The sequence below is a fragment of the Hippopotamus amphibius genome, chromosome 5 (genome assembly GCF_030028045.1).
Source record: "Hippopotamus amphibius kiboko isolate mHipAmp2 chromosome 5, mHipAmp2.hap2, whole genome shotgun sequence".
In the NCBI taxonomy this organism is placed as follows: Eukaryota; Metazoa; Chordata; class Mammalia; order Artiodactyla; family Hippopotamidae; genus Hippopotamus; species Hippopotamus amphibius.
In genome coordinates, this window is record NC_080190.1 from 24,270,871 (window position 1) to 24,415,049 (window position 144,179).

Consider the following 144,179-nt stretch of genomic DNA (forward strand, 5'->3'; position numbering starts at 1 on the left):
AAACCTTGTAGATCATATCTTTATGCCAATAATCCTAATCATCTTTGAGTTTTTACTAGCTCTGCTTTATACATATGTCATTTAATCTTCATTACTCATTTTTAATTTTCATTCTACACTCATTCCCAAGGCGATTCATTTAGTCTCATGGCTTTAAATACCATCTATCTGCTGATGACTTCCCAATTTAATTTCTAGCTCTGACCTCTTCCTTGAGCTCCATATGTGAAAATCCAGTTGCATGCTTGACAACTTCTATTCAATGTTTAATATCTACCTTGACAGTAACGTCTCAAACAGAACCTCTGATACGATCCTGGTGAACACACCTCACCAGCTTTTTAAAAACAAACTTCCCCTTTCTGTAAAGTTTCAAGCACCACTTTTCAGTGACTCATTCAAGTAAAAAAAAACAGTATGTCCTTGATTCTTCACCTACATATCCAATCACCAAGTTCTACAAGTGTTATTTTCAAAACATATCTCCAGGCTGCCCACTTCTACTGTTACCAGCCTAATCCAAGCTGACATTCTCACTGACCTGGCTGGCCATGTTGTCTCTAATCTAGGCTCTCCATTTCTTCCCTGGCTTTCTTCACGTCAGTTCTCCAGGCAGCCATTTAAAAAATAAATCAGATCATGTCACTTATCTGCTCAAAACTGCTCCATGGTTTCCCATCACACTCAGAAAAAAATTCTTACCACGACTGGACAAGACTATCAGTGGTCATGGGTTCTCTCCTTGACCACATCTCCCTCTCTCCTCCCCACTCATGTTGCTTTGGCCACACTGGCCATCTCATGGTTTCCTGAGCATACCAACCTTGTTTTCACATCAGCTGTTCTCCTGCCTGGAAAATATGCCACTGCTTCTTCATGTGGCTCACCCCCTTCCTTCATTTACAACTTTTTAAAATGTTCCCTCCTGAGAGAATCCCTATCCGATTAGCATAGCTAGAGCAGCCACCTCGTCTGCTCTTTACCCAACTGCTGTTACCATTCTTCATCTTCACCTGCAATTTTACATGCATATACCCAAGTAAACATACACATATTCAGATACTAATTTGTTATTTGGATTTCTCAGTCTATTTTCTTTGTATGTTTTTCTTATAAAACTCTCTCAAGATTGTAAACACATCATGATCTGGGACCATGTTAAATCTGTACCTATGGGAGGGATCAGCCTATAATAATTACTCAATAAATGTTTGTCAAATTGAATTGAATCAATATAGAGCCCTTCACATTTATTAGTCATTTGCTTGTATTGATTTTTAAATTGACTAAAAGATTAAATAATCCATCTTTGCAGGTACATACAAAGTGTTAAAATAGTTTAAAAAAGAAATACAGCTTTCAGTTTAATGCCAATCCTTGCTTGGAAGATTCACCCCAGTAGCTTACATATGTAGCAACCCTTTGAGGTAGATACAGAGTAAATATTTTTATTGCCAATTTTGAGTTAAGGAAATTGAAAAATTTACATTGATTTTAATATCATAAACTGTAAAAGCAGAAGTCAACACTAGAGATTAGCTAAATCCACTTAGAGATAAATAAACTTCAGCTAAGAAAAGCTAACAGAATTCCCAAAGACCTTACAGACTCTTAGTGGACTCACGCCAAAAAGATGAAGTGTCGGCAAAGTTAAAATAAAAAATTATTTCCTTCATATGTTTTGAAGTTTTTCCACGAGTCTGTCTTATCTCTTGTTCCTGGAAAGGCAGCATTCTGGGGGGAGGGGGATCTGGTAGTGAGGATACTGTGTATCCTGTGAATTCCTCAAGGCATCCACCCTGACATCATTGGGCAAGTTTCAATTAACAGTAGATCTTGGCAGCAATTACCACTTGAGTCCTTTTCTCCCCATGTCTCTTCAAGGTGCCAGGGTTCATTATAATATTTAATTATAATATACCTGTAATGCACCTACTACATTGGTGTAGTTAAAGCCACATTTTTTTCTGATATATTGCTTACCTTGTTTTACCCATTCTGACCACAAGAATTATGCCTAAAATAGCCAGGCAGGGTGTACCAGTGTCATTGAGTTATTTATCTTTAACTCTATGTGGAAGGGATCTGAGGTTTAGAACTTCATGAAAATAACAGAAAGATTGAGACTGAATGAATCCACACTATGGAATAAATATACTGTGCTGTATAATTTACATTAGCATGATTAAATATGGCAACTCTGAATGTTATGCAGAGGGATACTGCTTTTTTACTCTCCCAAATTCAGTAGCTGACGAAATGTCTTAGCTGGGGATAGCTAAGGAAAAAGTCCCTATTTTGATAGAACCTGAATTTCTACCTCATTTCTTCTTATGGCCTATGACTAAGCACATGGCCGTCCACATTGAACTTTTACTTCCTCATATTATCTTACGGTTTTCACAAGATTCTTGCCATTGCTTAATCGTATATTCACTCAAAGTTCACTGCAAGCCTTGGGAATGTCTTTATTTGCAAACTACAAAAATCCACTCAAAATGCTTGGGCCACAGAACAGACTTTACTATAAGGATATAGGACTTTCTTCCAGAACTCTCTTTAGGGAGTGGAATCAAGTCTTGGGGAGATCTAATATCCGAGGCTGTAAAGCTCTCAAGAATGAAAGCACATTAAAAGAAAGGTCTGTTTTTCTAGACACACAATTACTTCACAGCTTTTTTTCCCAGCATTTCTCCTTCATTCTTCAACTCCTGATTCTACTGATTTAGCTCAAATGACCAGTAGAGACAAATTAACAGCAATGGACCCTGACTTAAACAAGACAAAGTGGATTGACCTATTGGATGAGACAACCATCTCTGCATGAATCAACAGTGACCATGGGGACAAGACCATGAGAGCAAACAGCCCGTTACTTAGGCTGAGCAGAGGCAAAGTTCACAGGAGGGAATTTGGGGGCTAGGCCAACACTGCAGAAGATGCCCCTGCTGATAAAAGTATCCGTAGATTTGCAAGGAGGCTTTGCTGTCCTGCAATATATTAATATTTAGTCCCGCATGTCACTATGTACTTATGCAGAAAGGCTTTTCTCTATGTGTACAATCCAGCTTTCTACCTTTCTCTCTGCTCTGAATGTTCAGTGTTCTCTTATCAGTATCTTCTGGTTCTGCATGGTCAATGTTTACACCACTTGTATCTTTTATTTAACAAACGTTCTTTGGTTGTTCATGGCTAACATCTCTATGTTACAGAAATAATGGACTTACTTCACATGAATACTTTTTTCCCCCCACTTAGAGGCAATTGCCAAGGATTGATGGAAAATAAACACAGTGAGGTTGTTTACTTCATGTTTATTCCCTATCTCTTTATTTTTTTGGCTCTTAGTTGCAGCACATGGGCTCTGTAGTTGTGGCACACAAGCTTAGTTGCCCTGCGGCATGTGGGATCTTAGTTCCCCAACCAGGGATTGAACCTGTGTCCCCTGCATTACAGGACAGATTCTTTACCACTGGACCACCAGGGAAGCCCTATTCCCTATCTCAAAACTAGACCCAGCTCTCTCCAGCAATCCTACTACACATGTTAATTATGTGCATTTTCATATTCTCCAAAGACTATATACAGCCTAGTTGACTCTCCTCAAGACTTCTCCATTCCAGCAATCCCTTACCTTCAGCTGATAACATGCCTCAAAATTTATTGAGCTGATAGAAATAATCAGTAGTAGTTCCTCATCTTTCCAACATTACATTTACCAACCCATCTGCATTTCTACTCATCCTGAGTGCCCTTATCTTACAATGGCTGGATGTGGTATCACTCTTGGGTAAGGTTGGCACTTCCATTTGGACTCCTGACCCTATCCTCTTCTGCTCAAAAACCTCACTCCTGCTTTATACATATTCTCTCCAGCATCATAAGTTTCTCCCTCTCTGTTGGACAACTCCCTTATTACAAGTCTGACCAAATTTTTCCTATCTTAAAATGCTTTCTGTTCACTCTGCCGAACTTCCTCTTGCCAATAACCTATTTTTCTATTTTCCTTTGTTATGAGATTCTTAAAAGTTTGCTGTATAGTTGCAGTTCCCACTTATTATCTTGCATTCTTTTATCAACCCCCAGTTGTGCTTCTGTCCCTTCCACTCCACTGAGACCATTTCATCAAAGTTATCAACGACATCCATGTTGCTAATTCAATGATTACTTCTCTGTTCTTAGGCTCTTAAAAGCACTAAATGTGGCTGATTATCCCAAGGTTATTTGAACATTCTTCTCTCGGCTTCTGTGACAGAACACTCTCCTGTCTTTCTCTTACTTTGATGGTTTCCTGTTCCTGCCCTACTTACCTAACTGATCCTCTTCTGCTCAGCTTTTCAATGTTGCAGTTATCCGTGGCTCATCTTAGACCCCCTTCTCTTCCCTAACTACTCACCCTTCCTGGGTGAACCTCCTGCCTATGAACCATCTATATGCCCTTCACCTTCAAATTCGCTACTCACAGAGTGAGCTCTTCTCACTACGCTACACCAGTGATTGAATATACTACTGAGATTTCTGACTTAAATATACTATTGAGATCTGTAATAGGCACCTCAAACCAAAGAGATAGGAATTAGAATTCTCGAGTGCTGCCCATCTTCCCTCAACTCATCCTATAGTCTTTCCCACACAAATAAATACTAAAAACACCCACTTGGTTGCTTATGCCAACAATCTAAGAGCAATCTGTAGCCTTGTATTTCCTCCTCTTACCATGTCCACTCCTCAGTTGTTTTGACTCTACTTTTGAAACATATCAGGTAATCAAGTATGCACCCACCTCCCTGTCTATTGCTATAGTTCTCATTCACGTCACTATCCTATCTTGCCTGGACTTCTTTGATAAATACTTGGCTTTCCCTTTTTTTCATACAAATCTTTTGTCTATGTACCTTCCATGTTGTCTTTTAAAAAAAAGGTTACAGATAACTTGACTCCCTCTGCTGAAAATAAAGCTCTCCAGTGGAACTTTGAAGTTTTATCTAACCCCTTACTATGACTTACAAAGTTCTGCATGACTAGGCCTCTGACCAACTCTCTGAAATCATTTCATACCAGTCGTCCCCAAGTTTATTTTGCAATCAAGAAAAACAAAACACACACACATAATGTTTTCTTTCTGTTTTCAATACACAAAGCTTGCTCACATTTCTGGCCTTAGTTCCAGTTTCTATAAAAAAATACTAGACTGGGTAGCTTAAATAATAACGATTTCTTACAGTTCTGGCGGCAGGAGGGTCCAGGATCTAGGTGACAGCAGACATGGTGTCTGATGAGAGCCCGCTTCCTGACTTGCACACAGCCAACTTCTTATTGCATCCTCACATGGTGGAAGCAGAGCTTGTTAGCTCTCTAACCTCTTCTTAAAGGGCACGCATCTCATTTACAAGAGCCCATCCTCACGACCTAATTACCTTCCAAAAGTCCTGCCTCTAAACACCATCACTGTAGGGACTAGGGCTTCAACATGTGAATTTTGGGAGGACACAAGCCTTCAGGCCATAGCAGGGGTCTTTGCACTAGGTGTTCTGGAATGCTCTTCCCTTCCATTCATGCTTAACTATGTTTCTTGTCATTTAGATGTCTACATTACTATTGCCTTCTGAAAAAAAGCCTACTTGACCATCCAATCCCTTTCTAACATGTCACCCTATTTTCATCACCTGCAGACCACTTATCTTTTGAGACTGAAACAGCATCTGTTTTATGGTATATGCTCACTAAATATTTGTTGTGTTGTTGCTATTTTTGCTCAAAGCTATTGACATTTTGTAGGCCATGGATTTGTTTATTTTATTTTTTAAAGAAATAAAGAGCAGCATCCAATCTGATTTGAATTATAGTAATTAAGACATAATACACAAGTGCAACTGAAAATAAAGCAAATAGAAAACAACCCTAAATTGAATATTTTCAGAGGCAGCATGTAATTAACCAAAGTGGAATAAATCTGTTTTTAAGACAATGGGGTGGGTACAAGAATCCATGATGATTGTCGTTCTTAGGGTCTTGTTTTTATATCTTACTGAAAATAACCCTTTTTTTTTTATGTTGGAAGATTATTTTTTGCAGTCCATGAACTTCCAAAGCTCTTGGTATGTTCTTTGTGGGAATATTGAAACCAAACTGGTACTTTGTTCTTTTGTCTCATGTCTGACTCTAATAACAGCCAGGCAGGTGGACTTTGGGAGTTTTAATCATAACACTGAATGATCTAAGGCAGTCAACAGGCCGCATGGGAAACTCAGACAGTGAACTATGGTTCTCCAAAGAATTGTTCCTTCTTTTACACATTGTGCTCATGGTTGCTTCTTTTAGGAATTAAAAAAAATATGTATAATGTGGAATAACTAGATTATTTCCATATCTATAGATTTAAATATCAACCGTTTTCCACCTCCTGCAGAAACCTGTTGTCTATATTGCCCAGAGACTATTCACTTTTCTTCGGATAACATTTCAGCTCTCTCCTGGGCACTGACCCTGTTATCCCACTTCCAGATTACAGGTTTCCTGGGGAGTCAGCTAAGTTGCCAGCAAGAGAGTTGGTATGTTTCTTTGTCTGGCCAATCAGAATATCACACACTCATGACTATAGTAGTAGGTTTGATGCTACGCAGATAATCAGAGTTGAAATGAAATGGGACTTTTATTGGGATGGCTGAGAGAAAAGCACTTTCTGTTGTTCTCATCTTGTCATGACAGAATGGGGGCTGGATCTGCTACCCCAAAGAGTGAGTGTGCAATTGAAGAGGCCCAATGGATAGAGAGAGATCATGACCTGATCCAGCAGCCCCCTTCCTGGCCTTGTTCATTACGGGAACTAGTAAGTTCCCATTTTGAGTCAGGCTTTCTGTTATCTGGTATCGAAAAGGCTTCTCTTGAAATATTCAATTTAGAGCTCATTTTCCTGTTTCCCGATATTTTTGTTGTCATCCTCTCTGGCTTCTCGTGTACATTGGACTTAAGGAAAACATTTAATGTCCTGCTCATTTTGATGCCACGATATATATGAACTTGTATTGACTTCCAAGTTGTATTTGTAGTTGTATTTGTGGTAGTGTGGCCACTATAGTGTCACACTATATTTTTGAGAGCACTGAGCAGAAAGAAAATACTTACTAAACATGGATACATTATTGTGAATTATCTTTTTATACTACTTTGTGGACATCATGGCATTAGATCTTGGAGAACATAACAAAGAAGTTTAAAAACCAGGTTTTGTCATACTAAACTTTCATTTCTGGTTGGGAAGATAGGATTGCTTATGGGAAGCAGTTTAGTGGGGGAACTACTTTGTCTAGTTGTCAAAATGAGAGGTACCACTGAATTTGATGGTTCAGAAAAGGGATAGATGAGTATGGTTTGGGGTGTGTAAGGAAGAATTTGTGGAGGATTGGAGACGTGAAAGATCTTAAAGGTTAGGTAGGCTATATATAGCTGGAGAAGGTTCAAGAGACTTTTTGGTAAGGGGCAAACAACAAAACCTTGGTGCCTTTGGAGAACATGAATCCAGTGTGATTGGAGCTGAAGGTGCCCCTTCATAACATGAGCTATTCTTATCACAAAATGCCAAGTTAGTCATTTGGAGAATGTGGTTTTGTCAAATATCAAAACAAACCTACATTAGAAGGCCTTATTTCCAGTTTATGGTTCAGAAAATTAACGATTTGTGCAGCTATGTAACTTGCCCAAATTATACGTGGCAGAGTAATGAGTGATATGTCTTACTGCAGAGCATGTGATTTGGACGGTTGCACAGGCAGAGTGGAGCCAGTTCATTGAAAGCCTCCAATACCAGTCTGAGGAGCCTGGTGAGAATTCTCTGGAGGCGTCTTGGGTCTTGAAGGAATGTTCTAGTTGCTCATATAGTGAGGTTTTAAAGTTGAATCGGGATTTTAGTGCAATTTGAAATAACATAAGTAATAAGGCATCTTCATTTGGGTCCATGATGCCACTCTGATAAGGAAGTATCATCTAGTTGGAAGAAGGCTTTCTTTGCTTTATTTCTTCCCAATTTCCCCCAGAGCATTCCTGGATCTGTTCCCTAGCTTGTTTCCACAGGTTAGAGTAAAATTAGAATTGAAACAGGAAGGTTAAAGGCTGTTTTTCATTAGATGTATTTAAAGTCTATTTGTAAATTTTCCTAACAGCTGCAAAGTGGCTTTTCAACGTGTCCAGTAATTGAAATCATTTTGTAATGCAAGTCTTGTCATACCTCATTAAGACCATCCTCCTACCTCTAGGCCACTTTAGGAGTGGCTCAGACATTTGGACTGCCCTGCTGAATAAATCTAATTTGTTTATAGCTATCAGAAATGCAACATTAGTTTTGGTGATTCCAGAGTGACTGCTGGCTTCCTAGGTGGCGCAGTGGTTAAGAATCCACCTGCCAATGCAGAGGACATGGGTTCGATCCCTGCTCCAGGAAGATCCCACATGCCACGGAGCAACTCCGTGTGCCAAAAAACAAAAAAAAAAAAAAACAGAGTGACTGCTACATTCAGATGTTCAAAGTTCTACCAGCTTTAGAGTTATTTTACAGAATCTGTCCTTCTCTTGGTTACCAGGGTGTGGGGATGCCAGTCTCTTGTTATTTATTGTAGGAGTTAATCTTTTCCCCTGAGATCTATGTCTGTCTCCCACCATTAAATTTAGAAATGGAGAATTGCCCACATTGTTGTGCGCTGTTGGTGCCAGTGCCTTTGCCTTTAAAACTCCCTTACAGCCTTGCTTTGATTTTTCTGATTATTTCCATTATCTGTTGCTACTGTCATAGCAGCACTTTTGCTCTTTTACATTCATAGCAGTACCAAGGAATCAGTAAGCTGCAAACACAATGTTTCATTTTAGTTCATTTTTATTTGGAGTACTGATTACATAAACCCTTATCAGGATAAACATACTCGAATTAAAGCAGAGGCAGAATTCAGGGATATAGCAACCATGTCATATACCAGAAGCAGGCATCAAAATACTCATTTGAAGAAGTCCAGATCTGGAAAGAGTAGAGTAGAGCCAGGTGATAGCCATACCAGGCAAGCAGAAATAAAGCCAAGGTCAAGCCAGAGCTGAAGAATAAAAGTGATTCAAGGCAAAGCTAGAAAGCCAACGTGGATCAAAACCCAGCAAGCATCAGATATTTCATCAGGAGCAGAGAAACAGCCCTGAGACAGAATTCTGCTGGGCTGGGCCCTGATGATGCTCGATTGTATTTTCACTTGTTTTCATCTGTTCCACATTCAAAAGCTTCTACTTCCAGACATTCTTTCAGATAGCAAGTGATTTCTACCACCCTGATTGAGAACTGATGCATGGTGCTTTGCATATATTATCTCTAATCTCATAAGAACTCTCAAGGTAAGGATTTTTACTTCAGTTTTACTGATGAGGAATTTATAACTCAGAGTCATTTAGTAAATCTATCAGGGGTTATAAAGTTACCATGTGGCAGAGCCAGGATTCATAGCCAGTGGTGTCTGAATCCAAAGTTTGTTTGGTTTTTTCTCTTGAACTCTCTTACTCTGCTTGCCTTTTATCTAATGGAATTCCAAGTCAGAATTTCACCGCCCCATTTGGAATCAAAACTATACACAAGTATATCTATTTTATGTATAGTAGTTTATATTTTTAATCCCATTCACCTAATTTGTCCTTCCCCAACTTCATCTCCCTTTTGGTAACCATACATTTGTTTCCTATGTCTGTGAGTCTGTTTCTGTTTCACAGGGAATTATATCCAGCATCCTGTAATAACCTGTAATGGAATATATTCTGCATAAAAACAAACCAAATCACTCTGTTGTACACCTAAAACTAATACAATATTGTAAATCGACTATACTTCAATAATTTTTTTAATTTAAAAAAATATGCATGAGCAGAAGACAGAGATAAAATCAAATGTAGAATTAAAGTAGTTAAATTTATTATCTTTTCAGATTAGCTAAATAACTTTCCAAGGTCATTCATCCCAGTGTTGCCAAAACCGTTACGGAAACCCAGGTCTCCAGACTTGTAGGCCAGTATTATGCCCCTAGACATTAGTCTCTTGAGGTCATGGCATTGAGTGTTGAGGTTATTTGAATTTGGAGTCTCTTCCATTTACATTCTCTCCTGTCTTCCCTGACAGCCTGTCCACTTTGAATCTGGAAATGCATTCAATGATTGACCAAACATTTGGACCTTATTCAGGTTCAAGGGGGGTTGCCATCCAAATGCGTACCTCTTTAGGAATTACTTCACATTAGGGAGGTCATAGGTGAGTGCCTGGTGTCAAAACTGATCCATCATACATGAACAGGCAGCATGTGCTTACGTCTTTTTGGTCCTTGTTGATGCTAGGCAATAATAAATCCCTTTAGCTCGAGTTATGCCATGGAAAATTTCATCAGTCTAGTAGCGATGAAGTACCACTCTAAAAGAGGTGTGCAAATGATTTCTGATATGGAGAAAACAACCCACAGATCTAGTCATTTGCATGGAAATTGGATGAATCCCTAGAGCTTGGGACTTGGTTTTGTTTTGGACATCACTGAAAAAAATAAATGCTTATAAGATGCCAGATGCCAAATAACATTTTCATTGAATCAGTTGTAATTTTAAAATTGACAAGAACAGTGAAAGTATTTTAATTCTCCGTCCTGCTTTATTATTCCATCCACCAAACTGCCACCCAAATAATCTCTCTAAAACAGTAGTTCTCAAAGTGTAGTTCTCAGAGCATCAGCATCAAATGCTTCAGTGTCACCTGTGAACTTGTTAGAAATGAAATTCTCAAGATGCACCCTAAATTTACTGAATTAGAAATGCTGATGGCCGGGAGTTTCTGTTTTATCAAGCCTTCCAGGTGATTCTGATGCAATTAATGTTTGAAAACCAGTGCCCTAAAATCTAGACTTATTTGTGTCTACTGGGTGTATGTATCAGGACTATGCTGTTTGCACGTGTTAGGAACTCAGGTTTAAACCAAGAGGATTTGTACAGGCTCCTATGCCTGTAAAGTCAAAAGCACTATCCTCATAGTGTTGTTTCCAGCTTTTGGATCTGATCTCCTCCAGGCTGTTTCCTTATAGGCAGGTTCTTTACATGTAAAGACGGGCACTGGCAGCTCTAGGCTTACATAATTCTCATGGACACCTTCTTTCTGATAGCTTCAGATAAAGAACATGGGAATTATAGTCACAGGCCTCCCCTGGGCCACTTGCCCATCCCTGATCTAATGATCAGTGTGGCCCATTAGCTGGAATATTCTGATTAACCAGATTTGGGCCATGTTTTCCACCTGGACTCTGTGAGGGGCAACAGTACCACGTGAACCACATTTGCTAAGTTTATCTTCCCAAAGGAAGAAATGTAAAACAACAACAACAAAAGAAACAAAAGTTTATTATGAAATCATTATTCTATGAGGTTGTGGAGCAACCTGCCCCACAAATTCATTTGTTGAAGTCCCCATCCCCCTATAACTCAGAATGTGACTTTACCTGGAATCAGTGTCATTGCAGATATGATTAGTTTATTTGAAGCCATACTGGAGTAAGACGACCCCCTAAACCCATCGTTATAAAGGGAAAGTTTGGACACAGACACACACACAGCGAGACATGATGTGAAAAGTGGAATTATACTGCCACCAGCCAAGGAATTATCAGAATGTGAGAGAGAGGCCTGGGCTTTTAGAGAGAAGGCCTGGGTCCTTCTCTAGCACCTTCAGAGGGAGCATGGCCCTGCCAACATCTTGATTTTGGACTTCTAACTCTCAGAAATGCGACACAGTAAAGGTATGTTGCTGAAGGCACTCAGTTGGTGGCACTTTGTTATGTCAGTCTTGGGAAACTAATACAAAGATCAAGTTTATTCCATCTGATGTCATATAAGGTTTATATCAGATTGTTCAACACTGACTGCATATTAGAACCATTCAGAGTGTGCATCTTTCAGGTTCTCAGGACACATGGCGTACTCACTGGGAATAACGAAAGAGGATTTGATGACGTTACTATTTAGAGAGGCACGGGCAAGGTGACGGTAACCACCAAGGGGTGGTGAAGCATCAGCTTTACCTGCAGCAGGACACGGTCAGGAGCTCTGCTGATCTGAGACAGTGCTGAGCTCCAGGTGTTGGAGTAGCCAACTAAAGCAACAGGCCAAGAATGAGAGTTAAGACGTCAATCACTTACTGCAAATGTAAAAGCAAGCAAGAGTCTGGAACAGGAGAAAGCACAGACTCCTGCTGTTCTGTTTGCCGGTGGAGCAGCGCAGGCTGGGGGGCGGCGGGGGGAGGGGTGGGGGGCAGGGGAGGCTCACTGCCGAGAGAGGCCCAGACCAAAGGCTCAGGCAGTTGAATGATCTAAGTCGGGGTGCTAGGGGCGGGAAGGGCGGCGAGGGGGACGGGCTAGTAGTGAAAAAGTGTTGGGTATTGAGATAGAGCAGAGGAAGTGTCTTCAGGGCTCCCCTGTCCTCCCCCTATAAAGAGGTCTTGGCAGAGAGAGCTGAAGAAGACCTCTGTGCAAGGCCTCAGATTAAGAGGGACCTAGGAATGAAGGCACCAGGGCTAGGAATACAAATGCGCACGGGCGAGACTGGCCAGAGGGGGCCTGAGTCCTTGACGGCAACTCCCTTCAGAGACTGCAGTGTGTTGTGTGGTGTGTGCGCGCGAGGTCTGGTGGGGGGAGGGCTGCTTCTCACGGTGAGGCCTGTCAGGTAAAGTCTTTGTCATTATCTACGGTCAGGCCTGAAAAATCACACAGAGATTTTTTCTTTTTTTTTAGTTACGATTTTGACGGCTTTATTTAATGTAGAGATTTTGATAACATAAACAGAAGAGCAAAACACATTTGTTTCAACAACTTATGAAATTCAGAAGACTATGATACTTTTTTCTTTTTTAATTACCCAGGGTCAAAGTATGTGCCTCTTCTCTTTGACTCCAGAAACTCGACCTAACACAAGTATCACAAGCTATAGTAGAAAAGATACCTGCTGCGTTACTCTTTTGGTGCAAATTGTGACAATATGTGTGACCTTTTTTTTAAAGAACTTTTATTGAGATACAGTTAACATACAATAAACAGCATGTATTTAGAGTGTACTATTTGGTATCCCAATCTCCCAATTCATTCCCCCCCCCCGCTTTCCCCACTTGGTGTCCATGTTTGTTCTCTACATCTGTGTCTCTATTTCTGCCTTGCAAACCGGTTTATTTGTACCATTTTTGTATATTCCGCATATGTGAATCACACATAGATTTTTTTAACCAGGCACCAGACTCTTCAGGAGCCATTATTACTCCAGAGCAAAAGAGGAGAATGATGCAATTTGAACTCAGTGAAAGTCATTGCCACAGCCACAGGGGGAAACACTGCCACACTTAGAACCACAGTCGGGCAGGGAGCGAGCCTGGTGGAAGGAGCAGAACCTCCACTATCGTTTCTCTTCTTCTTCTGCTAATTCCCCCACTCCCACTGGCTCAATCCAGTGGGAGGGCACAGGGTAAGGGAGCTGGGGGGATGCAATTCTTAGTTGTCAGCCTCCCAGAGTACACATAAGAGAATGGCAGGGAATGGGGAAGCAAAAGATGCATAGTCAGCACTCTGCTCTTCGAAAAAAAAATACCAGTGCTTGGGACACAGCTCTACAGATTCTGATTTAATCGGTTAGACATAGGCTTAGGCACTTGTGTATATTTTCTGAAGATTTTACATGAAACCTGACCTGCACAAAAATAAGTTCACAAATTACAATCTCAATGAATTATCATAAAATGGACACACCCGTGTAACCACCATGCAGATCAAGAGACAGAATGTTATTGGCATTCTGTCAATCATCATTTTCTAGCTTATCCCGAAAGCAACCACCATCTTGATTTCTGGTACCACAAATCAGTTTCTTTGTTTTTTAACTTTATATCCATATAATCATATAGTTTATATTCTTTTGTGTCATTCTTCTTTCATGCAAGTAGAATTCGTTGCATCTAGGTGTCTATCCCTGTTTTGATAGAACTGAACTTGGAGCACTGCTGCCATGTGATCTACCAGTGATACTAGTATCCAATGTGAGGATTTTCTTCTGGACTCTTTCAAGGGAAGAATCACTTCATGTTTGGGATCTTAACTAAGACAGAGTTCCCATTTTGCAATTTCCAGCAGTTAGCTGTTACTTATTGCTAACAGCTGTTACGTGTGTAACAGCATTAAACAGATGTATCTTGGCAGAATTGATATTATTCTTTACTCCTTCAAGCCCAATATGGTACATAGCCTTTATCAGGGATTCAAAAAAGTCTATGCTTATGTCTCTAAGGTAGGATGGATTGGACTGATGTATGAAAAACTGCTCAGTCTATCGGAATATATAGGATACCTGTGAAAGGAGTAGTTCTGGTTGTAGAGGCACTACACGTGCTTGAAAAGACCTTACTTTCGGAAGAGAAGTATGAACTCTTCACTTCAGGGTCACAGGTTCAAAGCAATTTTCTGTTTTATGGTGAGGACAAGTGTTTAAATAAGTGATTTGCATATAAGATATGGGGTTAATGATGACTAGTTAATGACTCTAGCAGATTGAAATGAAGTAATAATGAGATTATTGAGGGAAACAAAAGGTGCCACATAAATGCAGAATTGGGATAACAATTTCTAGTCATGCAAGGCAGATATTTAGACCTTAAAAGATTCTAGAATCCATCTGTATATTAAAAATATGTGGCAAAATGATACAGAAGTTATAAAGAAAGATGATATTAATAGACACATACTGAGCATAAAGAATGGGAGAATGGGACAATAATGTATAAGTCAGTTAAGCCCTATGTAGCTTCAAGTGATGGACAGTAATTTCAAGTTTTAAATGCAAATAAGCCTTAGTTGACTTTTTTTTTTTTACCTTTTATCAAGTTGGTATTGTGTAACTAGGTCCTAATGGCCAGCTCAGTGGCTAAAATCCTGTTAGTCCCTTTTTGCAGATAGCAAAAACATTTAGAACTTAGCTTGAAGAGAATGATGTATGACAAGAACTTCTCCAGGGGGACTTGTCTATTTTTAAGAGAGGAATATGTATGAAATCTGCTCTGTCTACAGAATTCTGCATAAATGCCAGGCTTACAATGGCATCAAGATCTAATGAACATAGGCAATTGCTTTCTGGTAGAGGCCCTTAATGTAGCAACGGATTGCCAGTCCCTTTCTTCAAGTAGTTGTTCATAAGCTCTTTTGTTTTAATTACACATAAAGTCACCCTGGTGAAGTGAATTCCCCACTGTTGCTCTGGCTAGAACATTAAATCAGCTAATACTTTCACTGGGAACAGAGGATCTTGAGAGCTTTGTTTTGAATGATGAAATTGTTATAAATCTTTCTTAAAGCAACTTTTTTCCAGAACTTATTCTTAATTTGACAGCTCTGTGCCATATACTTATAACATAAAACTTCTTTTTTTTTCTGACTTTAAACTGTTTTGAGGTTCCTTATTCTGGGCAACCCCCCTAATTTTGTAAGTAATCTGATATTCACCATTCTCTCGCCAGAGAAAACATTTCAATATTGACAAAAACAAAATAATCTCTGATGGCTGAAATGGTTATAGGGAGCTTTAAAGGCAGGCAACTCTTACGGGTCTTCTCAGACACTGTCATTGTCCTTGTCTGCCAACCATGTCGCCCACATTGAGGCCTGGGAAGGTAAGGTTTGACGAGATTTGGAAGATTTGTATGAGGGAAGGAATGTAAACCTATCAAGAGTTGTTTCCAATATGCACAATTGGAGTGACATTTAATGAATAGTTCCATCTGTCAAAGTAAGAATGAGGTGCTAAGGCCTCCTATGTCCAAGACATTGGGATATGACAACTTCCAAAATTCTTAAGCTGCTTGTTTGAGACAGTATGAGTAAAAGTAAGAAAGTATGAAGCTTATAAAACAGTTTTCCCCAGATACCCATCCCTGGCCCATGGCAAGTCTATGGGGCTGCTTTTGCTGCTTGCCCTGGTCTATAAGCAAAGTAAGAAGATTGTCAATTCTTCTTAATGCCATTATCATTAATTTTAAATATTTTTCTTTAAGAGATACCTTTCCTACTTTCTTGGTTTTAAAATTATTATTTTATGGCCTATCATGTTGGTACTTAGTAAGGGGTGTTATTGTTGCTGTGTTTTTTGTTTTTTAACCATGGCCCTACCTAAAAACTACTTAAAAGCAGATGACTTCATCTGGGTGCCATTTGATTAAAAAAAAAAAATGTGTTCTATAAATGGCAAAAGACTAAAAACTGCAATTTTACATGATGCTGTTCTAGATTATCAGAAATATAAAAATAAATGGGGAATTCTTTATATTTCTACTCTGTAGACTGAAACATGCAAGTACATGGTAGGACAAAGTGTTTGTGGAATGTGCTTCCAAGTCGCATTCTCAATCAACAACTTAGAGTGTCATTCTTCTGTTGGTCAATGTTCTCCTAGAGGGGAGGGCTCCCAGGAGTATCTTGGATCATTTCATGCTTCTCCTCATCCTCACATAGACTGTACAAAGAGGGTTTGCTATGAATTGGTCTGATTTTTGCATGGCTGTGATTGCTGTGCGTAAATGTAGCTGGCTCTCTCAGGCTCTGTACTCCATGTGGCCTGAGAGTTAAGAGGATCCAGCCCAGGCGTGGATCTGACCATCATTTCCTTGTCTCATTCCAAGTGTTTGGCTGGAGTATAGCAATACCCGAGGTGCATGTTTCAGCTCAATGGGGGAATAAGGTCTCTTACACAGGGTTCAGGTAGACTTGGAATTTGGTTATCATAATGTATTGCTATTCTACTTTGTGATACCACTGTTTCTTGTTTCATGTGTATGTGTTTTTAGTTTCCATATATATACACACACATGAGATACCACCATTTCTTCTCGTATATAGCTGTCATCAGAGAGTCGATGGTGGAGATGCATGTTTGCACAGGACTTGGGTATTTCTAGATTTTATGGTTATGGTTCTACCTAATAGAACCTCAGGTAAGATTAACAAGTAATACCCCAGTATCATGATAAATGTCAACTTTGCTCTTTTGTTCTAAGCAAACATTTGTATAAAACTCCAGAACAGGTTTCTGAGATTATTAAAGGCCGGATTTGTGCTGACTTTCCCTTAGGAAACCCTTTCCTTACTCCATTAATCATTTTATAATCTCCCTCCATTAGATGACCATTTATCTCATAGATTTGATTCTGATAGGATATATTATACTTCACTGCAAAATATTTTTGGAGATTTATATGTCTCCTAAAAGACCGTAAATCCTTGGGTGTGAGAGCTGAATTTCATTTATCTCTGTATCTCTAGTGCTTATCACTGTGCCTGACGTGGTAAACATGCACTGAAATGTGTTGAATGAGGATGGAAAGAAATAAATGAGTAATTTAATTTCATCAAGGCTTATAACCATGAAATTGAAATAACTATTTAATTATATCAGCAGATATAATCACCGTTGTCCTTAATGTTCAGTTTCTTCCAATCCTAGTCCTGTGTGCTGATGATAGGAGCTTCCTTTTCAAATTCTTGTGGGTTCACAGATTGAATTCCCTTTAGTGAGAGTGTCTCTGGAATAGCCATAAAAATGTCAGTCATTTCCTTTGAGTCAGGCTATCACCAATACTTTCTCTTGTTCTTATGATAACAATATATGCTTATTTTTTTTTCATTTCAGAGCAGCATGACGCACATTGATTCAAATAAATTTACACCCTCATCTGATCTGACTTTATTTGGTTATAACAGCAAGTTCTTATGCCAGTGCATAGGCTGATTGACATTAACAGGAAACCTAGAATTTCACAGTGTATTTTCATTTTTATGATAAACATTGCTAACAGTCACGTTTCTTTACTCTTTTTTTTAAACCTAGCACATCTGTTTACCTTATAAAGGCTTTCTTTATATCTTGAATCAGTCCCATGTGGATCATTTTTCAGAGACAAAAACCTCAGCATACAGAGAAACTGATGTCTCTTTTTAGTTTCTATAAATAGCTGTATTATACTTTTAAAATGTACTGCAAGTAAGAGGAAGAAATCTGGACCTGGTTACCTTTTTGTCATCAATAACTACAGCTTTATTCAGGCAGAATGGAATGGCAGGATGTCTTTGATTTTTGATAATCTGTTTTATTTCTGCTGTATTTATTTATTTATAGTGCTACAATTTATTGAAGTTTAAATATTTGCCTGAGACAGTCAATCCTGTTTCTTTTTTTTTCTTTTTTTTTGAGTGACTCAATCCTTCCTGTTTATCTTCCTACAAACCCATAGATTTGCTATCTTCTTGTAAACCCATATGTGAGCTACGGAAAGTTACCTCTCTGTGCCCTAGATTCCTGTCTACAAAATGATGATTTCAACTAAAATTTTCCCCAACTTTAATACATTATAGATCTATGAACATTTATTGTTTTTCTCTGTAATCTTAACTAGTTAATTTAAGGTCTTGGTTTTTTTTTTTTTTTTTTTTGGCTGTACCATGCAGCTTGCAGGATCTTAGTTCCCCAACCAGGGAATGAACCCTGGCCCCTGCAGTGAAATCATGTGTCCTAACCACTGGACTGCCAGTGAATTCCCAGATCTTGATTCTTTTATGTATTGCATTCACAACACTCTCAGGTTGATGTCAATGCAAATTTGATAAATATGACCTCTAACACCTTAGCAAAGTCACTGACAAAAATCTTGATTGGGATTGGCTGGGAACCAAGCCCTGTAGGGAATAGATTCATTAGTTGCTGCTCTTTGGGTTTGCTTCTTCAATCAATGGTGAATCTACTAAATTTTACAAGTTTCAAACTTATTTTTATACTTTACATACAGATATAAAGAGAAGACTTTCAAATGCAATGTAATCCAGCTATACCATGTGTACATCGATGTCTGACAACTCTTTCAACTCTATAAAAAGTGAAATGTGATTAGTTTGATGTTGCTCACTTTCAGTTACTCAGGCATTTAACAAAGCCATTCACATCTGCTTCTTAATAGCTACAAACTACTCTATCATAATATCACTTTAGAAGTCTTCCCAGAAATTACATAGAGCTTGGCAGTCAGAAGGTTGTAAAATCTGCCTGGTTCGTTTTGAGTCTTAAAAAGACATTGCCCATCTCCAGTTTCTTTGCATTATTCCCATTCTATCTGATTCTTCCAAGAACCTGGATGTAGCTCAGATAACTCACATATTTCCCTCACCATCCCATAATGCAGTTCTTCTAAAGCTGAGGCTGGACTTGTTACAATCTCTTTATCTGCCTTAGACTTCTATAAATATTTGTATAGTTCAAGTTTCCCTTTGCCAACAACCAGCTTTAAACAATTGAGTTTTTCTGAAGCTCTCGTTTTCTCAATACTATTTACAATTTGCTTTAATTTTGCTAATAATGATCATTATGGTTTATCATGATTTCCTCTTTTATATCATTCATTTGAGCTCATCAGAGATCATGTCACACAACCACCCTGGTTTCTCTTTCCTACCTCACTGAGGTACTTTAAAATGACATGCTCAGAATAGTATTTCTTAGAGCCCCACTATCTTCTCAAGCCATCTTCCCTCCAGAGTGAAATGCCATGGAATCATTCCTATGACCTAAATATTTTAAAAATTGCCTACTTAAAAATTCATGCTGGTCATTCTATAACAGGCTTCACATCCTTATATACTACAGCCTAAGAAGTAAAACTGTTTATTCACAATTAACTGTCATTTCAAAGTCCATTAAAAATTGTCACTTTTATTTCATCTGTCTATCTATCTATCTTAGGCTGGAGTCACAGTTTCCATATGTCAAAGTTCCTCAACTTCAACGTTATCAAATTTTGGGCAGGATATTTCTTTGTTGCAGGGTGCTGTTCTGTGCATTGTAGTGTAGTGAGCAGCATCCTTGGTTTCTATCTACTAGAATTTAGTAGCACCTTCTCCAATTATGATAAGGTCTCCAGATATTGTCAACTGTCATGTTAGTAGTTAAGTTACCTTGATTGAGAACCACTGCTCTACTAGATTCCTTTGTTCTCTAGGAGATAAAATATCCAGTCAAGGGACTTCCCTGGCAGTCCAGTGGTTAAGACTCTGTGCTCCCAACGCAGGTGGCGCTGGTTCGATCCCTGGTTGGGGAACTAAGATCCCACAAGCTGCGTGGAGTGGCCAGAAAAAAAAATCCAGTCAAGATCTTGTCATTTCCTCTGTCATTTCTCAAGCAAATCTTCTAACCACTACTCTTCTTCTCTCTGATTAGATAGAGCATGAGTTACAGTAGAAATTCATCATCCCTTTCCCCCTTCTGGACAAATAACTATCATAAAATGTTATTTTCCTCTCATTTTTTATCTTTAAATATCTCTTTTATTAGACTTCTGCCCTCAGGTGAATGGGCTTTATAGCAAATGTACATATTATTTAAATACACAGCCACTCTACCTCCCTTCAGGGCATAATTAGAATTTTAAATTGTTATAAGATGGTATTTGCCTTTTAAAAATGTGGGTTTTTTGAAGAGGTATATACTGAAAAACAATACTAACAATATAAGTTTATAAATAAAAGGTGAAATGAATGGTAAATATAGTGCTATGAAGGTCTGAATAACATACATATATTCTTTGGTGTGATATGAACAAAGTTAATAAAGAAGGTAGGACTTTGGAGCTTAAAGGACATGTAGGATCAAATGGAGAGATAGAGCAGGAAAGTCACAAATGCTAAAACCATAAGCAAAAGCACAAAACTCCAGAAAGAAAAGTATTTGATTGGAGGTGTACATAGTTTGTCTATCAGCAGCTGGAGAAAAAGCTTAAAGGGAAATAATAAACATTTTATTGGGTGGTGTTTTAGTTTTCTAAAACATAGCTATAACAAATTACCACAAACTTAAAATGACATAAATTTATGTTTTTAACAATTCTGTAGGTTAGAAGTCCTCATTGGCTTAAAATCAAGCCATTGGTAGGTCTGAGTTCCTCCTTGCGGTTCTAGGGGAACATCTGTTTCATTGTCTTTTCCAGCTTCTAGCGGCCAGTTGCATCCCTTGACTTATGGCCCCTTGCTTCATTTTCAAAGCCAACAACAACAGGTGATGTTCTTTTTGTGCTGCCATCTCTCTGGTTCTCTGTTACTGTCACAGAAAACCAATCCCACTAGAAACCAAGCACCACACTCAGAGAGTTGGAGAACTCAGGTTTATTACACCGGCGTACCCAGACGAGCTAGCGCTCCAAAATTCTGGGCCCTGTTTCAGGGGAATCTTCTCCTTATATAGGTTAAAACATACAGTTATAATTAGTACAAACTGATTGGTTACAAAATTACTGTAGATTACGGGCAGTTACAGAGCGCGGGAGTTGCTATGGGTTACACACGTGGTGGGGGTGGGGGTGGGGGTCCTAACAGGAACTTGTAGGAGCAGGACTTTCCATTCATATCAGGACTGAGGTCACAATTGGCATTCTCATATTGGTTACAGGTTGAAGTTAATGATCACATAACAAGTCTATGTGCAAAGAGTCTCAAACAAAGGCTTGGGGTGAGTGCCTAAGAGGGAGGCATTCTTCCCTTATCTGATCACTCTAGTAACTCATTTTACTGTTTAACTGAGAGTGATGAGCAGGTCTTTGCAAGATAGAGGAGAGTAAGCAATTACAAGTATGGAAGTTTCAATTTCCTCATCATTACCAGCAAAAGTACTATATTTTTAAGGACCTGTGTGATTACATTGGACATACGCAGATAATCGAGGACAATCTTTCTATCCCAAGGTCCTTAACCTAATCACATCTACAGAGTCCTTTTTGCCATATTAAGTAATGTATGCACAGATTCTAGATTATGGTGAGGGCATTTTTCTAGGAGGGCTGTTATTCTATCACAGATTAAACTGCCTAAATACAGAGAGCCTAGAATAATTGCTCAAAGGGATTATCTTAAGTCTGTAGAGAAGGAGGAGCCATTGAAGGGCATCAAGTTTCATAAAGAAACTCAGATCCTCATCACACACAGGAAAGTATGTTTTCATCACTCTAGTAGGCTTCAAGTTTATTTCTATTTCTCTGTTTGTTCTGATATTTCTGTATCATCCACTCGATCCTTCAGTACCTGGGAGTACCATTCAGCACCTATGCTGCTAGTTCCAATGCAACTAGGATCCGAGTGCCAAATTACGTAATGGGAGTTTTGGCATCCTCCTTGTTTATGTGCTGTGAATCAAGGTAGAAGGCAATAAAGTAGGCCTGGAGCAAAACCGTTAGCCCACAGTTACAAGGAATGTGTAGCTATGGGGTAAAGCAAGAAGATCAGATGAAACATTCCACCGTAAAAATGATGATGATTGACCTAGAGATTAAGACAGTGAAATGGGTTGTCTTAGTCCATTCATGCTGCTACAACAGAAAACTGTAGACTGGGTGACTTATTAAACAACAATTTATTTCTCATTGTTCTGAAGGTTGGGAAGTCCAAGATCAAGGTGCCAACAGATTGGTGTCTGGTGAGCACCTGCTTCCTAGCTCATAGCCATCTTCTATGCTGTGTCCTTACATGGAAGAAGCGGTGAGGGATCTCTCTGGGGTCTCTTTTATAAATATACTAATCTAATCCATTCGTACGGGTTCTCCCCTCCTGACCTGAGTACTTCCCAAAGACAACACTCCAAATAATATCACATTGGGGATTAGGTTTCAGCAGATGAGTTTTGGGAAGCACATTCACTCTCTAGCATGGGTACAGAAAGTAGAACAACCTCAGCACACAATAAGTAACAAGAGTTTAAAATTGAGGCAACGTTTGCCTCAGCCAGAAATACGCTCAAATTCTGCCTCTTACAGTAAGAGCCAACAATTTACTTTTCCAAATCAGGTTAACCTGGGGCTCAAACTCTCATGATTAGCATTTCCCTCTAAGACCTGGCACTCTGCTGACAGGAGAATGATAGAGCGTTGGATACAAAGTATACTTCACAATGAGCAGTTTTCAAACATGCATTGTAATCTCCTGGGGAAAAAAATTAAATATGTATTCTCAAACCGGTGCAACCTCTATATCACAATCTCCACATAGAAAAATCAGGAGATCTGCATTTTCAAACAAGATTCCCAAATAATGTCTTTAAAGAGCCTGACACAGATCAGTGGGCTGACCGTGGAAATGACAGACATGTACTTTCATTTCACAGAGTAAAATTAGGGCCTAAAGGAGTTAAGATATTTTCCCCAAAGTCCCCTTTAATGGACTAGAAATCCTTAGCCTAAATATCTGCAGTCTAGTTACTGGGGTGTGACAGTTTGGAGTCTAGCAAAACCCTTGGCACATAACTTCTGGACAATGAAAGTTTTGTGTACAAAAGGTCTCCTTTGTCCCAGATAATTTTGGGCTTGGTATTACAAATAGCAGTAACTTAAAATGTGTCACTCAAAGAGTTGCTGTCATATGCATATCTAGATATATGCTTTCATTTGCTCCAAAGCATATAAGGATAATTTCCTGCCTTCATCATGAGGCAGGATAATCTAAAACTCCCATCCTCTCAGTTTCTGCCTTAACTCTTTTTGTGAATGGGTTTATTGTGTTTGGAATGTTAGGCATTCAAGACTTTCCTTAGGCCTGTAATGCATTCTCTGAAATCATCCTGGAGAATGGTGAGTTGATTAGGGTGATGCATTTGAAATGTCAGAGGTCTTTCTACCTCATCTGAAAAGAATCAGGAACTTTGATAGATGTGCTCAGAGATAATGGAAACTGAAGCAGATCTTCAGAAATCCCTAAAAACTACCTCAGTTATTCAACTTTTCACTTTCCATTTTTTCCCTCACTTTGGATTAGACAATATAACTAATGCAGATAAATCCATGAAGAAATATACTTTTTTAAAAAAACTATCAAACTTAAGTCTAATTACATGTTTTTTAATCCCTCTATCTTCTGTCTCTCCCCTAATTTTGCTTGTAGTGGCTAGAACACTTCTTACTGTACTTGGTTTTGCATTTGAGGACTAATTGGTAATGTCAGAGTTCTTTAGGGAACCACTGATGCGCTGAATTCAACACATATATACTCTGTCCCTGTGTGGCAGACAGGTATTAGTGTGGCCCCATGATCTTCACTGGCTGGTGTTCATACCCTTATATGATCCCTTTTGCTTGAATGTGGGCAGAACCTGCTGTTACCAAATTCAGGTTCAGCTGCTCACTGTTCAAAAGCCAATACTCGAGAGACAAGTGTTGGTAGGAAAGAAAAGTTTGCTTTATTCAGGAGGCCAGCAACCTGGGGAGAAGGTGGACTCATGTCCAAGAACCAATTTCAAAGATTCTGCTTGACCATGAAAGTTTTCAAAGGGAGAAAGGGGATGCTAATCGCAGCTCATCATTTGAAGAGGGGATCAGAGTCTTTATCATTTTCCACTCTGTGCAGACTGGCCAGCTCCATTGTTCTCCTCTTCTGATGCTATTTTGGTCACAGAGCCTAAAAACAGAATGCTGGAGGAAAGGTCTGGTTATCCTTCTAATCACCTGTTCACCATTTTCCCTTCCTTCAATCTAGGAAAAGAATCAGCATGTTAAGCAAGAACAAGAACAAAGGCCTTGGAAATTATGCAGAAGCCTGAGGGTCCTAGAATGTAGAGGTTAGAGTTTAAAGTATAACTAGCTTCTAAGGCCAGGGGCTGCTTAAGCTGTAACTTGCTTCTAACTATAGAATATAGCAAAGGTGATGGGATATAGGCGATTGTGTATGTGATTATGTCTCATAAAATAGTAGTGTCCCTCTTGCTGGAATGTCTCTCACTCTAACTGTGAGAAAGCAAGTGGCTGTATATGGGGACTCTTACATGGCAAGGACCTGTGGGCAGTCCTTAGAACTGAGAGCTGTCTGTTCTTGCTGCACAGCCAGCAAGAACCTGAAGCCCTTTATCTAAAGCTGCAAGGAACTACGTTCTGCCAACAGCATGAGTGTTACCTCACAAACTGGAGGTACTTTGGGTGCCAGCAATGTCTGGTTAGTCCTTCCTGAAGAAATGGATGGAAGATATAAATAAGTGTTCCCCCAAGAGGAATAATTGTTTCTATCATATGTAACATGCAATTCGTTGACCACAATAGCATTGCTTACAGATTGTTTTTTAAATAAACACAGATTAGACATACATGAACATCATTAGTGTAAAATGAGCCTGGCTAACAGTACTGTATTGTGTACTCAAAATTTAAGATGGTAGATCTTCTGTTAAGTGTCCCACACCCACCATCCCCCCGCCCCCTCTCTCTCTTTTTCTCTCTCTCTCTCTCTCTCTCTCTCTCTCACACACACACACACACACACACACACCAGTAATAATAACAAAGTAGTGGGAAGAAACTTTGGGAAGTGATAGATATGTCTATGGCCTTGATGATGGTGATGGTTTCATGGTTAAATATTTATCCTTAAACTCATTGAGTTGTATGTATTAAATATGTATAGCTTTTTGCCTGTCAATCATGCTTCAATAAAGTAGTTAAAAAAAAAAAAGAATTATCAGTCATGAATTCCATATCCATTGAAATTACCTGGAATAAAAAGAAAGACATTCTCGCACAAATGACAGCTAAGAAAATACATTGCCAGAAAATCTATTCTTACTGAGTAGCTAAAGGAGTGGAAGTGAAGAATCTCCTTAAGGACATTAGTGAGAACTAGTAGTGTACCTCAACTAGATGCTAACATTCTGGGAAATGTAGTTTACATGTGTAACCAAAAAAAAGAAAAAAAAAATTGGAAAGCTATTTCCCCTTCTCTGTTACCACATGCAAGGGTTCTTCACAAAACAATGTCCTTTAGCCTCTTCTGTTGCAAATACATTCTCCAGCTAGTAATTTTTTTTTATTTTACTTTTTTTTTTTTTGCTGTTAAGTAGAAAAATATGCTACACTTTTATGTAGCTAGATTTTTGTCTTTTTAAGTTTTGTGTTTAGAGCACCTATATCCATTGGAAAATGAGATAGGTGAATGTACATCTATGTGTTCTCCAATCATTTTAGTTGTATTGTTTCTATTTTCTGTTTTTAATAGATCTTTGTTTCTGTGTGGTGTGAAGTCGAGAAATTTATTTTATTTTTTCTTAAATTAACAATGTCCTAGAAAACAATAGAAACAACCTTCCTTTCCATACATTTAAAAATACGGTTTTTTAAATATGCTAAGTTCCTCTCTGGGAAATTTCAATTATCTTTCACTGATCTGTTTAACACTGTATTGCTATTTTTTTTAGTTTTTGAAAGCATGGTAAGTTTTTTTTTTTTTTATAAATTTATTTTTATTTATTGGCTGTGTTGGGTTTTCGTTGCTGCATACAGGCTTTCTATAGTTGTGGAGAGCAGGGGCTAGCCTTCATTGCGGTGCGCAGGCTTCTCATTGTGATGGCTTCTCTTGTTGTAGAGCATGGTCTCTAGGCATGCAGGCTTCAGTAGTTGCAGCACTTGGGCTCAGTAGTTGTGGCTCACTGGCTTTGTTGCTCTGAGGCATGTGGGATCTTCCCGGGGCCACGGCTGGAACCTGTGTCTCCTGCCTTGGTAGGCAGATTCTTAACCACTGTGCTACCAGGGAAGCCCTACGGTAAGCTTTTTATAATTATTTTATTTCAAAACAGCCTTGTTTAGCCTAAACACTTAGTTTTCCATATGGATTTTGATAGGCCCTATGCATTTATTTTTAAAATTTGTTCCCAGTTATTTTATATAGGTGATTTAGTATTGATAAATGACCTTTTTCCAGTGTGTGTGTGTACATTTTAAACAAATTACTGAAATCAGATATGAAAACTATTACCATATAATTATCATATTACAGTCACCTTAGAGCATTCTCATTGATTCTAATACAACTTTTTTCTTGTGTTTTGATTCTTGTGATATATCTTTACTTCAAAGTATCTCTTCCTTTGAATTCTATGTGCCTCATTTTTCTGTTTTTCTGTTGTAGACTGCTCCATACACTGTATCACATGTTTCCTGCTGATGATTCATCAGTTTTAGTAGAGGTTTATGAGGTCCTTTTATTTGCCCCAAATAAAGTTTTTTATCTTCTCCTTGATTTACCTTAATGTCCAAATCTGTGCTGGTGGGGATAAGTGGAGAATTGATGTTTTGCGATCCACTCAGTCATTTAGAGGTGCAGGTGGTTAGGGAGGAGGAGGAAACTGGAGTTACGGGCATTCACATCAAAAGACCACACTAAACCCTGGGTTTTGTGAACTCAATATATTTGGTGCCCATTCTTTGCATATTATGTGACTCTGTGTCATCTCTTTTACCATATATTCTAGACTAGATTTCTGCTTGATCAGGATACATCTAGACCCCTGCTGGCTTTTTATTTGATGTAACTTCAGTAGCCTTCCGTATTTCCATTGGAGATTCTTTTAAGCGATGTTTAGTAAGCAGTTACACTAAGTGTGCTTCCATTGGGTTGGCCAAAAAGTTTGTTTGGGTTTTCCATAAGATATTACAGAAAAACCCAAGCAAACTTTTTGGCCAACCCAATACATGTGTCTCCTGTCTCATCCATGGCTACCCTTCTCTCTTGCCTCCCCCTACTAAATTAGAGTGTATTCGTGGGTTTTGTCTGATCCTTCTCCATATATTTTACCAAGTTTGGATTTCTTTCCAGAAAGACTTATATGTGAATGCACTCTTGATATCTTCCTTTGATCTTGTTCCAACACTATTTAAAGAAATTCTCCAGTTTCTTCTAAGTTGATTACACAGGGAATGGTCATATAGAGGCTTGCTAAGAGGCCCATGCATGTAATCTTTACTTTCTTGGAGGAAACCTTCTCTATTTCTTTTTCTTTTCTCCTATAATAAATAACCAAATATGTTATATATTCAACATTTTGTCTTCATACATCCACAAGCTCACTAGCATTTAGCGTATTCCATTTACTTGGAGAATGTTTGATGTGCTCTTTCTCTTCATCTAGCTGTGCAATGATTGCTTTATCTATTGTCATAGCCATCATCATCAGTTATAGGAGAATGAAGTACCACAATTGCTATATGTTGGAGATACTCCAGTGTTTTTCAACCCTTTTTTTTCACTATTGTTCCCTTTTAAGAAAAAACTTTAGATGTGTTTTCTTAATTGGCATCCTAGAATGAAATTTTAATACCACAGATATACTGAATATCTAATTATATATTCTGAGATTTTTGTAGGGCCACCATCCATTGTGAGTTCTAAATTTGCTTTACCCCTCCAGAACCAATTTTCACCCTCTTGATCACAGTATTGCCCACACTGAAAACATAGTGTAGATGTTTTTGTGCCAGATAATTTATTACATATTTCATATTTATATTTATAATATCTTGTGTTTAATTGATTATTTCTGAATGTATGATTGGTCATTTCTCTGATGATGGAATTACATAAAACTATTTCTTCTTATACAAATCAGCTTATAAATTTTGCCTTCCCATTGCCTCGACAGAAAATACTGTCCTTTTGGCTCTTCTCATGCTTGATTTTCCCTGCTAATTCATTCACCACACACACACACTTCTGCAGAGCCGAAACTGTGAGAAATGAGTAGTGTCAGAATACTGAAGAACTGATACTACATCATACCACATGGCAAAAGCAGTGTCTGCAAATGTAATGAGATTTTCAAATGTTAATCACTTTTTATTTTCCTTACTAACTGCATAATACCTCAGGAACCAGGCATAAAGAGATATGAAGCTATGTGTCTTTTGTGGGAGTGGTGGGGGTGAGGCTTCTTTCTGTCCTAATGATTTCTACAATTTTATTTATTTACAAAGCAGTAATCATTATATTCATACTAATTTGCATTCTAGACGTGTTTTTTGTCACTTGCTTTTAAAAAAAAAGTAATTGCATATAGGCTAGACGTTTGCAACATGTGATCATGTTCTCAGTGGTCACTGTTGATTGGAATGTGAATGGACAGCTGACTTGGGGTTGGCATCCATTCATAGGTTGGCTAATTGAATTACCTATTGAGAATGTGAGCTGAGAATAAAGACCAGAGTCAGGCCGTAGTGGAATAGGAGGAAGAGGGGAAATGGGGGAGGGGAAAAAAGAAGGTAGAAAAAAGATGTAGAAAATTAAAGAAAAGAAGAAAGACTTGCTATCAACATTATTTCAAAAGGGACAATGGTGTTAACAAAAGTGGAAAGAACATAATCTCACAGTAAAAAAAACATTAAAATGAACATTCTTGATGTGATAAAAACTTACGCATTATTTAATTTTCCTTACTTCACAGTGATCTGTTAATAACTTCAGCTCTTATAGGAGTAAGCTTTTTCTAATATTTGGTCCAAGATAAGGGTTGATAGACTCTTACATATTTCAAAATCTGAGAAACAAGTAACTGAAAAACCAATTCTTTTGCTTTTGCTTTTGCTTTGCCTTGACATAGATTAACTTACTTCATAACCAGTGATGATTTCATACAAATGAATCATGTTGATTGGCAATTACATATGCCTTTGTAATAAACAAGTCATATTAAGAATTAATAGATGCCATTTAGTTGATTGACATGTCTTTCAAAACATGAGGCTCATAAGGGAAATTACTGTCAATTTTTATCCTATTGTTAACAAAAAACAGTTGGCAAACTGAATTGGCAGTTATGTCAGTGTTGATGGGACTAAAGAGGGAAGTCCAGCCTCATTTGGTTTTATCTTCTTGACCATCGCTGTACTTTAGGTGTGACATAGGTATATTATAAGATGCTCCTGGGAAAAAATAAAGGGTCTAGACCAAGGACAATGATCCATCTCCACAGGAATCATCCACATGAATCCGTACTGCCGTGGCCTTATATCAAATACACTTTGTGTGTCTAAGGTTTCAGGCATGACTGTGCATACACTAAGCAAAACGCATGGCCAATTATGACACAGACACCTCCCAGGATACTTAAATTATGACTTACAAAAATCCAATCTTTACAAATGCATTTTGCTATTCATGTTTTTTCATTTCATTTAAAATCGTATTTTCAATAAAATTTCACTTTTAGTGTGTTTCATGTTGATCCAAATTTGTTACATATTTATGTGGTTTTGATCAATTATGTACTTGTGATATTTGAAGGATAACGCAATCAGGAAGAATTTTTCAAGTGTACAGCAAAGTGATTCAGTTATACATTTATATATCTCTATTCTTTTTCAGGTTCTTTTCCGTTACAGGTTATTATAAGATATTGACTATAGTTCCCTGTCCTTGTTGTTCATCTATTTTATATATAGTAGTATGTATGTGTTAATCACAAACTCCTAATTTATCTCTCCCCCTACCCTTCTAGCCCCTTTGGTAAACATAAGTTTATTTTCTATGTCCATGAGTCTGTTTCTGTTTTGTAAAGAAGTTCATTTGTATCACTTTTTAAGATTCCACGTGTAAGTGATATCAAATGATATTTGTCTTTCTCTGTCTTAATTACTTCACTTAATAGCCTAATTTCTAGGCACATCCATGTTGCTGTAAATGGCATTGTTTCATTCTTTTTTATGGCTGAGTACTATTCTATCTTCTTTATCCATGCCTCTGTCCATGGACATTTAGGTTGCTTCCATGTCTTGGCTATTGTAAATACTGCTGCTATGAACTTTGAGGCTATTAATGTTCAATGAGTTCTGGCCCAGATTTTTTTTCCTTTTAGGGTTCAAATGTAGTGGAAATTGAGGCTTAACTGAACAGCTTTTTAAAAAAAATTTCTATTGAAGCATAATTGACATATAACATATTAGTTTCAGGTGTACAATATACTTCAATATTTGTATACATTGCAGAAGGATCACCACAATAAATCTAGTTGCTATCCATTACTGTACAAAATTTTTTTCTTGTGATAAGAGCTTTTAATATTTATTCTCTTAGCAACATTCAAACATGCAATGCAATATTATTGACTATAGTTGGCATACTATACATTACATCCCCATAACTTATTTATTTTATAATTGAAAGTTTGTACCTCCTGATGGGTTCCTTCACCCATTTTGTCCATCCCTCCAGGATGGCCATTGATCTGTTCTCTGTATCTATAAGGTTTCTTTTGTTTGTTTTTTAGATTCCACATATAAATGAAATCATACAGTATTTGTCTTTCTCAGACTTATATAACTTAGCATAATACCCTCTAGGTCTATCCATGGTGTCGTAAATGGCAAGGTTTCATTCTCTCTCTCTTTTTTTTTTTATGGCTGAAGAGTATTCCAAGGTATATATATACCATGTCTTCTACCAATTCATCCACTGATAGACACTTAGGTTGTTCCTGTATCTTGGCTATTGTAAATAATACTGCAATAAACATAAGGGTGCATATATCTTATCAAATTAGTGTTTTCATTTTCTTCAGTTAAATAAATACCGGAAAGTGGAATGGCTGGATCATATTTTTAATTTTTTGAGGAACCTGCATACTGCTCCAATTTACTTTCCCATCCAAAGTGCATGAGGATTCCTGCTTCTCCACATACTTGCCAACACTCGTTATTTGTTGTCTTTTTGAGAATAGCCATTCTGACAGGTGTGAGGTGATATCTCATTGTGGTTTTGTTATCCATCTCCCTGATTATTAGTGATATTGAGTATCTTCTCATAAGCCTGGTGGCCATCTGTCTGCTGTCTTTGGAAAAATGTTTATTTGGATCCTCTGGCCATTTTGAAATTTTTTGTTGTTGAGTTGTATGAGTTCTTAGGATATATTTTGGATATTAACCCCTTACCAGATGTATAGTTTCCAAATATCTTCTCCCATTCAGTACGTTACTTTTTTGCTGTATTAGTAGTTTGCTTCCCTGTACAGAAGCTTTTTAGTTTAATGTATTCCTATTTGTTTATGCTTTTGTTGGCTTGCCTTTGGATTCAGATCCAAAAAAAAATCATCTCTAAAACCAATGTCAAGAAGTTTATCACTTATGTTTTCTTCTAGGAATTTTATGGTTTGATGTATTACATTCAAGTCTTTAATCCATTTTAAATTTTTTTGTGTGTATAATGTAAAATTTTATATATATATATATATATATATATATTTGGTGGAGTCTCTAGGGCTTTCTATATATAAAATCATATCCACAAATAGTGACAGTTTTACATATTCCTTTTAAATTTGGATGCCTTTTATTTCTTTTTTCCTACCTAATTAATCTGGACTTCTAATACTATGTTAAGTAAAAGGGGTAAGAGTGGGTATCCTTGTCTTTTTCCTGATCTTGAAAGAAAAGCTTTCAACTTTTCATCGTTAGGTATGTTAGCTGTGGGCTTGTCGTATATGCCCTTTGTTATGGTGATGTTCATTCTTTTTTTTAATCTACTTTGTTGGGAGATTTTATAAATCAGTGTTGGATTTTGTCAAATGCTTTTTCTGCATTTATTGAGATAATGATAAGATTTTTATCCTTCATTTTATTAATGTGGTGTATCATGTTGATTTGCCTGTGTTAAACCATCCTTGAATCCCAAGAATAAATCCTACTTCTTCATTATTTATGAATCTTTTAATGAATTGTTAAATTTTGTTTGCTAATATTTTTTTTTTTCATTTATTTTCATCATAGATATTGGCCTGTAATTTCCCTTCTTAGTGATGTCCTTGTCTGGCTTTGGTATCAGGATTATCCTAGCCTTGAAAAACCAGTTTGGAAGCATTCCCTCATCTTCAGATTTTTGAGGAGTCTGAGAAGGATAGGTATTAAATCTTTTAACATTTGATAGAATTGACCAGGGAAACCATCTGGTCCTAGATTTTTTTTTTTTTTTTGATTATTCAATCTTCTTTCTAATAATCAGTCTATTCATATTTTCTATTTCCTCATGATTCACTCTTAGAAGATTGAATGTTTGTAGGAATTTATTCATTTTTTTCCTAGGGTGCCCAATTTGTTTAGGTATAATTGTTCATAGTAATATTTTATGATCATTTGTATTTCTTTGGTATTGGTTATAATTTCTCCTCTTTCATTTCTGATTTTATTATTTGAGCCACCTCTTTTTTTTTTATTAGTGAGTCTAGCTAAACTTTGTCAGTTTTGTTTATATTTTCAAAGAACCAACTCATATTAATTGATCTTTTCCATTGTCTCTTTCATCTCTATTTCATTTATTTCTGCTCTTTTATTATTTCCTCCCCTCTACTAACTTTTGTAATTCATTTGTTTTTCTTTTTTAGTTTCTTTAGGAGTAAATTTAAATTGTTTGATTGAGATTTTTCTCATTTGTGAGGTAGACCTATATCACTATAAACTTCCCTCTTAGAACTGCTTTTGCTACATTCCATAGATTATGGTATGGTTTTATTTTCATCTCTTTCAAGATATTTCTCGATTTCTCCTTTGATTTCTTTGTTGACCCATTGGTTGTTCAGTACCATGTTGTTTATTCTCTACATATTTGTGATTTTTTCCACTTTTATTCCTGTAATAGATTTCTAATTTCATAACATTTTGGTGGAAAAGATTCTTGATATGATCAATCTTCTTAAATGTATTGAGATTTGTTTTGTAACCTAATATATGATATATCCTGGAGAATTTTTCATTTCCCCTTAGAAGAATGTACACTCAGCCATTTTTGGATATAATGTTCTATATATACCTATTAACTCCATCTGATCTAATATGTCCTTTAAAGTTAAGGTTTTCTTACTGATGTTCTGTCTGGATGATCTATCCATTGATGTAAGTGGACTATAAAAGTCCCCAACTATTGTTATGTTGCAGTCAATTTCTCCATTTAGGTCTTTAGTACTTGCTTTATGTATTTAGGTGCTCCTATGTTGGGTGCATAAATATTTACAAATATTATATCTTCTTGTTGGATTGACCCCTTTATCATTATGTAATGCCTATATTTGTATTTTATGTCTTTTTTTTAAAGTCAGTTTTATCTAGTATCAGTATAGCTACCCTAGCTTTCTTTTGGTTTGTATTTGCATGAAACAGTTTTTTCTATTCTTTCATTTTCGATATGGCTGCATCCTTACATCTGAAGTGAGTCTCTTGTAGGCAGCACATAGACAGGTCTTTTTTTTTTTTTTTTTTCCTAATCCATTCAGCCACTCCATGTCTTTGATTGGAAAATTTAGTCCATTTACCTTTAGAGTAATTATAAATAGGTATGTACTTGTTGCCATTTTGTTTATTGCTTTCTGGTGGTTTTGTAGTTCTCTGTTCCTTTCTTATCTTGCTTTCTTAATTGTGGTTTAATGACTTTCTACATTGTTATGCATAAATTTCTCTTGCATTATTTTGTGTGTATCTACTCTAGGTTTTAGTTTTGTGTTTATCATGAGGATCATATATAGTATATATGATATACATCTATACATATATATTATGTATTGTATGACATATAATACATATAAATCATATATAATATATATGATACATGCATGTGTGCACTCACACACACACACACACTAATGGCAAGTTAAGTTTGAATGTATTTTAAAACTCTCCATTTTTTTCTCCCCCCTCTAGGTTTTATGTTTTTGATGTCACATTTCAGATCTTTTATTTTGTGTATCCCTTTAATAATTGTTTTAGCTATAGTTAATTTTACTACTTTTATCTATTAACCTTTATACTTGCTTTAAAGTGATTGATCCACTAATTTCACTGTATATTTACCTTACCAGAGAGATTTTACATGTTTTCTGGTCACTAATTAGTGCTCTTTCTTTTCAAAGTCCCTTTAATATTTCTTGTAAGGCAAGTTTAGTGATTTTGAACTCCTTTAGTTTTGCTTGTCTGGAAAACTATTTCTCTTTTGATTCCAAATGATAAGCTTGCTGGGTAGAGTATTCTTGGTTGGAAGTTTTTATTCTTTTCAGAATTTGTATATTATCATGCCACTCTCTAATGGCTTGCAGTGTTTCTCCTTAAAAATAGGCTGATAGTTTTATGGGAGTTTTCTTAAACATAAGTTATTTTTGTCTTGCTGCTCTTAAGATTGTCTCTAACTTTTGACACTTTAATTGCATTGTGTCTTTTTTTTTTTAATTTTTTTTATTTATTATTTTTTTGGGGGTACACCAAGTTCAATCAACTGTTTTTATACATGTATCCCCGTATTCCCTCCCTTCCTTGACTCCCCCCCATCGAGTCCCCTCCACCCTCCCCGCCCCAGTCCTCTAAGGCATCTTCCATCCTCGAGTTGGACTCCCTTTGTTATACAACAACTTCCCACTGACTATCTATCTTACAGTTGGTAGTATATATATGTCTGTGCTACTCTCTCGCTTCATCTCAGCTTCCCCTTCACCCCCCACCCCCTCCCAAACCTCGAGTTCTCCAGTCCATTCTCTGTATCTGCTTCCTTGTTCTTGTCACTGAGTTCATCAATACCATTTTTAGATTCCGTATATGTGAGTTAGCATACAATATTTGTCTTTCTCTTTCTGACTTACTTCACTCTGTATGACAGACTGTAGTTCTATCCACCTCATTACATATAGCTCCATCTCATCCCTTTTTATAGCTGAGTAATATTCCATTGTATATATATGCCACATCTTCTTTATCCATTTATTTGTTGATGGGCATTTCAGTTGCTTCCATGTCCTGGCTATTGTAAATAGTGCTGCAATAAACATTATGGTACAAGTTTCTTTTGGGATTATGATTTTCTTTGGGTATATGCCCAGGAGTGGGATTACTGGATCATATGGTAGTTCTATTTGTAGTTTTTTAAGGAACCTCCAAATTGTTTTCCATAGTGGCTGTACCAACTTACATTCCCACCAACAGTGCAGGAGGATTCCCTTTTCTCCACACCCTCTCCACATCATCACAAAATCTGGAAACAACAAATGTTGGAGAGGTTGTGGAGAAAAGGGAACTCTCCTGTACTGTTGGTGGGAATGTAAGTTGGTACAGCCACTATGGAAAACAATTTGGAGGTTCCTTAAAAAACTGCATTGTGTCTTGATGTGAGACTCTTTGGGTTCATCTTATTTGGAACTCTCTGGGCTTCCTGGATCTGGATATCTGCTTCCTTTTCTAGGGTAGGAAAGTTTGCAGCCATTGTTTCTTCAAATAAATTTTCTGCCCCTTTCTCTCTCTCTTCTCTTTCTGGGAGCCCTATAATGTTACTACTTTTGTTGTTGTCCCATTGGTCCTTTAAGTTATCTTCACTTTATAAAATTCTTTTTTCTTTTTGCTGCTCTGTGTGAGTTCCACTTCCCTGCCTTCCAGATCACTGATCATTTATTTTACTTCATCCACATTGCTGTTGAAGCCCTCTAGTGTATTTTTCAGATCAATTATTCTTTAGCTCTGTGACTTCTCTTTGGTACTTTTTTATAATTTCTATTTCTTTAATGAAGTCCTCACCAGGTTCACCCATTTTTCTCTTGAATTTTGGTGAACATCTTTATGACCATTAATTTGAACTCTCCACAGGTATGTTAAAAGAATTCAGGTAAATTATTAATTTTACCCCCCTGGGGCTTTATTTTGTTGTTGTTTGGAACATATCCCTCTGTTTCCTTATTTTGCTTTATTCTGTGTTTTTTCCATGTATGAGGTGAAACAGCTATCTTCCCAGTCTTGGAGGAATGGCTTTGTATAGGAGATAAAACTTATTATTTAATCTTTCCCTATCTCTTGGTTGTATTGAAGAGGAAAGTTAGAAATTTGCACTCAGCTAAAAATAACTTCATGCTCGTTCTGCTTTTGTAAATATGCTTGCTGCACCAAAAAAGAAAAAAACAGGATGACCTAGCAATCAAATGTAACCATAAGATGTTTTGCTAAGTATGGAATGTTCTGCACCTGCTCTTGTAAGTTTCTGTTTGGGAACTTCCATGCTCTATAAACCAAGTAACCAATCTACCAATGCTAACTGTAATCATGCGCACTGACTTCTATAAAAGTAAAGCTCACCCCAAGCTCAGGGCCCAGAACTTTGGAGCATTAGCTCATCTGGGGCCACTGGCTTAATAAACATGAGTTCTCCAACCTTCTGAGTGTGGTGCTTGGTTTCTTGACGGACCAATTTCTGCAACGGTTTTTCAAACTTTTGTGGTTAAGCTGTCTGATTTTTTTTTAAAATAGGTCCTAGCTGTTGCTGGTATGCCAAGACCTATGAATGTTCCAGAGGAAGGGATCTCAGTCCACACCCAGTTTCAGGCTGATTGGAAGCTAGACCCTCAGGTAGCAGCTTTTAAGATATGCAAATATATATAATCCTATGAGACTGAAATTATGTTGTGGATGTTTTAGACCTATAGGGCCCAGAAATGCAAGCCTGCCAACCACCAGAGCCAGGGCCATCTCCTGTGTGTTCTGTGTGTGCCCCAAGCCATAGTAGTGACAGAGTGGTAGTGTGTGCTCACTGGTACTAGCAGGTTAGAAGGAGAGTGCAAAGAGATGCTCACAGTGCTGGTGCTAGCAAGGTAGAGTAAGAATGCAAAATGGTGCCTGCCAGTGCCTCCATTTCTAGAGAGAATCCCAACAGGCTCCTGCCCCACCTGCAGATGCTTTAAGGTTAGCAAATGGATCTTCTTTACATATGATCTAAGCAGTTTTCAAACTGCTGCTTTTGTACTTGGTCCTGAGATGAGTGAGTCTCCATTTGAGCTCTTTAAGGGTGGAATCTCTGTTACCTTTAGCCCTATAGTTCTCATAGGCATAAACCCCATTGGTTTTCAAAGCCAGATGTTTTGGGGGCTTGTCTTTTTGGTGCTGGTCCCAAGGGTTGGGATGCCTGATGTGGGGCACAGACCCCTTGCTTCTCAGGGATAAACTCCATGTTTGCATTTGATTCCACCCAATTGTGGGTCACTTTGCTGGGATTGGGATACTTGGTGAGACCTTGTCTCAGCCTCTCCTACCTGACTCCATGTGGTGCCTTTATTCTTTGCTCCAGAGGAGGTGTTCAGCTAGTTTTTAGTTCTTTTTCAGAGTGAGTTGTTCCATATGCAGCTGTAGATTGATTGTGCTCATGGGAAGATGTGCATTTTCAGGATCTTCCTACACTAATGTCTTGAACTGCTCCCCCTGACTGAAATGCTTTTTTAAAAAAATGAATCAAGTGTTACCTCAGCAGGCAACAGATGGAGGAAAAGACATTTAATGTCAGATTAGTAGCAGTGTGCCCAGCACACAATATGAAGCACAGATGTTTATATGGAATGGCCATCAAGTTGGAAAATGAAAACTTGGAAGAAAGCTATTCAGCTCTAAACCCTTGCCAATGCCATATTGTAAACAGGCAGGACAGCCTCCAGTGGGTAGCATGAATACCTGATTCTCTTATGATTTTCTAGCAATAGGGGATGCACAAAAGTCCTTGTGCTCAGCACTAAAACCTCAAGTCAGAGATGTCTTTTTTTAATCTGTGAGTAATATTTTGCATTAATGTGCTTTCGTGAGATTTTTTCCTTTTCTTTTCCCCCAGTGTCTTTTTTGAGTTTTACATTCAACATTTTATTGTGTCTCTCATACCTTATATGACGAGTGTCCAAACTGAATATAACAATCCTTTAGTTCCCTTTAAAAATGTATGGTTTGAAACATTTAAGTATCTCAAGTATCTTATGCTACAATTACCCTACAAAGAGCTATTCTATTTCCCCTGAATGGTTGTAAAGTGGTTTTGTTTGCTTTTTATTGAAGAAGTAACATTTTTATTCCAACTTCTTTAGAGACTGTTCCTCGCTCAGCAAAAAGAAAAAAATATTTGAGTGGGTTGTCACTTGACCCCGTGGGCATGAATGAAATTATCTGCTCAAAGTGGGATTTCTATTCTCTGTATGTAAACAGACCTGCCTCTAACATATGTAAGGTCTGGGGAAAAAGGACAAATGGGGAGTATTCCATCTAATGTCCACCTCTTCAATTCCCTTCCCTGGTTCCAACCTGTACTGTGGAGAACCAAGAAAATGTGGACACTTCAGATCGTAAGTCCCAGTTCTGCCAGACAATGGCTTCTTGAAAAGAGTAACCCGCTGAAATAGTCCTAGGACTTAAAAGTTCTGTACATCAGTGGCCTTTTGGAGGATAGACTGAAGGAAAGGAAGGAAGCAGGCTTGGGACTATTTGGACCGAGAGTTTTGTAGACTTAAGTATCCAGAGCATGAAAGAGGAGGTATGTGGGCTCCAGTTGGGTTTATTCCTTTGGTCCCACAGAAGCTTCTTTCTGTATGGAGGGACACAGCTAGAAGAGTGCCATAGTAGGAACCTCTACAGCATAAAGCCCAGTGACTCAGTTGCCTAAGTCTAAGGTTGTACTGTATGTAAATATTATTCCTCTGTAAACATAAGGAAAAGGAAATGAATTTTGATGATTCATACTTGGACAAAGAGGAGTGCTCGATCTGTACTTGTTGATCAATATCATACCAGTCCCATCATTCTATTTACATTGTTTCCATTTGTGGAGCGGAATGCCCTAAGGCGACCCCAATGACCACACCCTTGTATAATTCCTCTTCTTGAATATGGGTGATATCTATACTTTACTTCTCACCAATAGAATATTTCAAAGATGATTGTATGTTTTACTGGTTATGTTATATGACTAAGATGCTGGAATGCTCATGTAAAACAGTCTTGGAAGGTTGAAGAGAGAGAGTCTCCAGCCAATCTTGAGGAAGCAAGCTGTTATGCTGTGAATTGCCTATAGACAGGGCCACACAGCAAGGAACTAGGTAAGTCCTCGTGAGGGTCTCATTTTTACAAATGCAAGGAGCTAAATTTTGCCAATAACTACATAAGCTTGAAAGATGACCTCCAGCTCTATAAAGGATCACAGATTATCAGATACCTTGACTGCAGCCTTGTAAGACCCTAAGAACCCATTTACACTGAACCCAGAATCCTGACACTGTGAGAAAATAATTGTGTGTTGACTGAAGCCACTAGATTTGTAACAACTTCTTATATAGCATAAGGAAACTAGTGCTCCAGTTCTTTGGAGTTTGGGCATTTGTTTTTTCTTGTCTTTCTTGTACTTAGTCTACCTCCAGCTTTTATGGTCTGTTACTCTCTTCTAGTGCATAGACCCTTGTTTTATTGACATTAGATAGCATCCTTTAGGAATGCCAAATGTCCTGTATTGCTTGGGAAAATCTTTTTTTTTTTTAATTTACTTATTTGATTTACAATAACTGAACAAAGATTATCATGCTCAAATACATTCCAAATGTTTGAAGACCTTGCTCATGATTTGTTCCATTTCCTTTCCTTTCTAATTTGTTCTTCAAGTGTATACTCATTCCCCTTATAGCTTTCTGATTTCTTACTTTGCCCCTTGACACTGACAGAAATACTTTCTCCTCTTCCTTTGATATATAAACCACTTTCTTTGACCTCCCTTTAAGATTTCTTTTTACTTAATCCTTTACTTAGCAATTATATATGACCCTTCCTTTCCTAATTAAACTATATTTTCCTTGGGTAGAGGGAGAGGCAAGGGTAAAAATAAAATTATTTATGTCTCTAAAGCCTGTGCTTAAATCCAACAGTGCCTTGCTCTCTGTCTTGGATAGATTGGGCTCTCCTTAGCTACTTGAATGCATAAATGAAAGTGATGTTGTTGAACTGTGTATTTTTCAGCCCAACATTCCTCAGGAAGCTAACTCACTTTCCTTTTAGGAATTGAGCAAAATGTATCAAATGATGCATGTCTCTTCAAGGCTTCAGTGATCTTTTACATCCTGAAACTGACAATACCTTATTGATAGACTTGGGAACTTCCATTCAGCAAGCCCTCATTTGATTAGAAATTGGGTGCAATTGAAAATAGCAGACTTAGAGGGCAGTTGAAGTGAATGATATGATTTGATCTGTAATGCACATATTAAAAATATCTGCAGATATTTTTAGAAGGACGGATAAAGGCTAAAACCAACTAGGAGTCTAAGGAGTGGCTTGTATTTCTGCTCCAGTTCTCTCCTTCGCTAGCAAGAGCCAAATGGAGCCTCTTGTGGGTTCTTGCCATTCTTGATTGAGGCCCTAAATGCTGGCAAACTGTCCCCACAGGCAAGGTAAAAGGAAGAATTGAGACAATAATCAGGGTAATTCAGGCAATGTGTGCACTCATAAAGAAAACAGGTGCTTGGGGCTTGGTTGACCCAGGATAGAATGAATGCTCTGGATAAATGGCCTCACACTGCTTTCTGTTGTATAACCAGAGGCTGCTTAAAACCTCTGCCCTATTGATATCTCTGAAAGTAAAGCCTATATCTTTTTATGAAAAGTGTCCAGATTGCTATAAAGTTCAACCTACTTACAAAGATACTATAAACCTCAGCCATAATTGTAAAATTTCCCATTAAAATTCAGACATGCACTTCAAATAATACTGATAATCTAAGATTTGAACAGTTTTACAAGAAATGGTTTGGGGACTCAAATGTCTTGTCACAATGGGGAAAAATGACCAGAGATGCTATGTGTAGAGGAAATAATTTTATAATCAATTTGACTTGAAGTTTTAAGAGCTTTCTTTCTTTGGATTAAGTGTACCATTAATACTTTGGAGGAAAATGTGTCTTGCTCTAGTTTTCAGTGCAGAAGAAGTAGGAGAAAGGGTGGTTGATTCCAGATACCACTGCCTCCTTTTATATAGCAGATAGGTTTACTCTTTGTGATGTTGATTGCAACATCCACCCTGGGGTTAATGGAGATAGTTTAACCAAGTCTTCTCTGCAGTAGGTCCTCAGAAGTTAAAGGAGATATTAAAAAAAGCAAAAAACAAGCAAAAAACCTATTGTGATATCCCCATTTGATTTTAATACACATTTGCTTAACTCTGGTCAACAGAATAACTTGCAATGGCAGAGTCCTCAGAGTTCACTTACAGAGCTAGCAAATGGAAAAGCTCTTAGCTGAAATGGTTATAGAATGTAAGAGGGAGGGTTAGATCACACAAGATCTGTTTACAACTAGCATTTATTAATTCTAACAGAATTCCAGGAGATTAACTCTATGTGTAGACTGGCATCAAATAACGATAGATAAATCAGGCAGACTCATCTCAAAATCACTGTGAATTTATTTCTTCTCACTGATTTTGAATGTAATTGTTGATTAAATTTGAGACCACAGGACAAAATTTTTAGTTTTATTGGGGGTTTTCCAATTTTCTTTTAATGTAAGAATGGATTCTCTTTGATTATCTAACTTCTATGAGGACTGCTCCCTACAGTTACTTTTCAGAAAACTTCTCTTATTTCTTAAAAAAAAAATGCTACTTTATTGCAAATCAAAACACTTAAAAGAATATAAAGACTTTAACAATACCCTTTCCCTGACTCCAACAATTCTATTTTTTGCAAGTTACAGAAGATTGGGCCCTACTTGCATATGATAAAATTGATACTAAGAGTCTTCACTCCTTCCAGAAGCTTAATGTCATTATCTTCATTAAAAATAAAGCTTCCTAGGTGGCGCAGTGGTTAAGAATCTGCCTGCCAATTCAGGGGACATGGGTTCGATCCCTGCTCCAGGAAGATCCCACATGCTGCAGAGCAACTAAGCCCGTGTGCCACAACTATTGAGCCTGTGCTTTAGAGCCTGTGAGCCACAACTATTGAGCCCATGTGCCGTGACTACTGAAGCCCATGTACCTAGAGCCCATGCTCTGCAACAAGAGAAGCCATGGCAATGAGGAGCCCACGCACCACAACAAAGAGTAGCCCCCGCTTGCTGCAACTAGAGAAAGCCTGCATGCAGTAATGAAGACCCAACACAGCCAATAAAGAAAGAAATTAATTAATAAATAAATTTATTAAAAAATACAGCAAGAAAACCTTTTTTTATCCACAGTTTTAATTATGTCCCTTTATCCTTCAAATTGAAGAAAAAACACAACCCTGTAACTCTATTGAGAGAGTGGCATTGACATATATACACTACCAAATGTAAAATAGATAGTGAGAAGCTGCTGCACAACACAGGGAGATCAACTCAATGACTGGTGATGACTTAGAGGGGTGGGATAGGGAGAGTAGGAAGGAGTTGCAGGAGGGAGGGGTTATGGGGATATATGTATAAATACAGCTGATTCACTTTGTTGTACAGCAGAAACTGGCACGACAGTGTAAAGCAATTATACTCCAATAAAAAGTTTAAAAAATGCATCTAAAAGTATATTGAATAGTCAATATATTAAATAGGGCAAAAAGTAGAAATTGAATTAGGAAGTGGGGGGTTGAGGTTTCTGTGTGAAAACATTGATAATTGTCGATTGATTGGTCAATTGGTTGATTGATACATCTAGGAACATATTTTTTGAGCATCTATGTCCCAAGTAAGATGTGCTAAGGATACATTAGTGCACATTATTAGACTTGTTCAGTCCCTGCCTTTACCAATTTCTGGTCTAATGAATTAGAAAGGCATTCATCAAACAATAATGTATTTTTTAAATGAATAGATCGTTATGAACTGAGATAAATTCTACAAAGGAAGGAAACACCACTTTTTAAAAAGGTACTAAGAGCAGAACTTGGCTTTCCTGAAAAAAGTATACTTGTGATATTGGTAAGTGATAAATAAATAAGGAAGAGAGGGAGTAAATAACATTGGTTTCTGCCAAAGCAGTATGTAGAAAGAGTATGGATTGTAGGAGAAGTTAACAGCGGCTAAGATAAGCATGTGAGGAGACTGATTGGAAGAATGAGCAGAAATCAGATTACATTACTTTGCAGGCCATGTTAAGGATTTGGCTTTATGTGCAATGGAAAGCCTTTGGACAATTTTAAGCAAACATTATCATAATTAGATCTAAGCTTTGATAGTTAAACTTTAAGATGAAAACGCTAATAAGTATTACAGAATCTACTTTTGAGTTCTTGGCCACTTATCAGCTATAGACAAGGCTTACTTTCATCCCCAGTGAATATATGTGTTATTGTATGAAATTTGTGCAAAAATTGAACTGCACCCTTACAGTTTATAAGAAGAGTTCTAAGAGAGAACAAATTATAAATTTGCCAATTTTGTTTTAGATACTGTCTATTCCAGTATATGTTTGGAATTTTGTACCTGTTATTTAATTTACTTTTTTCCTCATTTCAATTTCAATTTCAACAGCATTTGAAGAGACTAAATATTCACATAACAATGTCTAGCTTTGATTGAATTGATAAACCTAAAGTTGCTATCAGTAACATCATATTTATTTTTTAACTTTTTCATAAAGGACAAATTGCAACAAATTATTAATATCATTGCATACATTGATAGTTATTATGGCAAATAGACTCTTAAGGTAGCACTAAAAATCTTTGTTTCCTGGTATTCATGCTATTATGCGATCCCCAAGTCCTGAGTGTGAATTACACCTCTGATTTTCTTCTAACTAAAAAAAATACAGCAAAAGGGATAGGATGTACATGATTATTTTTTTGTTTGTTGTTATGTGATTCAGTTACATAAGAGGAAGCAAGTGGTCACGTTGGGGAATCCTACATTGCAAGGAACTGTGGGTGACCTCTAGGAGCTGACACTAGCCTCCAGTCAAGAGTCAGAAGAAAGGGAAGCCCTCAGTTCTGCAACTGCAGAAGAGTCAATTCTGCCAGCAACGTGAGTGAGCTTGGAAAGCAAAAACTTCCCCAGTTGAGCCTCAGATAAGACTGTAACCCCAGACCAGTTAGCCTTTACTGCAGCTTGGTGAAGTCCTAAGGAGAGGATATAGTTTAGCCATGTTTAGATTCTTGACCTACAGACACTGTGAGATACGGAATGTGCATTGTTTTAAGCATTTAAGTTTGTGGTAATATTGTTACGCAGCAGTGGATAACTCATACAATGATGAAGACCGAATTGTACTGCGTATGGCAGAAAGGATCACCACTCGGCAGAGAAAATGTTACTGGTTGGTAGATGTATGGAAGACTGAATTCAACCTGAAAAACTTGATTTAGGAGTAGCTATGCATTTCTCTGAAAGAGTTTGTTCCCCAAAAATCAACTGGACAAATGCAGAAGAGTAGTCACTTATTAATTTGGACAAATCACAATTTCCATGGCCTTAGTTTCCTCATCTCTAGAAAGAGATTATTTGCCCTACTTACACAAAGGATTATTGTAAGATTATATTGTCATTTTAATTAAATAATTATTAGGTTTTTACTTGTATAATACTTTCACATATAGTACATGAAAGCCAGTGACAACTGTAAAATGCTAGCTATGTAAGTAGAAGCATTAATATAGTGTTAATGAGTTCTCCTCTACTCTCTGTGACCTACCATTAATTATATATCCAACTTGGACAGATTCTTCACTTATAGTTGTTGATTTTCTCTCTTTGAGTTAAAAAGAGATTGGTTGTTAATGTCTTTAGTAACACTCGCATTGTGACCTTTCATTTTAGCAAGAGCAGGTGCATTATTCCAGGTTTAAGTTACCAGAGCTCGTGTGGATGAATTACCTGCTTACTCTTAAACTCTGTTCTTGGGTGCAGTGCTACTGGAAATTCTCTTTTGTGAACATTCAATATGTTCCATTTGTTCACGCCTTGCCATTAATATTTGACTTCACATTTGCAAGCTTGTCACAAAAAATGAATTTATTTTCAATCCTTTGCAAATGCTGCTGGCACCGAAGGGTGAAGATATAGACAGAATTTAAATGCATAATATCACAAATGTTTTTTAAACTCTTTTATTAATGCAGTTCACAGTACAATTAACATAAATAATATTGTTTTTAGTCCACTGGTTCCCAAAAGCATTAAGATGCAAAAGCAGATCGTGGAGAGAAAGGATTCTCAATATGTTTAGGAAAATGTCAGCAACTGGGTGCAAAATGTGTTCAGCTGCTCCTGTAAAGTTAATAATAACAATCTGAAAAAGAAAATGTGAATTATGGGAGACCTTTTTATTGCTGTTGTGTGTTTTCCCTACTGGCTGATTTTTCAGCTCATAAAGTATCTTTGCTGTCTGGGTGAACCATCTGTGATATCACCATTTTGGCTGATTTTGTTTCAATGACCAACCCACATAGGGAAGGACTTAGCATCATAAACAGAAGTTTAACTTACTGGTTATCATCATTTCATGAAAGCAAGGAGAATTGGAAAGCATTATCTTTAAATTAAGAATTGTCCCTTAAAATTGTGGTACTTAGAAAACTGGTTATTTTAGATTTCACATTCACTGAATACAAAATGTATCACTTGTATAGCAGTTAGGAGCAGAAAAGAACATTAACACACAATTACTGGGTTAAACATCTTAACTATATTTTCAAGACTTAGCTGCCCCAAAAAATGGGAATCACAAAAGAAATGCATCTTTATTTAATGTAAATTTTATTCCCTTAATGGTAAAAGGCTTTTACAAAATAATAAGATTCAGATAATTATGGAGAAATAATATAAAGGAAAATGTAACCTTGGCTAACATTTATTGGGTACTTACTATGTGCCAGTCTCTATTCTGTTGTTTCTACTCAGGTTATACAATTTATTCCTTACAACTAACCCTATCAGGCATGTACTAGTATTATATCCATTTTACAGATGAGGAATGTGAGATAATGAGAGATTAAGCAATTTAACCAAGTGTCAGAGAGTTGGGGTCAAATCCGGATAGTGAAGGAGCTAGGAATCAAATATATGCAGGTATGTTGCAACCTAAGCTAACCATGAATCTTTAATGTAGTGAGAAGTGAAAGTGATTGATTCTGCCACCCAGTAAAGGTCTACTTCGCCCCTTCTCAGTGATGCGTTGCATTTTCAAAATCAAACATTTTAGAAACCAAGAATCACATGAACCTGACTCAAATTGTTTCCTTGGATGTTGGAACACCACAAGGGAGAATGTGTAGTTTGCAACAATAATTTCATAAAGCCCCTTCTAGGAGTCTCCTGTTTTCCTGTCTATCCCAGTCCTTGAAATGTTAGAGACTGGGGGAGGGAGGAGGATACTGAGAGAGCCAAGCCCAGGTTCTTCCTGGTCAAAGGGAGAGAGACAGCTTGTGGCACTAACATGTTACTAGTACAACATCATTGTTACATGTTTAAAGGCATTGATTGATGTATGTTTTGGAGACACCCAAGGTTGGTTTTTTCTTTTTTCTTTTTTTTCTTTTGTCTCTTCTCATTTTTTATTTTTTAAAAAAGACTTAGGATTTTGTAAGAAATTACTAAATTACATTTTTAAAAAATCTGTGAAATACTATAGTAATGGAATAAATAAGACTTTTTAAAGTTCAATATTTATAGACATATTTATTTTTAAAAAGACTGAATTAGAAGACACTAAATAATGTTGATACGCACCAGGAAGGGATTAGGCAAGGAAAGGCACATCATTCCACCACAAGAAATAAAGACCATTGTTGGAAGTTAATGACCAGCCAAAGCTTTAGGTCTTGTGGCAGTTTTCCGAGCTCCAGAGGTTATTATGGTGGAACCATCTTTATAGTATCTAGCTGAAATAAACAGAGAATTTTACTTTGTGGCCCCAGTGTAGTGTTAAAAAGAAAGCGCTCTTTTAATAAGTCTGATGTAAGAGGAGGGAAGCAACAAAAATCCAACATTGTTTGATGACACTGAAAATTTTATTAACATATTGAGAGTTAAAAAAAAAAAAAAAAGTAAAATAAGGGTAGTCCTCTTGTCTGGCTGAACAAGTTTTAAAATGTTAGGTGTTAGAACTTGGCCAGCTGGCATTAGAAACAAAAGTACACAGACTTAAAATGGCTTTATGCCTTTTTCTTTTTCCCCCACATTATACAAGTCTTTCAAACTGAACTAATGCTGTTCTAATTACCTGTGTGGGTAGGCAGGGTGAAGGTAAATAGGACAAGATATCTCACAGATTAACTGAAGCTTGTCTGCGCAGCTATCAAGGTGGGCTGGTGGGTTTAGACGGTAAAGCCTACTCTATTGTATTGACGTTATTTAGGATGGTTTGTAAGAGGTTCTGTGTAAGGAATATTGATTACTAATACCATTTTACTGGGTAATAGCACTTGAGTAAGTTTTGAAATGAGGTACAATTTCATCTTTACCTGTAAGTACTTCGAATGAACATCTCATGAGCAGGCATTTCATTTCATCTGTAGGCCTCCAGATATCATCACATTAATCCTCACATCTTGAGGAGGGGTAGGCAGTAGCCAGAGTGTATGAGGTAGCTTCATCGTGTGCTTTATCCAAGAAAAATTCAACTTCCAAACAATCTCTCACTTTCACAATAAGAAATGTGTATTTGGTTACATCCACATCAAGCTGAAATACAGTTTGAGAAGCCTAGCATTCAAATCATTGCTTACTGTTTTTTATATTATTTTCTTATCCTATTAATTAAGTGGCTTCTATAGATCTGAAAATGTGTTCACAAAGACAGGAGAAAACCAACATTTGGTAAGTTCCAGAGTCTCTAGGGTATTATGTTAGAATCTAGCATGTAGACCCTTTATATATGTTACTTTATTTAAACCTCACAGTGGTTCTTCTAGACAAAGGATCATCCCCATTTTGAAGTTAAGAAACTGAACTCTTGGCAATCACATATAAAGAAGGAATGGGACAAGGTTCAAACTCAGACAGACTCAAATATTTGGTGTATCTTTTCAGTATACCTTTTTGCGCATTTTACAATAATATATAATAGATTTCCATAATACCCAGATTTCCCTATTTTTAACATCTTACATTGGTATGTTGCATTTGTCACTGTTAATAAAGCAGTACTGAAACATTATTATTAATTCTATACTTTTTTACAGATTTCCTAAGGCTTTCTTTAATGTCTGTATGAGCCCACACTTAAGGAGTGGGGAATTATGCTCCACCTCCTTAAGGACTGATACATTACTTGGATATGTTATTTATCCATATTTGAATTATTATTATCGAGATACATTTTTGGAATTTTTCTGCATGGGATATTTGTCTGTTTTCTCCCATTTGTTTCACCATTTACTTATTTATATCAGTATTACTTATGGATATTTACTTTACACTTTGTGTTATATCCAATACTACCTTATTTTTGTTGTGGTTGTTGCTATAAGTCTGAAATCCATGTGTTGACAAGACCATGCTCTCCCCAAATTCTCTAGGGGAACATTCTTCCTTGCCCTTCCAGCTTCTATTAATATCAGGTATTCATTAGTTTGTGGCCGTGCAACCCCAATCAGACTGGAATCTTGTGCCACTTCATCCCCTTCACCTATTTCTCCCACCCTTCCAACCTGCATTCTCTCTGGCAACCACCAGTTTGTTCTCTGTATCTATGAATCTGTTTCTGTCTTGGTTTTATACATTTTTAATGGAATGTTTCTTTTTACATATTCTGAATTCCATACTCAGATGCCCCAACCACTTACATAATTTTTTAGATTTTGCATACATACATTAAGGCTCATTCTTTGTGATGTAGAGTTCTATAGATCTTGTTGAAACCATAATGTTATGTATCCACCATTACAGTATCATCCAGAATAGTTTCACTGCCTCGAATAATAACCTTTCTCACCTTTTCAAACTTTTATTTCCCAACCTCTGTCCACCACTTATCTGTTCATTATCTCTATAGTTTAACCTTTTCTAAAATGTCATCTAAATAAAATCAAACAGTATGTGGTCCTTTGAGGCCAGCTTCTTCTACTTAGCAATATGCATTTGGAATTCATCCATGTGTTTAGTGGCTTGAGACCTTAATCCTTTTTATCACTGAATAATATTCCATTAGCTGTTTATCCATTCATCTATTGACACTTGGTTGCTTCCAGTTTTGGGTGATTTTAAATAAAGCTGCTGTATGTATTCATGTTCAGCTTTTTGTGTGGACACAGATATTCAGGTTAGCTATGTAAATAACTAGAAGTACAATTTCTGGATCATATGGTAAGACTATGTTTAGCTTTGTAAGAAACTGGCAAGCTTTTCTCTGACGTTGATGTGCCATTTTGCTTTCTCAACAATTAATGAGGGATTGTGTTGCTCTGTATCCTCATTAGCAGTTGGAGTTGTCAGTTTTTTGGATTTGAGCCATTCTAATAGGTGTACAGTGATGTCTCATTGTTTTAATTTTTAGTTCCCTAATGACAAGTGATGTAGAGCATCTTCTCATATGCTTATTTCCCATTGGTGTATCTTCTTTGGGAAAGTGCATGTTTTGATCTCTTGCTCATTTAAGAAATTGGGTTGTTTGTGTTCTTATTTTGGAGTGAACATCTGTTTTGAATGTATAATTTCAAATTATATTGTAGGAAGGATGATCTATATGGGCCAGGCATTCTGACATCATTATTTAATTTCAGACTAAACCTGTTCCTAAGAGACAGGTACTACGCTTTTGTTTTTACACAGGAAAGATCTGAGGGTGAGAGATCAAACATAGTATTCAGAAGCCACACAGCCATCAAGAGATAAGATGGTCTTTTCTAATGGAGATTAAAAGTGTTTTCAGACGTAACAGCTCCCTTTTTTGTTATAAGTATTTTTATATCTCATTTACTATCATGAAATGATATTTATAAATAATATGACTACTTAAAAACATAATAAAACAATATAAAACCCTGAATGTAGTATGGAGGAAAATTAAGAGGAAAGAGGAATGACATTAAAATAATAAAATATGTGTATACATATAAATATACAGGATTATATTAGATTATAATACTAAATATTAATGGTAGCACCCACATATAATTAATAAATTTAGATGTAAAAGATCAGAAGTTTTTCCATAACAGACACTCAGGAAATTAAAAGATAATATGGATAAGTAGATACTACAATTGAAGAAAAGTCAGAAATAAAGTATTAGGCAGCCAGATTAATTTGAATATAGTACAAGAAGAAAGATAATGCTCATGTGAAATAGGGCAAACATGCGAGGGTAAATTGTAAAATCTAAAGGTGGAGAAATGAGGAAGCATAAAGTCTTTGCAAACAAGATGTATCCAAATGTCACATAGGACATGGAAAAATTCTTTATGGGATGAAACTGTCATGCATCACAAGACATTTACCATCCCTGGCACCCAATTACTAGATTCCAGTCCTAACTCCCACTCATTGTGATAACTCAAGATGTTAAGACACATTTCAGAATATTTTGGAAATTTTAATTAATGGTAGTAGGAGTGTTGAAGATCAATAAAATACAGAGCTTAAATTTCCAAACTCATGGCCTTGAATCAAATGAATCTTATCTTGGGTAGCATATGAGCTTTGTAAAAATTAGAATACTTTACATAAAATAGAGTCAAGTACTTTAGATTTAGGCCAAAACTGTGCCCCCAAATCTTAAAATCCCTCCCCATTCTGCCTTGTGTACCTCTCAGCCTCAAAAGCTTTCTCTGATGTAATACTGAAAGACAGGCTATGAAAAATCATTGATTTCCTTTTAATGAGCATCCATTAGGTATTTTTCTTGTACTAAGAATTGTGTGAGGTAGATACAGAGGGTACCTGTACAACTGGAAACACACACAACACACACAAAACGGTCCCTTCTTTCAACTTTTTAACTTCCTTTACCCTCATCTCACAGATTAAGGGCACATGATAATCAGTCTTTATACACCAGTATGGCCTTGTCATCTTTGAATTTATCTGAATTTTCTGCCATGAATTGGTATTTTCAACCTGGGTCACCTCTTGTGGTAATATGCACCTTAGAGATATACAGGCATACCTTAGAAATATCGCAGGTTCAGTAAAGCGAATAGCACAATAAAGTGAGTCACACACGTTTTTTGGTTTAACAGTGCATATAAAAGTTATGTTTACACTATACTACAGTCTATTAATAATGCAATAGCAAGATGTCTAAAAGCCAATGTATATACCTTAATTAAAAATACTTTATTGCTAGAAAATGCTACCCATCATCTGAGACTTTAGTGAGTCAATGTTTTTGCTGGTGGAGGGACTTGCCTTCCTGTTGATGGCTGCTGACTGATTAGAGTGGTGTTGGTTGTGGCAGTTCTTAAAATAAGACAATAATAAAGTTTGCTGCATGTATTGACGCTTGCTTTCACAAATGATTTCTCTGTACAACGCAATGCTGTTTGATAGCATTATACCCACATTAGAACTTCCCTCAAAATTGGCGTCAATCCTCTCAAACCCTGATGCTGCTTTATCACCTAAGTTTATGTAATATTCTACATTCTTTGCTGTCATCTCAGTAATCTCCACAGCATTTTCACCAGGAGTAGATTCTAATTTAAGAAACCACTTTCTTTGATCAGCAATAAGAAACAACTCATTATTCATTAAAATTTTTATCGTAAGATTGCAGTCATTCAATTCAGCAATTCAGGTTTCATTCTCCTAATTCTAGTTCTCTTGCTATTTCTACTACATTTTCAGTTACTTCCTCCACTGAAGTCTTGAACCCCTCAAAGTCATCCATGTGGGTTGGAATCAACTTCTTCCAAAATCCTGTTACTGTTGACATTTTGAACTTTTCCCATGAATCAAAAATGTTCTCAATGGCATCTAGCGTGGTGAATCCTGTCCAGAAGGTTTTCAATTGACTTTACCCAGACCCATCACAGGAATCACTGTCTATGGCAGCTAGAGCCTTATGAAACATATTTCTTAAATAATAAGATTTGAAAGTTGAAATTATTCCTTAATCCATGGACTGCAGATTGGATGTTGTGTTGGCAGGTATGGAAACAATGTTAATCTCATTGTACATCTCCATCAGAGTGCCTGGGTGACCAGGCATTGTCAATGAGCAGTCATGTTTTGAAAGGAATCTTTTTTCTGAACAGTGGGGCTCAAGAGTGGGCATAACATATGCAGTAAACCATGTTGTAAACAGATGAGCTGTCCAGACCTTGTTGTTCCATTCATAGAGCAGAGACAGAGTAGATTTAGCATAATTCTTAAGGGACATAGGGTTTTCAGAAGGGTAAATGAGCATTGGCTTCAACTGAAAGTCACCAGCTGCATTAGCCCCTAACGAGAGAGTCAGCCTGTCCTTTGAAGCTTTGAAGCCAGGCATTGACTTCTCTCTAGCTATGAAAGTCCTAGATGGCATCTTCTTCCAGTAAATTCTTTCCTCTACATTAAAAATCTGTTGTTGCGTGTACCTGATATCACAGCTTCACTACTTATCATAGCTGGATCTTCTGGATAACTTGCTGCAACTTCTACATCAGCACTTGCTGCTTCACCTTACACTCTTATGTTATAGGGACAGCTTCTTTCCTTAAGCCTTGTGCTAGCTTCAGACTTTTCTTCTGCAGCTTCCTCACCTCTCTCAGCCTTCAAAGAATTGAAGAAAGTTAGGGCCTTGCTCTGGAATAGGCTTTGGCTTAAGGGGATGTTGTGGCTGGTTTGCTCTTCTATCTGGATCACTAAAACTTTCTCCATATCAGCAGTAAGGCTGTTTCATTTTATCATTCGTGTATTCATTGGAGTAGCTCTTTTCATATCCTTCAAAAACTTTTCCTTTGCATTCACAACTTGACTAACTGCACAAGAGGTCTAGCTTTTGGACCATCTCAGCTTTTGACATGCCTTCCTCAATAAGCTTAATCATTTCTGTCTTTTAATTTAAAGTGAGAGGTGTGCAACGCTTCCTTTCAACTTGAACACTTAGGATTATTTATTGGTCTAATATCAACATTGTTGTGTCTCAGGAAATAGGGATGTCCAAGAAGGAGAGAGGTGGGAGGAATGGCTGGTAGGTAGAGCAGTCAGAACACAAACATTTCTTGATTAAGGTCACCTTCTGATATGGGCACAGTTTGAGGCACTCCAAAGCAATTACAATAGTAACCTCAAAGGTTACAGGCACAGATCACCATAACAAATATAATAATAATAAAAACGTTTTTGAAAATTGTGAGAATTACCAAAATGTGACACAGAGACACAAAGTAAACAAATGCTGTTGAAAAAATGGTGCCAATAGATTTGCTTGTCACAGGGTTGTCATAAACCTTCAATTTGTAAAAAAAACACAATCTGCCTAGCTCCATAAAGTGAAGCCCAATAAAATGAGGTATCCCTGTGTAAATGTATTCCTTATTCTCTCAAACAAGTCTTGATTTCATTAGTCTACAAGTTTACACTTCACTTTTAAGGGAAGCTCTTGTCATACTAGCCAGGCAGACAGACTAGAAGAGTAGTCAGGCTAGAGTAGGAGTGTCCAGGGTTGGATGGATTTGGGGACCCATCAAAGGAAAGGAAATGCCCACTAGGTGGCAGTAGCACACAGAGGCTTTATTTGGGAGACCCTCCAAATCCCTCTCAGCAGGAGACCATCTAAAGGTTACTGAACCAGGAACTGGGGTGCCATCCAAAAGGGAAGGAGGGCAACGAACTCCCAGGGAAAGATGGAGCAGAGAGGAGGCTTAATGTCTAGGTGATGTCACTCAGCAGCATGGTGAGAAGTCTCTGGGTCAGAGAGCTCCAAAAGGCAGTAGCAACTTGGGATGTGCATGGCCCCAGGGCTTATTTTATCTATGGCTAGCACATGTAGGGCAAGGTTTCATGGGGTATGCAAAGCAGGCAGGCTCTAAATGACTAAAAAGTCTGCTTATTTGGGTTATGCTTGTTTAAAACAACTGGATGTGTTAAAATTTGAGTTTGCTTCCAGCTGACTTTTGAGTTATTGAGTCTCAGCTTGCAGTAAAGAAACAAATGATAAAGAAGGTGTGGCATATATATATACAATGGAATATTACTCAGCCATAAAAAGGAGTGAAATGGAGCTGTCTGTAATGAGGTGGATAGACCTAGAGTCTGTCATACAGAGTGAAGTAAACCAGAAAGAGAAAAACAAATACTGTATGCTAACTCATATATATGGAATATAAAAAAAAAATGGTCCTGATGAACCCAGTGACAGGGCAGGAGTAAGGATGCAGATGTAGAGAATGGACTGGAGGACACAGGGTTTAGGGGGGCAGGGGGCGAAAGGGAAGCTGGGACAAAGTGAGAGGGTAGCATAGGATATATACACTACCAACTGTAAAAATAGATAGCTAGTGGGAAGTTGCTGTATAACAAAGGCAGATCAATTTGTTGATGGGTGATGCCTTAGAGGGCCAGGACAGGGAGGGTGGGAGGGAGTCGCGGGAGAGAGGGGGTATGGAGATATATGTATAAATACAGCTGATCCACTATGGTGTACCTCAAAAGCTGGTGCAAGAGTGTAAAGCAATTATATTCCAATAAAGAGCTTAAAAAAAAAAAAAAGAAAAGAAACAAATGACCTCGGAACCAATATATGGGGAAAGGCCTTGGCTCATTTATAGGACAGGGAGACTTTGTTGCATGGTGAAAAGAAGGTGAGTTTGGAATGGGAGAGATCAGGATTTGAAGTCCTTATTTTATCTCTTATTAACCATATGATCTTTGTAAATTTCATTGTAAAAGTCCTTATTTGTAAAAGTCTCTATTAACTATATGACCTTTGTAAATTTCATTAAGAATCTCAGCTATCTCATGTAGAACAGGGATGTCTTAAGAGCCGATTACTAAGACTGAGATGAAGATTAAATGAGATAACACACTAAACACCAGGTATATAGTATATATTCAATAAATATTAGCTGCCTTCATGATCCTTTCCTATACTCTGGGGCTTGTCTTACCTTACGTGCTCTTGGATAACAGAGCTCCATCCATAAGCTCGTATACAGTTAGTTTATTTTGGGGAGTGATCTCAGGTAACAGGAGTGGGGGGTCTGAAGAGGGAAAGCTTATGTAAAGATATGCTGTAGGGTCTGTTTTTACAGTGACCAGCTGTTGTCTGAGGAGCATATTAAATGTGCCTCAGGATTACTCACCAGAGGAAAAGAAGTAAGGAGAGTTTATCTATGGGCACTTTGCTCCACCTTATCCGACTGGCAGGTTAACTCTCACTTCTGGTTGGCAAGCCTATGAGTGCTGGTTTCCAGCAGCTATCATAATACCACCACTGCAAAGCCAGACATGAAAGGGCAGAAAGCCAGATCAGTGGTGCCCCTGGGGTGAGATGCTTTGCAGTTACACCTGTGTGAAGCTGGTTGCTGCAGCAATGGCTGTAATACAAGGTGGGCCAAAAGGATGGTGATTGGGGAGTGCATGGTGTATTCAGTAGAGAATGCTAACTGAAACAGAAGAGAGATAACTGTCCAATGATGGGCAAATCCTTCTTGGAAAGAAGGGGTTATTTTTAGTAAAATCATGTGCTAGCTTATTGATTTTTCAACTCAGAAGTGGAATATTTTTGAAGGTTACATGTACTATGATTCTTGATTTTTTGAACTAGGCTAGTTTTAGATTTTTGATGACCTATTTCTCTGTATGAAGATAAAATGATAAAACACATGATTTCCTCATTCTGTTAGGTTCTTTTGGCTGCAAGAGACTGAGGCTTTCTTATTTTATTTAAGGCGTCATCATTTAGGAGAATACGCATGTACAATAATCCAGGGCACATCTTGAGACAGGCATAGTTAATTCATGCAAACTCCAGTTTACTGGCTCTTCTGAGCAAGGAGAGGAATGGAACATTTAAAATGTGTGGGACATGCCTGTGGCAATTACATTTAATAAATGTGTACCCAGGAGTGACCCTAAGCTGGAAGATGGGTGTTTTCTGTTTCTTTTGTCATTTTCTTTTACAGTGGGAACATCACATGAAACCTTTGGGGAGTATAGATTACAGTGTTTAAAGAAGCATATTTTTCACACAAAATTTCTTCCAAAAGCAAGACAGCCACTTCATCTGGTACTCAATGAAAGAAACCATGATTTGTTCCAAAGCTAGAAGAAAAAAAAAATGATATTTCAGTCCCTATAGTGGCATTCTCTCAAAGGATTTTCAAGGAAATTATGACTATCTTGAATTTTTGTCTTATGCCCTCACTGTAGAATCTAAATTCTGAGTAAATATGTGATGCAAGTGACAAGCCAGACCAACAGAAAGAAAGGAAAACTAGTAATGCCAGTGCCTCTGAAATGTTTTAGTTTTCTTCTTTTTCTGATATGTTTCCCTCTTTATATTATTGATCTTTATTTTACTTTATGCTTCTTCTTTCTCCTAATTTTAGTTTACTCATAGCTTTGACATTCAGGACCTGTCATGGATCAAATTCTGTTTCAAGGCATCCTTTGACCATTCTCCTGCCAATGACCTAATTTGGTATGGGGTTGTGTGTGTGTGTGTGTGTGTGTATATGTGTGTGTGTGTGTGTGGCTTGAATTCCTGAGACTCTGTTTGACCCAACCCACCACTTTTAGGCTTTAATGTCTCAATTGTTGCTGACACACCTGAGAGTTCATCACTGTCCTAGAATTCCATCTGGGGATATGACAGGCTCACAGTGTCTTCATAGAGCTTTATGAAAAACAAACAGGCTATGGATAGGACAGTTTACATAAAAGGTGGCTGTGGCTCTGGCAGGTAATCTGAGAACTGGTCTATTTACCATCAGGTATCTAGTACAAAGAAAGTGTGTTCTCCACGTAGTAGTCGATAGTCAGCTAATATCCTATGTATCATTCAGATAAAAACACAGCCAGAATGGAAGATTCTTTAGCAAGAATTCTGAATCCAAGGTTCCTTGCATTTGGCTTCTCCTTTTGCTTTTGAACTTTTCCTGTTGTCTTCAACCTGGTAGACCTATTCTTTTTATTCTCTGACATTCTTACTTAACTCTCTTGATTAATAATAGATAAACAAACAAAAACACTCTTATTCTGAACATCCTCAATGAAAGTCAATGAAGTCAGAACAACTTAAAAGTTATGGGTTTCAAAATTAAAGTTCCTTTTGACATTTGAGAATATCCCAAGGTGATAAGGACAAGGGCTTAACCTCAATCAGGGCAAGGAGGAAATATTATGTGGTGACATGGCCATAAATCTGACCCTAGCCAGTGTGGACAATGTTTGGTTGGCTTTAATAAAAGTTCATTATTTGATCTATTAGATCAAAGTTTGAAGTACTCTCTCTTTAGAACATTGGTCTAAATAGTGAGAGAAACAGTATTACTTATTAAAAATTTGCCAATTTCTTGAAATTTGGTATATTTAAAGTGGACCATGTGTAAAAGAAAAAGGGATAAATGAGATGGTATGTTGCATGAAAGAGAAGATAAAATTCATCAGAATTTAATTTCTATGAATTTTTACTCATTAGACATGACTGAGCATGTTTCTACAGAGTAGAAAATATACCTTAGTATCAAGTTAGCATGTTCTGGAATCTATATAAATTCTTTCACCCTACAGGTACTTCAAGACATAATTCATTTTCTGAGAGGTGGTCTCATTTTCTTCTCAAATGACACATTTTGTTCAGGCATGTTAAAAACTGTACCTTAATTAAATTTCACATCTCTTTCCAACATGTACTATACTATATAGGCTCTATTAAAATATTCTCAATCTCATGACAAAGTTTAATGATGCAAAATTTGAATCATTGAAACAAAATTTAAAATGTATTCACCCATCTATACTCTCATCCTTAAACAATTAGTAAATGTTCACAATGGGGAGGAAAGAACCTCTTTGTATTTAAGATGTGAAGGTGAGTAAGAAAAAAAAAGTAACGTATAAACAATTATAATACAAAATAGTGTATATTAAATGTCATAACAAAGGTAGCAGTGATATGATTTCTGAGTTAAGTATGAGAGAAATTAGATGGATGCATCATATTAGCTGGGTGAAAGAACAGAGTCTTCATGATAAAATAGGTATTTGGATGATCCTCAAGGAAGAGGTAGAAGTTTATGGGTATTGGCCAAGAAGGGAGAGAATTAAGGCAAGAAAAATGAGGCATTGACAGGTTAGTCATAAAAAAAAAAAACAACATTTGGGGAAAGCTTAGATGAATGTGGATTTGTTAAAGGAAAATTCTGGACAATAGGGCCAATAAGGAAAACTGAGGTATGCATGTTTGGTACCTTCAGTGCCATGCTAAACAGTTTTGGTCCTTTCCTCTCTTCAACAGATGGGGCACAAATAGGTTATAAGAAGTATCAGCAATTAATCTGCTGATACAAAGTCCTCTTTGGTCCCTGAGACGGCATAATACAGTTCAGCTATTTATTCAGTTACATCTTAAAGACAAACAAAATCTTCCTCTATGCATCCAAACTGCCTTCAAGAGTCAATATAACCCAATAATGGAAAAGATGGGCTATTCTAAGTTCCACATTATTTTGCATGTCTATTATTCTTCACAAATTAGGTGCAATATCTTTCTTTGTTATTTGATACAATAACTCACTAAAGAGCAAACCCACACTTCATCCCCACTACTATCTGGTTTATCTGAGAGGAGCATCTCAGTGAAGCTGGAAGTTGGTGGGTTTCCAGATCTTGAGTCTCAGGAAAATAGATGTAGGTCAGAGAAAAAGATGGTTGTTCCACAGGCAATGCCTACATCTTTACCTGATAGATGCTTAGAGATTTTTGATGCTTGATAAGAGTAGAAAAATCTTAACTGCTGTTAATTAGGAGTTATGCTATCATTAATAGGCAACAGTCATCAGTCCTCTGGGTCTCCTAATAAAGAAGTATAGAGGAAGAGATACAAAAAATATTTGAAAGATTCAATAAAATAAAATTAAACACATTCAAACTTGGGTACTGAAAGCTGACAAAACTAGAGAGGTTTTGAATAGCTGTGGCAAGAAAAAAGACAAAACAGTACAATGAATATAACCTAGCTAAAGGGACACTTTGCAAGCCAAATGCAATGTACAGCACTTTGCACTTGTGGATGTTCAGTAAATATATATTGGTGATGACGAGAGTCAGAAGATGGTTTAAAACTTATGACATCAGGAAATGTGTTTTTAATTATTGGGTTTTTAAAATAAATCTAGACAGTTTCACCCATTCTTTTGGGGTTCTCATGGAAAAGTATACTGTACTATTTTCTGGGTCTCAGTTTTCTCGCTCGTAAAATGAAAGATTTGGACAAGGTTATAAGGTTATAGGTCACAAAACTATAGTCCAGGGGCTGCATCTAGCTTGTTAAAAGTGTTTGTAAGTAAAGTACTACTACATATAGTCATGCCTATTTGTTTACGTGTTGTCTATGGAAGCTTCTGTGTGACCACAGCAGAATAATGCAGTAGCAACAGAGACTGAAAATATTTACTCTCCATCCCTTATAGAAAAAATGTGCCTACTCTGGACTGGATCTCGCAAGTCAGTTAAAACAACCCACAAGTCTAAGAGTATATTCTGGTATTAATTAGAGCTGTCGTCTCCTTTGCAATTTGTCAGTGAAAGTCTTGCCAAATATGACACATTTGTATTCCTGACAAACACTGGATTGAGCGGTTTGCCTGTGCACAGTAACTTAGCAAGTACCTTGAGAGCCATAGTCTCTTCCAAAGCAAAACAAAGTCTAAATAACCCTTGTTCTTTCTCTCCCTGGGACTACACAATTACTGCTGCATTAAACTTGATTAGTTCAGACTTCATTAACTTTATTTGTTATAATTCAGGCAGACTGGGCTGCAATATACCATCATTGCCTTTTTCTTCCTTTAAGGATTTGGTGAAGATGTATATAATGAAAGAAAGGTTATAAGGAAATATTTTGCCTTACAAACTGAATCCTCTTGAATTACAGATTAAGCAATTAATCACAATGTTCCCCTCACCTCTACTTTTTCTGTTCATTGTTGAAACAGATCTCAAAGAATCTCCTCTCTGGAAGCTGTAGTTTGCCATTTGAATTAGAGACAGAATGACTGGTGCTTTGAATTCAAAAGAGCCAGTTTCCAATTCTAGATCTGAATCTTTGTCAAGTTCCTGAATCTCTTTAAGTCTCATAGCCCCCCCAATTCTTTGACCTTCCTCCCATCAAATGGTGGGAACTATGCACCTTCCCTTTGACCCTGGGTGGCTTGTGACTCTTCAACCCAAAGAGATGGTCTGTGTAACTCATGAAGCTCCATCATAAAAGATGATGCAGCTTCTGCCTTGGGGTCTGGAACACTTGCATTTGGAGCCCTGAGCCACCAGGTAAGAAGTCTGCCAACACCGAGGTCAACATGCTTTGAGGAAGCCACGCCACTTGGCACTTTTGGTTTTCAATTCATCTTGGAATCTGACAAGTGAAGGAAGGCGACCCCCAGTCATTCCATCCTCCAATCCTTGAGTCATGCCAAACTTTGAATCTTCCCAGAAAAGATCCCAGACATGGTGGAACCAAGAAAAGCCATCCTCATAAAAAACAAAATATAAAAAGAATCATAAAGTGGTTACAGTTTTAAGTCAACAATTTGAGGGTTATTTTGTTTCCCAACAACTGTAAGAAACTGACACATCATCTACAGAATGGAAATCATCATAGGAATTGTGATCCGGCTGTGTTGGAAGGACTAGATGAAATAAGAATACATAAAATACCAGAATGCCTAATCTATAATCAATAAATTGTAGCTATTAATGCTACAGTTCCTGAAAATAATTCTTTAACTCTGATTTTCTCATTGTGACTGGGTTCTGTATTCCTTTTACCCTTTCTCTGTAGCAGCCATACACCTAGCCTCACTGCCACCCAAATAGAAACTATGGGTTTAAAAAGAAAAGTTTATACTCTTTCATCTTAAAAATCAAAAACAAACAAGAAAAAAAAAAGATGGGTTTAAAAATAGCAAGCTTGGACATTCAATGAAGCAGACTGCTGGTAATACTTATGTATACTATTTAAGAAACTAAAATACAAATGAAAAGTTAATATTAGTTATATGTTTATTTACCATTTATTTAAATTAACATTTATTAAATGTCTACTATGTGTCAGAACCTCTGATATAGCCCATGATAGCCAGCCTTGGGGAAAAAAAATGCCTGCTTTGCCTTTGGCCTAGCAAAATAATTACTGCAGTTTCTGATTGAATAACACTATCCTTTCTAGCAAGCAGTTTGTGATCTAACTTGCATCTTCCCAGATCAGACAACAGACATACATTTGCATATATGATGAGGGGCAGTAAACAATCACCAAGTCTCAGGATTTCCTCATTGAAGAGTTAGGTCCAAGTGTTTCCTTCAAAGTTTTATCCTGCTCTTTTGTTTTGTCAGTAAACGAGGAACTGTAACATTTGTGTGGCAGAGACTTTGATCGAACAGCATGAGATTTAAATGCACGGTGAATGGAAGTGAAGTTTTTTATCCAAAACAATTCCATTCAAAGCCACATTGGAGAAGGGTACCAGTCCTGATGAGATCAACTGTGCCTTGAGACCACTCTGTGTAGACAATTTGTCCTGCACTTAAACCCAAAAACAAGCACTCTGGTAAATAATTCTTTGCTTCGGGATCATAATTCAACTCACTATTTGTTCCTTTGGAAGACATGAGCACCAACTTTGTTAAATAAGGCAGTAATTCTTCCATTATGTGGTGTCATCCCAATGGTTATGATCTTTTGCAGAACTCTTAACAGATTACAGTGGGATGGGGATGCAGAGATGTGCTGGAGACTGGAGGGAAGGTTGAGTTTTGCAGCAATTTGTTTCCCAGGAAGCCACCTCCTTCTGCAGACACTAGCAGGGAGAAAAGAGGATGCTGAATTTGGGGGAGTAATGGTGATTTGGGTTAAGTGCCAAGCATTGTTATAGGCTCTCCATGTACAATTTCCTACTTAATCCTTGTGATAACCCTACAAGAGAAATATTTATCTTATATTATCCAGAAGGGGAAAGTGAGGTGTAAGTTAAGTAACTTGCTTAATTTCAAGCAATTTGAGACCTTCTGAAGTGTGAGGATGCAGCTGTCTCTCAGGGGGAGCTGTTTAAGCCCTAAATCAAATGGTTGAATAGTGCGTGGACAGCTCTCTACCACATTCTTTTAAGAATAGTTACTTGTGGTTTCAAACACTTTAAAAATAATTTCAAGAGAATGCATGCTCATAGAAACTTTGAAGAATACTAGCTGATAAAGAGTAAGATGAACACCACCTTTAATCCCACTCCCTAGAAATAACCATTGTTAAGTTTCTGAAGGACTATGATTCCTTATAATCATTTTGCTATGACTTTTGACTTAAAAGTCTCCCTCTTGAACTAGAAATAGTGCACATTTATTTCTAACAGGCAGAAATTTATGAAGAAAAAAGTTAAAATCACCAATAATTCCACAATCCAGATATGTTAACATTTGGGGGAATTTTCACACAAATACATTCATAGATATTCATTTATATAGATTTATATATTCATGTATATAGATATAAGCATATAGTTTATACATAGTATATATTTTCTAACAATTTGACATCATACCCAATGTAGAGCTTTATATCTTTATAAATCCGTTATTATTGTCTTGTTAGAGAAATCATTCATTTAAATCAGATTTATTAAGAGAGAAAAAGGAGGGATGTAGAAAAGAGAAGGGATGTAGAGGAAAGAGTAAAGGGTGAAAGGACAGAGGAGAAAGAAGAGTAGGGGAGAGAGAGAAAGCAAGCCTAGTCATATTAATCATATGACTTCTGGCTTTATCAGCCCTAATTATAACTTCAGTCATTCATCTTCATCTTTCTATACATATGCTTTTGTCTGTTTAAATCTTTGTGAAGCATCATTACCAAAGATTAGATCCACAATGGGAATAAATTTATGTTGTACTAAATAGTGCAGAAGCAGACTTATATGCCTTGTGATCATGGGGTGTATCCAAATATCATGATCACCATGCTGGACATTGTATGCCACTTGTTGAGTGCTTCACCCTGAGAATACTTCAGAATTTATGTGAGGCATCTCATTTAATCTTTACCACTAACAGCGTAGGGACACTTTTTAATTTTATTTTACAGATGAGACGTCTGAGATTCAGAACTATTAAGTAAGTTCCCTGAGTTCTCGTAACTAGGAAATGATGCTGAGTTTTGAACCTAGGTTTTCTAACACTTTCTACCCATGATGACAGTCCTGGAAATTAGACTATATTGACCCTCTTGATCAAAAGGTAAGATTATAGCTTAGGTGTTTGGTAAATAGATTGACAATAGCATCACAGGCCACAAGAACATAGGAGTGTCACATTTTGGAAATGGACAGAGTCTTGGTTTAGAGTGTAACATCCTCATATTAAACATGATATAAATGGAACATAGAAAGATGCAATGACTTACCACCTACCAGGCTGTAGACTTATACCACATGACTTTCAGGCCAGTAACCTTTAGATGAAAAATAAATCATGACATAGATTGGCAGGAAGGCCAGTGCTCTAAACTAACAGCACCGAGACTAATTTGCAGTTTCATTCCCATGAATGTGTCGTATGACCTTAGTCAAGTTACTTAATCTTTCAAACCCTTAGTTTTAAGAGAAAAAAAAAGTAACTGTTTTTCTTTTTCTTTTTTCTTTTTTTTTTTGCCTTGAGGAAAGAATGGGGGTTAGAATAAGTGATTCCTAAAGATAAAGGCTGAAAATGCAGACTTCCCAGCTTCAATGTGGAGTTCAGCTCCAGCAGTTACAGACAGGCCTTCTCTTGAGTAAGTCACGCGACCTCGCTAAGCCTCATTTATCTTGTCCTTAAAATAGAGATAATAATAGTCCCTACTTGGGGGTTGATGTGATGATAAAATGATAATCTAAATAAAATGCCTGGCTCCTCATATGTGCTCAATAAATGATAATTATCTCAAGTCCCTTCAGGTTCTGAAATTAAGCATTACAAATCAGGAAATAGTGAATATCTACCATGTCCCCAAGGTCACCTACCAGAATCAACTCTAAAATTCATACTGCTTTCAGAAACTCTTCATTTCAACTTCACTGAGTGTTAGGCCTTTAATTTGAGAAAGTAATTTTTAGTTCATGTTTTTGTAGAATCAGAGAGAGAGGGAGAGGAAGCATACACATAGATCATTTTGGTATATGCCCTTCACAAGGTTAAATCTGTTAATTAAGTCTCTACAGGCTCTTCTCTCTCTTTAGAATTTCTATTTGAAACCTCTTCATTGTAAGTGCTGATCTAATTTATGGATTGCTTTACTTTCCTGGATCTTTTCTAGTTTGACTCTCACTTTTTCAAGGTAAAAACAAACCAGATATGCTATTGTCTTCAGCACTGTTATCAGAGGCAAGAATTATACTGTGGTGCTCTTATCTGATACTTTTGTGACATTCTGCAGTTTGGATACATTTTATAATACCGTACTGCCTTCAGATGGCATTGTCCACAGCTTTTCTCAACTACAGAAACTATTGGCATATGTTGATGTATTGACATAACTAATAATTATTTTCAGCTTTTCCACAAACAGTGAAAGAAAAGAGAATGGAGCAGTCATTACCAAGTACATCCTTAAAAGACCTGTCAGTTCTTGAGTTTTGAATTTTTGTAAGTCTTAAGTTTTTAGTTTTATCTCAAAATAGTCCTTGGTGATTTGGACATATTGGAAGAGTCACAGGTACATGAGATTATTTAGGCTCCTTAAATAAGGTAGGCTGTGTATTATAAATTTATGAAGAGAAATCTGTTTCTATTCTGTCAAAGTGAGTAACATGTTCAGAACAGGTTAAGGGACAGAAAGTCGATAGGGTAAGCCTATTCCCTCTGCCAAGATTATTAAATGTCTTTTATTACATATGATAAAAAATTCAAGGTGCCTAATCTGTAGCCAGTTCTATAGAGTTAGACTCTTTCATGTAGTGAGGACAGAGACTGACTTAGGGGATGGGGTTAATTTTGAGGAAACAAAAGGAAGTTGGGATGCTTGGAAGCTACCGCAGTAACTCACCAGTGATTTCTTATTGAGAGGTAACCTTTACCCAGAATACTCCTGTAACCTAAAAGCCATTCTAACAACGTGTCATTCTTACCACTCGGCTTGTCTTTGTCTCTGTGCTACCTAGACTGCTTCTACAACACCACCTAACACTAGTTTTATTTACTAGCACCCACTTTGTACCAGGTACTGTGTGTTGCATGTTGTGTGCAATATGCAATCTTGCTGTCAAATACCCTAAGAGAGAGCATCTGATGAGGTTGGGGTTAAATGTTCAGTATGCAGTGCTGAATGCCTTGTGAGCTGAGGTCTTAACCCAGGAAATCTCATAAGTTAATGTCTTATCTGTAGATGACTTCCTTCGGCTCAGGATTTGAATCAGTAGGTAACTACATAATTGTGGGACAAAGTATAAACCACTTCATGCTTTAAGTCAAGGAACCTCTTTCATTGCTTCATTGTGCAGGTGCCGTATAACAAGTAGGTATATTGAAGCTTCTTTCTATTTAGGGCAAAATGGAAATATTGAACTACTCTTGCTGATAGTATTAGTGTTATTACCACAACCCCTAACAGCTGAGATTTTATCAATCCCCTCCCCTATGCTAAAGACTTTCTCCTTTATGTAGGTGAAACTTGCTGACGTAGATATATATCACTGTACATGTTTAAAAGAAAATAATGTTATTTGTTCAAAATCTAAGGGGGTAGTTTTTACTTGCTTTATACATATAAATAAAGAGATTTGGGCTTTAGGAACTACTCTGATGTTTTACTCTAAGTGCCTGTCCTGATTTCAGAACAGCAAAAGGCAGGGATGGCTAAAACTGCACTGTAAGATAAAATATTACTTGGAGCAAAGAGTCCCAGGGCTTTTTATTTTGCGATTTGTTTACTCTGGTTTAGTACAAAAATCTTACCTTCTGAAAAAATATGTGAATGTTTTTTTATGCAGAATTATTTGTCTTTTATTTTTTTCTTGAAAGCTTCTATTCCTTTGGATGTCAAATGCACCAAATTAATATAAGTTGATGTGTGAATTTTATTCAGCTTCTTAAGACAAGAGAGGAAAAGTCTTAGTTGCATGAGATTTAGAGTTGCAAATGTTAAAGAATGTTGACAATAAATCATCATACATCTTAATTAACCTAGGAAATTTATTTGTAAAATGACAGAATTGAAGCTTTTTTTTTTCTTTTAATACTGCGATGTAATGGAAACTATCTTTAAATATGAGTCGGATATATGGATGGTGGTTTAGACTAAGCCATTGTTTCTGTGATACTGGGAAAATTATTTAACATTTCCTGTTTTGACTTAAGATTCCTTATCTGCAAAATATTTTGATAATATTATTTATTTCCTTCAAAAAATGTAGAACACATAATATTTTACACATATATATGTAAAGATATATATATATTATATCTTTGAATTGATTCTCCTCTCTTCTTACTATCACAAAATGCTGTGAGGAATAACTAAAAATTATTGAATGCACTTAGATTCCTAATAAAAAATGCCTAACTTATGATTATATATATTCAGACATTTATAAGTATTTGGGAATACAATCAGCCTCAATACATGTTAGTGTCTTTCTGGTACTTTCATGTTTCTTTCTAGTGGACCTTCTTTAAGTACTGGGCCTTTTGATTGAGTTTAGGACTGAAGATACTCTTCAGTACACTAAATCAAGAAACAATATTCTCAAGGAAATGCTCCTGCACTATTGGAGGGAATATAAATTGGTGCAGCACTGTGGAAAACAGTATGGAGGTAGAGCGTGGTTACCAGTGCAGGGTGGGGGACAATAAAGAGGTGGGGGAATGGTAGGTGTGTACTATTGGGTATAAAATAGGCTACAAGCATATATTGTAGAACACAGGGAATGTACCCAGTGTTTTGTAATAGCTGTAAATGGAGTATAACCTTTTAAAATTATATGTAGCAAAGAAACACACTTTAAAGATACAAATAGGTTAGAAGGAAAAAAAAATAACATTATCCCCTACAAATCCTATGCAGAGTTCATTTATGACTTTACCTTTGCTCCACAGTTGCCCTGTACTTACACAACTCACATATAGGAGGCTTTGTAGCAACACTGAATGCTGAAGATCAGCTCTCACAGGGCAAAGTTTTCAAACATTTTGCAAATTTCATCCAGAAGGAAACAAATGAAAACTTTAGCAATTGCTGTAGTCCCTTAGGGCTGAACATGACAGCTGTTTTAACATCTGGGAAGCCATGTCTTTCATCAGCTCAGCAAAAGAGCTGTAGACTGCTGAACATACCAGAAAGAAAGTGTGTATGAGCAAACTGTCTTGGAGCTTCCACCAGACAAATTGATCTAACAGCTTTGCTGCTCTGAATAGCTTATAACCATGAGCTGTCAGCAGGTTGAATCTAAGAACTGGGAATGTTTCCAGCTCTCCATTATTCTGAAGTCCCTGCTAGGGTCTTAGATTAGCAGTGTTTAAGGGTAATAGAAGTCCTACTTGATGATTAGTATTAGTGATCTGAAAAAAAAAATGTAACCCAATCAATTGGATTTGATGAGAGTTGATAGAAATACTACGTGGGTGGGAAGAAGGAAAGGGCTCTTAGAATGTTTTGTAGAAAAAATTATAGACTAAGAAACAATAATATACATACAGTTAACTCTTGATAAAGCAATATGAATGGTTTTGCCCTGTTTCTATCACTGGGTCACATGTTTAAATATACCTTGTAAGATCTCATTAATTTAATAAATCATTCGTGGCTCACATATATTTATTAAGCTCTTATTATATTAGTCATCTACTGTATGTTAAACTTGGGTTAAGTGCTGAAATATACATTACCTCCTCTCCTCATCAAACCTGATGGGGAGACAATTATTAACCACAGAATTCCAAGCAAAGTGAACAGTATGTGCAAATGTCCTTAAGCAAAAGGCACATGATAACTTGAAAGAGAGGAGAGTCATGGTACCAAAGTGGACAGGCAAAATCAAGGCAAGACTTTGCAGGCTGTCTTAACTTTAGAATTTATCCTAAGCATATCCAGAAGCTTTAAACAGGAGAGGAAAGGAGATATGATTAGATGTTCATTTATCACAGATGATTTTGGCAACCGAATGGGGGCTTGTGGGACAAGTTGGAGGACTGACTTAGGGATACAAGTGAGGAAGCTGTTGCTGTGGTCAAGGAAAGAGATGATGCTGGTGGGAGGATAAATTTTTATTGGAACACAGACACACCCCTTTATTTTGCATACTATCTATTGCTGGTTTTGAATTGTAACAGCAGCGTTGAATAGTTATGATGGAGACTGTATGGCCCACAGAGACTAAAATATTTACTATTTTACCCTTTACAGAAAATGTTTGCTGACTTATGCTCCATTCGTACATGAACTGATCTTATAACATTTGTTTACTTAGATGATTATAACACTCTTTCTGTGTTGGATATTTTACAACATAGAAAATGAATCGCATTGTAGAATTGTGAATTATTTTGTTAGTATCCATCAAAATTCTCATTGCATTAAAGGATTTAAAAAAGGTGTGTTTACTGATGAGAAATAGTTACTACAAAGGAGAGGAGAATTACATTCTCTAGGTCAATTTTTTAAAGTACATTTCCATTTAAGGGTCTCAAGAAGTGGAGAATTTGTATAAATTTTGATGTTACTTTGGATAAGAAATTTTGTTGAGCCCTATCTATCTCACATTCAAGAATTTCAAAGATGTCCTAAATGTGGTGAGTTGAAATGTTAAAATACATAAGTTAAGTCAAATATTTACAGGTGTTCTGCTTGCGGAACAGTGCATATGGTTAAATAAATGTACAGGCTTCTTTTTCACACACCCACCACATAGCTGAGATTCAGTTATGTATTTTTAACATATATTTATAGTTGCTAAAGTTTTTCTGATGCTACCTGGATATCACTTAGCAAAAAGAGGGATTTTTAATATTTGCCCTAAAGGCCTCTCGTCTTGATTGCTTGTTATAAAACCATTAGCCAATGTCAAATCAATTTTACTGGTTTCTTACAAAAAGTTTAGATTTGAATTACTTTTCACGAAATGATTTTCACAAAGCATGAAATTATCTCGGTACTGAGAATCACCCATTGAAATTATACTCTTGTCAAAATTTTCCTAATTAGTTATTACTCATGGCAACTGGCTCTTTTTTTCCTTTGAACAACTAGAGTTATCCATATTGAGAGAGGATGATGCTTCTGGTCACCAGTTATCACTGGAAACTGGCCCTATGAAAAGTCCTCTTGTGGCTGAGATGTCCCTTGTGGAGAGTGTTAAGCATATCCTTGACAATGACAGCAGCAGTAGCCACTTTCCCACTGCTAACAAGTGCCATGACTTACACGTATACGATTAGATGATGACCTGCATCCTGTACATTCCATTCCATATATATCTATGACCCCATTAATAATGAAAAAATGTCATCTTCACAAAGGAGAGAGGGTCTGAGTGTTCACTGTAATTTTATCTTCATCAGTACTGTCCTTCAGTATCCTAATGCAAAATTGGCCATTTTTTCACACTATGAAATTTAAAAAGATATTCTGCAAAAGGGATGTGATAAAGCAAGACCAAAAGAGTACTGCTTTAAAAATACTGAGTGCAAAAATTGAAGAATTAGGTTTTGGTAATTCTAAAGGAGGCAGGTAGATTTCTTCTTCAAACTTGAGTTCTCTCTCCCATTGCATCAGATGCTAGGATTATTTGCGATATTCTTCTTGAAATTTAGAAGAAATTATTGCACAATGTATCAAGAGTCTTATTAAGCGAAAGAATGGTCTCCACATTTCCATTCTTTTTTCCATCCTCAAATGCCTAATAAATATAAACCATCCCTGAGGATGCAGAAGTGAATTCAGATCTGGTTTCTAGTATCAATGATGAACTGACAATTAGCCAGGAGAAGAAGACAGATGGATAGGTCAGGCAGAGGGGACCCCAAGTGCAAAAACTTATTGTGAGAAAGAGTACAGTGTATATTATTTGTACAATGAATAAAATCCACGCTTTTTGTAGGGGCCTAGAAAGCTCTGTGTCATTGACCCCCTCTGTCCCTCCTGATGTTATTATTTTTCTGGTTACAATAAATTAACTTCCATCTCATAACCTTTGCACCAACAGTTCCCTAAGCCTGGAAAGATTTTTTCAGGTCTTAGTAAGGCAAGTTTCTTCTTAACCTTCAGATATTTGCTTAATTATTTCTTCCTCAGTGAGCCATTTCTTCATCCCTGGACTAATTTCCACTTCATTACTCTGTCACCACACTTTGTTTATTTGATTACGCCTACTATACGCCGTGATTTTATTTGGTTGTTAGTTCGCTTGCCCATTATCTTTCTCCCCCACTAGACTTTAAATGCCATGATGGTAACGAGTAGGTCTCTTTAATTCATAATCGTGCTCCTAGTGGCTGGAGATGAGGAGAAGCAGGAGATGGAGGTCTTCCTAGGACAAGAGCATCCCTCGGGAGCAAATGCTTTAGTGGCAGGGCCAGCCCTGCAGGTGTACCATGTATGCACTACACCCTGTCATCTGTGGCTGGTGGCACTTGGCCACCGTCTGAGACAGTGAGGGGAGCTGAGCGCTGGGAAGACACCCAGAGCCAAGGGCTGGAGTTCAGGGGAGTTTTAGGGCCGTGAAACTGTTCTGTAGGAGACTGTGATGGTGGACACATGACATGGTGCATTTGCCAAAACCCACAGAACTCACAACACGAAGAGTGGACCCTCACGTAAATGCTGGATCCTCGTTAATCATCACGTGTCGCTATTGCTTCATCAATTGTGACAAATGAACCACTTAAAGCAAGATGCTGGTAGTAGAGGAAATTGTGTGTAGGGTGGGAAAGGGGGTATATGGGAACTCTCTGCTGTCTGCTTAAGTTTTTTTATAAGTTAATTTATAACTGCTCTAAAAAAGAAAGAATGAGAATAAAACTTAGCCATGGTGTTTGCCTGAAAAAAAAAAATTGTGTTCCTAGAGCCTAACACAATGCTTGGTTCATGGTGGAAGCATAATGAATACTTATTAAATGCATATTCTAAAAATCTAGTGGATAAAATTCAGTGATGACGATGGATAGTTCATCTGAAGTCGAATCATACACACCTTGAAGACCTTATTAATAAATAATTTAAAGTATCTTAATAGCAAAAGGGAGCCGTGAATGGCTATGAGCTGCAGAGTTAAAACTATTAAGCTGCATGGACCCTCATTTTCTCTCTTCTTCAACTTATAAATACTTACATTTTTTTTTTTCCCTGTTTGTGGTCCCATAGCAGCTTCCTGCTACTGAAGTCTTCCATGGATTTCCAGCCAAGGATTGACAACTCCCTTATATGTGCTTCTATTATGACAGTTTTCTATTACCACAATTATTAATTTTTCTTAGGTGCGTTACCAGGAGATTTCTGAGCGACTGGAAAGTAAAGAGCCTTTCATACTGTTTCACCTAGTGTCTGCTATAGAGTAGGTGCTCAATAAATATTATAAAATGAGGCTTGAGTATGGTAGAGAGAATTTTGATACATTATTCTACAGGAGTGTATGGGCAGAAGAACTACAAATTTTGTTTTAGTGCCTTGAACAATAGATTTTAGAACCTTTACTACTGGCATGACATATTTTTAACCCTTCGTATTACTACTGACTTGATGAAGGCCAGCTTATGGGACAAGTTCATTGCCAAGGAAATCAAGGCTTTGTAGTAAAGGAAAATGTTATCGTATTAGCTGCATGCACAGGCAGATATAGTAAAAAACAAAACTCCATTTCCTTTATCTTACTGTGCCAGTAATTCTACCCTGACTCTCACCAGCATGTGCTGTTATTTCCAAGATCTTTGGGCGAGGCCGGTCTGGTTCACCCTAATCCACTGCAAGTATTATAGACTCTTGTTTCTTTTCTCTGTATTAAAGGGGACAAAGGCCTCCATTTCCATAGGTGTCTGGTGTATCTCCTCGTGTGCCACAATAGCATAGGCAGAAACCAGCACAATTTTGAGTGCGTCAGCGTTACTCAGACTCATGAAAATGGTCTTTTAAGGCAGAGATTAGGAACTGGTAGGCTATTTGGCTAGCTCAGAAGAATCTGTGGTTTCTATCATACAGTCTGACTGTAGCACAAAGACAAGCTTTATTGTTGATGGTTATGGTACATGTATAAATGAATAAAGCCTTAACCAAAGGAAATCATTTTGATGTTTTTTTTTTTTTTTTTTAAAGTCTGTAGTATATTTATGTGTATAAAGAGTTAACAAAGTGCTTAAAGTGTGGCCACAGGTTTGACAGAGACCTTGGTGATGGAGGGTTACTGGATAAATTTAAATGGCAAGTTTATTGTTGCCATTGAATCAATACATAACTCTTTTTCAGGCTCGAAGGTGAAAAGTAATATCAAACAAATGCTAGACAGCATCAACAAAAAGTTTTTCAGACTCTTGGTCAAAAAGATCTTATGGTTCACATTAAATCAGAGATTTGACATTTTTGATTACCCAGCTACCTCCCAGCAAACTGAAAACTGTCTCATGGATCCTGAACTCCCACAGTGCTTCTAGCTGGGTCTTTCAAGTTTTGCACCATAGGGTGACGACCAAAATAGTGATCGACTCTTGTAGATGGATGGTAAGTACTGAAACACTCTAAGAACAGTGCAATGTACATGGTACATATGCATTCAGCGTCCAGAACCATTGCTAGCACAGCCTTCCCCAAAGTGGTAGAGTTATAAAAGGATATACATTGACATTTCTGAAAAGCATGTATAATAGCATCCAGGTTGGAATCTATTCTGATTAAAGGTATACTGTTCAGGGAAGCACTGGTACAAGTTTAGTTCTCAAGAATTAACATCATGCAGCAAAGTATCTATTCCACAGCTGCCCCCCTGGATATGACCAGTTTTCTCAAAAATGGGTACTGCTTACCCATGGGGATAGGAGTTAAGCCACTGCAGAAACAACTTAAAATTTATCTCCTACTGTTGACAGGAATACACTCATCTTTGTATAGAAACAGTAGTATACTAACTGGTATCTAATATTTCAAGAATGTTTTGTCTATCACTGTACAGATACTGAAATTGGAGGGCATATTACAATATCAGCTAAGTCCATCAATCTTTATCTTTGATTTATGTGCCAGAAAAACATTTCACATTAACTGGCAGCTATGAAAAAGCAATCATCTTGAGACTTTGGTCTGCTCCTCTTGTTTTGAAAAATCCCATTCTGGTACTCAATTGTGGTGTAAAATTAACCAGACGAAACAGTGGTATATCTTTCCAAAAGGACGGGTGCTTAAGTGCTTTCTAGTATTTTGGTTGTCATTATTTGTCACTAAGTTACTGGTGCCAAATTTAAAGAGGAAGTACTTATACATATTAAGCACCACAGTGTACTTTATACATGGATACATACCCCAGTATCTATCTTTTTAGACAGAATACAAACTTTTTGCAGTAAGAACACATTTTTTTAAATGGCTTGGGTATTGGTTAGGGGTAGGAGGACTTGATACACAGTAGAATTTAATTTATGCTTCTTATTTTAGAAGTGCTTCAAATCCCTCAATAAGGTTCTGAAAGGTTGTCCAATTGAGTGGTTGGAATTCCTAGCATTTTCTCATAAGTTGATAAACCTCTTCTGGACAATTAGGTGGACAAGGCAAACATTTTCCTTCTTTTAATGTATTCACAAGACTTGTTACTGTCATCTGGCCATGAGAGTGACCCTGGCATCCCCATCACTGTGCTGTCCAGGCAAGAGTGCATAGAACAGATCCCGTGGATTGCTCCTGAGTGTGTGGATGACTCCAAGAATCTGAGTGTGGCCGCTGAAAAATGGAGCTTTGGAACCACACTCTGGGAAATCTGCTACAACGGCGAGATCCCTTTGAAAGACAAGACACTGATTGAGAAAGAGAGGTTCTATGAAAGCCGGTGCAGGCCAGTGACCCCGTCTTGTAAGGAGCTAGCTGACCTTATGACCTGCTGCATGAACTATGACCCCAACCAGAGACCCTTCTTCCCAGCCATCATGAGAGACATCAATAAGCTGGAGGAACAGAATCCAGACATTGTATCAGAAAAGAAGCCAGCAACTGAGGTGGATCCCACACATTTTGAAAAGCATTTCCTAAAAAGGATCCGTGACTTGGGAGAGGGCCACATTGGAAAGGTCAAGCTGTGCAGGTATGACCCTGAGGGGGACAATACAGGGGAGTAGGTGGCTGTCAAATCCCTGAAGCCTGAGAGCGGAGGGAACCACATAGCTGATCTGAAGAAGGAAATTGAAATCTTAAGAACTCTTTATCATGAGAACATTGTGAAGTATAAAGGCATCTGCACAGAAGACGGAGGAAACGGTATTAAGCTCATTATGGAGTTTCTGCCGTCAGGAAGCCTTAAGGAGTATCTTTGGAAGAATGAGAACAAAATTAACCTCAAACAGCAGTTAAAATATGCCGTTCAGATTTGTAAGGGGATGGACTATTTGGGTTCTCGGAAATATGTTCACCGGGACTTAGCAGCAAGAAATGTCCTTGTTGAGAGAGAACACCAAGTGAAAATTGGGGACTTTGGTCTAACCAAAGCCATTGAAACTGATAAGGAGTACTACACAGTCAAGGATGATCGGGACAGCCCTATGTTTTGGTATGCTCCAGAATGTTTAATTCAGTGTAAGTTTTATATCGCCTCTGATGTCTGGTCTTTCGGAGTGACTCTGCACGAGCTGCTTACTTACTGTGATTCAGATTCCAGTCCCATGGCGTTGTTCCTGAAATTGATGTGGTTTAAATCTTAAAAATTACAGAAAACACATTAGAGATTAGATATTTCAATTCTCCTTCGGTGGATTAAAAAATTCACTGAACTATTTATTTTCAATTATTTTATTTAATTAGGAAGCCATCAGAAAATTGCCGTATTTCTTTTTAGGAGAAGTTCTTCCAATGAGCTATTCTGTTTAGTAATCCAAAGAGGAAATGATTTTTTAAAAATAACGCCTCTTCTTCCACTGTCAGAAGGCATAATCATTTAAGAAGGGAGGGTTATTTTCTTTCCTTTTTTGTTTTATAGGCTACAGTTAAAACATTCAGCCCCAGGGTAATTACCGTCATACAAACCTTAAAAACAATTTCAGCTTGACTTTTTAGGACAAATTCTATCCATTTTCATTAATGAGGCTGAAAAGTATTCTTCCTCCTTTAAATTGGTCTTAGAAAAAAAAGCATGTTTCTATGGTGAGTTTTGTGGCATAATTTGAAAAATGTTGGCATTTTGGATTGAGAAAACAATTATTTCTTGTGTTTAATTATGTTTATGTTGTCTCTGTGTAGCTCTAGTCTCAGATGCATGATGATTAGAATGGCAAAATAACTTACATTTTATCTGAAGATTTGAAGTGATTAAAGCCCTCTTTCTCCTAAATAAATACACCATTTCTGGTCTTAGAGATGAACAATAATCAACTAAATTAAAAAAAAAATATATTGAATGCCTCTGGGCACAAAGCAAAAAGCTTTGATAATGTGGGTGATACAATGATAAAGGAAAGGTGGTTTCTGCCACCCAGGAGATTAGTATCAGACTGGAAAACAGCAAAGATATAATTAATTCTGAAATAAGGTCTGCCCTGATCAGTTCTTTACTAGAGGTGGAAAAATTCATCTGTATATTAGGATATGAGTCAGAAAGCATAAGGCTACCTATATGAACTTGTGTTACTGGTTGCACAAAGAATTTTAAAAAATGAAGACAATTTTTTCTCTTTAATAAAAATCTCTTAAGAAAAGTGGAAACAGGTTCTGTGGAAAATAGGGCTTCATTTCCAGCTCACAAAAGGCACCAAGTGTACTTGAAATACTTCTCTTTACATATGGACATCATGAGATGTCTTCAGCCACCAAAATGATAGAATATGTCATGTATTCATTTTGTTAAGCTTGACAAACATCCTGACTTCCTCTTTTCCCCCAACAGGGTAGTTAGTATCTCAAATAATATCCTGGGGAGTTTGTGGGTAGAGGCAATTTTCTTCTTGGCCTTTACAACTTTATTATGCATGTGACTCTGTAATGACAAAGAAGAAAAATACATAAGAGATGCCTATTTGTGTGAATCAAATTATTTCATGGTCAGTGGTAATTATGTGGGCATATTTTCCTCTCACCTGTAATTGACAGGGATTTTGAAGTTTGCAAATTACACCTCTAGTTAGAAAATTAAGCAGTGTTACCAAAAGCTAAAATGTACTATGAAATGCTTAAAGGACCATCATTTTAATGTAATGATTTGAACCAAGCTTTCTCTTCTGAAACTTGGTTTTCTTTATGGTAATATTCACTGCAAAAGGGAAAATGTCTGTGTTTATACAAAGTAAAACTCAAGAATTGTTTTAAAATAAAGTTTCCTTAGCCAAGCTCTAAAACATGATCCAGCAGAAGGATAAAACATCGTTGATGATAGTTAGAGCACCTGAGAACTCATGGATATTCACGGATGATGATAGAAGATATTTTGAGCTGCCTTAGAGGACTTCATGTTATCAGGAGAATCTAAAAAACTCCTTTCTTGCACAATACCAAGCCTAGGATGCTGGACACCTGTCCCAAAAAAACCTATCCAATCTTATCCCAATCCAATTGGGTTAACCCAATTGTTAACCCAATCCATGGGGGATTAAGCAAGATTTTACACAGCAATAAAAATACTTTTCAAGACTGTAAAATTTCCTATCCAATATTAAAACCTTTACTGAAATAGGAGTAAGACAAGAATAAAAATAACACTTAAACATTTACTCTGTGACAAGCAATTTTGTACATGCTTTGCACATGTTAACATCTAATACATGCAACAATCTTATGAGGTGAGTATTGCACTCCCATTTTATGGATGAATGAAGAATAGTGGCACTCTATAATTTCTCAGAGTCCTGGGGGCTAGTAAGTGGCCAGAATTCGAACAAAGACAGTTTGTCTCCAATGCTCATGCCCATAAACCACTATCATGTATCACATATAACAAAATTAGAAAAATAGCCCCTGATTGCAAGTGAGAAACAATATGTAGGCCATTCAACTGGTCTCTTCTGTGGTTTACCTAAAATACACACTCTACCTTTCTTAATCTTTCTAGCAAGGCTGTTTGTTGAATTCTGTGGCTAAGGAGGGCTTGCCTTTATGAAAGAAAAAAATTATGCTGATAATTCTTCAAACAGGAAGGCAGACTTTCTTCAAAACTATAGCAATAGGGGAGAGAGAGCATACCCACTCCAAACACAGCAAAGACAGTTGGGGATTTATAGATGAGGAGCAGTGCAAGAGGGTCCATGGATAGGAAACTACTAAGAGGAGACAAAGTTAGGGGCTTCTTGGTAAATTGACCTAACAGGATTCTTACTAAAAGTAGGCCAAGAACTTAGACATCAAAGCGAGGGAATGAGGAGCTTAATCTGATATTAAGGATGGAGTGGGTTTTTCCTTTTAAATAAATTTATGTTAATTACTTAATTTTGTCTGTGTTAGGTCTTTGTTGCTGTGTGTGGGCCTTCTCTAGTTGTGAGGAGCGAGGGCTACTCTTCATTGCAGTGGTTTCTCTTGTTGCAGAGCATGGGATCTAAGCATGCAGGCTTCAGTAGTTGTGGCATGCAGGCTCAGTAGTTGTGGTTCATGGTCCCAGCCACTGTGTGGCATGTGGGATCCTCCCAGACCAGGGATTGAACCCGTATCCCCTGCATTGGCAGGCATACTCCCAACTACTGCAACACCAGGGAAGTCCTGGAGTGGGTTTTTGTTAAACAGCCTTAGGAGGATTCTTGCTAAGACTTAGCTAGGCAGGCCAAGGTTAAGGCCTAGTGGAGAAGAGTGCTCAGAGGAGCCCAAGTAAAGTTTGGTCAAGGAGAGTGTCCTTGTGAGTACCTCCTTTTGTTCAATAAAAGATGAGAGAGTTTTCTTTCCTCTGCACAACAGATGTCTATCATGTTCAGGTGTTTTTTGTTTACTAAGCACCAGCTGAAACATCTATTGAGACTTGATAGTGGAGGATATTTGTTGAATGGGTGAACCAATAGGCATTTAATGAGGATTTATATGAAAACAAAATAAAAACAGCAATTAATAATTAGAACAGATTGTAAACCCAGTTTCTGAGTCTGTAGGGCAGCCAATTGAGAAGATTTCAAGATGTTGGGTTAGGAGCATCTTTAGATTGTGCAATGAGGACAGAAGCAGCAATAAGACTGATTTCCTGGTTTGAAATTTGAATGTCTTTGGTGATGGCATAGACATCGGTGTTGCAGTCATGTTTTCTTTCCTGGAGCAGAGCATGGAAGATGCAGCTGTTCCAGTGGATTTCTCTTTTTTTTTCTTTCCCCGGTGGATTTCTTTAGTGGTCTGTATAGTACAGCAGCAGGCAGGAAGTTTGCCCATACTTGATCATTGTGATGATGAGTTCTTTCAAATTTCTATTTAGTTGTCCAGCTTTAGCTTGCAAGGCTTATTTAGTTATTGGGAGGAATATCAGCTACATGTGAGAGTCCCAGCAAGGTTATGGCAATTTATGTTTTAGTTCTAAGTGATGCCAAGTCAGGAAAGTGGGAGAAAGGTTGGGAATGTTAATGTGAAGAGTTGTAACCAGGTATTACAGGAAACTAGGAGAATTGAGAATTTGGTAATGACTGACAAAATGTGCAAGATGCTGGGACCAGCCCAATTTACAGGTAGGTAACAAATAAAAAGAAAAATGTAGTTTACCAAGAGGTGAAAAATAGCTCAAAGATAATTATCAGGGGTAAAAACTAATAACCTGCAAAAATGTGCTGTAGGTTTCTATTGAAACATGAAATACATCTCTACAGATACCCCCTTTTTGACCAAAGATAATCAAAGATGATTTTTATTTACAAGATAAGTCTGGTCTCATTTGATGTGGTCTGATCACACAGACCTCATTAGGCGTACATTGAAACGTAAGTGCAGTAAGAATGGTAAATAACTGACCACATAAAATAAGTTTGCTTTGTTGGAACTCTTCATAAAAAAATCTCAGATTAAACTTAAAAGCCTCTGGAGTCTAGGAAACAAAGCCAAAAACTCACCTGCAGATTTCACCTGCAGTAGCTATGGATTTTGGTGAATTTCTCTTTTAAAATATCCTAAGGTTCCTGGGTCTAATCAGGAAGTGTTTTCCTTTGCTTACTTGTAAAGCTACGAACCCTATAAACCAGGCTGTAAGCCAGTTTTCCTAAGAGGGTTTATAAGCACTGGCTCCACAAAGTCAGCCTTAATTCCTTAAAACAGGCTGGTCATGTTTGATTCTGTGTATCCTCATTCTCAAATATGACATTCCAGTCAAAGCCTTGGTTATATAACCAATTTTTCCAATTATGTTCTGTTACAAGGAACACATACTCTTACTGAACTTATGCAAATCGCTATATTGCCATGAAAATGAAAACACTCAATAAGAATTTCTGGATTCTGAGGGATCAGGCAGGGAGAAAAGAAATTTTATTTCTTTCTACAAAAATATAATCTAGTTGTTTTTGTGAGCTATAGGTAAAGAGAAATGAAAAAGGGGTTACTTACATAAAGAAAATAGAACAATAAAGAACCAGCACTGTTCCAAACAAAAGCCATAGAGAAATCATAGCCATTTTTATCAGTTTGTTTAGCTCAGTATCAAGCAGAAAATTTAGCAATTTCATGAACCCATCAGCTTCTCTACTAGAGTTCCAAAAATTCTTAGTCAATGACGTGGTCTCAAAGTTATTAAGCAATTCCATCAGAAGCATGTATTCTGAGCACCTGTCATAGTTTTATTAATCCAACAATATTAAACTAGTATTATTTGCCAAAGATTTATTCAAATTGTGTAAATTTGAAAAGCATTTTGGTTAGTTTCTGTATTTCTTCTGTATTTCTTGGGGTTTTAGGAATATTTAATTTACATTAATGCTTATTTATCTCAAAGTCAATCAGAATATAACTCCTTTACAAGATTTTATAAATTAATATAGTATTACCATCCAAAGGTAGACAAATGTCACATATATACAACATATAAACATACACAAACATATTGCAATACATACAGATACAAATAGAAATGTAATAGCTTTTATTGTAAAATTTTAGTCATGAGTCAGGTAAACACAGTAATATAAAACTTACTGGTAAAATAATGTAAATAAAATAAAAAACAATGGTTGGCTCCCACCTTTGCCCCAAGTCCTATTTTTATCAAAATTATTTTTCTGGCAGGTGGAACAAGTTAAGGTTACCTGCTCAATGGTAGGGCTAAAGCTTTTCACCAATATTTGAGGAGGGGATTTCATATTTTCTTTTGTCCTGATATGTAGTCACTTTAGGTATCCCTGAGTCCCCAGAGAGCTCCTGCTACAGACAGGCACCTAAAATTCAAGTGACTGTAGGGAGTTGAGGGCTGGAGTGGGAAGCGAAAGGTCTGGCAGGGTGAATAGAAGCATGTAGGAGGTAGGAGTTTGAAGGGTGACATATCAAAGGACTGAAGGTGGCTGAAGGGATGGTCAAAGGTGATAAAAAGAGGAAGGAGGAACAGAAGCAATAAACAAGGAGAGGTCTTAGGGGAGCCAGTTTGGGAAACACATTCAAGTTTCAAATTATCCTTAGTAAAATACCAACAAGAAAGGAAGTGGACAGTTAGTGCCTTAGTGGCAGAACATAGCATTCTCAGGGGTTTGTGAAGGGTGTGGTTCCAGTCTACTGAGAAGCTCCCATGTTCTTAATTAACTGTACCTTGCATGCAAGGAAGCCCGGGACCCACTCTAACCCAGCCTCCAGAGTATACCCAGAATCTTAAGAATCAAAATTTGACTTTACTGTGCTTCAATAGGCGGTCATCCAGAGCACTGGCTAAGGAGCTGAACTTAGCAGTGGATCCCTGATTAATCAGTCATGAGCAAAGACACAGAGTTCAAAGATGCACACTTGGAGTTCTGGGTGGGAGGTCCAGGGGTCCACTGATGAATCTGATCCTGTCTGAATCACAGCACTGTTACCATGCACACTTGTCAAAATGGTAAGGAAGTCTTCAAGACTATTGAAATAGTGGTATTGCAGTACAGAAGAGAAACCAGACTCAACTTTGACTATAGCAAAGATGGGTAGTGATTCATAGCCAAGGAACAGGGTGAGAGATCAGTCCTAAGAGGAGACATCAAAGGCAGGGGGCTTCTTGCTAAACGGACCCAATAGGATTTTTCTAAAGGCAGGCCAAGGACTTAAACACCAAATGTTGAGGATGAAGAACTTGATCATATACTAAGGGTATCAGGTATCAAAGGTAGGGGGATTCTCACTCAACTAACTTAGATTCTTGCCAAGACTGGGTCTTAGTTTCTTCAGCTGTTTAAGGGGGCTAAAACTTATAAAGACTTAAGAGGAATGTTGTGGGGATTAAACAAGATGACATGTAAAAATAGTTTAGCACAATACCTCACATATAGTGAGCATTCCGTAACCCTTCACCACTGTCATTAACATCCTCCTCATGACCTGTGAGCATTATAATATTCGTACGGCTTGATAGGTGTTCCTCAAATGGTCATCAGTCTGCAAACTGTTACTAGCCCGTGATGAAATAAGTACTGACATTGAGAAAAAAGCATTTACATAATCTTATAGCAAAGTAATTGTATGCCAATTGAATCTGATTATAAATAGGGCTTTTGTTATATATGCTTTTATTTTTTTATTTCATTTTGCTAGAAATCCATCTTTATTTTATAAAAATAACCATCTGCAGTGGATTTGAAAAGGAAAACAAAGGAACAACTTTACTATAGATGGTTTGAGGAATGCTAGTCTAGACTTGAGATAGAAATTAGGGACCTGTTTGCATACTAATTTTCTAATTGGCCAAGAATGTGATCATCCATGTTTAAAAGCCAAAATAACACAGATAAAATATTGCCTTTCCTTGTCCAACATAGATTTCTCTCTTTATGGTGTTTATCTTTATACAGAATGTCTCTGTATATCCAGGGTAGACTATAAGCAGTGTTGTTTAAGTTTTTAAATCAATTAATTCACTTATTAAAAAACGTAGCAAGAGTTTGTACATGCATACGATCCTAATGATACTAATAATAATACTATTTAATAATAATAAACATACTATTATAATAATATATATAATATATATATTATATTGTTATATATTATAATATATAATAATCACATACTATTTGGTGAGGTAGTACTGGGTATTTTTTACTTTTGATTTGGCTCACTCTGTAGAGTATTTTGCAAACTTAAACTCACTTGGTGAAGTGCATTTGTGGCAAAGAAATCGTAGCTTTCCCTATGTTAAGCAGATGAGTGAACATAATTGAGAAATGACTTAAATGCTACACACACAATCATTGAAAATGAAATTGAGTCAATCCACTGTTATGTCTTCTCTAGAGCACTAACTCTGAGTTTGCCTTTTTTTCCCCCTGTACTTAATTAACCAATAGTTGTGGCATCGTGTATGCACACTCTTAATAACTTGTTCATAGAGATAAGTGATCAGAACCACATATTGGTTAAATTTCAATTATCATAAAACAAAATTTTAAGAAATCTAAGGAGAGGGTACTCTGAATTATACCAATTAAGGATTTTATTAAATTTATGGTATTTAAAATATACTGCTCTGCTTCTTTTCTCCTGGGTGATTGATGTTGCTTGTAATTTAAGAAGGGAAACAAAGGGAAAATGCTTTTTCAATGTACAATAAACTACAATTTTACTTATACTGCATTATGTCCTTTCAAGCAAGGCTTTTTTTTCTTCCTACCAGGAGCTCATGTTTTTTCCTAGGTGGTATTTTAATGTTTTTACAGTTTGCCTTTTCTTAAAACATCTTTTTTAACACCAACTTGAAAACACCTTTTGATCTCAGACTCATAATTACCATGGAAATTTCTTAACCCCCTTTTCACAGCACAGCAGTTTCTTACAGGATACAGTTAAGAGCGGTATATTTAGTAGAAAGATGCAAAGTCCTTGATGAGTTTAGTGTGATCGTAGCATTTAACAAAGCTTTTGTGTTTGACTCTCCTTTCACGCCATATGGAAGTAAGCTTGGTTGTATTGATTTCACCAGTGACTGTGTATCTCATTATCTTATGAGATAATCGCTATGAAATCAGTTTAGACATGCATTAAATGTATTCAAAATGCAGAATATTAATATTATGTCATTAAAGAGACTGGGTGGTACTTTTTTTTTGTAAGAAATATATAAATCAGTGCTGAGCAAGCAATATGAGTTTGGATGACCTTATGATCCATAAGCAATACATTAGTAAGGAGATTCTGTGTAAAGCTTGGATCTTTGCTTTATTTACATTTTACAACCTTGATACTTCTATCCCCAAGGCTGTAATCTGGAATCTCTTTCAAAATCAACCTTTCCCCTAGTGCTCCCCCCATCCCCCATCTATCTGGGGAGCTAAGTGTAAGAGTCTTGTTTATTATAAAAATTCAGCTTAACTAATGGGAAATACCATTTAGGGGTCTATGATTACTGAAAATTTACCTCCATTTGCCCAGGTGGGTGTCAATTCTTACCTTTTCAGGAGTATTAGTGGTTCAGCTAGGGGTAAGAATGTTACTTCAGAGAGCCACTTATTTGAGGAGGGATAGAAACATTGGGGTTAGGAAATAGAATCTTCTGGAAGTTTCTTTGAAATGCAAACTATCTTCTCTAATTTGGTCTTGAATGTACTTTCATTGTGTCAGGTCATGTTCTAGGCCCTAGGGAGCATAGTACTGACAAAACCCCCTGCCCTGTTGCAGTTCATGTTCTAGTTGGAGGATATAGTCATTAAATATGGTGTATTGATATAAGATGGTGATGATGCAATGTAGGAAAAAAATCAAGCAAACTGGAGGGCACAGAATGTGGGAGTGGGGCAGTGGAAGGAGGGTCACAATTTTAAATTATGTATTTAGAAAAGGGTAGACTTTGAACATGGAAAGCTGAGGAATGTGAGGAAGGAGTATTGTATCTCTGAAGTACTCCAGGTCAGGGTAGAAGTGAATGTTCTGAGGTGGGGGTGTTTCTGGTCTCTCCCACAAATGGGCAGGAGCCCAGTGGACTAGAGCAGAGGGAGTGAGGGGAAAGAAAAAGATGTAAGTGGGTAGAAAGAAAGCAAATTGTGTAGGGAACTGTAGGCAGAGATTTGCAGGAGGTTGATTGGGGAGGGATCTCAGTAACAAAACCTGTAAGGTCATAAGGGAAATGGAATTTAGAAAAGAGTAAAGTTGAACCAAGATGGAATTGTGAAAGAAATTCAGAAAATCATATGAGAAGGTCTAGAGCTAAGTTGATCCTTTAGAGTTGTTTCAAACAGAGGCAATGCACTCCTGCATTAACTGGGCATTGGATGAACACTGCCTCTGGGAAGGGAGTCCAACCTTGGGCTACTTCCTTTGGCCAAGGGTAATTGCTGCAAAGAAACTCACCTGTATAATATTAGCAGCCCATACTCCCAGCAGCTGGGGAAGTTAGAGTCCTTTTCCCGAAGACGGATCTCCTGAATGATACCCTGTAGTATTCACTTCAATGCGTATTGGGAATTTTCGAGCAAAATATTGAAATTATCTTACTTGTCTCATAAGCATCATTGTAGGTTGGTATCAAGAATAGAAATAGAGGGACCGCTTTAGAGGTTATTTCAATAAGCAAGGCAAGAAAGATGATGCCTTGGATGAACATACTAGTAATAGAAGTGACAAGAAATATTAAGAACCTGGATGCATTTTGTTGTAGAGACAGTAGGATTTGGAGACAGGGCAAATGAACAAAACTGTCATGCATGATTCCAGAGTTTTTAAAGCAACTCAAAGGATGGAGCTGCCATTATCTGAGAATGCAAAGATGACAGGAGCAGCACACTTTAGATGGAAGTTCAGGAATCCTATTTGGTACATTTAGAGTAGAACATTTAAGTGGGGATGTAAAGAAGACAGCCATATATGTGAATCTGAAAAATAGGTCAGGATTGATCATATTTATTTACAGCAAATGAGGCCTTTTTGCTGCTAACCTGAGGAAAGTGAGGTCTTTATTTGTCTATGATTTAAAACCCTTCAGGGACTTTCCACTAAGTAGTTCAAGCTCCAACATTTTAGCTTAGACATTTTAAATAATTTGAGTCATCAAATTAAATAACTTTAGTGAGTTATTTCAAAAATACAAGGAAAAGTATGTAGAATATTATGGACACCCATATCTACTACCTAATTATAACAAATCTTTTATTTTGCTATTTTAATTATAAATTGCACTTTCGTTCTTATTCTTGCTCTCCCTTCACAGCTACAGTTGGTTCTGCCTTTGTATGTTCTCCCAATATCATTTTCCTTTTTACTTTAAAGATAATCATTATTTTAGTCAGATAATACCATTCACCCACTAGTATGGCTGAAGTGAAAAAAGACAACAGCAAGTAAGTGTTACAAGAGTGTACAGCAACTGGAACTCTCTTATGGTGCTGTAGAAAGTATAAAATGGAAAAAATTCACAGAATCTACTAAAACTAAATATTTTTCATAGCCTATGACCCAGCAATTCCACTCCTAGGTATATACCTAACAGAAATATATACATATGCACAAGAAAAGACACGAGATTATTCATAATAGCACAATTCACAGTAGCCAAAAACTGAAAATAACACCAAATGTCCATCAACAATAAAATGGCTAAATATTTGAAGTATATTCTCACAGTGACACTACATGGCAATAAGAATGAACATACTACACCTAACACAACAGCCTGAATGAATCTTCTTACGTGGAACAAAAGACGCCAGACACTAGAGAATATATACTGCAATGATTCTATTTATATGAAGTTAAATACCAGCAAAGGCAAAAACTAATCTATAGGTATTAGATAACTGTTACACAGAAGTGACCCCTGGGTAAAAATTCAATGAGCTGGCTGTAAAAAGGAACAAAATTGGGACGTTTGTAGACACATGGATGGACTTGGAGTCTGTCATACAGAGTGAAGTGAATCAGAAAGAGAAAAACAAATACCATATATTAACACATATATGTGGAATATAGAAAACTGGTATAAATCAACAGGTATGCAAGGCAGAAATAGAGACAAAGATGTTGAGAACAAACATATGGGCACCAAGTGGGGAAAGTGGGGGGGTGGGGTGCATGGGATGAATTGGGAGATTGGGATTGCCATATATACATTACTAATAAGAAAAAAATATCAAATTGTACACTTTAAATATATGCAGTTTACTGTATGTCAATTGTATCTCAATAAAAGTTCTTAAAGAAAAAGAAAAAATGGTAATCACTATTTTGGATTTGTTTTTCATCCTCAAAAATACTTTTTATCACATTAATAATTATATGCAACTACAAACAAAGCTATATGTATCCATCTTAATTGTGTACTGTACAAAATATATAGTATAGTAGTATATTCTGTATGTTGTTATGTTTTATATAAATAGTATCACAATATCTTTTGAATCTTCAACTTTATTTAACATAACTTTTTTGAGATTTATCTAGGCCAATAGGTAATGACATAGGTGTAGATATAGATGTAGCTCTGGGTTTTTTGCATTGGTGTTTATGGTAAACCATTATATGGCTTTACCACAATGTATTTATTCATTCTCCTGTGATGGATATTTGGGTTGTTTCTAATTTTTCACTATACCAAACAATGATATAAAAATTATTAATTGCTGTGTCTCCCTGAATATTCCTTAGAATTTTTCAGTAGTATGTATTTAAGAGAGGAATTACTTGATAGGAGGAAGTTACACATCTACTGTACACAGTATTGCCATAATATTTTTTAATAATATTTAGACCATATTACACTCCCCTCAATAGGGTATGAGAATTCCAGTTCCTCTGTATTTTTGCCAGTGCTTGACATATTTAAACTTAAAAAAAAAATAAAAGACTTATGATTATGATGTATTAATCATATTGCTTATATTTTTATTTTTCAAACTTCTAGTGAAATTGAGCACATGTTAATTTTTCATTGGCTATTTGTCCTTTTCTGTGGATTGTCTCTTCAGATCTTTGTCTATTCATTGTATTTATTTATTGTTGATTCATGGGATAGGAGGGAGAGAGATTTGTATATTCTGAACACCAAACATTGTCATTTTAGTGCATTGTTAATATCTCTTTTAACATGGTTTGAGATCTTTTATTTATTACTTATTTATTTATTTATTGGCAGCATTGGGTCTTCATTACTACACACAGGCTTTATCTAGTTGCAGAGAGCAGGGGCCACTCTTCATTGCGGTGCGCAGGCTTCTCATTGCGGTGGCCTCTCCTGTTGCGGAGCATGGGTTCTAGATGCGCAGACTTCAGTAGATGTGGCACGTGGGCTCAATAGGTGTGGCTCGCAGCCTCTAGAGTGCAGGCTCAGTAGCTGTGGACATGGGTTTAGTTGCTCTGCGGCATGTGGGATCTTCCTGAATCAGGGATTGAACCCATGTCCCCTGCAATTGGCAGGCGGATTCTTAACCACTGTGCTACCAGGGGAGCCCAAGGTCTTTTATTTATTATATACAATTTTCAGCTTTACATAATCATCTTTAATGCATCACTCAGCTCTTACAGTTCGTACTTGTTCTGTCTTTTTAATACATTCTCAATATTCTGGCTATTAAATGTGTTCTTATATTTTCTTTTGAAAATGTTTTTAAAGTTTGATTTTTACATTTAGGTGTTTAATATCTGGAATTTTGAAACATTTAAAGTACTGATCCATATGAGTAATTATTTCAATATTATTTATTAAATAATGCCTCTAAATAATAAGTAATGTAATATTATTTATTAAATAATATCATCAAGTTTTAATATATTTGTGAGTCTTTCTGTGATTGCTAGTCTGGTTACTGGTCAATTTGTCTATCTCTGTGCTAACACAATTTTATTTTAACTACAGTTATGTTGTAAATTTTGATATATATTAGGGTAAGTTTTCTCCCTCCACTCTTACTCTTGAAAATTGTCTTATTGTTCTTGGTCTGTGGTACTGCATAGCTAGCCAGATAGATAAATAGATAGCAAAATAGATAAGCTAATCAAATTCCATGAAATGCCCGATTTGGATTTTAATATAATTTGCATTGATTTAATTCAATAATTTAGTTAGGAAATCATTGGTAACTTTAATATTTTGCTATTTTCTCTACAAAGGCTTGTGTATTTCTTATTAGATTTATTTCTAGGTATCTTATTTTTTATTGTTTTAGATTTTAATTTGTGATTTTTTTCTCATTAAAAGCTATAACCATAGCCCTAGGCAGCAATTAACAACCACGCTTTAAAAATCTTTATTACTTTATGATTAGATGTATACCAGTCTGTCCTTTAGTAGATTATAAACTCTATGGGTGCCATACATGTCATATCTTCAATAAACATCAGATGGTTTGGAGGAATGACTGAAGGACTGTATTTCAATTACTCTTGCTGCATATTATTAAGAAGTCCTTTGTGGTCCATTTCTCTCTGTTGTTACCTAACCTATCATATGAAGTTGGTGAAAAATTAAAGCTCTCAGTGTCTGTGATGGGCTATAGATTCTTTTGCCTCTCAGTGTGGACTTGACTGGGTGAACTAAAGAGTGGTAGTATAGGGGTATCTTCCACAGCACTTAGGATTTACTGCTTGAAACTGATTCAGGTCTCCAATTCTGTGGCTTTAATAGTAACTGCAGCTTTGATGGGTTCCTTATGGTGACTTATCCTTTCCTGAAATGAAAATGTTTAGAGCTGGCCACGCTGCCCATCAAGTGTGAGCTGTGAAATGGAAATGGTCTGAACTTGAACATGCAAACACAATCTTTAGATGTTTCTCCAAATCTTTTCCACAAGTGGATTGTTTCCAGATTTATTCTGTACTGTCTCTGTTGCAAGTAACCTCTGGGGAGGTCTGTCTTCCTGTCAGGTGGAGCATCTTGACTCATGAATTCTCCTTCTAGAGCAAGGATAACATTAACAAAAAGAAGAAAAACACAATAGTGAAGAGAGATTTGAATTTGCAATTTAAATAAAACTGCAAGGAGAGGTACTGATTTATTCTGAACGTCCTTTCAAGGTTGGACAAAAGACCTCAAGCTTGAGGACTTTTGATTTTTATGGTGCTTTTGCATTATGAATAAAATATTCTTTGGAGTACTACCAATACTTTAGCAAGTTTGTGAAGAAACTACTTAACAAGACCTCACAGCACTTTTTTTAAAAGAGCCTTTTGTTTTTTTCTCTCAGTGTTCCCTGTCTCAGGAAGGTTAAGTTGCCACCCCCATGTTTGTAGTCAGTATCTCTGGGTCTGAGTGTTTTTCACTAATCCTGCCTCTGATGAATTTGATTTGCATATTCCTCATTTTATCTTACATTTCACTGCAAGAGATAATTAAAAGTGCTCTAATGCAGATAAGGAAAGGCAGTCATAGTACAGAAATTCTCTCCCCCAATGTGAATGTTCTCTTTTCTCACCAAGATGGAAGGGAAACATATTAACGTAGTTGTAGCATGTGAGCCTGAAGCTAAGAATGTCTCCGTTTTCTTTAATAGTCCCATATTCTTACCCAAGGGAGCAGAATCAACTTCTTGTGGGTAATGTAGATAATTTTCAACAGCAATGATAAAGATCCCACTTTCAACACTATAATAAGAATTATGAGTAACATTGGACACATCCATTTCAGGAACTGTCTACATTATCTTGCTAAATACAACTCTTTTTTAGATAAATATTGTTGTCATTTTACAGATGAGAAGACTAAGGACACAGAAAAGCCAAATTGCCTCCCTAAGTTCACACAGCTGGAAATAGGTAATGTGGGCATCTAACTGATGCTGTGTTGATTTTCAGGCCAATATTTCTAATTACTACACTTTCTTCCTCATTAAAATAGTGCTAAGACTATGTAGAAAAGGAACACAAAAAATATTACTATATATTTGACCTTATAGATGACACAAAATATCATAGAAATAATATTTTTTCTATAAAGTAATTAGAACAATTTGGACTCATCTGGACTTTTATTTCCTTGCAGAACTTGAGATTCAGTTACATGTTGAGCACAAGATAAAACGTATTTGGAAGTTATAATGGTCAAATTGGAATTTCCCATTGAGAGTGTCTGTCCTAAAGCTCACTGGAAAGAAAAAAAAAAGATATTCTGTGTGTTAATCATTTTTTTGACCAGCGTACCATCTTTAGAATCCCCTCCTTCCTTTCCTTCTTTCCCTCCCTCCCTTCATTTCATCCATCCTTCATGACTAGGGCTACTGGACGTGTACCTACCAAATGATGGTTATTCTTATTATAAACTCTGTTCCCTAAAGGAGCGCATTTCTGCTCTTAATCTACTGAAGGCAAATTCTTCATGATGTCTGAAGTTCAGAATTTATTGTATTTTTGCTTGTCTCCTATGTTTGCTATTTATAAAGCTTTTCACGTTCACTATTTACAAAGTTTTAATTTACTGAGCTGGCTTGGCGGTGTACTGTGCCAGGTGCTTTCATCATCCTGGCTCCTCCAGAGGGCTTAAAATAAAGCACGCAGCCAAAGCAGCCATGCAAGAAGGGATCAGTGTGTCTGGAGTGCAGGAACCATCCACTAAGATCTTCCTTTTGCTATCTATCTCTGCTCTCCCTCTCCCTGGGATGATTGTTTACTGTAGCTGAGAAGGACGTTCTAGGCAGAAAAACTTGATTTAATGTAAAGGTTTAACACAAATCTTCCCTTTGGTAGGATTAGCTACACTTGTAACATTGGCAGAAAAGTCACTCTGCAATAACTATACTATTGGTAGAAGGGCTCAGACAAGAGATGGGAAACTCAGTATTTCAACCAAGTATCTGAAAAGAATACCTCCAGTTTTAATGCATGTTTAGAAGCATTTTTGAGGCAAGCAAATAATTTTAGTAAGTGTTTCAAGGTAGGCACTGATTGTTAACTCCAGTTACAACCTAATCACTAGAACACTGATCACTCAGAGCCACCTTTCTCTACTTGGTTGGCTTCAGTTGCTTTCCTAAGTGCCATTATCAGAAATTAACACAATCGTCACATCCAGTGTTCCATATTAGAGAGAGAAAATGAATACTGGAATGTACGTATATGCTACTTTGTGGTTAGAATGTCTATGACTTACTAATAGTTTAATGTAAGTTCTTAATATCTAAACTCAAATTACAGCGCTTTAGGGGACCCGCCTGTCTTTTTAAATCAAGCAGGAATTTACAATGTTGGTTAATACTCCCAAGGTTACACTGCATTCTCAGTTCTGTAACTTTGTTTGCTCAAGGACCTATCCTTGATACCAAATTCTCTATTTATTAGAAATATTTCATAAAGAATGAAGAATCACCATTCCATTTTCAGGGTCCTATTTTATTAAGTATGTGATTAAAAAGAAATAAGATTTTTTAAAGCCACAATAATTAAAGAATAAAATCATTGTCTTCAAAAATTTCTTGTCAGAATTTTAGAGAAATTGAAGACTCGGAAACTGACTCACACAATGCCAGGGATGAAAAATTACATGATATAAAGGGCTGTAACAATCTGTACAAACATTCCTTTCAACATCTCATTTTAAAAATGTCCTTGCCTGATTGAAAATGAATTCTAAAAGTGATGTTTCTATAACTATTATTGATTACTCACCAAAAAAATCTACCATTCATTTTCACATATCCTCATTTCTCCTGGATTTGAGTTATAATGATGTGGCCTCAGGATCCTAGGTCAGGAAGGATGTGCCAATCTGGGGCCCTTTCAATTGAGAAAGGAAAGTAAAGGTGTCCTTATCTTGCCTCTCCTTCCTTTTCAAGTCCTTGGGTAAGAAGGCATTAGCTTGACCACCAATGTCTATCATTTTCCCTTTCACTCAGTCCTTGATCTTCTTAGGCTTATAGAACTCAAATTCCTAATTCAATAGCAAAAGAGTTCCTGTGGGCATTACTGGTAACTTTTTTTTTCTTCGAACATCTAATATTCCTTCTTCTGCAAGAGCTCCCTGACACTTACCTTGATTTTTTTCCCCTTTGTATACTCAGTGATATCTCATTTTATTTTCTTATAGAATATTTAACAGAACTCATACATACTTAAAACTCAGTGCAATACTCAGTTGACAAAAACAGTAAGAAAGCCTCAGAGGTTTAGATGACATTAGTTTTTATCAAGATTCTTTTTATGCTTAAAAAATCATGTTATTTCATCTTTGCAGCATTTTCAGTGTTGAGCTGTAAAACAATCCTCTTTTATGTACTACAAACAACTGTTCTTTAGAAGACCAGTGAATTTTTAATTGTATATCTATATTGCAGCACAGACACACATACATGCCACAAAACAAATATAGACATTTGTATTATGGCTCATATGAATCTTCAATATACTTCTTACAACAGAAATAATAACCCAAGTGAATATTTTTTTACAGTTAATGTCACTGAGCATTAAAGTATTCAATTATTTACAGTTTTGTAGACTGTTAAGGTGATCAGTAAGTGTTCATTTTTAATTATTCTGCAAAAGGTTTATTAAATTTGAAAGAAGTGACCAGTTTGACATGCATCATGCAGTCTATTTCAGCCTCATTACCTGGACTATTAGATTGCAAGCAAAGAATATTTAAATACCTGTTTATTATCTAATTGCAAAAGAAGTCTGATAAATTTAAATTACTGGCACACTGAAAAAAATATAAGAAAAACTGAGAAGTTACTGAATGATTGATTCATCTCCTCCAGGGGAAAAAAATAAAACATAAATGTGTCAAATCCAGTTACAGAGAATTGATGCTTTATGTAACTCCTTTTGAAGTAGAAATTAAATTTCCTTAAAAGGTTATATTAAGAAGGAGATGGGATGGAACCATGAACCAACACACCATTACTCTAATAAATCTGGAGGAAAATATGTTTTGAAAACTTTTCTGAAGTGTGGTATTAAATTGATTTATTCAGTCCTAAGCAGTAATTATGGAATGTGCTTATCTAGAAACCCTCTGCTTCTATTGATCCTCATGTTTTTCTGATGAAAAGCTCATAATTCATTACATTCTTGAAGTTTAGAATTGTTGGAATTATTTATGATCTACAGTCCTAGGTACTGGGAACGAAGGCAGTTGGAGTAGTAATTTTATATCACAGCACACTGGCTGTTTCCCTGAGCCAAATGGGTGGCTAATGGGTCCAGGCAGCATATACATAGAAAACATAGTTTTCTTTTGAGAATTCAAGGAGCTGTTTTCCTGTCTGTAAACTAAGGAATCTGTAAAAGTGTTAGACTTTTATGATCTATTTTTCCCCTGAGGTGTTTTATCACTTAAGGAAGGAGAGCCCTCCTTGTATTGGTTCACTTAAAATTGTAACATGCCCTGAACTTATGGTCCACTGAAAGTATAGTACTATAGGCTTCTGTTCCAACAGGTCTTAGGCAGGCATATCTCTAAGCATTAAAATGAAGAGGTCATGCCAGTATTACCTGTGCTTAATCAAATTCATATTTTCAGTGGCCATATCCTTAAATCTAGATTAGCTGTTGTTCTTCATTGTAGAATTAATATTTTACTTGCAATCATCCCAAATCTGTTTCTCCTTTACCATTTGCTGTTTCTGATGATGGCCTCCAAGTCTGCCAGTTGCCTAGTACTAAGCCATGGCACCTTCTTTGACTCTGTTCTTTCATTCCTTCTATTCAATCAGTCACAAGGTTCTGTCAAGTCTGACTCCACATGTGTCCCCCATATGTTCATTCCTTTCTATTCCTGTGATCACTGTCAGTTTCAGGACATCTCATTCAGACAATACCAATCTTCTCCTAAATGGTCTCCCTTCTTCCAGTCTCTTCCTCAGCCAATCCTTCCTGCTGCCAAATTAATCTTCCTAAAGCACAGCTCTAATTATGTCATTCTCTAGCTCAAAAACTTTCAATGGCTTCCCTTTGAGTCATAAATTAAATTTGAAGTTTTTCGCTTGGCCATCATAATTCTGAATAATTTGAACATGCCAACCTCACATGGACTCTGTGCTTTGCCAACCAGACCAGTAGTTTCCAGACTTTGGGATTTTATGGATTTTTATATCATTATTATCTTTTATTGATTTGGGGCTGTGGAAATACCCTTAGTATATAAGATGTAACAGATAAAATTATTAAAAGTAACAATAGATAAGAATGCCATCTACTATAATTTTGTCATGGTAATTTTATAAAGTAAAAACTTTTGACTAAAAAAATCAGAAAGATGACAAATTTGGAATAAATAATTGACTTTAAACTGACCAAATTATCTTTATACAACACTAAAAATTATGTACTTATTTCCCTCATTTTACCAACAACGTCTAAAGAACTCCCATACTGGTATAGAAACCCCAGAATCAATTTATTCCCCAAACACATGCTGTGATTTCCCACCTTAGGTGTTCTTCTACATGTTGAAAGTGTTTGAGGGTAGAAACTGTATCTCATTCTCTTTTGGATTACCAAAGCCATGCACCTGAATAACTTGTGTAACTTTCCAAGAATAGCTGCTGACTCATACCAGATAAAATGTTATTGAAAAAACTGACTCACATGTCATCCTTAAGGGTGTTTTAAGGATGGTCATTCAGAATTAAGTAAGTGTGGATCAAAATTGGACTCTTCACTAAGTTGTGAATGAAAAACCAGGACTTAGCAAATAAATTCCTATTTCAAGTACCCACTGAATGCCATGAACTTGATTATTTTGAGAGGCAATTCATTTTGTAATACTACTCAGATGGAGATGTAAAGGTAACATATGTTTTGTCAAACAATCAGGACATACATTCACAATAGAAGATAATATTTGAAATGAACTCTGTTTCAGAAAATTACAGTTGTTATAGAAGGGCTGCAAACTTTCTATAAAGTATCAGATAGTAAAGAGTCCAGGCTTCTTGGGTCTTAAACTTTTGTTACAACTGCTCGGCCTGGCTGTCATAGGATGAGAGCACCCATGGATGATATATAAATGAGTAAGCATGGCTGTGTACCCACAATGCTTTATTTAGGTACACTGACATTTGAATTTCCTATCATGTGTACATGTTGTGAAATATTCTTCTTCTTTTGAAAGTTTTTCAACTTTATAAAAAGGTATAAAAACCATTCTTAATTCATGGGTCATGCAAAAGTAGTCCTCATGTCAGATATCGCCCATGGATCATAGTTTGTCCAGGCCAGTTACAGTTGTAGCACTAGCTCAGATAGCTAAACACATTGATGTCAATGAAAAGAGCTTAAATAAGTGTTACATTAGTTTCAGTACAACCAATTTTAAACGAGGGAGTTATCCTTAGATACCATGGTTCTAACTGGATCTTTATCTGAAACTATTGCTGAAATGGTTCTTGAAAATTAGAACACCATTCAGGAACCAATTGTCTACAGGGTGGAGTTGGGGAGGATTGATTTTCTTCTCATGAATTGGTATTTATATTTCTGATTTGTTCTTTATGGACTGAGGAATAAGGTTGAATTGGAGATCTGGGAAGGCTAACCTGGGCTTCAGGGAAAGACTGCCTTTTAAATTATGCTTTGGGTTTGTTTGGTTCTGTGTTTTATATTTAAAGACTCCGAAGTGATTTGATAGTCTGTCTCCAAAAGGGATACACTCTATCTAGATTTTAAATATTCACTTCAGGCAGAAGGACCTGGACAGGAATTTCTATTATGTTTTCTTAGGAAAAAGTTGGTAGCATTTTTTTTTTCTAGTTGAAGCTTTCCACACTTCTTTTAAGGTACATTTTTAGGGAGTATCTTGTCTTTTTTATACCCTTCTCCTGACAATGTTTTCCTTGGGGTCTTCTGTTCAATCTTTGTCGAGAAGATCTAATTCGACTGTAAAATATTAATTATAGTCTCTGGTGAAAGGATAACTTCTTATGCCTTAAGGATATCTGTAAAAATACATGCACAAAATGTGAACTTCATTACTTTCCTGTAGGGTTCAGCTCTCACTGATTCCAAATCCTTAGAAGTGAAAGGAAACATTCTCTTTGGTTTTAGATTATTGCTTAGGTTAACAATTCTCTATCATTAAATGTTTAGATCCTTGGGCTACTTAAAACCTTTCATGAGCTACTTCATATTATAGGACACACATAATTAATATAATAAGCAGTAGGAAAAGAAAGAAAAGAAGCCACCTCCTTCATATTTTCTAAAGTATCATTTATTTTCCATGATACTTTCCCTGCCATCACAATCCGTATCTAAATCTTTTTTGTCTAAACTCCCGCATGTGGAGCAGCCATTCTTGGATTTCTGTCCTTCTAATTATTATTTAGAATTCAGTTTCTTAAAGTACTCCCTAATGTGATCCAGAAAGGAAAAGATTCAAATATAGCCAGACTCAGAAGCATCACTTTACCCAAGTGTTCTAGCTTCAACTACTAATTTCATATACTTAAATAGAACTTTATTTACCCTTTTGAAAGTATACTTTAAAACCTGTGTTTTAGGAGGTGTGTGGTATGGGAAACAATCATTTATTAAGCATATGATATGGCCCAGTCATTTTGCAGGCTCTGAATAATACAAAATAAAAGGGAGGAGGGCTCTGGTTTTAAAGAACATGTAATGCAGTGGTCAAGGAGGACAAAATAAGAGGACGTGCTCTGGACTAAAATTGTTGGAGTATGAATTCCACATTCAGACAGTTACTGGTTTTGTAACCTAGGGTATATTGTTTAACTTCTCAACATCTCAACTTCCTCATCTGTAAAGTGATTAAAAAATACAGCTTTTATAGTGTGCTCTGAGGAATAACATGATGGATGACATGTGTTCATTATAGAGCTCATCATACAGTAAGTCCTGAAAGATTAACTCTTTTCTTTTCCATTAATTTTATTACTATTTTTGTTGTTAGAAAAAAGCAGCTGTCAATAGAAGCACCTAACCTAGCTTGAAGCTTGGGGGTATAAAGTATTTGGGAAAGCTTTTTGGAGGAGATGATGTCTAGTTCGGGTCCTAATTTATAAGACTGCAAACAAGTCACTTAAATGACTTAACAAGTCTTCATCTGTTGAAATGGAGTTAATGAGTCCCACCTGGACATATACTATACAGAGCAGTGCTCATTTCCCTCCCTGCTCTTCATCCTCACAACAATTTTATACATATGGCCCATATCTGTACCGGTCTGTTGAAACTTTCTGGCTAGATTCTAAATGTGTTTTCCTTAAGCTTCCTGTATAGACATTTAGAATACAGGATTGAAATGGAAATGTCAAAATAAACTGGAAATGAAACTTCTTATAAAGCCAGTAGTCTGTTTTCAAGTTGAATACTGTTCAGAATTTCTGAAGTCTCCTGAAGATTAATAGCCTGGGAAGGTGACGGTATAGCTTCTGATAACAGACAGAATGCAGGTTATCACAGGTCTTGATAACTATTAGTGTGCAGATTACCCAAAAGGACATTATGGAAATCAGACGTTCACAATGCATTTTTCCAAATCAGGACAAAATTCTGGACAAGGCAGATAGGATTCTCAGATATTCATGGATGACAGAGATCAGCTATGTAATTGAGCGTTTTGATTCCTCATCCATATTGGCAAATGTTATTTTTGTCTAGTGAAAATGACAGAATACTTCCCACTGGGAGAGGTGAGATAAGTTTAAATGAAACCTATAATTCATATGATTATAGCCACTGCAAATGAAAGAATCTGATTTGCCAGGAAGCCTATTAATAGGCAAGACCATGGGGGCAAAATAGCACAGATTAGTCAAACATTTTCTTCATTTATGGAGAAAAATCTGTCTTTCTTTTATTTCTGCTCAGAGCCATGCAGAGAAGCTAATGTTTCCATTCAATCTGTAATGCCCACTACCCCTACTCAGACACATATTTGCATAGATATGCTTCTCTCTTCTAAAGGCTGATTGTGTTAATAATTCTGAAAAAAATTTCCTTCTAAGCTTTGTCTTTGATTCAAATTTGTCTTCTTGAATTTGATTAGCAATTATTTTGCTACTCTCTTTTTTTCCTGAGCACCCATACTAGAAGAGGGTTTCTCTTTTTGGGCCTCTATGACCTCATCTGTGAAACATAGGTGGCCATGATTCCTTTTAAACTAACATCCTGTGTTTCTCTTCTGTACTTCTCAAGGCAGCAGTGGACACTGGTTTTCTTTTTATTCTTGAAGCACCTGGTTCCAAAAAAATCCAAATTAATTTTGTCATAAATTTAAATATTTTTCCTATAACAGTCAGTACAAGGGCATATGTAGCTTTTCGAAATAATGACAGTTTGTTTAATGTGAGGCAGTCCAACCTATTTTTGGAGAACTAATTCTAAATGATTCATTTTGATATTAAAAAATAACAATAATACATTGTTTTCATTACTAATGACATTAAAAAAAACTGTAATGAGCAAAATTCCACAACTTCTGAATTTTAGAGTGGCTTGGAAAAACTCCCAGAAATTTAGATGAATATTTGTTATTGTTTCGACTCATAGGTCATCTTTTAATGTTTGAAAAAACCATGTTTTAGCTATGTATATAATGTTATTCTGTTGTTGTTCTCCCTCTACCCCTTTTTAAAAATGAAATTGTTCAGTTTCTATTTGTTTTTCTTTCTTCTAATCTCTATTGCAGCTCCCTGACTGTTCCCCAAATGAATTCTCTTTCTCCAAAACTTATCACAAATAGAATCTTTTCAAAATTTATTCTCATTGGCATAAAATTGCAAGAAAGCTTTTGTTTTTTCCTGGGAGCTTGAAAAAAGTCAGCGAAAATAAGAAAAAAACTGCAATCATTGGTTTTCCCAGGTAAAGATTTTCCTTAGATCTTCAATTATTAGTGTCTCTAGTCTATATAGGCATTCTTAAAACTAATTAAAATCTTTTTAGGCTACAAGAGCTATTTAAAATGCAATGTTAGGGAACACATCATTGAGCTGCTAGAATGTATCAGGTGATTTCCTGGATGGACAATGTTACATTTGTTATCATGTGTCTGATGGTATTTTCCTGAAGAAGGTATTGCTATCTTCGTTTTATAGGAAAACGGTAAGGTGATGGAAGTCTGAGCACAGTTTCCAGAATGAAATCATTAGTTATCTGGTAATGGTTGGAATAATGAAGAAGTATAATTTAAAGCCAGGTGTAAGAGACTCCAAAGCTCATGCATGATCCATCATCAACTCTGATCCTAAGAAGCCCAAGTATATCAGTGCAGTGAATTTAAGGAAATTTTAAATGCTAAAGCAAAATGTCTATGATGACTAAAAATTACTCTTTGGCAGTCTAAAAATTACCTTTGGCTCTTCCTTCTTAATAGGGGTAATTTATTTATGGGGCAAATAACTGTCAACCAATTAACTAAAACATTGCAAGAATCATGGTACAGGTAATGCCCTGAGTACAGTTTTAATGTAATGCTAGGGCCCAGAGGCTATATCTTCACAAGACAAGTATTTGTGCTTTCTTGAGGCTTACAGGTTTATCACAACATTACTAAATTGCGAGCAAACATTCTTCTCTTGCTCTCTACCTTCTAACAGGATTATTTTATTAATCCAATTTATTGCAACCATAGGAAGAACTCTACTTTCCTCTAGATTATGATATGATTATCCACCATCTACTAGGGAAACATGAAAACTCTGCCTCTCCCTCTAGCTACACAGATTTTGTTGTTTTCCTTTCTGTAATTTGTAAAATGAACACCACTGTTGTCTTCTTAATGCAGACATAAAACTATATTTTTATGTTTGATTATTTGCTTTCTAAAACTCTCTCCCTTAAGCCCTCAGAAATAAGAGAATAACTGATACAGTTGTCTGTGTAGACACAAAGTGTTTTAGAAAATACATAAGACTTTTTATTATAGAGATTATGATTTAAAAAGAAAACGGAAGCAGTTTGAGACTTCTAAAGAAGGTACTCATAAGTTGTTTCTAGGTAAACTGGGATTGAAGATCTGATTGGCATATCTTTTGCTGACTTTAAGGTCATGCCTGGAATGATCTGAGGCACCCCCATTACCGGTCCTACAACTGAGCTACATCATTTGTCATCTTTACCACAAAGATGTAGGAATCCTATTTTAACTGAGTCATATGAAACAAGATAAAATCACTGAGCTACATTTTTGCACCTTGTGTTTTGAGGAGAGGTGATTTCATTATAATCTCAGGTGGATTGTGGTATGGCTTCTCCTTCAAAACAGTTAATGGTTTCCCTTCAAACATTGGTGAAATGGTTGTAAAAATGGCTTTGCTAAGAGCAGAGATCTGTAGCTATGTGAATTGAGTAGACCCTGAAATAACACTTGCTTGGATGAATCATGAAGAGTTGGGAGGTGCCCTTTTGCCGAGTTCCCATAATATTGATGTGGAATCCAGCCTCTGTACCCCAACACCAAATTAAATCTCAGAGACAAAGTAGAAAAGAAGAGCTTTATTGCTTTGCTAGATAAAGGGGCACAGTGGGCTAATGCCCTCAAAACTGTGTGTCCCTATCTGGAGGGTGCAGTGAGGAGTTTTTATAGTAATGGTTCAAAGAGGGCACGGTTAGTTTGTAGACATTCTTCTGATTGGTTGGTGGTGAGGTAAGTAGGAGTCAGCATCATCCACCTTCTGGTTCCCACCTGTCTGGTGTCTACTTGCTTGTGGGCAGCATACCATTAACTTCTCCCACCTGGTGGGGGTTTAAGTATCTGCAAAACAGCTCAAAGGTATTGTTATGTATGTCTCTTTGGGGGAACCAGGACCTTGCTCCAAGGCTGCGCTATTGTTTCTTGACTGCTCCTCCCTTGTCACTGCATCCCCTCCCTTCCATAATTAGCAACTCTTTGAACCTGCCCATTGGAACTCAGAGAAGGTCATGGAGGCTGAATGAAGCTTATTTCCTGCTAGCAAAAAAACAGGGGATACAAAAAGACTTTTGTGCCCAGGAGCCCCACAGGTCCTGCTCAGTTCCAATATCTGTATGAACACTGAAGTTTCTTTAAATTTTCGCACAAGGTTCACTCCAAAATTATAGACATCTGTGAAACCAAAGCCATTGTAAATATGAGACTGTTTGCCTCAGGGGATTTATTCAAGTCTCCATTTCTTCCAGCCCTTGCTTTCCACTGTCTCGTTACTTACCTTCTCACATATCATCTGTTACCTTCATTTTCTCACCCTCATGGCTGAACTCTTGGCTTGCTCCTCCTACCCCATCTTAGCTTGGATACTTGATTACTCAGGCCCAGATTAGTACAGACTGGCAACCTCCACATTGTATGAAAAGGGAAACAGACATTTATAACCTTATCTCATTTACTGATCGTGGTACATGTAGGCCATGGATCAGTTAAATAACACAATTATAAAATGTCCCATGGGAAGATTAGGTATATGCTCAGAGCCTCAAGTGCATATAGTTAGTGAATATATATCTTTATTTTGTTATAGAACATGGTCCCAGAAAACTGTAGGCAATTTCACCTCTAGCTAAATAAAAATAAAGCATAACTCAGTCACTAATTCAGAATAGAGGATATTGGCAAACATAAAGTATAAGATTATCAAACATCTGTGTGATCTCCTTTTTGGGAGAAGAAAAAAAATTTTTTAAGCAAAAGGGAAAAATTAATCCTCCCAAAGTCTTCTTAACTGAGAGAAAAATGTTATCCAAACTGTAAGGGAGATAATTTCATTATAGTCATGCTGTCGAAAAATTGATAAAGATCAAATCAACATTTTATTTTCTGTAAAAAGAAGGAAGTACTTGGAATTTTTTTTTTAAGAACTTTTATTGAGATACAGTTAACAGACAATAAACAGCATATATTTAGAGTGTACAATTTGGTATCCCAATCTCCCAATTCATTCCCCCCCCCCCCAAGCCTCCCCGCTTTCCCCACTTGGTGTCCATGTGTTTGTTCTCTACACCTGTGTCTCTATTTCTGCCTTGCATTTCCTCTTTCATAGTTGTTAGCATTTGCCTTATGTATTGAGGTGCTCCTATATTGGGTTCATATATATTTATATTTGTTATCTCCTCTTCTTGGATTGACTCCTTGATCTTTATGTAATATCCTTTCTTGTCTCTTGTAACATTTTGTTATTTTAAAGTCTATTTTATCTGATATGAGTATTGCTTCTCCAGCTTTCTTTTGATTTTCATTTGCATGGAATATCTTTTTCCATCCCCTCACTTTCCGTCTGTATGCGTGCCTATGTCTGAAGTGGGTCTCTTCAAGACAGCATATATATGGGTCTTGTTTTTGTATCCATTCAGCCAGTCTGTGTTTTTTGGTTGGGGCATTTAGTCCATTTACATTCAAGGTAATTATTGATATGTATGTTCCTATTACCATTTCCTTAATTGTTTTGTTTTTGTTTTTGTAGGTCCTTTTCTTCTCTTATGTTTCCCACTTAGAGAAGTTCCCTTAGCATTTGTTGTAGGGCTGGTTTGGTGGTGCTGAATTCTCTTAGCTGTTGCTTGTCTGGAAAGCTCTTGATTTATCTGTCGAATCTGAAGATCCTTGCTGGGTAGAGTATTCTTGGTTGTAGGTTCTTCCCTTTCATCACTTGAAATATATCATGCCAGTCCCTTCTGGCTTGCAGAGTTTCTGCTGAGAAATCAGCTGTTACCCTTATGCGAGTTCCCTTGTATGTTATTTGTCATTTTTCCCTTGTTGCTTTTAATAACACTTCTCTGTCTTTCATTTTTGTCAGCTTGATTACTATATGTCTTGGCGTGTTTCTCCTTGGGTTTATCCTGCCTGGGACTCTCTGTGCTTCCTGGACTTGGGTGGCTATTTCCTTTCCCATGTTAGGGAAGTTTTCAACTATAATCTCTTCCAATATTTTCTCAGGTCCTTTCTCTCTCTCTTCTTCTGGGACCCCTATAATGTGAATGTTGGTGCGTTTAACATTGTCCCAGAGGTCTCTTAAGCTGTCTTCAGTTCTTTTCATTCTTTTTTCCGTATTCTTTTCCACATCAGTGATTATCACCATTCTGTCTTCCAGGTCATTTATTCTCCCTTCTGCCTCAGTTAATCTGCTGTTGGTTCCTTCTAGTGTATTTTTCATTTCAGTTATTATGTTGCATATCTCTGTTTGTTTGCTCTTTAATTCTTCTAGGTCTTTGGTAAACTTTTCAATCTTTGCATCCAGCCTTTTTTCAAAGTCCTGGATCATCTTCACTATCATTATTCTGAATTCTTTTTCTGTAAGGGTGCCTATCTCCTCTTCATTTAGTTGTTTTTCTGGGACTTTATCCTTGTCCCTTCATCTGGTACAAAGTCCTCTGCTTTTTCATTTTCTCTATCTTTCTGTGGCTGTGGTTTTCAGTTCTGCAAGATGAAATACTGCTGATACTGCTTGATACTGCTGTCTGCCCTCTTGTGGAGGAAGCTATCTAGTACTTGGAATTTTTGAAATGTGATCTTACAAGCAAAAACACTATATGTATGTATGTGTGTGTATATATATATATATATACATATCTACTTAATACTCCTAAAATTGTTTCATAGATAAGGAAAGTAGGACTCAGAGAAATTAAGCAACATACCTTGATTCTCACAGTTAAAAAGATAGTTAGACTGATATTTTAAAATTAAAATAAAAATTTGAACTCAAGTCTAAAAAATTCCAAAAGCCACTTTCCACTGTATCAAGTCTTCCTAATACAAAAGTTTTGATGGAGTATGTCAGAATTTTCCAGACTATTAAGATATGTGATGAAAAGGACAGTATAGCCAGTCACTTCCAAAAATAATCAAAAATTCATTCTCAGTGAGCCGGTTAAAACACTGCCAAAAATAATGGTGTTAATAGGGAAGGAGAGTCCAAAATGGCAAAGTTGTCAAGTATGTTTGGGATCCTCTGAACAGGTTGAATAACATCAAGTGCTTAAGCTGTTTTGCCAAAACTGAAATGCAGTCAGATTCACTTTCCCTTGAAATTAAATGTTCTTAATTAGTATCCTTTCATACTGTTTAATTTCATACTATCAAAATTAATAATAGTAATAATAATAAGAAAAAGAAAATACTCCATGTGTCCAAATAATAATAAATACTCCAAAACCCTCTATGGACTGGGGTACAGAGAAAGATGTAAGCTGATCAGGAATGATTTGAAATCATTGGATTTGGGGCACAGAAGCAATCTCCAATACACTCCAGGAACAGATGGTAATAATAAAATCAGTCTTCCGAATTGGTTGCATATAATTTCAGATCAGAAATCATTACTGTTCTGAGGGCAATAGGAAAGATATTTTGTAAGTTTTGTGTATTAGACTTAAAAGTCAGTACTGCAATTTCTACTTCATTGTTCCACCTCACCAATGTTAATGGGTAATCTAAGTAAAACTGGCTCATTTTGCTCTCACGGTACAAATGGCCTGGTCTCAGCGCAGTGATATAAACAAATGGCCACATCACAGCTCCAAAAGTTTTGAAAAAATCGTACATTTTCACTGAAGAATTTCTTAAGGGAACTTCAAAGGGAAACTACACAACACAGCAGAAAGCAAAATGTCCTGAAAATCCTCTCTACTCTGTAACCTCCCTAAAGTTATGTCCATCATGAAACAGCTGCCTTGTAAGGCACAACTCTGCTAACTAAAGTCTGCAATCTGCACAGCAGGCTCCACTTATCACACTCTTTAGAGATGGCAAGGTCCCTTAATACTTTCAACATTGCATGAAAATAGCACCAGTTCACAAAGGATGAGGCATGGGAAGATCTTCCTCATTGCATTTCTTTTAAACTCTCATGATTGTATACTCACTATGGTTCCTTTTTAATGGAGGTAGATTATATGACTACACAATATTTCCCTTATTTTGGTTGGGGGGGTGGGTGGGGGTGGCTTCCATCCCCTCATTCCCCACCTTGCTCACAGTCCTAACATCTCAGGCCATTAATCTGATCCCTTGAGACATGTCTATGACCATGAACCTTAACATTGCAACACAGGCAATCTTGGTCTGTTAATGATGTCCTCAGAAAAGAAGAAATCCATTTGATGACCTGTGTGGAACCTATACTTTCAATCATATCTATATTCTGAGCAACACAAATTGAAGGTTGTATCTGTGTGTGTGATAAAAAGGTGCATAGTTTTAGTTATTTCTGTGTGGACTTGAAGCCATTGTACACAGGAAGGTTAAACAAAAGTAATACACAGTAAGTGGTCCCAACCCCAAGTAGCATGGGCCATTTTCCCAGCCAGGCACCGAATAACATGTGGTACTTTCGTGTCATCTTTGCCGTCGTCGTTGTCTTCTCTCCTTCTGCCCCTTTTTAAACTTGACTCAATAATGTCTAGGATTTCAAGAAAAGGTAGTAAAAACATTTATGAAGTTATTAAGAGAAACGTGACTACCAGGGCTGCATTTACTCCTAGAGATGTCAGAGGACTCTCGCAGGGCACACAGCAGTGCTGAAAACTCAGTTGTTCTTGTTCCTCTTCCCCTTCTCTTTTCTTCAAAATGTTATTTGTTTGTTTTAGCTTGGGAGGGGCACGGGCATAGTCTTCTCTTTCTGAGTTAATGCAGAGAAAAGAAGCTGCGAATCCACAAGCTCTAAAGGGGACATTTGAATGCCTTTCACCCCCTTCAAATAACAGAGGAAAGAGCTAAAGTTGAGAGACGTGAAATGGCTTACCCAGTGTCCTTCCCTCTTGCCACCATCCCACAGATACCAACATATGCCTGTACATAATATGTGCTTTTTAAATGTTCACCTAGTGAATAAACTGATGAATGGATTTGTTAATGGCATAGCTGGTACCAGCACTCAGAAACTCTAATATCTTGGTTTTTCCCTTTTCCAGCTTGTTGTCAACAAAATTTCACTTGGGTTGTGATCCTCTTTCAGCCCTCCTTGCAAATTAAGGAAAGGGTCCTGAGAGTAACAGGAAGGATGATAGAAAGTCAGCCAGTTTACAATTTGTGGCGGAATGATTGAATGTGAGGCACAATTGTAGGAAAACTGCTCAAGACAAATGAAGCCATTTGAAAGTCAAAGACTTGCTAGACTTGAAACTTGGGTGAAGAGTTAATAAAACAGTGAATCTGTGATACAGCGAAAAGCAATGATAGACGTTTATACTTCAGTAATACACTTAAATCAAAGGCCAACTTCAGATGTGTAGTGAGCATGTGTGAGCCTCAGTTAGCTTTACTGAGGCAGTAAGATCTTTGAAATCAGATCTTAAGTGAAATACACAGGATCAGATGATCTAAATTCCTAGTATTTTGGTATATAATTAAAATATCAAATTACAAAATGTATATGCATTATTTTTTATGTTTTATTACATATGCAAAATACATTAAATTTTTATAAATTGGTACACTTAAAATACATGAATGTATTTTAAAAAAACACTAGAAATGCTACCCTCTAGATAAAACTACTCTTAACATTTTCATTTATATACATCTACATTTTTCCCATGTCATTCTTTGCATCTGTATTTTTACTTTCAAAAAATTAAAATGGTAAAATATTAAATTCCTTTTTACCCTCTCCTGCTTAGGGCCCTTTTTTCCTTCTAATTTCACTGGTATATGAACTTGTCGTTTTGATAACAATCAACCAGTGTAAGAATACTAATGAAGCAATTATTCTTATCCTGAAAAAGGCACAGATATTCTGAACTGAGGCATGTCTTCATAAAAATATATATTCTGCACGTAAATGTGTGTGTGTTTACCTGCTTCATTTTTATTTCCAATTAAGCATTTCTAAGGAAGTAGATATTAAAATGTTTTTGCAAATTCAACATATGAAAAATGAAGGTCAGGATTAAGAGTGAAAAGATTGCTGAGAATTAAAAATTTCCCCCTAGATCATCTATAAAGTGAAAAATGTAGAGCTGAATGTGGTAGAATATTTATGATGAAGTAAGACTCCGTATTCCTAAACTGCTCAGTGATTTGGTCACAATGCAGCTTTCAAGTAAGAAAAAGGATTCACTAACAAGTGATGACAGACTTTCAATCAGGGGCTACTGAGGCATGGTGGGGGGGAGGTAACTGAAGGAATCTTTTTTGTCTTTGGAGTAAAAGAGGAAAAATGAACATTTACCAAATGCAGGAGACCATGTTGGATGTTTTAGAGATGGCCTGTCTAATATGATAGCTACTAGGCACAGGAACCTATTTACATTTAAATTATTAAATAACAAATGTAGCTGGAGTAGCAATACTCATATCAGACAAATTAGACTTGAAAGTAAAGACTATTAAAAGAGACAAGGAAGGGCACTACATAATGATCAAGGGATCCATCCAAGAAGAACATATCACAATGGTAAATATCTATGCCCCCAATATAGGAGCACCTCAATACGTAAGGCAAATGCTGACAGCTATAAAAGGGGACATAGACAGTAACACAATAATAGTGGGAGACTTGAACACCCCACTTACATCAATGGACAGATCATCCAAACAGAAAATAAATAAAGACACACAAGCTTTAAATGACACATTAGACCATCTCGACTTAATTGATATTTATAGGACATTCCATCCAAAAACGACAGACTACACTTTCTTCTCAAGTGCACACAGAACATTTTCCAGGATAGATCACATCTTGGGCCACAAATCAAACCTCAGCAAATTCAAGAAAATTGAAATCATATCAAGCATCTTCTCAGACCACAACGCCATGAGACTAGATATCAATTACAGGAAAAAAACTGCAAAAAATACAAACACATGGAGGCTAAACAATTCACTCTTAAACAACCAAGGAATCACTACAGAAATCAAAGAGGAAATCAAAAAATATCTAGAAACAAATGACAATGAAAACACAACAACCCAAAACCTATGGGACGCAGCAAAAGCAGTTCTAAGAGGGAAGTTTATAGCAATACAGTGCTACCTTAAGAAACAAGAAAATGATCGAATAAACAACCTAACCTTACACCTCAAACAACTAGAGAAAGAAGAACAAAGAAACCCCAAAGTGAGCAGAAGGAAAGAAATCATAAAGATCAGAGCAGAAATAAATGAAAAAGAAAGGAAAGAAACCATAAGAAAAATAAATAAAACTAAAAGCTGGTTCTTTGAGGAGATTAACAAAATTGATAAACCATTAGCCAGACTCATCAAGAAAAAAAGGGAGAAGATGCAAATCAACAGAATTAGAAATGAAAAAGGAGAAATAACAACGGACACCTCAGAAATACAAAACATCATGAGAGACTACTACAAGCAACTATATGCCAATCAATTGGATAACCTGGAAGAAATGGATACATTCTTAGAAAAATACAAACTTCCAAGACTGAACCAGGAAGAAATAGAAACCATGAACAGACCAATCACAAGTACAGAAATTGAGGCAGTGATTAAAAATCTCCCAACACAAAAAAGCCCAGGACCAGATGGGTTCACAGGCGAATTCTATCAAACATTTCGAGAAGAGTTAACACCTATCCTTCTCAAACTCTTCCAAAATATTGCAGAAGGCGGAGCACTCCCAAACTCATTCTACGAGGCTACCATCACCCTGATACCAAAACCAGGCAAAGATGTCACAAAAAAAGAAAACTACAGACCAATATCGCTGATGAATATAGATGCAAAAATCCTCAACAAAATACTAGCTAACAGACTGCAACAGCACATTAAAAAAATCATACACCACGATCAAGTGGGGTTTATCCCTGGGATGCAAGGATTCTTCAATATACGCAAATCAATCAACGTGATACATCATATCAACAAATTGAAGGATAAAAACCATATGATCATTTCAATAGATGCAGAAAAAGCTTTTGACAAAGTTCAACATCCATTTATGATAAAAGCTCTCCAGAAAATGGGCATAGAAGGAAATTACCTCAACATCATAAAAGCCATATATGACAAACCAAAAGCCAACATTGTTCTCAATGGAGAAAAACTGGAAGAATTCCCTCTAAGAACAGGAACAAGACAAGGGTGTCCACTCTCACCACTGTTATTCAACATAGTTTTGGAAGTGTTAGCCACAGCAATCAGAGAAGAAAAAGAAATTAAAGGAATCCAAATTGGAAAAGAAGAAGTAAAATTGTCACTCTTTGCAGATGACATGATATTATATATAGAAAACCCTAAAGACTCTACCAGAAAACTGCTAGCACTCATTGATGAGTTTAGTCAAGTAGCAGGATACAAAATTAATGCACAGAAATCTCTTGCATTCCTATACACTAACAACGGAAGAGCAGAAAGAGAAATTAAGGAAACTCTCCCATTCACCATTGCAACAAAAAGAATCAAATACCTAGGAATAAACCTGCCTAAGGAGGCAAAAGATCTGTATGCAGAAAACTTTAAGACATTGATGAAAGAAATCAAAGACAAACACAACACAAACAGATGGAGGGACATACCATGTTCCTGGATTGGAAGAATCAACATCGTGAAAATGACTGTACTACCCAAAGCAATTTACAGATTCAATGCAATCCCGATCAAATTACCAATGGCATTTTTCACAGAACTAGAGCAAGAAATCTTACGATTTGTATGGAAACGCAAAAGACCCCGAATAGCCAAAGCAATCTTGAGAAGGAAAAATGGAGTTGGTGGAATCAGGCTTCCTGACTTCAAACGATACTACAAGGCCATAGTGATCAAGACAGTATGGTACTGGCACAAAAATAGAAAGGAAGATCAATGGAATAGAATAGAGAACTCAGAAGTAAGCCCAAACACATATGGGCACCTTATCTTTGACAAAGGAGGCACGAGTATACAATGGACAAAAGACAGCCTCTTCAATAAGTGGTGCTGGGAAAATTGGACAGCTACATGTAAAAGAATGAAATTAGAACACTTCCTAACACCATACACAAAAATAAACTCCAAATGGATTAAAGACCTACATGTAAGGCCAGACACTATCAAACTCCTAGAGGAAAACATAGGCAGAACACTCTTTGACATACATCAAAGCAACATCCTTTTTGACCCACCTCCTAGAATCATGGAAATAAAATCAAGAATAAACGAATGGGACCTCATGAAACTTAAAAGCTTTTGCACAGCAAAAGAAACCATAAACAAGACTAAAAGGCAACCCTCAGAATGGGAAAAAATAATTGCCTATGAAACAATGGACAAAGGATTAACCTCCAAAATATACAAGCAGCTCATGCAGCTTCATACCAGAAAAGCAAATAACCCAATCCACAAATGGGCAGAAGACCTAAATAGACATTTCTCCAGAGAAGATATACAGATGGCCAACACACACATGAAAAGATGCTCAACATCACTCATCATCAGAGAAATGCAAGTCAAAGCCACAATGAGGTATCACCTCACACCAATCAGAATGGCCATCATCACAAAGTCTGGAAACCACAAATGTTGGAGAGGGTGTGGAGAAAAGGGAACTCTCCTGCACTGTTGGTGGGACTGTAAGTTGGTACAGCCACTATGGAAAACAATTTGGAGGTTCCTTAAAAAACTACAAATAGAACTACCATATGATCCAGTAATCCCACTCCTGGGCATATACCCAAAGAAAACCATAATCCCAAAAGAAACTTGTACCATCATGTTTATTGCAGCACTCTTTACAATAGCCAGGACATGGAAGCAACCTAAATGCCCATCAACAAATGAATGGATACAGAAGATGTGGCATATATATACAATGGAATATTACTCAGCTATAAAAAGGGATGAGATGGAGCTATATGTAATGAGGTGGATAGAACTACAATCTGTCATACAGAGTGAAGTAAGTCAGAAAGAGAAGGACAAATATTGTATGCTAACTCACATATACGGAATCTAAAAATGGTACTGATGAACTCAGTGACAAGAACAAGGAAGCAGATACAGAGAATGGACTGGAGAACTCGAGGTATGGGAGGGGGTGGGGGGTGAAGGGGAAACTGAGAAGAAGCGAGAGAGTAGCACAGACACATATATACTACCAACTGTAAAATAGTCAGTGGGAAGTTGTTGTATAACAAAGGGAGTCCAACTCGAGGATGGAAGATGCCTTAGAGGACTGGGGCAGGGAGGGTGGGGGGGACTCGGGGGGGGGCGTCAAGGAAGGGAGGGAATATGGGGATATGTGTATAATAACAGTTGATTGAACCTGGTGTACCCCCCAAAAAAAATTAAAAAATAAAAAAAACAAAAACAAAAACAACAGCAACAAAAAAAAATAACAAATGTAATAAAACTCAGTGGCACTACTGACTTTTCAAGGGCTCGATAAGGCATCCGTGGCCAGTGGTCAGCATGTAGGAAAGTGCAGATTTAAAACGTTTCTCACTGCAGAAAGTTTTAGTGGACAGAAAGTTCCTTATTGAACAACATAAAACTCATATCCTCCATAGTATAGCTGGAAGAAGAAGAAGACGTAAATACTTTAGGTTAAATGATAGTAGAAAAGCTTTCATAAGATGACGCATATTTAATTACTGTAATCGGAAGTTCAGATATCATGGACCAGAGGGCACTTGAAGTGGGCACCAAAGAAAATTTTTGACTTGGAATAGTAGAGACTAAGGTGAAAATTTTTAGATCCAAGGGTAAAAAGGGGGGACTCACACTAAATATAAGAATTTGCCACTTTCTTTTTTTCTGCTTGTGCTTGTATTATAAATTACTTTTTAATCTATGATGTCTTTCTACAAATTTTTTAGGGCACATAGACATTTTAGTAAAATAGCTAAATTCTTTATTAATTGTCTTAGCTGGGCAAACATAGTTCATTAAGTTGCAAAACACTGAAAATAAATAAGGATTTTAAGGTGCCTTTATTAAACCCATTGACTTTTAAAGTCACCTCTTCTATTAGGACACCTCTCATTGCATAGGATGAGTATCCACAACAGTATGCAAAGCAGCAACCACAAAAGCAATATAAAGACTAGTAAAGCTTACCTTTTTATTTTTTGATAAAAAAATATACAAGTAAGTTTTTAAAAAATCATATACTTATTTATTTTTGGCTGCGTTGGGTCTTTGTTGCTATGGATGGGCTTCCCCTAGTTGTGGTGAGTGGAGGCTATTGTGGTGGGCGGGCTTCTCATTGCAGTGGCTTCTCTTGTTGCAGAGCATGGGCTTTAGGTGTGTGGGCTTCAGCAGTTGCAGCACGTAGGCTTAGTAGTTATGGCACGCAGGCTCTAGATTACAGGCTCAGTAATTGTGGCACTTGGGCTTGGTTGCTCTGTGGCATGTGGGATCTTCCTGGACTAGGGATTGAACCTGTGACCCCTGCATTGGCTGGCGGATTCTTAACCACTGCGCCACCAGGGAAGTACCAAATACAAATAAATTAATTCTAATATTTTCTTTCCTTATGCCAGTAAATTATCTTGTACAACCCAGGTTGAAGACTGCTAGAGAGATAAAGCTAGTCATTGCCCCCATGCATAACTCAGGTAATCATTTGCAGCATAAAATGGTGCATGTGCTCTATACCATAGTAAGATTTAATTACCTTTCATGATAGCAAGGAAACCTGACACTGAATTGGCTTTTCCTAAGAAGCAAATGAAACATTGGATGAAATTATTGCATGTGAAAACTTTCTTTCAAGAGAACCAATTGCTATAATTGAAACATCTCACAATATTTGATTTGCTTTTGCCCTGTAACCAAATGTTTCAATTAAACTGATTTGTCTTAGCGTGGCTGAGATCATTTCCAACGCTGTGTCTAAATTATCACAGGCTTCAGCCTGGAATCTCAAACTCAGACTTCAGAGGGCACAGCCCAAGCTCTGGGCAGCTTGTGGACTGAATATAACAGGGATCTTTATCATTCCCATGTGGGAGTACTCATTAGTGACGATAAGCAGTTTTCCCTTATACTTGAAACAGAAATTCTTCCACAGAGAGCTAATCAGCAACCACAGCCCCAAACAGAATTCTAAAGCAGTTTTTCTATTTAAAGAGGTGTCTGGTTTCTCACATAGTAATGGAAGATGAAAATACTCTTTCTGCTTGTATTTTGGAGGTTTTCAAAATACTGAAATGTTGTATCTGCAAAGATGAAGTTCAGCTCTCTCTTTGGGACTCCTTAACTACGCTTCCCCTAAAGAATTAATGAGGACTAAATTCTGATGTATTTGTCCAAGTATTCTGAGATCTGGAATTTTATCCATTAGCATAAATTGAAATGTAATCACCTGGGAATATTATGGAATACAGGGGATCCTAAACTGTGAAGGAATAGTCCACTTCCCAGAAACAGTCTTAATTTTGGTATACTCACTGTAGTCTGGCACCATGAGTAACAGAATTTTTGTTCTTTCAATTTTATTATTTGTTTATTTTTGGCTGCATTGGGTCTTTGTTGCTGCACATGGACTTTCTCTAGTTGTGGAGAGTGGGGGCTTCTCTTGTTGCGGAGCACAGGCTCTAGGCACGCAGGCTTCAGTAGTTGCAGCGTGTGGGCTCAGTAGTTGTGGCGCACGGGCTTAACTGCTCCATGGCATGTAGAATATTCCTGGACCAGGGATCAAACCCGTGTCCCCAGCATTGGCAGGCGGATTTTCCCAACCACTGCGCCACCAGGGAAGTCCCAAATCACAGAGTTTTAGAATTCAAAGAATGTAAAAATGGAATCTATGTTCCGCTAAGTGACAGTCTTAGGCCAAGAGAGGAGAAATGCCTTGATTCAAGGTTACACAACTGTTTTAAAAGGGAGCCAAGACTAGAATCAAGACCTTAGGGACCTCAATCTTGTTCTCAATATATTTCAAAGCCAGTTTGCATCCCAGTTTTGGAATTAGCACCTATTATAGTTAGTGACTCAGTTGGCTGAAAAAGCAGAGATTTCCCCCACCTTCACCACAATTCAATACAAATAATTTAAGTATAGCCAGACTTCTTTTTCCAGAGGTTCTGCACCAGGACTGAATTTGATCCACAGTTGGTTGAATCCGAGGATGTGGAATCCATGGACACAGAAGGCCAATAACCATGCCACTTTGTATGAGGAACTTAATCATCCTTAAATTTTGGTATCCACTGGGGGTCCTGATACCTGAGGCATGACTGTGTAAAACAAGCTTGTCTGTGAATTAATTTTTGCCCTTAACATAATAGAGGTTAAAAATGTCTGAAATGTGTATACATGCATTCCCCAAATGTTTATATGCTTTATGAAGTTAGAGACTGAATCTTTAATTTTGGATGATTGTTTCCAGATTGTGCAAGTCTTTGTTCAATGTAAGCACTCAGACATTGCTCTTCAGTGAGGAAGAGCCTCACTTCCTGAAGCCTAGAGTATCTACCACCTGCCCCTATATCCCTGTTCATAAGATAATGTCAAAGAAATTATAGTGCTTGGCATGAAATATCTGAGTAATGGAGTTTAATCCTGCTTTTGAAAGGATGCCTATGAACTTGTTCCTGTCTCTTTTTCTTTTCCTCTCCCCATGTCTGCTGTGAAATGTCAGAAAGGATTTTGGAGCTCTTACACATTTTGGTTCTCTGAGTTTGTGAGCCTAACCCTTATCTCCAGGGCTGCAAAACCAAGCAAGCAAAGGTCGATCTTGTCATTGAGGTTTGTAAAGATTCTGAGCCAGAACGTGTTGTCTTCAGTAAGGAAAACCTTCTGTGGAAAAGCATCCCTTAGATCTTCAGAACTAGTTACCTAATTGTCAATACTCCTCAGGACAATTTTGTCGTCCTTTTTTAAGGTTAGACAGGATCTCCAACCTGATCTCTTTCCTAGTAAATAATAATTTTGCTTTACTATGGGTACTTGACCAATTTTTTCCTGATTCCAGAGACTGTTTGATAATTACCTTCAGCACACAGGAGCAATCATTTAAAAGAAGAGAAACATAAGGGCTGAAGATTGTTGGGGCATCATTTTTAGCTGGCTAAACAAGATAAAAAAGGTGGTTATTTCCTAAATGTGAAGAGTGGCCAAAATCTAAGCGAATAGGAAGAGCTATTATTGAAATAAGCAAAATAAACTCACACTATTGAAGGCATATTTTCTTGTTTTTTCTTCTATAGTTTCTATGTTATCATTAGCTGATTCATAGAATGCAATTTCATGACGGGTCAGCTAAATAAATTTAATCACCAACGATAAGCAAAGGCTCTATAACAGAAGATTGTCAAATATAATAGGAAAAGTTATTAGCTAAAATAACCTTAGGACATGCTAAAAAATAAAATGTGGTTAGTAGTTTGTATCTCTTAATCCCTTACCACTAATTTTCCCCTCCTGCCTTTGCCTCTCCCCTTTGGTAACTACCACTTCGTTTTCTATGTCTGTGAGTCTGTTTCTGTTTTGCATATATATTCATTTGTATTATTTTTTAGATTCCATGTATAAGTGATATCATACAGTATTTACCTTTCTCTGTCTGAATTATTTCACTAAGCATGATAGTTTCTAGGTCCATTCACTTTTCTGCAAGTGGCCAAATTTCATTCCTTTTTTAGGTTGAGTAATATACCATATACTTTTTCTTTATCCATTTGTCTCGTGTTGGGCACTTAAATTGCTTCCACATCCTCTCCAACGTTTGTTATTCATAGACTTTTTGATGATAGCCATTCTGACAGGTGTGAGGTAATAGCTTATTGTTTTGATTTGTACTTCTCTAATAATTAGCTATATTGAGCATGATTTCATGTGCCTGTTGGCCATCTGTATGTCTTCTTTGGGAAAATGCCTGTTCAGGTCTTCTGCTCAGTTTTTGATTGAGTTTTTTTTTTTTTTGATTCTGATTTTTTTAATATTTGTAAGTCATTGCTACATTTGTGAAAATCACTATGGAGAGTAAAACAAGGAAGCAAAGTCCTATTATAGAAACATAGTGGATGGAAAAACTAACTAACCCTCATAAATATACAGAATATTTGTTCATCTGTTGTCTCATCTGACATTCCCTGTTATACGGAAAGTCAGTAATACCTATTACCATTTTACAGACTGGAAACTAAGGTCTCAGAGAAGTTAAAGGCATTTATTGAATGGACATTATAGCCAAAAGCAAGAATGTAAATATACTAACATGAAAAATTATCTTTCAGTCTGGTGCAATCCAACATCAAACCTTCTAATTCCAATTCATTTGTTGTCAAATACAATCAATAATTTATTGGGAGCCTCCCATTAGCTGATGCAATGTTAGGGGTGAGAAGTCAAGTGAAAGACAGCTCTGTCTTTGGTGACCACAGAGTTTAGTGAGGGAGATAGACAAGAAAAGCAACACGTGCAAAACATGGGAATATAGAGCAGTAAGCAAACAGTGCCATTGGGACAAAGATTCATTCCTTGTTTCCTTAATGAGTAATGATGGAGTAAGTACCAGGTATCAGACACTGCAAAGCAGCTCTCTGTGCTCTGGTTGTAAGGGTAGCCATCAATATTGGTTCACTAATGTACTTCTCAGCATTCCAATTAAAGACTCCCAGAAGTAGAAAGATCTCAATTAGGAGAGGGGGTGGAGACTAACTTTTATTGAGCATGTACTCTGTACACTCCTTGTTTTGATGAGGAAAGTGAAACTTCCATGCTTGTAATTGCTTACTCTCCTCTATCTTGCAAAGGCCTGCTGGCCACTCTCAGTTAAACAGTGAAATGAATTACTAAGAGTGATCAGATAAGGGAAGACTGTCTTGCTCTCAGGCACCCCCCCCCCAAGACTTTTTTTGAGACCCTTTGCACATAGACTTGTTAAGTGGCCATTAACTTCAACCAGCAACCAATGTGAGAATGCAAATTGGGACCTTAGTCCTGATAGGAATGGAATGTCCGGCTCCTACAAGTTGCTGTTAGGACCCCCTACTATGTGCGTAACCCATGGCAACTCCCCCGCTATGTAACTGCCCGTGACCTATAGTAATTTGTAGCCAATCAGTTTGTACCAATTATAGCTGTATGTTTTAACCTATATAAGGAGAAGACTCCCCTGAAACGGGGCCCCCAGAATTTTGGAGCGTTAGCTCGTCTGGGTCCGCCGGCTCAATAAACCTGAGTTCTCCAACTCTCTGAGTGTTGTGCTTGGTTTCTCGTGGGATCAGTTCTCTTCTGCAACAGTTTCACACAGAAGAGAACCAAGGATAAGTTCACAGAAAGTGTCAGTGACAGAACGGACATGCTTCAGAATGCACTCAGGCATAAGTTCATTTAGCTCAGTTCAGTTAACTTGCTTAGAAAATAGTAGGAACAGGTTCACTGGCTACTGAAAAGCACCCACGGACTACCACCTCGATCTGCAAATATCAACACAGTCTCTAGCACTGATGGGATTTTAGTGAATGCCAGAAAGAAATCAAAGAATCAAGATGTTAAAAATAAACAAAAAAATCCTGATGAATTCACACAGACTTCAAACACAGCAACTTGAAATGATCCCTTGCCTTTCCCTCACAGAGGAAATCATAGCATTCAGTTCTGTACATTCCTGGGGCTATAATGAACAAAGGAAGAATTTGAGAAGTTTGGGGAGAGGGGCTCAGGTATTAAAGCGTGCACTCTAGGAGATTTTTTTTTTCTGGCTGGGAGATTTACTGGGACTTTGGTGAGGAAGGATGGATTAAGTTAAAACTTTTTGAAGGAGCCTCAGAAGTTACAATAAAGATTTCTAGATCTCTACAGGCTAATTCCATGTGAAATATAACAATGGAATAAATCCAAAGGCTTTTCTAACCACTAACCCTGTGAGACACCAGTCTGGGCTTTAGGAGAATCTTGCATTCTTCTTGGTGTTAGTTTAAGTGTTAATTTTTCTTTCTTAAAAGGTGCCTTGCCAATCACAGTTAATCCCATGTGGTGTTTTTGCATTTCATCCTTCCATAGGAATTTGGGGAATAGAGAAGATCATATATGTCTGCCTAAGGCAAGACATAGCAAGGTGGATATTTATTCTCTCCGATAATGAGCTTGTAAGAGAATTCTGTAATTGTGCAAGCACAAAAAAAGGATAGAAATATGTAAATATATTTGTATATTTATATAGAAATGTCTAAAAGAATGTAAGGAAGAAAATTTATAAAAGGATATAGATACATAAAAATATTCTTTTGTATATATTTATATGAGAGACATTTAGAATGTTACAGAAAGCTTTGATTTTTTTCTTTTAAATTATTTATTTTCTAACTATGATGCATAGAATCTGGAGTTATAGAAAATATACTAAAGTTGTATCCTGCCATGAATGGTAATTCTAAAACAACAAAGCCCCAGCAAAGAGCTCTGTTAGGGAGGTAATGCTTTTAAATAAATCAGCTATCTTGTTTAAATGAAGAGCCTATTTCGAATGCTTCAGGAATTCATCAGCCATCATTGTTCAGACCACTGTAGCCAGTAGTCTGAGCTACTTTGGGAACTCATCTCTTTAACACTAAGGTCAAGAAATAACCTGTGTGATATGAGGGGAAGTACATAGAAGATAGATGGTTCTTTCTGTTGGAGTTCATGCCTCAGCAGGTCCATGACACAGAGATGCATGATGATATGCTTTGAGTTATGTTCAGTGGTAATTCTAGCATAAAAATGGGAACACTTCAAGTGTCACATGGTGCCTAGTGCAGCAAGCAGTTATTTTGCTTATACACAAATTCACTAGGGCATGTTTTGTGCTTCATTCTGATTCAGAAGGCTGCCACTTGTATGATACCATCTTGTGAACTTAAGTAGTCATGTCTGTTAATCTCCATAACTGGTCTGTGCAATGACCTCTCACTCTGATATCCCCAAAATACTTAGCACAGCATTATTGTGGTCTCCAAGACCTTATTTTATTGTATTTTATTTGGCCTCTCACAATCTTATTTCACTGTCCCTCCAACTTCTTCTGCTCCAGCCATATTGGTTTCTTTTCACTCCTTGAACATACCTGTGCTTTTCCCTGACTCAGGGCCTTTTACATCTGACCTAGAGTCAAATTTCAGGTCATGCATCACTGCCTCAGAGAGATTTTCCATGATTAACTCTATTAAAATCCCTGCCACACACACACCAGCATTCTCTATCTCATTCCCCAGTTTTATATTTTGCAACGTTTGCCACTATTTAAAATTCCCAATTTTAAATTTTATCATTTATTGTCTATCTCTACCTGCTAGGATTTAATAAAACAGAGATCTGTGTGTCTTATTTATTGTCATAGCCCTAGAACTCAAAACAGTGCCTGGTAATATAGTAGATGATTAAAGTCTGAATGATTATAAGTCTAATAAAATAAACTATACTAGTATTGCCATGAGTGGCCTAAACTAGGAATTTCTGCCACATCCTCTGGAAATAGTCCCATCAATGAGGCACTATGCTTTCTCCATGGTCTCTTCCTTTATTCCATACCTTTTGCATCCAATAATTGAACATATCCAGGTTTTGAAAAGAACTGAACTTAGTAGGGTGCAGTTATGAAAGCAATGTTTTTTCTCACCTTTTCCCACTAATTTTGCCTGTGAGTCCCCTTTTCTTCAGTACCTGGATTAATCTCAGTCAGGCCCTTTGGCTTTCCCAGTCATTTTTAGACAATAAAAAGGAACTTTGTTCATGTTCAAGCAATCATGATGTGATGTAACAACGCTAAAACCTTTCAAAGTTAAAACTTTTCCCCTTCCTATGCTCCAGTGTGCTTAAAAGTTGGGAAACTTCAGTAGAAAAGGGGGTCTCGGCTGGCTTCTTTCCTCTTTGTATTCCCTACCACTCCCATTAGCTAGCTGCTGATTCTCCCCACTCCAGGGTTGGACCTGGGGGAGAAGAGCTTAGGAGGAAAAAGGCAAAGCTCCACATGGGGAATACAAATGCTCTAGCATCCGTGCCCTCTAGGCATGAGTTGCCCAAAGATGACTTTTCTTCAGGGACATTTTGCAGGTTTTTCAAATATCTTCTAGGCTTCAGTTCTCTTGTCCTGGGTAAAACCTCTCCTTTGCTGGCCAATTATGACTCATCCCCCCACCCCCAAACTTGTTGTACTGGAGCCCTTTCATCCCTCCCTGTGGTCCTCTTCTGCAGGACTTCGTAAGAAGACCACAGTCCACTTCACTTTCTGAGGATCCACATCAAATTTCCAGAAAATATGCAGACTTTTTTTCCTTTAAAATGTGAGGGAAAATGTGACTTGACCCTCCACACAGCCCTCTATACTCCAAAGTTCAGAAAGGGGCACCTGCAGCCATAGATTCTCACCTTTAGACACTCAAGTATGAGTCAAGCACTAGTCACTGTGGCCCTTATATACCAGAAGATACCTTGTAGGCTCACCAAATTGTCCCCTGAAGTTCTTCTCTCTTGATCTGAGTTGAAGAGAAAGCCTGCCTCTACCTTTTCCCATGGTTGGGAATATAAATAGCACAGGGACCACTCTCTCCAAATAAATCCTCTTTCTCTCGGTTTTGTCAGTCTTGGCCAGGCTCCTCTTTGCAGGTTTCTCAGGAGTGCATCAGAAACCCAGCCAGTGATCCCTAAACTCCAGAGGAAATGTATCTTACTCTCCAGAGAGTACCTTTTAAAACTGTTTGGTTGGACATGGGTTGAATGAATAACCCACCAGTCCTTTTCTCTATGGAAAGAGAGGTCACACAGTAAATTAACATCTTTCTTCAAAACTATTCTCTTCCTTCTAGCGTTCTCATCTGAAGTCTTTTGTACTCCTGAGGTGGATGTTAGGTTAAGGCAATCTGAACAGTTTACAGTTTCTTTGCAGGTCCCGACTAGCAGGTCTAACACCTTGTTTCTTGACATGAAGATGATTAACATTTATTGTATTAGTCTAGTTCTTTGAGGAATCAGCTGCATTAAAAAGTACATTATTTAATAATATTAAATCAGTAATTCTCCCCCCTGTACTGCCATATTTCTGCTTTTATGTGACTTTACAACATTAAGTAATGACTAAAGAGTCTTTTTGGAATGAGCGGTGCCTAATCAGAAGTGGAATCTATTATTGGAAGAGAGATTGAACCATTGTTAATTACTAGATACTGTATAAAGGTATAGATTCAGGGAACACATACAGGTAAACAAGACTTTGTAGTAAATGAGACAAAATAGGGAGGAAACTGGTGAATGTTTTGCATATTTTGATCATAGGAATTGTGGTCAGGCTAGAGTTGGAGTTTGACCAAACAGAACAGAAGTTCTCAGCAAAAGCTGAACCTCAGATTTACTACCCTGTCAGAGGAGCTCCTTGATGTTTGGGGATGTAATTTGAAAGGAAACAGCAGCAACTTATCACTCTAGTGCTTTGGAAACTTTCTGTTCATCTGAATTCATGGTACCTATTATCTGTGCCTCTCATTGGATACTGATACTTCAGTTCAATGAAACGTCATCTTTTATATAATCCATGTATGCATGTCTTGTTTCCACAATTCTTTTCCAGTCAGAGTGGCAAGAACTACATCTTTGTATTCTCCTATAATGTCCTTAAATTCAAGCTTACAAGTAGTAGGTGCTGTTAGTGACGACTGATTGATGACTAGCTTTCCTTTCTTTGTCTATACACGAGGTTTCCATTATGTGAAATATACTGGGAGGAAGCTTCTCAGACTAAATAGCAAGAGTCACCTTAAAGAGGCTTCCCCGTCTAATGATGTGCACATTTAACCATATATAAATACAGTAACAGGAATCAATTAAACCATGTCAAATATGTTTACATCTGAGATTTTAATAAGAAAAAATTATTATTATTAAAAGGATAGTAGCAACCAGTTCATTACTTGGAAACTGCTAAAGAGAAAGAGCTAATATTTATCCTGCTTTTTATATACCAGTTATATCATTGAGTTAACCAAATAGATGAGAAGTAATGAATAGAAAGAAATATTAATGTTAAAATACCACTATTTTCAATCTCTAATCAAGAAATGAATCTAGGCATTAGACATCAAAGTCTTCCTACATCAAAAAAAACCCAGAAACAACTAGATATTTTCTACCACCTGATGGAAAAACACATCGTTTATGAAAGTCTTTAAAAAGACTTAAAATATGACCTGAGTCTGATCAAGCTTCTAGAACCAATTTCCAATTTATAGGAAATACAGAGGACAGAGGAGCATGTTAAACTATATCATGGGAGTTCAGTCAACAAAATCTTAATTTTCTAATACTCCACAAGAAAAATGACCCAGTTTATTTGAATAATAAACTGCAGGAGAGAGCTAGAGGAAAGGAAGAGAGACAGAGAGCATATGGAATAAAGGAGATTTAAGACACATGTCAACCAATCCCAATGTGTGGATATTATTTGAATCCTGATTCCAATAAATGATAAATGTAAGTAAGACTTCTGTAAGACAATTGGAAATTTGAACACTGGTTGTAAGTTTGGTTTTACTAAGAAATAATTGTTAGATTATTTTTGGTGTGACTGGTATTTTTCTTATATCTAAAGGTCCTTTTAGGGATGTGTACTGAAATATTAATGAATGAGATTATATGGTAGATGAGATTTGCTTCAAAAGAAGGAAGAGATAGTAGATGGGGCATAGATTCAACATGACTCATCATGAGTTCATAATTGTTGAAGCTGGGTGGTAAGTATATGAGAGTTCATAGATACTATTCTATTTTTTTAATCTGTTTCACATTCATTAAAGAAAAACTTTGAAAAATACTGGAAGAAAGATAATATATTAATTAATGTAGATCTTCCTTCATAAAACCTAATGTGTTAATTCCCAGAGAGGTAATTTTGTGTGTTTCATTGTACATATTTGTTTTCTTTTATTTTTATAAAAAACGTGCACTACAAAGTAGCAATGTAGAAATTTTAACCTGGTGTGTAGGTCCAGGAGTGATTCAAGAAATCCATAACTATCCAGAATTGTATGCAAATTAATTTTGGATGTGTGTGTTTTGCATTCTAGAGGTCAAAGAACTCTAAAAGCGATAAACTGTAACAACAAACAATTCCTACATATTATTACTTTTTTTTTTTTTTAAAGGAAAGACTACAGAGAAATTTCTGGCAACTGAAATTTAAAAAAAATGCATTTTCAAAATGACGTACTAAATCAATGAGAAAATGTTTCCATTTTGTCAAATCCAGGCATACCAATGTGTAATTTGAGACACACCTGGTGTTTAAGCAAAAACAGTGATATTTCCTGTGTACTTGAGGTTTTCATTGTCTGATTTTGACTTGTCCAAATTCTTTCACTCAAAACTTGCCTCTTCTCTAGATCATGAGTTTTACTCATTTGAGGCAGCCTCCCTTCTGCACCATAGCCTCCTCCAATGTACCATGGGCAATGTTAAACTACAAGTGCTCTCAGGAACAATTTTCAGATTTCTCTATGTACCATTTTATATATATTTTCTCTGCAAGTAGGGGATAACTTCTCTGCTGGCAGAGAGCATGTTTTTGCTGCCTGTATGTTCTTACACTTATGTGAATCTGGTGAGTAAGAAAACATCACTATTCATTTGCTTCCAACTCTTCATTCCTCTTACCCTTGATCTAGAAATAGAGGAAAGTAAGCAAACACCATGTTGGAAAGAACTGTTTGTATAATCATTACTTGCTTGATTCTCTAAGTTGACTCATCTACTTTTAGTTCAAGTTGAAAAACCAGACACACATGGAAATATTCAGTGCCATATCTGTAGGCAACATTCTTTTTTCATTAGTTCTGTTTTTCCTTGTTCTTATTATTCTAATAATTGGATGTTTTTAAGCCCAAAGGGTAAATTCTAAGATAAAATTACAAGAAAACCTTCCTCCCTTACGTAAGTTTTCTTGTAAGTCTTTTAAAATATGATCTTTTTTCCCCTTTCACAACTTCACTTACAAAAATTTTTTTGAGTATATATCTTCACAGCTTTACTGGGTTATCACTGCCTCTTATTCTCACATTTAAAACTGATTTTAGAAAAATATAAAGTCTAGGAAGATTCTCATGAGTTTTCCCATCAGCAGGGTTACTTATTTTTTTGCAATGTAACAGCTTTGGAACACAAAGGCATTTGAAATAGGCATCCTTGATACAAATTGCAGATTACTTTCTCACTACTCCTGGCTGTGTACGCTCAAATCAATAGAAATTCATGGGATCTGAAAATTAAATCTTGCGGTACATTTTTTCATTCCGACTTTATTGATAAGGCTATAATCCTTCTGCACCATTTTAGCAAGTTCAGGTGGAAAAGTATTAACATTGACATTTGAAAATGAATGTGTTAGGTAGGAGAGGTGGAGGAGATGTTAGGACTTCACAGCCCAATTACCTAGGTCCTGTTTAAATTTCATAGACTGCACTAAGCATATCAGAGATATTTTGCTGAAAAGCCCTGCTCATGCCCAGTTTGTTCTCTGTGAGTTACCCAAATGCAAGGGCATAGATTCATTAAAACAATGGAGAAGTAAAGCTCAGTCTTCTCCGGTGAAGGAACTGCTGATCAGGACCATCAATACTCAGAACTCTCCTGCAAAATCCAAGGCAGTTTTTGTTACTATGATGGCCACAGACTTATTTCTAAAGGCTCAATATAGTATGCTTTATTAAAAATTAGTAGATTCTGAATTTAAACATAACTTTTAGAAGTTTGCATGTTCTTTTGGCTATAATATACCATGTAGTAAGAAAAAAGGTGTTTCCAAAGGTGGTCTCCTTCTTGGTAAATTACTCATCCATATAAAGTCATAGGCACTATGATTCATTATTTCAACCAGTCTCAGGAAGAGGGTATCTTTAGAATGTATCCATTTTTCTTTGATAAATTATTTGGAAAGAATAATTTTTAATATCCTTGTTTGCCTCAGTCATCGTTAGAGGTTTAAAATTATCTGTTTCTACACCTAGATGGATTTTTTCTCATTGTGAATACATACATCCTTCTAATTTTACATTTCGACCAGCAATATATAAGGATTGCAATTTTTCAAAATTTATCTTTGCCAACATTCGCTATTTTGAGAGATTTTTTTTCCTTTTGTTTATAACCATCTTAGTGGTATCTTATTGTGGTTCTGATTTGCATTTCCTTAGTGACTAATCACGTTGAGCATTTTTTCACATGCTTATTGATCACTTGTTTATCTTTGGAGAAGGTCTATTCAAATGCTTTGACAATTTTTTAACTGGGATAGTTTAAAAATACTGATTTTTTTAAAAAGTTGAATCATTACCTTTATTTTTTATTGTCGCATTGTAACATTATGTATTCTGGATACCAGATACTTTTCAGGTGTATTATTTGGAAAAAAAACCTCCCATTCCATAGATTATCTTTTCATTTTCTTGATAGTGTTCTTAGCACACATTTTTTTTCTTTTATTGTTTGTGCTTTATGTCATATCAAGGAAACTGTTTCCTAATCTAAGATCATAAAGATTTTCTTTTAATATTTATGTAATTTTAGCTCATAAGTTTAGGTCTTTGATCCATTTAGAGTTAATTTTTTAATTTGGTATGAAGTAAATGTCCAAGTTTATTCTTTTGCAAATGAATATCCACTTATCCCAGCACCATTTGTTGAAAAGATTCTTCTCTCCCTATTAATGGTCTTGGCACACTTGTTGAAGATCAATTGACCATCAACATATGGGATAATTTGTAGACTCTAATTTCCATATCATTGATTGGTGTGTCTGTCCTTATCTAGTATCATGCTCTCTTGTTTACCATAGCTTTGTAATAAGCTGCAATTGGGAAGTGTGAGTCCACCAACTTTGTTCTTTCACAAAATTATTTTGGCTATTTTGGGTCTCCTGCATCTCTACATGAATTTCAGGATCATCTTGTCCATTTTGACCACAAAAAAAGGTAATTGAGATTTTAATAGAGATTGCCTTTAGTTGTAGATCAATTTGGGGAGTATTGGCACCTTAACAATATTGTCTTCCAATCTATAAACATGGAATACTTCAATTTATTTAAGTCTTTAAATTTCCTTTGACAGTATTTTGTAGCTATCAATGTACAAGTCCTACACTTATCTTACTGAATTTATTCCTAAGGATTTTACTTTTTAATGCTACAGGCATATCTCAGAGATATTGCAGGTTCAAGTCCAGACAACTGCAATAAAGTGAGTCACCAAATTAAAAAACTTTTTTTCAGGGCATATGTGAAAGTTATGTTTACATTATATTGTAGTCTATTAAGTGTGCAATTAAAAATACGTTATTGATAAAAATTGCTAACCATCATCTGAGTCTTTAGCAAGTCATAATATTTTTGCTGTTGAGGGTCCTGCATCAATGTTGATGGCTGCTGACTGATTAGGATGGTGATTACTGAAGGCTGGGATGGCTGTGGCAATTTCTTAAAGTGACGACAATGATGTTGGCTGCATCAAGCGACTCTTCCTTTTGTGAACAATTTCTCTGTAGCAAGCAGTGCCATTCCATAGCATTTTACCTAGAGTAGAACTTCTTTCCAAGTTGGAGTCAGTCCTCCCAAACCCTGATGCTGCTTTATCAACTAAGTTTATGTATTATTCTATTTTTTTTTTTGTGGCCATTTCAACAATTTAATAACATCTTCACCAGGAGTAGTTTCCATCTCAAGAAACCATTTTTTTTGCTTATCCACAAGCAGCAGCTTCTCATTCTTTAATGTTTTATCATGACATTGGCAGCAATTCAGTTCCATATTCAGCCTCCAATTCTAATTCTAGTTCTTTTGCTATTTCCATCATACGTGTAGTTACTTCCTCCATTGAAGTTTTAAACCCCTCAAAGTCATCCATGAGGGTTGGAATCAACTTCTTCCAAACTTCTGTTAATGTTGACATTTTGATCTCTTCCCATGAATCACAAATGTTCCTACTGGCATCTAAAGTGGTGAATTGTTTCCTGAAGGTTTTCAATTGACTTTTCCCAAATCCATCTGGGGAATCACTATCTACGGTGGCTATAGCCCTACAAAATGTTTCTGGAAGAATAAGACTTGAAAACCAAACTTACTCCTTGGTTCATGGGCTGCAGAATGGATGATGTGTTAGCAGACACGTAAAAAAACACTAATCTTGTTTTACAGCTCCATCCGAGCTCTTGGATGGCCAGGCACATTGTTAATGAGCAGTACTATTTTGAAAGAAATATTTTCTTCTGAGCAGTACTTCTCAACAATGGATTTAAAATATTCAATAAACCACACTGTAAACAGATATGCTGTCATCCAGGCTTTGTTGTTCCATTTATAGAGCACAGGGCGAGTCAATTTAGCATAAATTTTAAGGGCCCTAGGATTTTCAGGATGGTAGATGAGCACTGGCTTCAACTGAAAGTCACCAACTATATTAGTCCCTAACTCTCTTGAGCCCACCTGTTCTTTGACTCTCTGAAGGGAGACATTGACTTCTCTCTAGCTATGAATGTCCCACATGGCATCTTCTTCCAATAGAAGGTTGTTTTGTCTACATCAAGAATCTGTTGTTTATTGTAGCCACTTTCATTAATTCTCTTAGCTAGATCTTCCAGGTAGCTTGCTACATCTTCTACATCAACACATACTGCTTCACCTTGTCCTTTTATGTCATAGAAGTGACTTCTTTTCTTAAAACTCATGAACTCAGAATTCCCTGGCAGTCCAGTGGTTGGGACTCTGCTTTTCCATTGCAGGGGGCACAAATTCACTCCCTGCTCAGGGAACTAGGATCCCACAGGTAGTGTGGCAAACAAACAAAACAAACACCTCATGAACCAACCTCTGCTAGCTTCAAATTGTTTTTCTTTGCTTCCTCACCTCTTTCAACCTTCATCAATTTGAAGAGTTAAGGCCTTGCTTTGGCTTAGGCTTTGGCATAAGGGAATGCTGTGGCTGGTTTTATCATCTATTCAGACCACTAAATCTTTCTTCATATTAGCAATAAAGATGTTTCACTTTCTTATTTGTGTGTTCACTGGAGTAGCACTTTTAATCTCCTTCAAGAGTTTTTCTTGCATTTACAGCTTGGCTCACTGGCACAAGAGACCTAGATTTCAGCCAATCTCTGCTTTCAACATGCCATCCTCACTAGGTTTAATTATTTATAGCTTATGATTTGCAGGGAGAGACTTGTGACTCTTCCTTTCTCTTGAACACTTTGAGGCCATTATTGGGTTATTAGTTGGCCTATTTCAATTTTAGGCAATAGGGAGTCCCGAGGAGAGGGAGAGAGAGATGAGGGACCTGCCAGTCAGTGGAACAGTCAGAACATACACAACATTTACTGATTAAGTTCACCGTCTTATAAGGGCACAGTTTATGGTGCCTTAAAACAATTACAATAGTAACATCAAAGATCACTGATCATAGATCATCATAATAAATATAGCAATAAAAACATCTGAAATACTGTGAAAATTAGCAAAATGTGACAAAGATACACAAGTAAGCAAATGCTGTCAGAAACATGGTGCCGACAGACTTGCTTGATGCAGGGTTGCCACAAACCTTCAATTTGTCAAAAACACAGTATTTGTGAGTTGCAGTAAAGCAAAGCAGAATAAAATGAGGTGTGCCTGTATTGTAAATAGAATAAGGTATAATGAAATTGCTTAGTTTTATGTTCAGGTTTTTGATTGCTAGTGTATTGATTTTATTTCTATATCTATTTTGCATCCTATAACCTTGCTAATCTTATTAGCTATAATATTTTCTTTTGTGTGTGGATTCTTGAGCATTTTTATATAAATTATTATGTCCTCTATGAATAGACAGTTTTAGTTGTGATGTTGCATGTATGAGAGAGAGAGAGAGAGAGATTGACTTAAGGATTTGGCTCACATGATTGTGGAGATTGGCAAATCCAAACTCTGCAGGGTAGACCAGCAGGCTGGAGACACAGGAAAGGGTTGATATTTCAGTTTAAGTCTGAAGGCAGCTGGCTGGCTGAATTTCCTCTTCTTCAGAGAAGAACTTCAGCTGATTAAATAGGCACATACACATTATAGAGGGCAATTTGCTTTAGTCAAAGTCTGCTGATTTAAGTGTTAATCTCCTCTAAAAAATACTTTCAAAAAACACCGAGAATTGTATTTGACCAGATATCTAGGTAACATAGCTTAGCCAAGTTAACACAAGGAATTAATCATTACAGGGACATTGGTCTGCTTTATTTTTTTGTGATATCTTTGCCTGGATTTTATATCAGAATGACACTTGGCCTAACAGAATGAGTTAGGAAGGATCCCTATTTTGCTTTATGGAAGAGTTTGTGAATTATTGGCATTATTTTATCAACATTTGGTAGGATTTGCCAATGACACTATCTGGATTTTTCTCTGTAGGAAAGTTTTCTTTACTAACTCAGGCACTTTATTTATTTAAAGTCTGTTCAGATTTTCTCTTTCCTTGAGCTCATTTTAGTAGTTTGAATCTTTATAAGAATGTGTCTATTTCATCTAGATTATTTATGCATTGTAAGTGTACAGTTTATTTTTAGTAAATTTATATCATTGTCCAACTATCATTTCCATCCAGTTTTTGAACATTTTCATCACACATGAGTTACCTCTGGTATATTAGAGGTAAGTTGCCAACCTGCTCCTAGCCCCCCAAAAAACAATTAATATGCTTTATGCTTCTATAATTTTGTCTTTTTTTTTTAAAGAAATTTCGTATGAATGAAATCATAAACCACGTAGTCTATTGTGCTGGCTTCTTTCACTTAACATACCATTTTTGAAGATACATTCTAGTTGCTTGTAAAAATAGTTCTTCATTGGTACTTTCCATTGAATTGCTAAAGCAAATTTTAGTTACCCATTAATTGAAAGACTTTTTATTTTTTAAGGTTTTTGGCTATTATGAATAACACTGCCATGAACATTTGTGTAGACATATGTCTTTATTTCTTTGGAAAGGGACATAGGAGTGGAATTGCTGGGTCATATGGTATCAGAGATATATGTTAATTTTTTTTTCAAGAACTGCCAAACTGTTTTCCAAAATAGCTGTACATTTTCACTAGCAATGTAAGAGTTTTGCTTTCACCATACTCTCACTGAAGTACTGTCAGTCCCTTTGAAATGCAAATTAAAACCACAATGAGCTACCATTACACAGCCAGTAGGCTAGTAGTATCTCATTATAATTTTAATTTGTATTTCCCAAATGACTAATGAAGCTAAGCTTCTCTTCATGTGCTTATTAGCCTTTTATATTTCATCTTTGGTGAAATGTCTTATGTGGTGAAATAAAATCTTATGTCAATATTTTTAAAATTGGGTTTTATTTTTATCATAGTTATGTGTTTTTGATATAATCTAGATATAAGACCGATAATCAATATATGATCTGTAAAACTGTTCTCCTAGTCTATGGCTTATCTTCTCATTTTAAATAGTTTTTAAAGAGCATATTTTAAAACTTTTAATTAACTCCAGTTTATCTTTTTTTTTTTCTTTTATGGGCCATGCTTTTGGTGCTGTATCTAAAAACTTCTAAACCCAAGGTCATGAAAATTTGTTCTGTGTTTTCTTGTATAACTTTTATGTTTCGGATTAAATTATCCAATCAAAAGACGTAGAGGGACTAAATGGATTTAAAAAAAAGCAAGCAAGCAAACAAACAAACAAAAAACCCAGGATTCAACTATTTGCTGCCTACAAAAGACAGGATAATACAAGTAAAGAAAATTATAGGTTAGTATCCCTAATAAACATAGAGGAAAAATCCTCAGCCAAATTTTAACAAACTGAATTTAACAAAACATTAAAAGGATCATACACCATGATCTAATGGGATTTATCCCTAGAATAAAAAGATGTTTCAACATATGCAAATTGGTCAGTGTGATTCACCACATTACCTGAATGACATAAAAATCATATCAATAGATGCAAAAAAAAATTTGACAAAAATCAAGATCTGTTTATGATAAAAACTCTCAAAGAATTTGGTATAGAAGAAATGTAATTCAACATAATAAAAGTCATAAATGACAAGCCCACACCTGACATCACACTAAATGTGAAAAGCTGGAAGCTTTTTCTCTAAGATCAGGAACAAGATAAACACACCCACTCTTGCAACTTCTACTCAACAGAGTACTGGAATCCCTAGTCAGGGCACCTAGGTGAGAAAAAGAAATTAAAGGCATCCAAATTGGAAAGGAAGAGGTAAAATTAACTCTATTTGCAGATGGTATAATCTTATGTATAAGAAAACCTACGACTACACCCAAAACTTAGAACTCATAAACAAATACAATAAAGTTGCATTTCTATCCTCTAACAAAGATTATCTGTAAAATAAATTAAGAAAACACTGCTATTTTTAATATTATCAAAAAGAATAAAATGCTTAGGCATAATTTTAAAATAAGGAGATAAAATCTCTGTACATTGTAAACTAACATGCTGATGAAATGTTGGCAAAAATTGAAGAGGACACAAATAAAGAGAAACATATACCATGTTCACAGGTTGGAAGAACAAATATTGTTAACATATCCATGCTACCCAAAGTGATCTACCGATTCAATGCTATCCCTATACAATTCCAATGGCTCTTTTACAGGAATAGAAAAAAAAATTCTAAAGTTTATACAGAGCCACAAAAGACTCTGAATAGCCAAAGCAATCTTGAGCCAGAAGAACAAAGCTGAAGACATCACACTTTTGATTTCAAGTTATGTTACAAAGCTATAGTAATCAATACAGTATGGTATTTGTATAAAAACAGACACATAGACCAATGGAACACAACAAAGAGTCCAAAAATAGACACCCTAACCAACTCAATATGATTAAAGACTTAAATATAAGGCCTGAAGCTGTAAAACTACTAGACGAAAACTTAGAGAAACTCCTTGACATAATCTTGGCATGGATTTTTTGCATAACACCAAAGCACAGGCAACAAAATAAAAAGAGTGATTACATCAACCTGAAAAGCTTCTGCACAGTAAGGAAACAATCACAAAATGAAAAGGCAACCTATGAATGGGGAAAATATTTGCAAACCAAATATCTGAATCAGTGATTAAGATTTTAAATATATAAGAAATACATACTACTAATGGAAAACAACAAGTAAACTAATTAGAAAATAGGAAAGGGACTTGATTAGACATTTCTGCAAATGTATAAAAATGGTCAACAGGTGTATGAAAACATGCTCAATATCACTAATTACCAGAGAAACGCAAATAAAAGCATAAGATATCTCCTCACACCTGTTAGCATGGCTACTATCAAAAAGACAAGGAATTATAAGCATTTGCAAGGATGTGAAGAAAAGGAAACCCCAATACACTGTTGGTAAGAATGTAAATAGGTACAGCCATTATGAAAATGAATATGGAGTTTCTTCAAAAAATTAAAAATAGACTACCATATGGTCCAGAAACTTCACTTCTGGGTATTTACACTAAGAAACTAAAATCAGAATCTCAAAAAAAGAATTACACTCACATGGTCATTACAGTATTATTCACAATAGCCAAAATATATGAAAGACCTAAATATCCACCAACCTATGAATAGATAAATACATACAGGGGTATATTATTCAGTCTTAAACTGAAGGAAATCCTGCCATTTGCATTAACTTGGATGAATCTATAGAACATTATGTTAAGTGAAATAAGCTGGACACAAGGACAAGTACTTCATGATCTCACCTCTCTGGATAGACATACTCATAGAAACAGAAAAATAGAGTAGTAGTTACCAGGGTCTGGGAAGAGAAGTTAATGAGGAAGTGATTTTCAAACACTACAAAGTTTTAGTCATGCAAAATAAAAAACATTTTGGAGATCCACTATACAGCATAGCGCCTGTAGATAAAAATACTGTATTATATAATTAAAATTATCTGAGTGGATAGATCTTATACCAAATGTTTTTACCATGAAATAACAATAATGATGATGATAGATGTGGAAGGAAACTTTGAGAGGTGATGGATATGGTTATGGTTTTGATGGTGGTCATGGTTTCACAGGGATACTTATCTCCAAACTCATTGAATTGTATACATTAAATATACACAGCTATTTACATGTCAATTATACTTTTATATATAAAATGGCTTAGAAAAATGAAAACTTTGTATCAAGACAATGTGGTTTTGGGTATGAGTGCAGACAAATCAATGGAACAGGATAGAACACACTCGGAAGTAAACCACGGCATTTATAGTCAACTGATACTTGACAAAGAGTGTTAAGGGAATTCAATGAATGTCCTTTTTGACAAAAGATGCTAGAATAATTGCATAGCCACATTCAAAAACAGTGAAAAAACAATACCTTAGACTGCCATGGCAAATAATTCAGTGTAATTTCAATTTCACATAATCTTTGAGTTTGCAGATTCTTTCTTCTGCTTGATCAAGTCTGCTGTTGAATCTCTCCTTTAATTTGTTCAGTCTGTTGATATTTATTTGTGTGTTATCTGCAGGAGCTCATGTATGCCATCTGTGAAGGTTGGCACACATCATCTGCAGAGATGCACTTTCACACAGTCTGTGGGGGATGATCCATGGGTGGTGTATGGAGTACTGGTAGCACAGGTTGGATAGCTGGGGTGCCTGATAGGTAACAAGTCCTCTGCAGTTTGTGGGCAGGGCTCTTAGTAGAGAATGTGGACCACTGAGTAGGATATGAGGCTGACTGTTGAGATTCTTGTGCTGTTAGCTGTGGGTCCCCATCTCTTTTCTCTGTTCCTAACTATTTCCAGACTATTCAGCTGTGCCAATTCCCTCAGTGTTCTGGGTGAGGCAAATTAGAAGGGGGCCTCTTGGGCAGTGTCCCACAAGTCTGGGGAAGCCAGGCAAGCACATTGCCTTTAATTTCCTCTGTGGGAGAAATTTGGGTGAAGTGGTTCTCTCCTGGCTCTGAACTGTGCCACCTTAGGGGAGAGGTGATGGGGATAAATGAAACTGTTCTTCTTACCCTCTTCAGTGCATCTATTCTCAGACATTTTGCCCATGTGGTTGTTAAAATCAGTGAGGTGATGGGATCATTCAGCTGTAGTCCTGGGCTCCCATAAAGTTATTATTGCCCATGTGGTTGTTAAAATCAGTGTTTATTTCAGGGATAGGAGAGCTAAAACCTCCTATTCTGCCATCTTGCTGATGTCCTCTGAAATAATGAATTTTGCAATCAGGCAGTGTAAATCTTAGCTATCTAGGTCCTTTGAATTTTCATACATAATTTAAATTTTTAAATTTCTAAATAAAATATTGCTGGCATTTTGTTAAGAAAAGTACTGACTCCAGAGATCAATTTGTGGAAAATTTTGCTATCCTAACAGTACTGAGTCTTCCAACACATGGGCTTAGTATAGATTTAGGTATCTATAATATTATAAACGCCCCAATTTAGTTTTATAATTATTACTTTAAGCCCAGCCTAGTGAGAGGACTAAGGCCACACCAGCCCCTGGGATAAACAGTAAAGAGGACACATGCCTCCAGAAGCCTAGCTCAGGTTTATTCACATTGTTCTCATGATAAATCTCAAGCTTCCAAGTGTAGTAGACACAAGGCCCAAGGCACAAGTACTTTTAAAGTCTCTGCTTATACCACATTTGCTACATGCATGTAGACTAAAGCAAGTTACAAGGCCTGAGTCAAGGGATTAAAAGGCAAAGTCACACTGCAAATTGATGGGTACAGAAAAGGGAAGAATTTGTGGAAAGATGGTAAGATCTCACAAGTGGGAAATGACCATGTAATATACCTAGATAAATGGGGCCTGAGGCAGCCTTGCAGATGTTTCCAAGGCCTCAGCAAGGCACAGAAGTATCAGAAAGGTCCCTTTGTACCCATAAATGGCACAAAGTTAATGGAAAGAGCTGGGTAATATAAAGGGTCTTTGTGAATGGGCACAAAGGATGACTTAACAATGGCAAGGTGAACTAACAGATTGATGAGACCTCAAGACTTGGTATTCAGAGTCAATGTAGAGAGAAAAGCTGTGAAGGGCAGATAAAATGAAATAGATTGAGTATTCCTATAGCTTGGCAGAAAAGGGGCTTCAAACAGAAATTTAGTTGCAACACAGAAAATCAAAGAATGTTCTATTTTTTGCAATTCTTAATTTGTAGTCTAAGATTCATTCTGCTAGTTTGAATTTTCTCTGTTATTCATCCACTTTGTCCCCTGCAACAATGATCACACTAGAGTGTTTGGCCAGGGGAAAGGCTGCTTTTTACATGGCAAGGACCAACACACTGCATTCATTATCCTTATTTGGAGGGGTTCCTTTACTAAAATTTCACTGCCTTGGGCAATACTCACAGTTTTAGAGCTCTTGTCATATCCAGCACATAAGTCAGTGACTTGACTGAGTCCCTGATGAATTACACCTAGGTGAGAACATTATGGGGCCAGTTGGCTGGGGCTAGGTTATAACCCACTTAATGTCTCCTTTGGAACAATATTCTACCTAATTTATCTTTTAATAATTTTATTTATCCTCTTGCTCTCTTGTTTTCCTCATCTAGCACATTCTAAACTTCTTTCCTCCCTCCCTCCCTCCTTTTCTCCTTCCTTCCTTCCTTCCTTTTTTTGTTTTTTCTAACCCATATTTTTTAATGACACAGATAGCTTTGGGGATAGAGCTAAAAAGCCCAAATTGAATGATCAGATTTAACACTGTTTAAAAAAAATTGTCCTTCATATTGCATGGCAAAGACATTTTAATATTAATAACATTCCTTCATTTGAAATATAAAAATTTATTTAACTGACATTTAAGTTGCTTCCAAATTTTTACCAATATAGATTGAATAATGACATAGTGAATATCTATTTCTTTCATCTGTCTATCATCTATCTATCTATCTACATATCTTTGTGTATATCACTGATTATTTACTGAGTAGGTAAATACAGTTAAAAATCTTGTTTAATAATCACTGTTAAATTGATCACCCTTAATGAGGATGTCTTTCTAATAGGGGTAGAAGTCCTCTTTAATACTGAAACCTTTCCTAAAGCTTAAAGAAATAGGAGTGCAACATTGAGGCAGGCTGTAAAGATGCTCCTATTAGGAGCTCCTATGGAGTGTGACCTGGGCACTGGGAGGGGAGACCTGAAACTCATGGGCTAATCCTATAGAGACACAATCAGAATCACAGGGTGAAAAACATCAGGAGAAAAGAACATACCCATATACAAGCAAGCAATTCCAAGACACAGGAATCATGAAACAGTACCAGATGATAAAGAACTGGGAAAAAGTCTGCAGGGTATGAATGAGAAAATTCAGATAAGAGGTAGTCTAGTGTTTCCCATGGAAAAAACCTACTACCCATCCTCCCCCCCTGAAATTCTAGGGCAACGGACCTCAAAACTTAATATGTATAGTATTCATCTGGGCCTGGTGGTCTGGGTGGGGGGGTTATTTGTAGGTTTCACTCCAGAGGTTCTGATTTAGTCTAGCTGAATCAGGGTCCAGGTGATCCTGGTGGAGATATTCCTTTAGGGACGTGCATTTCCAACATACTGATTTTAAAGGCAACTGAATTGAGGAATCTCTGCAATCCCTCCACAAACACTAAAGAGTTCAGTTCAGATCCTTTCAAATACATGTTTGAGGGGCTTTTAACTGCCACTGATGGCTTGCAGGTGAAGAGGTAAATAAGGTGCCTTACGTCTTCCCGACTAAGGGACTCATCCCAGTGGGCAGCTGCTTACCCTACCTACTTTTGAAACCTCATCTGACCATAGGCAGGTGCTGTGTATTGTCTGAAAGCTCAGTTTTTATTCATCAGTTTGCATCTCTTTCTACGTTCTCTCTTCACCCTCCCTCCTTTTTTACCCTCAACAAGGGCACCAGTTAAATGACACTCTGTAGCCGAGCAGATAAAGCCGGATTTCTCCAAGCCGAAAGCTGCCTCCCTTCTATGAGAACATGTTCTGAGACACTGTACACAGACAAGCAGCATTAGCATCAGATCTGCTTTATCCTGCAGCGGCAGTTCCCCAGTGCTTTAAGGCGGAAAGCGATTCCGTGGTGTATGCGGGAAGATAGGGAGTTTCTCCTTGCTCAGCTTGTTCCAGGATCAGTGTGTAAGCTTTGTTTCCAGTGGTGTTGTCTATGACAAATGCCTTCCCAAAGGCAGACTGCGTCTCTTTAGTGATGCCCAGCCCCCATCCTCAAGATTTGAATGAGCATGTACCTTTTAGTAGTCCTCTAAAAGAAAGGCTTTTTGCAGCAGAGCTAGCAATGGAGTCCATTGCTAGTCCCAGACTTTCTTTGAAAGTACCCAGTTATATGTGTAATATTATGCAGATTTGATCTTTTCTTGTGTCATGGCTCTGTGACAAACCAGAGAAGGAAAAAAGAAAATAACTCTCTCTCCTGCTTGCCTGCGAGTTGAATCATGAGATTCTTATGTTAGCTAATTGCACAACAGCCAGAGAAACACAGAGCAGGATACAACCCTTGTTTGAGCTTTCTGTGGCCACTCTGAAGCAGGAAGGACTTAGATACAGGCATATCTCTGCCAAGCAGAACAGCTGGATTTAATCTCATCCAAGCAGGGCCCTGGGAGGATGAAGTGTGCTGTACAGTAGTAGCCTTCTTTGAAAACTGAAATGCAATGTAACCTAAATTTGAGTGAGCAAAAGCACTGTTAGGAGGGTCCCCACACTTGATCTCATTGACTGACACACTGTGTAACTTCTCTGCCCTTATTATCTTCAGCTCTGCCTCTCACCAGCACCAGGCCTGCCTCCCTAGCTTAAGTCTGCATGGGAATCTTTTAGGCAGTTCTCTTTAGAAAAGAGACTGAGGCATTAACATTAGAAAAAAGAATAATCATTAACAGTGGAGAAGAGCATTGACAGAACATACAAACAGAACTGAAACAAATTTCCAAAGGATATTCTACAGATCCCACAATCAGCATCCCTCAGGGTCGAGAGAAATAAAGGTACAGACTTCCGTTCCATTTCTGAGCCTCCAGTTATATTATCAAATGAGAAAAGTTTATGCAAATTGGGCTATTTTAAAATTTTGTGTTTAATACATTGACACTGTAAATTTTCCACTTAACAAAATTTCCATTTGACAAATTGATACTTTCTATAAATTTTCAATGGCTGTATATATAACCTCTTATCTAAGACCAAAAATCTACACCTGAGGAAGACTTTTGTGACAGCTAGGCTCAGGACAGTTCTCCTTGCCTCCTACTATACTGTTTACTACCTAACGGCTGATGAAAAACCTCTCATCATCCTGGAGTCTCTTTTTCTTAGCCTGTCAAATATCTCCATGAGGGGACTCAGCATCTTATTTCATGCCACAGTGGAGGAATTACCCCAATCAGGACTCAGTCAGCGTTCCCAACCAGAAAGGAGACCAGGTCCAAAGCATCCAGGCCCCTTAGGCTCTGTCTTTCAGGCTGAGTACACACAGGAGTGATCTCTCTTCAGATAAGATCCGCTTTATCCACCCCTGCTCCTCTCCATCCACAAAGACGCCAATCAGAGTTATAGCAGTAGGAAGACTTCACCATTTTAACACTGGAGCCCTGTATGAAAACTCCCTGCGTGCCCAGCAGGGGGAGTCAGTCCCTCACCAGTAGTCTCTGCTTGCAAGACATTCCCTTGCATATGTGCCCCAGGACTCAGGCATGCATCAGCCCAGGTTATAGGTCACCGGAGAGCCAGTCTTCTAATTTGCTTCCTGCAGAATGCACTGTATGGCAATGCTGGGACAGAAATTCCCTCTTCAGGGTTTTGTATACTTCCCCTGAATCATAAACATAGCAGTATTCCAAACAGTAGAATATCTTCATAAAGTAGCTGCCTTTTCCTAACAGTGACAGTTTGTTCAACCTTGTGTCAGACTCAATTTCTTGACTTACCCAAAATGGATAAGAAGCCCCACACACAGGAAAAAAAGCCCACATTGTTTCCTGTAACATGATTTAAGCCTTTACTTTTCAAAACTCTTTGCAGGGACTCTGCAAATACCAGGTGGGTATATGACCACCAGTTCACTCCTCACTATCAAGCATTGTTAGGCTGTAGAAGGGTTGGAGGGCTTTGATACGGCAACTCTCAGAGGCAGCTTCTTTTGCTCCCTCTTCTGTAGGTAGCCAGCTGCCTCTGATATGGCCATCTTTGGAAATTTTAGGTGGACTCAAAAGCAAAGTTTGTTTAGAATTGCAACTGACTTCCTTATCATGATTCCACAGAGAGGGTCCAAGTTTGGTTATGGTTATTTAACTTCATATTGGATAAGGTAGAAATAAAATGTGTCATATGGTGGAAACCTATCATAATTAGATTTCAGATTCATTCACAATCTTAGATTTCAAAAGGTCAAATGTCACATGGTATGTCTTTCAGTTGAATGAGCATTTTATTTATTTTTTTCCTGGAGCTATACACTCTATGAGAATCAGGGATATTTTGATGTTAGCATTGCCAACCTTCTTACGGGACAGAGTTAGAAGGGGATCTGCAATCCTGTGACTGAGGTGGGCTGTGCCACTCTGTGCTGGGCGTGGGCTGTGGTGGCCTCAGCTGGGGTGGGCTGTGCTATGTTAAACTAGTCTAGGTTATGCTAGCCTGTGCTGGGAGTAGGCCATGAAATGCTCTGCTGGGATGGGCTATGCTAACCTTATCTGGGGAATACTGTCCCTCTTTCTGGGGCATATGTAAAATATAGCAGTGATATACTTCTTGGGATAAAAGACATCTTTTAGCTACTGTTGTTTCTAGGTAAGTGAAGGAGATGGAGGTTTGATTCTGGGAAGGAAACACAGATTGATGGTTGAGGATTATGGTTAACTCATCACTACAGTATATAAACTTATAAACTTAACAATGCATAGTTGGTTTGAGTTGCTTTTCACCATGCATGTGAGAAGTCTTTCCATGCTATATTCATTCATTAGACAGTGAACTCCTTAATTTGTTTTCACTTAACTTAATTTTCAGTGACACAAATGGTTTATTTTTCCATGGTCTTCCAGAATCCACCATGGAATCATGAGAGATCAGTTTAGTTACTCATCATTCTTCCAACAAATACTTGTGAGACATTTATAATGTACAACACATTCTACTAGGAGATGTGCAGACACAAATAAGCATACAGTGTGGTCTGGGTTCTAAAGGGAGGTTTAAATTCTAGTAGGACTTTAGTTAAATGTCATATGTTTGTAATTAAAAATCCAGGTATCATCCTGAAATCTTGACTTTGCCATGTGTTAGCTGTAGGAACTTGAGTGAATTTTTTTCTTAATGTATTTAAACCCTCATGATTTTTTTTTTTAAATTATAGAGAGGGTTGATGATGGTGTTCACTCCGTAAAATAGGTTAGGTGGAAGAATTGCATGGTACAATTTTTATAAAGAACTTAATATATAGGAAATGTTGCAAAAGTTTGGCTGTTAATAATTGTGATGTTATAAACATTGCATGTATATATACGCAGAATACACAGTCTTTTCTCATTTAATGTTTAAAAATTGCATGTATGTAGAATCATGAATGCAAAAGAATGAGTTTCTTGACAATAGAGATGCTGCCTTCATTGTATTAGGTTGGAGAAAAAGTTCATTTGGGTTTTTCTGTAACATCTAACAGAAAAAGCCAAACAAACTTTTTGGCCAACTCAATATTTAGATCTTTAAATATTCTGTGTTCAGAATAGGTGACTTTAAATGTTTGTTGATTTTACACACTGATTAATGGATTAAATCAGGAATTCTTCCAAAACCCTGAGTAGCATTTCCCAAAAAATTGAAGATTGTAAGAACTCAGAGAGTGGTAAGTTTGATGCCTTTAAAACCTAAAATTGTATTAGAAGTCCACTTGCCTTGTGACTTGAGGCAAGCACCTAAACATCAATGTCTTCATCTGGAAAATGGGATTAATACTGCTTGTTTTCAAAAATGTTTTAAGACTAAATATAATTATATGTATGAAAATGTTAATGTTATGCTGAATACACACAAAGTGTGCAATGCTTGGCTATTCTTCCTATGCATCTGGGTGTGACCCATCAAAGTATTGAGCAAATCACATAAACATTTCTTGCAGTCAAGGCATTTTGATTGCTGGCTCTATGTAACTGAGGAGAAGTTGGGAGATAGAGTTGAGCAGATTGACACACAAGAATGGAAGATGGAGATATGATAGAAATTCTTTCCTTCCCCTGAGGCTTTAAGAATAATGTGGACACCATTATTTCTGGCTTGATGGGCAGGCTCTTACCTTGTGTCAGAAAGAAAGAGAACAATTGTTAGCATCTGTTGGTCATTTATTTCATACTGAGCACTGTGCTCAGCCCTTTACATGTGTTTGCCATTTAAACCTTATGATCACCTTGAAGTAGAGACTGTTATTATCATCCTTTTATGGAGGCTTTGGAGATTTGGGTGATCTGCTCAAAGTCTCTCAACTAATTAAGGCTGATGAGTGGGACTTGAACCTAGGTTTAATCTGACCCTGAGGCCTGGCCTTCTAACCACTACACAATACTCTATTCACCAAAACAGGAGACATAGTCCTGATTTCTGTTCTTAAGGTGTATGACCCTTAAATGTATCCTATGTGTAATTTATGAAAATCAGAAAAATTATAGCCAAGTTTAAAGTAGTAAAAATTCTCAGTTTCTTTTTGAACTTCTAAACACTTAGTTTAAAGAATAATAAACATAGCTTGAGATTTATGAGTAAGAGATGGTAACTGACAGATCTGAACCTATAATTCCTTATCTCTTTGTATCGTGTTTGATGGATGATGACCTGGTAAAGGGAATATTAAAGCAGTTTGTTATTCATTCTTTTGAAGAATCAGCATATAGCTGTCTCTGCTATCTCTCAGGCCTGCACTTACCAGTAGCCTTTGACCTAAATTTAAAAGAGCTTTTTTATTTTTAATGGACACAATGAAGGAGCACAAAGAGACAAAAGAATAAAGGCAAAACATCCCCATACTTCTAAAAGAAGGTTTTTGTACAAAACAGTTTGAAATACCACTATATTTTTTACCTTCTCAATAGCAAGAGCTTATATTGCAAACAGAAGTCTAAAGGTTTGTGGCGTTATTGCAAACATTTTATCAGATATGAAAAGCACACAAAAAATGAACATGGGCTTAAAAACAGGATTTTATAAAACCTACCTAGTAACATTGCTGCCAAGTGATTTTGTAAATTATTATTCATTGCATAGACTCTGAAGGAGCAATTATGTTTTCAGCCCCATTCACAAGTTAAAGTATGAATGGAGAAAGACAGGAAGGTATTATGTGTTTATGCTGTGAGAAAGATGTTCACAATTGTTCTTAACTGTGTTAGGATATAAGCTTATATTGTGTTACTTAATAAACTAAGCATGTTAATATTTCTCAGAAATTGTGTGTAAATATTTGGCCATGTTTGATCACAGGATCTTTGTGTAGTCAATATTTGGAAAAAAAAAAACAAACCTCAGGCTTAAGTGCAAATTTGGAGCAATAGTATTCCCAGCATTTTGCTTAGCTATGTTCTGTCGAATCTTCCTTTCAATATTTTGGACAGATTCCATGGGTTTCCTGTCATGTCTGGTTGTGGCAAATCCCAGTTGTATTTAATCCGGGTTAAAAAAAAAAAATTCACATCACCCACCAAAGTTTCTCTTTTTCATGGCTCAGGAACTTGCTCTGAGTTCAAGACTGGTCAGTGTCTTACTCATCTTCCACCTTGAATTTCAGTCCTCACTTTGCTACTAAAAGATTCAGCATTGTGTGTATTTATGGAAAACTTTTAGGGGGTTGGTACTAGAGACAGAGGAATGAGTCTGTCCTTTGAAAACAATCATAGTCTGATGGGAAGGAAAGACATTAAAACAATTCCATTATAATGCCATGTGATGGTATTATAATGGAAGAGGGTCATGATTCCCAAGGAAGAGGTCAAGAGTCACAATGAAGGGACAAATAAAGGGAAAACAATATGAAGATAGAAGTCAGTTTGCCCCAGAGTAGATTTCAGGGAAGAGACCATAGAAAAGATGTTGGACCTGTGATTCAAAACTGACTCAGAGGGTCAGGTAGAGAAAACACATTCTGGGAAGCAGCAATAAACGTGCAGACAGAAAGGACAGATGTAGTCTGATTTTTCAGAGAATGCAAGTAGATATTATGTAAAATAAAAAGAAAGGTATTATAGTATAAACTAAAAACATTTATTTAGTTTAGGGGCCCAGTCTATGATGTGAACATTCCATTACCATGCGTTTCTCTTTGTAATATACTGAACACAGCCGACTCCCACCTGTTATAGTATCTAGTATGAGAACATTGGGAAATTCAGAAAGAAAGGACCATAGCATAGGTGTTCTTAAAGGAACTTGAAAATGTACTGAGGTGATAGATATTCACTCACTCACTTTTGTAATATGTTTTCTTGCTAACTATGTGTAAGCTACATGTTGGGGAAAACTTGCAGATGTGTTGAGGATGTAAACAATGTGAGAAGTGCCTTAAGAAGGGGA

General features: G+C 36.8%; 1 protein-coding gene across 1 annotated transcript; it reads left to right on the forward strand.

Moving 5' to 3' along the window:
• The first annotated feature begins 6,709 nt into the window (after positions 1-6,709).
• On the forward strand, positions 6,710-75,550 carry LOC130854183 (tyrosine-protein kinase JAK1-like). The gene is given in 2 exon segments (XM_057736944.1): positions 6,710-6,829; positions 74,402-75,550. Coding segments are annotated over 2 exon segments (1,269 nt in total).
• Positions 75,551-144,179: the final 68,629 nt, after the last annotated feature.